The following is a 105,596-nucleotide window of genomic DNA, read 5'->3' on the forward strand; positions in this document are numbered from 1 at the left end:
GTGAGAGCACAGCACCTAGCACAACTAACCAAAAATGCAACCCAAGGGATGTATATAAGGTAATAAAGTGGCTAGGATGATCCTTATAGGCATACAGTATTAAAATGCAGTATAAAATTGTATTTAAAGGTGATAGGTGGTGTTCATGTTATACTTGCCTTCCTCAAAGTTCTCTTGCTGCTTAAACTGCTCTGAAGACGGAGGCTGCTCTGGGTACTGGTACTCCTCTGAAGGATCAACGTCTACTCATGATCGCAAAGCCAAAACAAGTCCAGCACATACACATACATGCAAACAAGAGCAAACACTAAGAAACAGTACAACAATACAAAAAAACAGCAAACAAAACTAAGCTAATACTATTCTACGCGTTACAATAATCGCGTGGACATAAAGAACACCTAAAACGGAGCTAGAACGCGAAAACTAGAGCTAAAACAAGATCTAGGGGCTAAACTGTAAGAAAAACAGAGTTTATAGGGGTTTCTGCGCAAAAACCAGGGACCTAAACATAATTAACGGATAGATCTAGGGGCTAACGCGTAAAAATAGCGGGGCTGGACTGCGGGCTCTAATTCTATAAAGCTCAGGGTTCAAAACATAAAAACCAGGGCTGATTCGTAAATACTTTTGAACTAAGTAGACGGCGGGTTGATTTCAAAGAAGTTCAGGGGCACTTTAGGAAGACTGCCGGCCGAAGGGGTACGCGTAGATCTGAGCCGTTGGATCTTGATCCCGCGGCTGAGATCAAACTGGTATGCCGTTCTAATCTCGTACGCTCGCTACAGATCGGACGACTCAGGTACGTTTGGGAGCAGGTCGGCGGCGGAACGCGCCGGCGTTCTGATCCTGCGGCGGCGTGCGGCTCGGGCTTGCCGGACTTCGCCGTTTCCGGCCATCCGGGCTTCGATACGGCTCGGTTTTGGGCCAAGGAGCACCGGCATGAGATGTCTAAACCACCTGTGCTGTTTGTGCGGGGCTACGGGATACTGGGCAGCTTGCGCAGCGTCGGGGGCGGTTCTGCGGTGGTGGAGCTCGCCGGCGTGCGCGCACTCGCGCGTGGCTGGGCTGGATCTAGATGCGAAGGGTCCTGTGTGCGTGCGCAAGGCTATAGCGTACCAGAACAAGGGTCGTGCGGTGCCGGGCTGTGCTGCAGAGGGCCCGCCATGGCGGAGCAGTAGCGTGTGTAGCCGGCGACCGGTGTTCCGGCCACCGGGGTGACCTACGGGCTCTAGGATCTAGCGCGACAGAGAGAAGAAGCCAAGCTGGTGCTCACCAGGGCTCGAACTCGAGCTGCGTGGCCATGCAGGGGTGTCGACGTCGAGGTCCAGTGGCGGCGCTCAGTGCTGTGCGCGGGGACCGGTCGATGCAGAGCTCCTCCTGCGTCTGGGCTTCACGGGTCGACGCGTGGCGGCGCTGTGGAGCAGAACAGGGGGTCAGGGCGGTCTGGAATTCACCGGCAGTGGGGAAAAGCGGCGGCAGACCGAACTCACCTGAGATGCGTCCGGGCGAAATTCCGGCTTAGGTTGGGTTCGTGGTCGGGGACAAGGAGCCCGAGAAGCTTTCTGGCGTCGAGGCAAAGCTCCTGTAGAGTTTTTCGGGGTTCCGGTGCAGCAGGGCGGCGGGTCCACGGCGGCGCAGAGAAGCTGCACCGGCGCAGAGGTGCAGGAGGGATGCGGCGCTCTAGGGCTCGGCGGTGGCTGTGGGATAGGGAGGGGAGACGCAGAAGAGGGTCACGGGCCACTTAAGGAGGGGTCCGGGGATCTTGGGCATGCGTGCATGGCGCAATCGCGGAGGATGGCGAGATTGACTCCGTGCGCGCAAGAAGCGGATCGTGGAACGGCTCGGCGTGATCCTGGGCTCGGTGAGGGAGCTTCTAGAGGGATGAGGGTGCTGGGCGGCTGGCCAGTGGGCCTCGGGCGTGCGCACGGGGCAGATCGGGGCCACGGGACAGCGAGGGAGCGCGGCGAGAGCGGAGCAGAGGGAGCCGACGCGGGGAAGAAGAAGGAAAGGAGGAGGGAGACGCTGACGAGTTGGACCGGCGGGTCGGGGCGGGCGACGCACTAGCGGCGAGCGCGAGTTGGGCCGCGGCGCAGGCGAGGTGGGGTGCGGGATGCTGGGCTGTGCGCGTGATGCGGGCTGAGCGGAGAAGAGGAAGAGTGGGGTGGGTCAGGCCGCAAGCGGGTTCTTGGGCCGGCTGGGTTGGTTTGTTCTGGTTTCCTTTCCTTTTTTATTTCTAATTCAAACCAAACTAAACCTATTTGAATTCAAATTTGAATTTGAATTCAAACCACACTCAATCAAATAAAATTATGCACCAGCCTGAATGCACAAACATGTTAAGCTAAGAAAAATTTTAATTACTTGTGAAAGAAAGAATTAAATTAAATGCAAGGCTAAGCATATAAAACCTTGGAAAAAAACAGAGGGGGCAAATTAACTTTATTAATAAAACTGGAATTTTACATTAGGGTGTTACAACTCCTACCTCCTTAAAGGAATCTCGTCCCGAGATTCAGATAGGCTAGCTAGCAAAGAGATCAGGATATGTCTTCCTCAGCTCATCTTCTCGCTCCCATGTAGCCTCAGCTTCACTGTGATGCTTCCACTGGACCCGGCACATCTTGATGCGCTTGTTCCGGGTAACTCTCTCCGATGTCTCCAGAATCTTCACCGGATGCTCAGTATAGGTCAGATCTTCCTGCACCTCTAACCCATCCAGTGGTCCCTACTCTTCAGGTACTCACAGACATTTCCTCTGCTGAGAGATATGGAAGACATCATGTACTCCGGAGAGATCAGTGGGCAACTCTAGGCGATAAGCAACTTCGCCTTTCCTCTCCAGCACCCTGAATGGACCAATGTACCTTGGTGCTAATTTCCCTTTTATATTAAACCTGCGGATTCCCCGCATTGGTAACACCTTCAAGTACACATAATCGTTCACCTTGAAGGTCAGGTCCCTCCGTTTGCCATCTGCATAGCTCTTCTGCCTAGTCTGTGCAATCCTCAGATTTTCCCGCACAGTCTGTACCATCTGGTCTGCATCTTCTATAATGTCAAGGCCGAAGAGCTGCTTCTTGCCAATCTGATCCCAATAAAGAGGAGTCCTGCACTTTCTGCCATACAATGCCTCAAAGGGGGACTTCTTCAGACTGGCCTGGTAGCTGTTGTTGTAGGAAAACTCAGCATACGACAGGGTGTTCCAAAACCAAACCAACCCACCCGGGAAACCACCTTAATCAAACGGAGATAACCTCACTAATCAAAAGGAGGATCTGGGCCGCTCATAACCATGAGCACGGCTAGTATACCAGTTTTACACTCTGCAAAGGTTGCACATCTTTACCCACAAGTCGTGAGCTACGCTAGTTGTTCATCACACTTCCATAGGTGAGATGACTAGCAAACTCACTACGAGGCCGTTACAAAGGACGACATTGGTAAGGTGTAATCGCTAAGGATTCAGGCTCCGCAATGATGGGGCCCACCTCGAGGGAGTACAAGATAACACAGACCAAGCCTCGCAGCGCAGGGACCATTGAAGCTCACCCTTCCTCTTGCCCCGTCGGTAAGTTACTCCCGAACCAAAATGACCTAATTAGTAAGCCAAGACGTCTCATTCCAGTCTTGTGGTAGCGCTGTTGTCCCAAGTTGTCGCTCTATGAACCGGTCCTTATAGAGAGTGGTCAACCCAGCACTAAGCACCATGCTAGCCCCCTAAACCATGTTTCTAGAAAAACCAATTTTTAACGAGACGTGAGCCACTCAAGCGGGCCACTCCTAGAATTAAGTTGCACATACCATTAATCAAATTAATTAAAAAGGACCAAGTGTGTTATAGCGCGGCACCTAGCACAACTAACCAAAATGCAACCCAAGGGATATATATATATATATATAAAGATATATGAAGTGGCTAGGAAATCCTTATAGGCATACAGTATTAAAATGTAGTATGAAAATATATTTAAAAGTGATAGGTGGTGTTCATGTTTTACTTGCCTTCCTCAAAGTTCTCCTGCTGCTCAAACTGCTGTGACGACGGTGGCTGCTCTGGGTACTGGTACTCCTCCGAAGGATCAACGTCTACTCATGATCGCAACGCCAAAACAAGTCCAGCACATACACATACAAGCAAACAAAGGCAAACAATAAGAAACAGTACAACAATACATAAGAACACAAACAAAGCAGAGCTAGAACTATTCTATGCGTTGAAACGATCGCGTGGACATAAAGAACACCTAAAACGGAGCTAGAACGCGAAATCTAGGCTTAAAACAAGATCTAGGGGCTCAACTGTAAGAAAAACAGAGTTTCCAGGGGTTTTCTACAGAAACCAGGGACTAAAACATAATTAAAGGATAGACACAGGGTTTAGACTTCAAAACCTCACATCCAGGGACGGCGGGCACGATTTTACGGAAGCTCAGGGTCTAAAACATAAAGAAAAGGGCAAAACTGTAAATACTTTTGAACTGGACGGACTGCATGTTGATTACTGGAAACTGCAGGGGTTCTTTTGCAAAAGGGGCTGGCGCTGACCGTTATCTGCCTGAGTTGACTTGGGCTGGATCTGTTTTGGGCCGTTCGATCTGGATCGCGCGGCCAGGAAAGGTTGGGCGCGGGAGCGGCGGCGGAAGCGCTGGCGCGCGGCGGCGCACGGCAGCGGGTCACCGGAGTTTGCCAATCCGGCGCTCTATGGCTCGGTTCGGCCTGTGGTTTGGTCGTGGGTGGAGTACGCGATGTGCGTAATTCACCTGGGGGGTTAGTGGGGTTCTGCAGGACTTGGAACGGTGCGCGCCATGGCGGTGGCGGGTCTGCACAGCGGGACATCGCCGGTGAGTGGTGTCGGGGCTCCTAGGGTGCGCCACAAGCGAAAACGTCTAGCGCAAAAGGACGGTGGGGGCTTGGGGGCGCTTACCGTGCACTGGGTCGGTCGGAGGGTTGTCGCAGGGAGGCCGGCGACGAGGTTGCGCGGCGGCGTTTGGGTAGTGATCGCGGAGGAGGGCGCTGCAGGTCTTCTCCCGGCGTCTGGATCCCATGGGCAGCTTCAGGGCAGTGCTGAAAGGATGCGCAGGGGTCAGCGGGGCCAGAGAGCCACCGGCAGCGAGGAATCACGGCAGCGCAGCGAGCTCACCTGAGATGAAGTCCAGGCGCGATTCCGGCGTTTGCGTGGGCTATGGTTGAGGTAAGGTGCTCGGGAAGCTTTCTGGAGTCGAGGCGAGGATGCTGCGCGGCTCCGGTGGGGCTGGGGTGCGGCGGAGCGGCGTTCCCGCGGCGGCGCAGAGCCTCTGCGCGGCGGAGCGGGGTGGAACTCGGGCTCTGGGCGGCGCTGGAGGGCAAAGGTGGCGGCGGCGTGGCGTGTGAGGGCGCAGGGGAGGTCGCAGGTGCTAGATAAGGAGGGCCGGGGATCTTGGGCAAGCGTGCCACGGATGGAAAGCCGGCGAGGATGGCGGGATTGACTCCGCGCGCGCGCGAGAAGAGGATCACGCAACGGCAGGGCGTGATCCAGGCTCTGGTGGCGCTTCTAGAAGGCCGGGTGAGGCTGACCGATGGGTTACAGGGCCGGGGTTGGTCCACAGGGTAGAGGGGCTGAGCTACGCGGACGAGAGCGCGAGCGGGCATCACGGCGAGGAAGACGGGTCTGACCCGCGGGGCCGGCGCGTCAGCGAGCGGGGCGTGGGCGAGTGGCGTGCGGAGCAGGCCGGGGGAGTGGCGCTGCTGGGCCGGGGCGTGGGTCGCGTGCGGGGTGAGGAAACGGCCTGAAGCGGGGTTGGGCCGGGGAAGAAAGGGAGGCGGGCCGACTGGGCTGGAGCGCGGGTTGGGTTGGGTTTCCTTCTCCTTTTTCTTTTCTCCTTTCTTTTCCAAACTACACCCAAAACTATTTGAATTCAAACTAAATTTTGAATTCAAACCCTATGCATTCAAATAAAATAAAACCATGCACCAGCATGAATGCACAAACATATTTATCCTAAAAAAATTTTAATTCCTTGTGAAACAAAATTAGATTAAATGCAAGACTAATCATAATAAACCTTAGAAAATTAAACAAAACCAATTAAATTTATTATTAAATACTGAAATTTAAATTAGAGTGTTACAGGCGCACACAAACAAACACACAATAAATAAAAAGAAATAAACATTTTATCGTTGAGCTCGAATCAGGAATAACTTAAGAAACGATGGTAGAAAGAATATTTTTGGGAGATTTCTTAATGGCATGGCCCGAATTATGTTAGAAATGGCGTGATAAAGTTTCGGGGCAAACAGAGAATTTGTGGCGCATGAAATGATAGGCCGAAGAGGGGTTTAGGGGCTAAATAAGGATCCCGGGGCCTATTTGTAATTATTTCTGGGAGTGACAGGACTTGAATAGAATTTTGGAAAAGGTTCGGGCTACTCTAGAAATTAGGCAGGGACCTACTCATAAATATTTTATATACTGGAGGGGCTTATTCATTAAAAGAAATAAGAGAGGGCTTCTTTGTAATTATTTTTGGGGTGGCAAGGACTTCATTGGAATTTTAGAAAAATATTCGGGCTACTCTAAAAATGGGCAAGGGTCTAACTGGAATTATTTTTATATGGTGCAGGGGTTATTTCTTAAATAGGAAAACATGGAGCGTTTATTTGGATTAGGACCTAGGAGGGGGAGGGTTCTTTAAAGAATAGAGAGGAAGGGAGGGGCCTTGGGGCAAAACTGCCCCTTCTTCTTCCTCCTGCCGACCGAAACAGGGGAGGGCGCATGGGGGGCGGTGGCGCTAGGGGCCGGCGGCCCTGGGGGCTTGGCGGCGCTCGGGAAGGAGGGGAAAACGGAGAGGGAGGTGCGGGGAATCGATTCCCGCCCTCACCTTGCCGAAGGCGGCCCGAGGCGGCCTGCCCATGGCGGCGGGCGGAGGTGGCCGACGGCTGCTCTATTGGCGGCGCTGCTGGGCGAGGGAGGGGCGCGCGGTGGTGAGGTGGCCTTGGTGGTGGTGGGCAGCAGTGGGGAGGGTATTTATAGGCCGGGCTGGGGCGAGGAGGAGGGGCCGCGGTGGCCGGCCGGTGAGCTTCGAAGGACGGCAATTAATGGAGGTGGGACTTGCTTCGGTGTCGTGGAGCGGCGCGGTGGTGCTCGGAGGCGACGGCGAGGTGACGGGCGGCGCAGAGAAGGACGGCAAGTGGGCAAGTGGACGGGGGGCGGCGCCCAGGGGTGGTGCGGCGGCCAACGGCGAGGTGCCATGCAGCAGCGTGCTGCACAAGAGCTCGGCTCCGTGCGAGCTCTGCTGCTGCTGCTGCTTGGGCGCGCACGCGCGTCGAGGCGGGCAAGGGGCCACGGCTGCATAGGGAGGGTAGGCAGAGGGGGCCGCTGGTGGGGGCGACGGCCGGCGCCGAGCTGCTCTGCTCGTGCCGCGCGTGGGAGGAAGGAGGAGAAGGAAGAAAGGGAAGGAGGGAGAAAAAGAAAAGAGAAAAGGAAAAGGGAAAAAGAAAAAGGGGAAAAAAGAGAGAGGTAAAAAGAAAAGGAGGGGCGCGTCGGTGGAATTCGCGGCGACGGTCGCGAGCGCGTGCTGCGGCGTTCGGCCGGTCGGCGACCGCACACGGAACGAGAGAAAAGAAATAGAGAGACAGGACGGAAACTGGTACTGCTGTCGGGATGGCGGGATTCGCGGCGGCGACCGCGGGGTTGGTCGAGCATGCGGCACGGCACGCGGGTCGAGGAAAAGAAGGAGAAAGGATGGCGATTAATTTTGGATGTCGGACGGCAAAATGTCGGGAAGTGTTTAGGGAGATTAGGAGCTCGAATGGTAAAAGATTTAGGAGCGATTTGAGCTCAACGACAAAAAAGTTTTGAAAATTATTTTTAATGATTGATTTCTTTGGATGAATTTTTCGGAATGTTACAACGCCGCCATACAATGTCGTCGACGCCGCTCCACATCAAATCGGAGGTACGAAGATGTGCCGGCAAGCCACTAAGATTCTAAGGATGGCCAGCACACTGAGGTACAAGTTGGTTCACTCAAGAACCAGCACACAAGGTTCAGCACCTTGCTCTCACACTCTCAAAATAAACAGTGCATTCAGGCCATTTTGAGTGATTTTGGTGATCGAATCATAACGCAATCAATAGGACTAATGAGTTTATCAAGAGAATCTTTCTAGATCCCAAGGATGAAGTAAAAAAGCTTATCAAAACAAAACACGAAGAAAGCACTCAAAGAAATGCTGAATTGGATGAGTTCGGCATAAAATAGCAGGACCGGTTAATACGGTACCCATTCATCGGTCAAATCGATGGGCATCGGTTAAACCGATGCTCAAACTTTGGTCAAATGAGATGGTATTCAGTAGAATCTTGTACAGAATTTTACAAGCTTTCCATAGAGTTCAAGATCATCGAAATCGGAGTTCTGAGTAAAAAGTTATGCTCAAAACATGAGAAAGCTGATTTCTGTATGGCACCAATTAAACCGATGCCCTATCACCGGCTATTCCGATGCTCAAAATTTGGTCAAATGACATGTGCTTCAGCAGAATCTTGTAGAGCATTTCACAATCTTTCCATAGAGTATAACATCATCAAAATCAGAGTTCAGAGTAAAAAGTTATGACCAAAATACGAAGCACCTTAAAGCTGATTTTTATAAGCACCGGTTAAACCAATGCTAATAAAAAAAGCGTCAGTGCAATGCACCGTGCTATTGTCCAGAGAGCATATTTTTGGCTCTAGAAAGTTTCTTTACCGCCGATTAAACCGATGCTATCACCGGATAAACCAGTGGTACCATATTTCAGGTGCAAATTTTGTCAGAAAGGGTCAACGGCTAGTTCAAGCAATTAGTGACTGGTTAAACTGATGACTAGGCACCAATTAAACTGATGCTTATGCAGAAATCCCCCAACGGCTACTTCGAGTTTGTGGGCTATATATATGGCATCCTCCAACCATTTTGGAGTTGCTGGAGACCTTAGACATCCCACACACATTGAAGAACATCTCCAAGCCATCCAAGTACAAATTGATCAAATCTTTAGGCATAGCACAAGCTTTATGCAAGATGAGATCTGAGTCACTTGAAAAGAATGGTACTTGGGATTTAGTAAAATTTCCTAAGGATAAAAGGTCTATCCATTGTAAATACATTTTCAAAAGAAAGGAGGGTATTTCTCCATGTGACCCATCAAGGTATAAAGCAAGGTTGGTTGCTAAAGGTTATAGCCAGACTCTAGGTATTGATCGATTTTAATGTTGTCTTTTTCCCCAGTTGTGAAGCATAGTTCTATTCGCACGTTACTCAGTATTGTTGCTATGCATGATTACAAACTTGAGCAATTAGATGTTAAAACTACTTTATTATATGGGGAGTGAGAAGAGGACATTTATATGGACCAACCTGAAGGTATTGTTGTTCCAGAAAAAGAAAACCTTGTTTGCAGATTAAAGAAATCTCTTTATGACTTGAAACAATCTTCTAGACAATGGTACAAGAGATTTGAATCATTTATTCTCTCACATGGTTTTAAGTGGTCTGATTATGATAGTTGTGTCTATTTGAAGATAGTTAACGGTTCAACTATTTATTGAGTTGTAGGATTTGGGTGCAGCTAAGAAAAATCTTGGTGTGGAAATAATCAGAGATAGAAAATCTGGTATGTTATACCTCAGTCAGCGAGGTTATATTGAAAAAGTTCTTCGTCGTTTTAATATGCATGATGCAAAACCAGTGAGCACTCCGTTAGCTGCACATTTCAGATTATCTTCAGCTTTATGTCCAGTGTTAGATGATGTTATTGAGCACATTTCGAGTGCAGTTGGTTCTCTATGTATGCCATGGTCTATTTTGGTCCTAGTTCATCTCATGCATTGAGTGTTGTCAATAGATACATGGCTAATCCTGGCAAATAGTATTGTAATGTCGTTTAGTGGATCTTTAGATATATGGATGGCAGCGGGTCGGGTTCGGGGCGGGTATTCGCGGGTTTTGGGTTTGCGGGTTTCGGGTTCGGTTTCTAGATTAGACCCGCGGATTTTCGGGTTTGTGAACCCGAAATATTTCGGGTTTGGGGCGGATTCCTAAATTAATCCATCGGGCTTTTTTAGATGCACCTTTTCTTTTTGATGCACCTTTTCTTCGCCCTGAAATGCATCTTAACATCTGTGGGAATTCGTGTTTTTTAGCTTCAAGCCAAAGCCGATGCCGTTGCGGAGCCCATCCTTGCCGAAGCTCCGACTCCTGATGCCGAAGGTGGTGGCGACCACGCCGGCGGAGGCGCTACGCCGCCTTCTGGCGATGATGGCGGCGAGGGAGCGGTCGGCGAGGGAGGAAATGCCGGCGGCGGTCGTGTGGCCACCGACCGAGCCCCGGCGGCCGAAGACCAAGCCACGGGGGGCTCTTCTCACCCTGCAGCTGGCGAGGTGTGAGGGCCGTGGTCGTGTGACAGTCCACTTTTGTGTTGTAATTATGATTTTTTTGGAAACTAACACCTTCGGTGCCTGCGCAGGACCCTGCGTTGACCCCTGTGCAGGTGACCGAAGGCGTGCTGCCTCGCCAGCTGAAGCAAGGGAATTTCTATGTTGCTGGTGTGTTCTGGGCGAAGTTCCATATTCGTTACCCTTTGGTTTCATTTGAAGAATTTTGGGCATATAGGGAGCGCGTTTACGATCTTCGGAACGCCGATACGAAGCGTTTTTTTGCCGAATTTTAGCGTGATCCAGAAAAACACGCAAAGATCCTTGCTGACCGTGCGCTTCGTCGCGAAATAAAATGGATTCACGATACCGATAGGCCTTATAGCGCTCCCGCCAGTCTTCGTGAACCGAAGCCAGAGCCGGTGGATGAAGAGCCCCTTGTCACCACATGAATTCATGTATCGTCGCAAAGGCATCTTCGATGAGAGTTCTAGTTAATTTGTGTTGCCCTCGATTTCAGGCGACAATTTCGAGGTGTTTCTTCGATGGACAGCCGAAGAAATAATGGATGTTGCGATTCGCAAAGTTATATCTGAGGTGGACCGCATGGTCTTCGAGGAAGAAAACTCTAGTGTAACAATGTAACTTATTGGTCTTCTCGCTTTTTCGCGAGGTGTCTTATTGTAATAATGTAATAGATGTAATTGAAGTTTCTTGTTTGTCCTTCGGCTGTGCATGGATGTACTGTTGCGAAGCGCCACCCCCCCTTTGCGCGGGCGAGGTCGCAAATGTGTTTTGGTTCGTTCATCATCACCGGCATCGTGCGTGTATCGGTTTTGCGAAGCGCCACCCCCCTTCGCTCGACTGGCGGGGAGGATGACATCCGTCGGTTCTTCGGCTCTTGTTTTAACTATGCACGCCTTGCCTGCGGCGTTGCTCGTAAGGACTTCCACAGTGTTCTTGAGCTCTTTTGTCGTAGAGGTCGCGCTGTGCCCTCAGCTTTCGCGCGGCAGGACTTTCCACCTTATGCTTTCACACGTAAGGACTTTGTTAGGGGACCTTCGACTCTTTAACCGGAGAGGTCGCGCCTAGCCTTCGACTTTCGCGCGACAGGACTTTCCGCCTTAGGCTTTCGCACGTAAGGACTTAGTTAGGGGACATTCGACTCTTTAGCCGGAGACGTCGCGCCTAGCCTTCGGCTTTCGCGCGACAGGACTTTCCGCCTTAGGCTTTCGCACGTAAGGACTTTGTTAGGGGACCTTCGAGTCTTTAGCCGGAGAGGTCGCGCCTAGCCTTCGGCTTTCGCGCGACAGGACTTTCCGCCTTAGGCTTTCGCACGTAAGGACTTTGTTAGGGGACCTTCGACTCTTTAGACGGAGAGGTCGCGCCTAAACTTCGGCTTTCGCGCGACAGGACTTTCCACCCTTAGCTTTCATGCGACGGGATTTTTGTTAACTTCTTTGGAAGTGAAGCTAAGAGGAGCGAAGCCCCTAATCGGGATTGCACTTCGTGCTTACTTCTTTCAAGCATTATGGCTTGTACTTCACGCCGATGACTCCCCTCTTCGCTTTGACGAAGAGGGATAGACGCTTCGGCACTTTGCAGCATGCCTGTTCCCTCGACTCTTTTGTGGGGGCCTTGTTTATATTTCACAAGGGGTTACATAGGGTTCCGCCTCGTTAAAAACCTCACACCTTCGGCACCCGAGTATACACTCGAAAGCTTCCCTCGTGAAAAAAAAGAGTACAGATGAGAAAAAAGGGAAAATGCAAAAAAGAAAAAAATTTGCCCTACAAGCCCCTTCGGTCATTTCCCTCCGGTGGCTTTTACACACTTCCTACACGTGGTACTTCTGTAGCATGTCCTTGTTCCATGAATAAGGGTCTTCAGTGCCTTCTAGCGTGCGGAGCCTGCAGGCCTCTGGCCTTGCCATGGATGCGACAATAAATGGGCCTTCCCACTTGCTGTGCATCTTGCCCTTTTGCTTGGCCTTCGGTATTCTTCGAAGCACCAAGTCCCCCTCTTTGATGTCTCTGGGCTTCACTTTCTTATTCTTCCACCTTCGCGTTTCTTCTTGATATTTTCCCAAGTTGATTGCTGCTTGAATCTTGCCAGCTTCGATTGTGTCGATTGAGGGCTTGATGTCTTCTTTGGCGTTTTCAGCCCCTTTGGCTGTTCTCCAGGATTTGAGTTTGATCTCCTCGGGTGTTACGGCTTCTTCGCCGTATAGTAGCTTGAACGGGGTGAACTTCGTGGTCCTGGACTCTGTTGTGTTATGAGACCATATGACCCTCGGCAGCTCATCCGCCCATTTCCCCTTCGGCAACTCAGTGATGTTTTTCTTGATGCCTGCGAAGATGATGCCATTGGCCCTTTCCACCGCGCGCGTTGGACTGTGGGTGGTAGACCGAAGTGAACATAAGTTGGTGCCATGTTGAGTGGTGAACTCCCAAAAAGTTGCGCAGTCAAATTGCTTGCCATTGTCCACTGTAACCTCCTTCGGGACCCCGAAGCGACAGACGATGTTTTGCCAAAAGAATTTTTGTAGGGCTCCTGCTGTGATATCCCTGAGTGCCTTGGCCTCGACCCATTTGGAGAAGTACTCTACCGCCACAGCAGTGTACTTGTAGTTTCCTGGAGCTATAGGCAGTGGTCCAACAATATCAATGCCCCATCGTGCGAGGGGCCATACCGGAGGAAGTAGCTGCACCTCGTCGGGTGGGAATTTGTTATATGGGGCATGCCTCTGGCAATTTGGACATGTTCGAACCACATCGTGAGCGTCCGCCACAGCCGAGGGCCAATAAAATCCTTCTCGGAAAGCTTTGTCGACCAGGGCCCTCGTTGTGATGTGCGAAGAACACATCCCTGCATGTATCTCTTCAAGCAGCTGTTTGCCTTCTTCACGTGAGATGCACTTTAGGAGTGGTGCACAGACTCCCCCTCGGTATAACTCTTCGCCTATGATTCTGTAATTCCTGGCTCAAAGTGCCATTCTCTTTTCTTCCTTCTCATCCTCCGGGACGAAGTGCCCGCGAAGGTAGGCCATTATAGCGGCTCTCCAGTCTTCGCTGGTTATGGCATTGACGAATTTGGCTGGTTCTTTGGCACAATTGATGGAGGCCTGCTTTAAAGTTTCGAAGAACACATCTGGCGGTAATGGATCGAACTGTGCTGCTGCCTTCGCCAGTTGATCGGCTTGCTTATTCTGGATACTAAACCCGAAGAAGTATTTCTCCATGCTTCGCACTACTGCCAGGTACTTCGCCAATTCTGGCTTGAGAACCCTGTTTGACTTGTTTATTTAGCCTGTGATCAACTCTGAATCAGACCTGATCGTTAATCTTCGCGCGCCCAGCGCTCTTGCTTTGCGAAGACCCAAGAGAAGGCCTTCGTATTCTGTGACATTGTTTGTGCACCCATTGAAATCAAGTCTTGCTGCGTACTTCAGTTGTGTGCCTGAGGGTGCCGTCAATACAGCCGAAGCTCCTGATCCGTCCCTCTGGTAAGCCCCATCGCACTCAAGGTGCCATATTGCTTCTATCTTCGGCTGTTCTTGCGAAGGTGCAGCTGGGGTCCAGTCTGCGATGAAATCTGCCAGGACCTGTGATTTGATTGCTGATCTGGAAACGAAGTCGATAGTGTGCTCAGCTAGCGGCGTAGCCCATTTGCCTATCCTGCCGGAGGCTTCTCTATTTTCAAACATGTCCCTAAGTGGGAAAGAGGTTGGAACCTTAATTTTGTGGCTCTGGAAATAGTAACGAAGTTTGCGTGCTACCATGACCACCGCATATGCCATCTTCTCCATTTCTGAGTACAACAACTTCGACCCGTTCAATGCTTCGGAGATGAAGTATATGGGCACCTGTGTTAATACCCCTCCGATTGTGCCCTCTTCGACGAGGGCAGCACTGACGGCTGCGCCTAATGTGGAGATATACCAACAATTCCGCCTTCTCCGACGGGCTGGACATGATTGCCAATTTCTCAATGTACTGCTTGAGGTCTTCGAAGGCCTTCGCCTGCTCTTCGCCCCATTCTAAGTTGCCAGAGCCTTTCAGTGCCTTGAAGAATGGGAGGCACTTCTCTGCTGACTTCGAGATGAATCTGTTTAGCGAAGCCAACCTACCTGTTAACTTCTGCACCCCCTTTCTTGTGGTAGGCGGCTTCATTCGCCTAATGACTTCGATCTTCTCCGGGTTTGCCTCGATTCCCCTTTCGGTGATCATGCAGCCCAATAGTTTGCCTCTTCACACACCAAAGACACATTTCTCCGGGTTCAGCTTGAGGCCATGGCGACGAAGATTCGCAAATGTTTCGCGAAGATCTTGGATATGATCCTCCTTATTTTTGCTTCTTACAACCATGTCATCGACGTATGCGGAGATGTTTCTCCCCAATTGATCCCCCAATACTTTTTTGATGATTCTGTTGAAAGTGCATCTGGCATTGCGAAGGCCCTCCAGCATTCTCACGTAGCAATATGTCCCGAAGAGGGTGGTGAAACTGGTCTTTTCTTCGTCTGCCTTGTTAATGAATATCTGGTGATAACCTGAGAAACAGTCCAACATACTGAGCATCTCCGCTGCATCGACTAGGGTGTCAATCCGTGGTAGTGGGTATTCTTCCTTCGAGCACGCCTTGTTCAAGATTGTGAAGTCAATGCACATTCGCCACTTCCCATTCTTCTTCGGTACCATGACAACATTTGCTAGCCACTCTGGGTACTGGACCTCGCGGATGATGCCCGCGTCCAGTAAGTTTTGTACCTCGGCCTGAGCCGCTTTCTGCCTTTCTTCGAACATTGACCTTTGGCCCTGCTTTACTGGTTTTGCCTTTGGGTTCACCCTGAGCTCATGCTCGATAACTTCTCGACTGACCCCTCGCAGATCCGAAGAGGACCAAGCAAACACATCTTGATTGTTGCGGAGAAACTGTATAAGCCTGGCCTCTTCGTCCTCTTCAAGCCCTTTTCCGATGATCACCATTCGGTCGGGCACATCTTCGCACAATGGCACCTTCTTCGTGTGCTCCGCTGGGGATACCCCCCCTGACTTCTCTGGCTCTTCACTGTTTGGTGCCTCATTGTCCTCATTTGGGGTTTCAATGACATGGACATTCTTGTTTGCGGTTGATGCGTTGTCTTCGCACCTTCTTGCTTCTTCCTGGTTGCCGAAGACTGTGACAATTCCTCCGGCTGTAGGCAACTTCATGCATAGGTACGACTGATGGATTACTGCTTTGAATTTGACCAAGGTGTTGCGGCCGAAGATGGCGTTGTAGGGGTAGTTAATGTCGACCACATTGAAGGTTATTTCTTCGGTTCTCTGCGTTGCACCTTCGCCGAACGTGACATTGAGCTCTATCTTTCCAAGAGCTTCGATTATCTTGCCTCCGAAGCCAATGGGCGGATACTGTGACTTCTTCAGCGCTGTTTCTGTGAACCCCATTTTGACGAAGCACTGCCACACGAGGATATCTGCAGAGCTCCCATTGTCCACCAAGATTCTCCCTACATCATTCCCTGCGAAGTGCACTGAATTCTTGCCAATATTTGCCCTTATGACGAGGGGGTCATTATGTGGGTAGTGCTGCAGCCGAAGGTCTGCCTGCGTGAAAGATATTGGGACATGCGACCAAGTTGTTCGGAAGCATCTGCCCTCGCTGACGTGGGAAACAGCTCTAAAGTATTCTTTGCGTTGCTTCTTCGTCTCATGTACTGGTTTGTTGGATCCTCCGGAGATGGCATTGATGATGTTGACCCTGCTGCCGGAGGGTCCCTCGCTTGCTCTTTCTGGTATCTGCCTCGGTTCGAGCTTCGGAGGTGGGGGTAAAGTTGTCGGGTCGTAAGACTGTGGCGTGGAGCTCCTCGACCATGTCTGACTATAGTGCGGAGGTGGTAGCATCGATACTGATTGTTGCGAGGTGGCGCATACGGTAGCGGATTGTAGTTGAAGACCGGGTATGATATCGGCCAATTTGGCATAGGAGCCCAAGTGGTTGCCGTCGCCGAAGACTGAGGTGACAACTGCGAGGTATGATTGACTGGCTGGGAATTCTGCCAGTCAAACTCTTCTTTTCTTTCAATGGCGAAGGGGCATTCATTTGTCCAATGGCCTTTGTCCTTCCCGTGGAAGAAACAGAATGAAATTTTCTCTCTTCAACCGCCGCTGTCTCTTCGGCCTTTGTTGTGTCGTTCTTCGCGATGGTGACAATCATCGCGGTTGGGTCTTTCTTCGTGGCGGTCTCTCTCGCCTTTGCCCCTGTGATGGTGTCTGTGCTCTCGGGGGGGGGGGGTTCTTCTTCGGACACGTTGTTCACTATTCTTTTCTGCTTTGGCTCGTCGGCATGCCATGGTTTTGAATGGGACCTCTCGCTGCTTCGCGACTTCTTCTGCTCGTTCTTCTCCTCGAGCCTTCTCCTCTTCGCGCGGTCGGATATGCAATATTCTTGTATTATCTCAAACAGCTTCGTGACTGTCTTCGGCTTGCGCCGGGATATGTACTCGGTGGGCGCCAAACTATTGGTGGAGATTGTCTCCGGAACGGACGGACACTACAACAGTAATGAATGAACACACAAAACAAGGAGGAAAGGTTCATTCTCTCTATTCCATCTGTCCCATCAATGGCATGACAAGGAGTATTTATAGGTGGCGTTACACCTCCTAGATACAATTACGCTTTTGCACCCTTACAACGGTCATATTCTCGAAATATTCCTAAATGTACATGTAATTTTGCTAGGGCAACGTGAGTGCGCTACAGCTCAGACGGACCCGTACTTCCAGACGGTCCACTTCGGCCATCTCGTCGAAGGTCATGAGACTCACTTGATGACTCCTCGCCCTGACGGTTGCCTCGCCAGGTCTTCGCGTATCTTCGTCTTACCACCCGAAGATACGCGAAGATGGATGTCCTCTACGTTCGCTCCTGGCGTTGGCTTCAACACATACGCCGTTTGGTCTTCGCGGACCTTCGGCGTCCGATCCGAAGGTGGTGTCCCCAACACTCCCTTCCTTGTGTCATGCGAATTTTACACATAACCCCCTCTAAATCTTAGTTTTCCACAGTTCAGACAAAGTCTTTCTCTTTTCCAAGTCTGCCCCTAGCCTTCAATCTTTTTGCGAGCACCGTGTCTTGCATATCTTTTCTGCTAGCCCTGTAAATCTGCAGTTTATCGCATTTAGATCTCTGCAACACCGTTTAGCCCATAGTTCGACCGTTTTAGTTTCGTTTTAGTTCGTTCTTATTGTGTTAATCTTGTTTTAGTGTGAGCGACAGTTTAGTAGTATCCTTGTAACATAATTAATATTTAAATTAGCCTTTCTAATTAAAAGCAAATTAGAATTGTACACCGGTTTTCATAATTAATTAATATTAATGTGATTAACTCCTTGGCAGTCGAGTCATCTTTCATCGCTAAAACTGTTCATTTTGTTGAGATAATCTCTGACCCTGATTTGGGTGGATGTGAATAAGATGAATGACTGAAACATAGACATGGTGTTTGTCCCATACACGAAACATGTAATCTTATTTCTTACTGTTAAAGTATTTTAGGCAATCTACAAGATGCTACCTTTGCTTATTCGTGTGCTCATTTGATTATTCATGTTTCGTTGATGATAAATATGACCATCAGATGGACACATTGATCATGCTTGTCAGGTTGGTGGAAAATCAACGTTATTTATGGTTTAGCGGAATTACATTATCATTTGAATTGGTTTGTTTGATAAATAAATATTTGGTGTTATTGTGCATTGGTTTTAACAACCAACTAGAAAGTGACGATATTTTCTTATAGATTTATTGTTTTTGCCTGTTGCAACACACGAGCACATATCTGGTAGATATAGAGATAATAGAGAAGAAAAGTCACAAAATTGTAAATTTGGATGAGGTCTCCATGAGACTGTGATCAAAGTGGGCTTTGACTTTTGGACCTTGTGACAAGCCACACCGCTGACGGCAGCAAGCAAGACCATCCGCATGGCCCAACCAAGCACAGCCCATCTGACTTGCACAATTGCTGATCTGTTTGTTCTGTGGTGAGAGACGATCCATATGGTCCAAATCAAAGAAGCCTAACCGGCAGAGCAAATCTCCCCCAAATCCCATACCATGGCGATCGGCGGCGGCTCCGGCAGCGGCGGCGGCGGGAGCTGGAGCATCCACGGCCGGGCCGACGTTACCTCCCGCTACGAGGTCCTCGGCCGCGCGGGTTCTGGCGCCTACGCCGACGTCTACCGCGGCCGCCGCCGCTCCGACGGCGCCACTGTTGCGCTCAAGGAGGTCCACGACGCCGTCAGCGCCCGCCGCGAGGCTGAGGCCCTCCTCGCCGTAGGCCCTTCTCCGCACGTCGTCGCGCTCCTCGACCACTTCCCCGGCGGCGACTGTGACGACGACGTCCTCGTCCTCGAGTGGCTGCCGCTCGACCTCGCCGCCGTCGTGCGCGACGCCAGGAGGCGCGCTGCCGGCGGAGGTGGCGGCATCGCCGCTGCTCAGCTAAAGCGTTGGATGCTTCAGGTGCTCGAGGGCGTCGCGGCGTGCCACCGCGCTGGCGTCGTGCACCGCGACCTCAAGCCCGCAAACCTGCTTAAGTTAGGTAAACATCTTCAAACCTTTATTAGACCGATTCGTCTTTTATTTGTTCTAGCTAGAGGCATAAGGTTTGTAGATTTGAGGTAACTGATGTTTTGTGTGAATCATCCGCTTTCACTCAACAGTAGTAGCACATTTCAATGGTATTTTGCATATTGATAATTAGTCGTGTATATTATTTTGATGTAATATGTACAGAAACACTGACTTTGCTGGATTGATGCGAATATCGTATTTCCTTCACCCTGATTAGGGCTTATTTGGGTCCACCGGCTAATATGTAATTCATCTGTTTCAAATTATAGGTCATTTTGTCTTTTATAGATACATAATTTTTGCTATGTACCAGGAAAAGTCAAAACGACCTATAATTGGGAACGTTTGTGTGTGTGTGTGTGTGGGGAGGGGGGGGGGGTGGCGTTGTAGGTAGTTAATTTTTCTTGGGGTGGTTCCAAAAGAGGCCAGCCAATGCCCAACTAAAGTCCTTCTAGCCATCTAGATAGTAATTATCCAATTATAGCTGGTTCAACCCAACGAATTCCAGCTAGTGAGCTAGCCACTGGTGGGTTAGTTGAGTTGGACCAGGTAATTTTTTTTTTTGAAAAGAGTTGGACCAGGTAATTGGATAGTTATTATTCAGCTAGTTAGAAGGGCTTTAGGTGCTCATTAGTTTGCCCCGTTTGGATCCACCATAGCTAAAATTTGTTACCTACCAATTACCAATTAGCTAGTGGATCCAAAGTCCAAACGGGCTCATAGCGTTAGAAGGCCTCTTTCTTATAAGAATGCTTGGGGGGCGGCTAGCCCCTCGCAGGTCGAGTTTTTTTTTTTAGGTCATCACTTGAGCAGAGAAATACATGCATTTCAGCAAGCCAACCACTTTGTTTGGTCTTCTTGGTTTATGTCCAAGTGTTTTATTTTATTTTCATTGTATGCTACTAGATGAATAATTTTATAATCTGGAGATTGGTTGGTTATAAAATGATAGTTATTTAGTGCTTTCACTCAAAGTGTTCGGTGTTCATTTCCAATAGCATCTGGTTATTGGCTTCTTTCAATTTGGATAGCTGCAATATAATGCATACAACGAATGGTTGATGCAGCTGAACTCTAGAGTTAAGTTATAGTCCTACAGAGGTGCATTTTGATTGCATATGATGCATTGGCCTTTGGAGATAGGGAAAATTAGTTCTGTAGCATTAAAAGGTTGCTACTTCCGGAAAATACCATTGAAAAAACACCGTTACGTAAAATACCATCAAAAGTGACAATCTGTTCCGGAAACACTGATCCGTTAATTTTTCAGTTAACATGATGTTTTCTTTTCTGACATGGATCAGGAATTGTCGTCTTTACGACTTTACCCTTATCTTCTTCATGGCAGCAACAGTCAAGCTTTCTCCATTGATCTCAGGTGCTTTTTTCTCCACTGTAGCAATCACAAGTAGCAGGTCACATTACCACCTTGTTTTTCCAAAGGAACAGATGCAGCTCATCTCCTTTTCTTATTCTCCATGAGCCGAGCTGCACATCCCCAGTAGCAGCATGCTGCCTCTCTGTCAATTTTTGGAGCACCGCATACTCCATTAGCTGGAGCGCTCCAATCAACAGCCACGAGAGTAGATCCACAGCAACTAGCTCCTCCTCCAATCGGCAAACATGAGAGAGACCATCTTCCTTTATCTCGATTCCTCTCCCATGCCATCCACATGCTGTGCTCCTCCCTGCCTCACGAGCAGTAGCAAAGCAAGCATGGCAAACAGCAGATGAGGGTCCGTGCAGCTGCACAGCGGGGTGCTACCACCCACCAGGCCACCCTCACGCCATGCAGCACTGCTAAACTAGAGCTGTGTCAGGTCTGGAAAGTGGGTATGGCATGGCATTGCCTGCTGCTGTATCGGGAGGGGGAAGAAAGGATGAGGAAAAAAGATGAGCGTAGAATGGACAATTCATTTTGCCCAATAGAGAGAAAGATACCCTTTTACCTGTAAAAAGTAATGGAATGGTATTTTTTGGAATGGATTATCACTTTCGATGGTATTTTACGTAACGGCGATCTTTCAGTGGTATTTTCCGAAAGCAGTGACCTTTCGGTGCTACAGAACTAATTTTTCCTCAAAATAAATCTTTTAAGCTATAACTGATGAGAAACCATTTTAGCTTCAATTTTTAGATGTCCAAGTGGGACTTGATTGTGGAACGATGAAAGACTATGCACTTGTAGAACTGGAACTTTTTATCTTAGACCAGTCTAAAATAGCCCTCTTAACTACATTTATCTTTTGAGCATTTCAGCATACTTATTCCAAGATGAAAGTTAAATGTTCTTATTATTTGAAGAGTTAAGTAATTGAGTGAACATCAGATTATAAACTTCATTAGCCAGCTTAAGTATCCAGCAATCTGATTGGAAGTTCATATATTGTTTGCACATGCCTTTAAATATCAGAATCATAGTTGGTTGTCAATCACATATATACTGTCTCTGTCTATAGTTTTGCGTGGAGGGCTATGTTACACGGATACCGGTACGGGTATCGGATACGCACTTTCCCAAAAAACACCAATACAGGGATACGACTAGGATAATTAATAATTATAGATAAATATCACATAGATATTCAGCATTTCAGCAACATAGTGGCACCAGTAGGCCACAATTAGAGAATAACTAGCTTAATAGAGTTCAAAGATGGCCAGATACATCATATTGGAAACTGGAAAGAAAGACATCAAGCCACTAATTGATGAAAAGATAGGAAAGTAAGGCAAGAGAGCAGCAAGAGTCCTAGTCTTCTTTCATCACAGGGTTCTCCATATCATCGCTCACGCTCTCGCCCCCATCTTCAAAAGACACTCTCCATTAGGGGTTCATCAAGCGACAGATCAGCAACTTCTAGAATGCCAATACCAGATAGAGATTCAAAGCCATCTCCTCCAACATCACACACCTTTGCCGGCCCTGACTTGTACTCTTCTGCCTTCCTTGACAACAGCCTTAAATTGTTGTGTATAAAGACTAAATCTTCAGCACGTTCAGGAGTTAACTTGTTCCTTTTCATGTTGTGGATGAAGCTATATGTGCTTCAATTCCTTTCACAACAGGAAGACAAGGCTGGCTAGTTGAGTAATTTAAGAGCTAATTTTTGTAACATGGGAATAGGCTGTCCATGATTTGCCCACCATTTTACTGGATCAAGTATCCATCGATCATAAATGGAGTCAAAGTCATTGAGTTCTTCAGAGCAAGTAGCAAATCTTGAATACTCATCTTTCACTTGATTGAGCTCTTGAGTAATAGGGAAGAATTTCCTGAAACACTTCATTCTCATTTGTGAAATCTCAAGATCCTTGTGTGGGGGGTTACGTCCAGCACACTCATTGATCCACTTCTCATGATAGTACCTACAGAAAAAAAATTATGATCAGCAATCAGCATAGCAATCACAATCAACATAGACAAACAAAAAACAAATGAGTGGTCTACTAATCTGACTTGGTAGAATGGACTATGGAGTGTTTACCTTGGATTAAGAGAATGTGCAAGACAATGAAGTGGAGTGTTGCTTTTTGTCCAGCGGTCAACCAATATGTCCAAAACAATTGAGAAGAAGGTGGACTGCTCATCATCTTGCTTCTTTTCTTTTGTATATATCACTTTCTTTACGTTCTCTATCATTGTGTCCCACATCTCATAGATAAGATGAAGACAAGGCTTGTCCGTGTCAGCCACACGTAGCATTTCATAAATGGGATCAGTGAAATCAACAATGTAAGCTACATTCTCCCACCACCGCTCACAAAGAATTTTCTCTCTCACATGCCGTGCCAGCCCTGAATTGTCTTCTCTGTTGGTCTCCCATGCGTCACTGATCACCATGCTCTGGAGAGCCCTCTTGATCATTAAGAATCGCTTTAACATAACAACTGAGGCAAATCATGTTTCTGCAACAGCAAGTAACTTCAGCTTGCTAAACTCATTGAACATAGAAAGCCTCATGCCATGGTTCATTATATAATTCTTGATCATACTAGCATCCCCAGCTACTAAAGTTATCCAATGCAACTCATCATACACTATGTCTTCTTCAGTTCTTGGCAGTTTTGCAGCGCAAATGTTTTTCAGTGCAAGATTGAGAGTGTGAACAACACAAGGAGTCCAGAAAATATTGTCATACTTTTGCTGAATAATAAGGCCCGCACCTTTGCAGTTCGCAGCATTATCTGTGATGATTTGGACCACATTTTTTGGCCCAATTTCTTCTACTACAGCCACTAGCTTCTCAGCAATATAATCTTTTGTCTTTTCTTCTCCTGAAGCATTGATGGCTCGCAAGAACATTGGTGAGGTCTCACAAACAGCAATGAAGTTAATGAGTGGCCGTCTCTGCACATCAGTCCACCCATCAGAACATATGGTGACTCCCTTTTCAGTCCAAACACTCTTTGTTTGGTCCATTAATGTCTCAACATGTGCCCTTTCTTGCTGAAGCAAAGTTGTTCTCAGCTTGTCATAAGAAGGCGGACAATAACCATCCAGACTGTGGCTTGCTGCAAACTTGTACGACTCTCTGTAGTAGGGATTCCTTGCAATATTGAAGGTAAGGCTGCACAACAACACAAGACAAACAACCAAAGTTAAGGACCCAATTCTTTAACTCATAATTCATAACTATCAATTTCAATACTTAATCACTAATCAGTACAAGGTTGCAAACCTCCAGAGTAGAACAATCTTGCAATCATTGCATCCAGTTGATTGCGACTTGCGAGTCTCCATGTCAAAAGCTTTATCAAGTGTTGAACCTCTTCTCGGTCGCTTCTTCATGATGAAACTAGCAGTGATCGTGGTTGTGGTCGTTCGTACTGGCAATGGCACATCTTTAGGCTTTGATTTATCAGTGTCATCTGGAGCAGGGGCGAAGCTACGTTGTCTCCGGGGGGTGCCCGAGCACCCATGCCGAAACGAAAACTCAGTGCTAATCATCAAATTTTCACTTCATAAATCAGAGAGCTAGTAGCAGAACCATGAACAGGGCACCCCCCTCGATTCAGCTCTAGCTTCGCCCCTTCTGGAGCCTTTGCAACTTCATTTTTCAGTTGGCCTAGGACTGACTTTGTAACTCTAGGACATATCTTGATTCCACCTCCAGTAATCCGGAGCAAGTGGGATTTTACTCTCGAGTAACTCAACCGTGCAATACTTGCATTTCCATACAGCATTACCTCCAGAACTCGCCTTCTCTAAAAGCACAACATGATTCCACAAGGGATTCTTTAGTTGCTGCTCATCTAGTTCTATTGTAGCATGTTCATCATTTTGTGCCATCTCTTACTATCAAAACAGCAAAAGAAAGGAGAAGAGGAGGCTTCAATTCAGAGCAGAGAGCACTAGAGCATGTGGCGCAAAACATGGCGAGGGCCGAGGGGTAGCTCTCCAGTGAGGGAAGAACTTACTTGTTTTGAAGGGAGAGCCTCGCCCGCGACCGATTTTTGCCGGGGAAGGAGCTCGCTGGCGGCCGGCGACCACCAGATCCAGAGGGCGATAAGAGGTCGGGTGTGAGGGAGGAATAGGAGCACGAGGAGTCGAGGATTACGGCGGTGGCTATTAGGTCACGGTCTCACGGAGGTGGGGGTCTAAAATCAGACCTGGGGGCTAATTGGGCCGCCTGATGGTTTGGGCCGTATCCCATCTGGCCCAAACGTGTCGGATACACATATCCAACACAAAATGTCTGCATTTTCAGGATACGTCTGGAAACGTATCCGAGGCGTATCCATATCCGAAACGTGTCGGATACGGATACGCCGCCTCCTAGAAGTATCCGCGTAACAGAGGTGGAGGGAAAAAAACATAACTAGAGAATTTGGGTTATGCAGCTTTTGTCTGGACTTCTGTTTTTCCTCTATTTTCGAATAATTTGATTTTTTTACCAAATATTTTTTTGCCAATTCTTGTCATCCCATGATTCTCAATGCGAATTATCTTTCTCTCTGCTTGCCCCATGGGCCAAAGTCAATTTCTGTTGATTAATTGTCAAAATTCATAGATTTTTTCCATTTCCACATTCTAGTATTCGTGTGTGGTGTGGATGTGGACGAACATGGCTATAGTGGTGAAATTTTTATTTTTTATGATGTTCCTGAGCTTCATGCTGGATCATGTAATAAATTTTGTTCCATACACAAATTGAAGTTACACTCTGTTTTGCTGGCTGCTTCTCCAGCCAACCAACAGTATTTTTCTCTCACACCAAACCAGCACCAGCCACCAGCTAGCCAGCAGTAATTTTCTCTCACAACAAACCAGCACCAGCCACCAGCTGCAATAATAGCCTTAATGTGTTGTTCGATGTGGCCGTAGTGGTGGAAATCATAGATTTTGGTGAAGATCTTCCCGAGCTTCATGCTGGTTCATGCACACATTTTGTTCCCCTACTTTGAAATTGAATGTAAGCATATAAAGTTTCATTTGTGGCCTAAAAGTATACCTTCTGTTTTATCAGAATTGGTGGTATCTGTGTTGATGTCATCTGTAAATTGGTTCGATTTTGACAATGTTTCTTTTGGTTGATGCACTCACCCAGGCCAGGATACTTCAGCAGACAGCTTCTACATACCAAGATATGCACCCACATGATCATAACTCAGGCATGGAACCTTGGGTTTCACAACAACCAGCAGTGCTACAAGGGACAGAAGAGGAATCTTTATTTTATGAATCAGTGGTTCCTGCTGCCCAAGGGCCAGAGACACTAACTGCAGCTGACTACCTGCATGAGCTGGACCAACTCCGAACCAATTCCAGCGATGCAGACAAAATGAGCCTGCAGGATGGAGATGCATCCTGTCTTGCCACATGCAGCACAGGAGACATTGAAGATGATCCATTCCGAGCATCCTACTCATATGATGGTGAAGTCGTAGGTGAAGAATCTGGTGCCTTCACTTCTTGTGTTGGTACGAGGTGGTTCAGGGCTCCTGAGCTTTTATACGGGTCAACAAATTACGGGCTCGAGATTGACCTCTGGTCATTAGGATGCATCTTGGCAGAGCTCCTGAACTTGGAGCCTATATTCCCAGGGATATCTGATATTGATCAGATTAGTAGAATCATCAGTGTCCTTGGCGATATCACGGAAGAAACCTTTCCAGGTTGTTCAAACTTGCCAGATTACAATAAGATTTTCTTTAACAAAGTTAAGAAACCGACAGGCCTTGAAGCATGTCTGCCTAACAAATCGCCTTCTGAGGTTAGCATCATAAAGAAACTAATTTGTTATGACCCAGGAAAGAGGACCAGTGCTGCAGACCTGCTGAATGATATGTACTTTACGGAAGAACCCTTGCCTGTACCTATAGGAGGATTACAAGTCCCAGCATCAAAGGATGAGGATGATGACAGCTCAATGGAAGAATGGGGGATTTACAAAGATGGTGGCTCGGATTCAGACTTCGATGAGTTTGGTTGCATGGATGTCACCAAAACTGACAAGGGTTTCAGTATACGCTTCTCTTGATATAGAAGGCGTGTAGAGTCTACATCATTGTACCATGTCCAAAACAAGACTATATTATGGTATGTAGCTACAATGGAGTAGAAATCTGTCAACAAAGCTGAATGAATACCTCAGTCAGAGATCGAAGATTGGACCATGTGTGGAATGTTGATTACTTTTTTTGGTTTCCATATACTTCGTGATTCTTTGTACAACGGAACCACTCTTTTCCCATGGGAACTTCTAAATTTCTGTGGCAGAAAGGTCAAGTTCCCTGCGAACAAGAACCTGACGAACAATAAAAAACGAACCAGCTCCGAGAAGGCCAAGTAGTCTAAGCAGACAAGACAATTGAATACCCAGCTCAAACAACTCCCCGACTTCATAAACCATATTTACCTTTGCTCCAACACTAGACTCTGCTGGTTGTGAACTACCCTACCAAGCCATAGGGCAACATGGAAGTGCATTTAATTTCTGAAGAAAGCTTCTACTTGTCCTTTCATCGTCGTCGGAAGGTTGAGAAAAAGTTTCTTGTATAGCACATTATACAGCATATATCAGCACAACAATTGTTCAAAAGTGATTCCTGTTAGGGCTTCATCTCTAGATTAAATCGAATCAGGTATTTTCTTTATGGTTCTGAAGTATATAAATAGCGAGTATATCACTAATTGTAGTTCATTCGTTCTCGAGGTCGCCAGTGCCAAGAAGACAAAATGCATACTTAGGGGAGCAGTAAATTTTTATATGGCTTCAAAATCCTTAATAACAACCAATGCGTGCCGTTACAGGGGGGAGTTTTCAAACGAGCTTGAACATTTGTCATAGGACTCACCTTGTACAATCTTCGAAACAATGACTGCCCCTCCTCTCTTGGGTGATCTGCGTTCCTCAGCAAGAAAGGCACGAACATCAAGCAAGTTGGATTTGAAGTTAGGAAACGAGCGACGTTGAGCTTACTGGCGGCCGATAACAATCCCCCCCCCCCCCCCCCATCTCCCCGCTGCTTCCCACCCCGGCATCCCCGGGCCGCCGGGCGCGGCAGTCAAGCTGCTGGAGAAGAAAAACGGCGGCGGCGGCGGCCTTCGAGAGCTACTAGAGCAGGTGGGCTGTTGAAGAAATAGCCGGTAGGCTGTGCGCCGTCACCGAACACGCCATTGGACGAAAAATAGAGCTAATAGCCCCAGCCAGCGCTCGAGAGGATAGAGAGGCCGGTGAGAAGATAGGGCTGCTAACGAGCCGAGGTCGAGTCGAACGAGCCATCCACCTGAAGCTCATGTTCGAGCATGAGTTCGAGCTCGACTTGACTGAAGCTGGTGGATTACGACTGGAGTAGTGTGCTCCCAGAAATCTCTGACATATCTTACACTTGGCGGAGTATTACGAAGAGCCGCAAGGCACCAAAGGAGACCGATAACGGGAAGAGGAGGCTTGCAGCTAACGAGGGTATCTGTACTGAAGGATCCAGGGACGGAGACCTGGGATGAGATCTGAGTTTGGTGTCAAAAAACAAATCGTGGCACGGACAAGAGAAGTGTAAACTGGGATATTATCATTCTACACTCCGAGCCAAACTCCCCACCAAAAGTCAACACATACTCGATGACGCGTAAAATTCAAGTTGTGTCCGCCCCCAGGTATTCGATCGTGCCTGGCCACCATTCAGAGACACGGTATATACAAAAGAAATGTATGTTCAATATACATTAATTAGAGACATAATAACACCAGATAACAAATGCCACACAAGGTTCAGAAACAACATAGAATTTGGAAGCAGTCACAAAAATAACATCTGCTATATGAACTTCTTTTCATTCTCCGTTGATTTACAATATATAATTTACATGATCTATAGCTGTGGTGAGGCTACTAACATTTGCCTCTCCCTCTCCTTACCACCCTTGGGTAAAACACTGATTTTGATTTTCCTACAAAGAATGATTTTGCCCCGCATTAAAAGATACGGCCTTTTTCTATTGTAAGGGGGGAATAATCCCCATCCCAACCCTAACGAATACCTATATTGATTTTACAAAACTAGCATGAAAGAGGAGAGAACTACAAAAAGGCACATTTGCGACACAAGGGATCAAAGAAAAATTACAACAAATCAAGAAATGATCTGACAAGACATCTAGCAATATAAAACTCGAGACTTCGCACAGCCCTATTCCTGTAAAAACTGGAAGGCAGGGTTCTCGAGTAGCTCCTCGGCTGGTTTGACATCCGAGAAGTCCTTCTCCTGTATTGAGTAGGTGATATCATCCACCGAGAATGGGATGCTGCATTGCCAAAAAAAAGAAAAGTAGATTGAAGATGAAAATGTGCTCTTGTCCAGAATTATTTGTAAAATGATATGGGACTTCAATTACCTTGAATTATCGTCCAACAAAAATGAACTGCTTTCAGCATTATTGGAATCGTCTGTCATTAACACCCGCATGTTCCTAAGAACCTGGAACATAATTGAAAACAAAATTAGTAATGAGGACGGAGCATCATATATCAATTACAGACAACTCGAGGAGTGCAGATTTTACATTTTACACACAAGCAGTGAAAATATTCTCAATAAGCAGAATTGCATAACAGTCAATATCTTCAGAAACAGAACTCACATCTGATGAGACACTTTGGGTATTATACTTGTCATCCCAGTACTGTGTACAAATTCTGTACAATTGTTGAACACTCAACACCTACAAACAAAGGTAATCGGACATGTATTAGAACAAAGATCGTTCTACACTCTGAAAGAAATGAATGAAAGTTGAAACATCAATGGGGAAACAACAAGAGAGTAAGTTAACAGTATTGAGGTTTTACCAGGCATAGGTCATTGACTATCTCATCATAAGATATTCTGAATTTTTGGAATATAACCTGAAACGAGCAGTAAAACTTATTAGTGTGTGCAAGTTTGACATCAGACAAGAGTACAAACTCAAGATAAAACAACAGAAACTGCTGTATTTGTCAACCATCCAAACTTATGAAGCTTATCCGATCAAAGATATTTGTATGTATAAGCTCTAAGATGCAACAAACAAATACTAAACACTTGAGATGTCAGATATCTAAGTGTTGTTGCACAAATCCCAATATGAATATAGTAGCACAGTTTGGCAGAAGAGAGCATACCAAAAAGCCAACGGCCTGTCTGATATGCTTTAGCTCGTCCCATGATGAAGCTGCATACTGTAGCCAACCAAACTCAGTAATAAATTCAAAAAGAAAAACAAAACTACTCATTTATAGTATATAAATCACCTCGGTTGTTGCCTTTGCACACCACAACTCCAACTCAGCTAGACCAGCCTTGACATATTCTCCGTTACTGAAGGAGCAACACTCACGACGAAGTAGACTGTGGAACAAATAGCGACCATTTACTACACAATTTGCACATGCTAAAAAGTCAAATCCTTGAAAGAAGAACTCACCTGTTGAATAGTTGTACATTTATGTATGAAAATATCTGGGTAAAGATTTTCTGAGCTAAAACTGGGGGTACCTGAGGATATACAAAGCAAAATTAAGCATAGAATAGAGGCTTTGAACACAGGTGAATAATATCAGATTCGGAGGGAGAACACTCAGCGACACCACCCCAGATCCGCCCATCCTATCGAGATGTGGTAGCTCGGACGTCCCCGCCCAAGGAGCGCCGGTCGCCGCAGCTTGCTGCCACGCTACCGCAGCATCTGTTTGCGCGCTGACACCCAGAGGGCGTCGGACGCCGCAACGGAGGACGGGGGCTGGCGCGTGGTACGCCGTCGGCGCAGGCGCGGGCGCCAGTTGGCCCAGATTCATCCCTGCCGGAACCATCCTGCGGCACGGGATGGCCGCTGCTTCAATTGCCTTGAAAAGGGCCACTTCAAGAGGGACTGCAGAGAGCCGACCAGGTGCCTGCGCTGTGAGATGCCGGGTCACCGCTCCTTCGAATGTCGTCAGCCGGGCAGGCGTCACCTCCAGCAGCAGGCGCCCCCCAAGCCCAAAGTCACACTGGCCGATCCGAAGGCTGCGCAGAATGCAGCGGCTGGTGCCCGACCCCGACAGGCCACCGGTCAGCGCACTGCCGCGCCAGAAGGAGACTCAGCTGGCCAGCCGCAACAGCAACCCCCCACCCCAGCCGGCGAAGGAGGCGCCGCGGGGGAGGTCGCCGCAAGCGCGCGGACCAAGAGGACTCGGGTTCAGACAGATCCAGACGCTCGCCGTCCCCCCCCCCCCCACCGGTGCATCGCCGGGACACTGCACAAGAAGCTTGTTTCATTGACAGAAAGCTAGAAACAGATCAATGGGAGGTGGAATACGAGTATCTTGCGGTCCTTCTCCAGATTACGGGCACGCGGCCGGAGGTGACACCAGAGAAGGCAAGAGAGGCGGGTAAGCACGCCGTGTCTATTTATCGCGCGCGGGTGGAAGCCGTCGCATCGCAGAAAGCGCCGGCACCCCCCTCGAGCAGGGGGTTGGGGGATGGCCGCTGACGGGGTTGCAAGCTAGGGAAGGGGAGGGTTGATCGGGGAGGGGTGGTAGGTGGGCGGAGGACGGCCGCCGGCGAGGTCGCCGGCGGCCAGGGTCGTGGAGGGCGGCGGCGGCCTTTAGGTTCCGGGTTGCCGGGGCTCCAATGGCCACCGGATCTAGAGGAGGGGGCCGGGGGTGGCGGCGGCCCGGCGGCCCGGCGGCGGAGGCGGTTCGGCCGGCGGAGGGCGCGGCGGCGCGGGAGCGCCGCCGGCCGGTCGGGGCCGGACCTCCTGTGGGCGGTGCCGGCGGCGTGGGCAAAGAGAAGACGACGCGGCGGTGGCTAGGCGGCGCGGTGGCGGGCTCGGTTAACGTGGCGGCGGTGGAGGGCGTCGGCGGAGGCCGCGGAGGCCGCCGGAGCCGGGGGCGGCGCTCAATTCTGCGATAGGACGTCTTTCAATCGCAGAAGGCGATGAATAGACGCCCCCGGTAAGCATGTTCCAAGGAGAATCGTATCATCAATGTACTATAGTATATAGAGAGCCTGCGGTTTATAAGGTGTGGCACCACACTACTCAGCTAATCTGTTCCTTTTGCTCTGTTGATAAACAGTGTTAGCATATCATCTACTATATTAAACAGGATTGGTGAAAGTGGGTCTCCTTGCCTAAATTCTTTCTTAGTTTGAAAATAATGACCTATCTCATTGTTGAGTTGACATTAACTGCTGCGCTTCCGCCTGAGATGAAAGACTTAATCCACACAATCCACTTGTGTGAAAAGTTTTTCAAACGAAGCGTTTGCACAAAAAAATTCCATCTCACTTTGTCGTACACCTTTTCGAAGTCTATTTTAAAGATTACCCCACTCTAGTTTTTTCGTGTAATTCATGTACTGTTTTATGTAAGATCGCAACCCCTTCTATAATGTTTCGACCTCGCTTATACGCTGTCTGTGTAGGGCTAATTAGGTGATCTGCGACTAAGTTGATACGGATTGTCGCCACTTTCGTGAAATTTTTGAAGCTCACATTAAGTAGACAAATTGGTCTATATTATTGTATTTTTGCTGGCATCTTATATATTTGGTAATAACATTATGACACCAAAATTAAGACTGAATAAGGGGAGGTCAACTTTGTGCAAATCATGAAATATTCGCATCAGGTCTTTGATGACATCCCAAAAATGCTGAAAAATTCAGCAGGGAAGCCGTCTGGGCTTGGTGCTTTGTTATGTTCCATAGCAAATATTGCATCCCGAATCTCCTTTTCAGTGAATGAAGCCGTGAGGAATTCATTTTCTGACTGACTGACTTGAGGAATGTCATCCATCCTATTATCTAGAGTAAAATGATTGTCCTCAGGATGTCTGAAAATTCTTTATAGAATTAAGTGATATGACCTTTGAGATTATACTGCCCCACGATTTTGCCACCCTCATGTTCTAGGGAGAAGATATGTTTCTTACGATGTTTACCATTAGCAACCATCTGAAAGTACCTGGTGTTGTTATCCCCCAAAAGAACTGTCATTCGCTTCGGCCCGTTGATAAAACATGAGTTCCTCGTCTCGCAAAAGTTTTATCAAGTCATCACGGGCCGATTCTAGATGTTCCCTCTCCCCATCCATGAGCGTTCTAATTTCAGCCTGGGTGTCAAGATTTGTTACTACCGTTTGGAGGTTGTAACGAACATGGCACCATTTATGTCATTTCGAGTGATTTTGGTGATCGAATGACAACGCAATCAATGGGACTAATGGTATTGTTAAGTGAACATTTTTAGATCCCAGGGATGAAGTAAAAAAGGCCATGCAAAGCAAAACACGAAGAAAGAACTCAAAGAAACGCTGAAATGGACGAGTTCTACTGAAATCAGTAGCACCGGAAGAACCGATGCTATAGGCATCGGTGTATCCGATGGTTGTCGGATGATCCGACGGCCTGGCTATTGGCACAAGTCTGTGCGCCTCTGGAGATCATGTGAAGATCAAGTGAAGCACCAGTTGAACCGACGGCTTCAAGATGGCATCGGTGCATTCAACGTACCATGTTCCAGAGATGATGTCAAGCGCGTAGGAGCCAAGTCTTCAGCACCGGTTGAACCAGAGAGGCGTCGGAGTATAGCATCGATGCATTGACGTCAGCAGAAGAGGGAGGCCCAACGGCTAGTCCAGTTGCTGTGTGTGACCGGTTGAACCGACACCCCAAGCATCGGTTCAACCGATGGTCCCTGGAACTGCTGCAACTGTGTCAGAGAAGCTAACGGCTATTTCGGGTCTGAGAGTGACCGGATGAACCGACGCTACCCCATGCAGAGGCATCGGTTCATCCGATGGTACGCAGATTTTTGCTGACCGTTGGAGTAACGGCTCCATGACTTGGAGGCCTATATATATGGCATCCCCCGGCCATTTGAAGCTTGCTGGAGTTCAAGGAAGTCACATACATACCCAAGAACCACTCCAAGCCATCCAAGAGCTTAGTGTTCATATCCTTAGCCCTTAGCACACTTTGAGAGTGTTGTGTAAAGGAGTTCTTAGTGAGTGAGTGAGATTGCAAGGCCTTGAGCCCTTGTGTTGTGGTTCTCTAGTGAACCAAAAGAAGAGCTTGGTGCGCCGGCTCCTTGGAGCTGTGAAGCTCGCCGAAAAAGTCATCGACCCTCCGACTTGGTGTGGAACGGCGACGACACTTTGTGCGGAGGACGTGGAGACCCCCATCCTTTGTGGAGAAGCTCCTTAGTGGAACCCGGGGCCATGGTGACCGTAATTGTGTTCACGAAAGAGACTTGGTGGCCGAGTAGCAATACTCTTAGTGAGTGCTACAACAACGTGGATGTAGGTGTGCCTTTGTGGCTAACCGAACCACGGGATAAACACCCGCGTCAAGAGTTTGCTATCTCCTATCCCACTCATTAAGCTTCCGCATTTCATACTAGCAATTTGTATGCCTTTACTTTCATAGAGTAGTTTCTTAATAGGAAATGCTATAGGTTGCTAAACTCTTTTGGGATAGGGGTTTCACACTAGAACAACCATAGTTGCACATCTAGATAGTTTGTTTTAGTTTAAATTTTGTGCAAACTAGTTGGAGCCATATGTCTAAGTTTTTTGAGTGCCTAATTCACCCCCTCCCCCTCTTAGGCTAGAGCACCCGATCGCTTTCAGAGGTGCACCTTTTGTGCTTTATGCACCCCATGGTGATGGCGAGCCCACCCCGCAAGTGTTTTCTTAGTGCCATCAATTCCCTATTCCAGCATTGCACTGAGTTTTGGCCACTGACCGGTTTGTTTCATATTTTTGTAACCCATTCCCTGAAATCCTCATAAGCTGGCCAACTGAGTTTCATTTTGAACTGTTTTGCATGCCCCGTATAGGATGGATCACCCATGTCCAAAAGTAGCGGTGTATAATCTGAGACGCCTCTATCCAGCGCATGCACTGTTATAATTGGATATTTGAATTCCCATTCAGTTGTCATCAAAACTCTATCGAGCTTCTCATAGGTTGGATCCGTTAGAGAATTTGCCCAGGTAAATTGTCTCCCTGTCAAATCTATCTCCCGAAGATCAAAACTATCCATGGCGACGTTGAACAGGAATGGCCAACGAGGATTAAAGTTATCTTTGTTCTTTTTCTTAATATGTCCACCAATTAAGGTTGGCAACATATTTTGTTGACAAGTACAAACGAGTTCCGACAAGAAGGCTAATTTAAACTCATCCTGTGTGCCGGACCATAAACTGCCATCAAAATCCATTTAAAATCATCGTTTTTGTTAAGGAGATGAAATTTAATAAAAAATTCCCCTTGCACTATTATGGACACATCAAGAACCGTTGAGTTAACTCCCAAAAGGATACCTTCCGATCTCCGGGCGGTAGTGCCAAGTGAAGTCCGCACCCCTGAGAGGCGGTTAATATTTGCTCTAAGCATGTCTTGTTTTCCGGTTTCCATGATGGCGACAAAGTCAAGATTGTGGTCCCTGATTGCATCTAATATGTATCAGTATTTAGCCAAGTCTGAAAGGCCTCCACTATTCCAGTAGAATCCTCTCATGGAGAAACACTTTTAATTAATTTCTAGGTCTTTTTTCGTGCCTTGTCTTTTTTAGAACATGATTTAGGCTTTCAGTCGAACACTTTAAGATCACAAATTCTCGTGCCTAGGTCCGAATCATCCAAATCCAAGTAAGCTATATCCTTGACCAAGTGAGAAAAAAAGTCCGCTATCATTTTCAGAGTCTTCCTCATCACTTAGTTCAAAAGGATTGACATCTAAAGCCCCATTTGGGAGGGCTCCTCCAACCGGTGGAGCTGGAGCCGGAGCTGGTGAAGCCATGTTTTCTGGCTCCATCGGCTCCATCGAAGCAGCTGGGAAAAGAGCTCCAGCTCTCTGGAGCGCTCCCCTAGAGCCCGTCGCCAGCGCACCCATTTGGCAGGGCTCCTGCCGGAGCCGGCGGTGGAGCTGCTCGCGGAGCCCTGCCAAAGGCGCCCTAATCTAGCTCGTCCAATTTTTGGCTGAATCGCAAACCTATCAACCTCGATTCGTTTGAGAGCAACTAAAAAACATTTATTGCATTGGCGCTTCTACCCATAGAAATCCCGATCGAATTAAAATTTACAATACAAGCAGATTTTGGAGAAGGATTACCTGCTGGGGATGGTGGCTCCGGATTCTTGTGCACTGTTGCCGCCGGGCTGTCCAAGTTTTAGTCGCAGCACGACGCTTGGCCTTGTTCATCACTAACTCGTCCGCTGCAGAGATCCCATTGGCAGTATACGAGTAGTTAGCGCGATCGCTCCGGCGTTTGCCATCAACGAAAACTGATCCAACCTCGGAGGCATGTGCCGAATCCGTACCTGCGGTTTTGTTAATTGGTGTCGTAAATCCAGCCGGTGGAGCTGCCTCTGACTGCCCAGACTCCAGATTAATAGCCGACATCCGCCCCTACCTTTTAGGAGTTGCCACCTCCGCTTTAGCAGACATCTGAGAGCCTGCCACAGATAAATCATGTGATGAATAACACAAACTATCACAACCATTATCTGACAAGAGAGGAGAGATGCACCACTCACTTTCATTACGTGTTGCAGGAGCAGAAATCGCAGCTAGTTGCTGCTGGTCTTCTGGCCGCATGCTCGCTGGCCGTGGCTGCTGTTCCTTGCTGCGATCTGCCTCTGCAGAGGGCGCGGACTGCTACGTGACAGGCAGCGAGCGAGGCTGACCAGCGACGGCCATGCTGCCTTCGCTGCGAGTGTCTTTGTTGTCCTGGTCGAATCCACAACCACCCCCAACAGGTTTAGTTGGCCATTCGGGCCGCCCGGCACGGCACGGCCCAGGCCCGACTCGGTCCGACACGATTAGGCCCGGCACGACAGGCCCAATTATCTAATCGTGCTGGGCCGGGCCAGCCCACGTGCCGAGGCACAGGCACGGGCACGGCCCGAAGGTCTGTTTGACGTGCCGGGCCGGCCCATGACCCGCCAAATCTGCCACCACTCCATCAATCCATAATTTCACCATCTATTCAAATTTCACAACTACAAAATTGAAACTTTCACACATTCAAACATTGACACAAACACATCAATAAAGAACATCATAGATTAACTTGAGTTGTTTTATTTGCTGCCTCATTAAAAGCCTTTGTAGGTAAACCCTCACACCTCGTGAGGATAAAAATTTACAAAGGAAAAGAGTACAGACAGCTCTAAATTGTTCAATTACAACAGTTCTAGTTCAGTTCAAATTTGGACCACATGTCCATACCACACACACTACACAGATTCAGCTTCATCAAGATACAAGTTTTCAAAAGAGTCTTCAAGTTCTTCATCCTCTATGGAATGCTGAACTCTTGCATCTCATTGCTCCCAATCCTTCACCAGAGCCAGCATCTCCACCGTCTCAGGGCCCAAACGCCGTCGCCGCTCCTCGATGATCCTGCCAGTTATACTAAAAGCAGACTCTGATGATATTGTAGAAACAATATTGCAAAAATAGGCACAGTCATAACATCTATAGCTAGGATAGAAAGAACATGATATGATAGCTTATGCTCATGCCACTAGTGTAAGATGTTGAAATCATCATCAAACATGTTAACTATATCACTGTCTAGGTAGGTAGACAGTTCAGAGATAGCCGCTAGAGAAGCACCAGAAGTTGCAGCTTGCAGCAAAGCACTAACAGATGATCTCCTATGCAAAGAGAAAGTAGAACTAAGACTAGCACCAAGATCAGAACTACTAGTGCTAGTACCAGAATCAGAAGCATCATCACTATAGATCTTACCCCAAGCAGTTTTTTCTTACCGGTAGGGTTTGGTTGGGCACCCCTTTGCAACCTTACACCACCAAACTTGTCATCATACTTAGAAAAAATAACCGACAATTCAGCATTTACCTCAGTGAAGTAGCATGAGTAGTCATTACCATTTAGCTGAGATAGAAGTATCAGAAGTTTGTTGAAACCTCTCATCTTAGACCTAGGATCCAATATAAATGCAAAGGAGTAGAGCATAAGTATGTTACATCAGTATTGTAAAAACGTATCTTTCATGGGAACCACAACTAATCTTAGTTCTCTATCATTTTCATAATGGTTTAGATGGCCAGCTATTTCAAGAATATGATGCAATATTAATGGAGTTGTGGGGTAATAAACACTAGACAGAACAACAGTGGAATCATAGAACTGTTAAAGGAATTCAAATATTTTTGCAGTAACATACCAGTGTTGTTCTGTCAAGAGTGGCTGACCATCAATTAAAGGATGCTTAGTAGTGATGAAAACAGAGAATGTGGCCTTATGGGGCAGGAGATGTTTTAACATAAGATAAGTAGAATTCTAGCTCACATCTATATCCAAGCCAAACTTGTGAGGTCTTACACCAACAGCAATGCAGTATGACTTATATGCAGCGATGCGCTGGTTAGACGAGTTTAAAAATAATATAGCAGTTAACAACAGTCTTAGCAGCAGCATTGTGAGACACAAGCCTTAACAATTAGATTGATGATATGACAAGCACATTTTTTATGCAGGAATAATCTATCAACATAACCAGACATAATTGGATTAAGTTGATTAATAGCCCTAGTATTAGCAGCAGCATTGTCCAATATAACAGAGAATATTTTATCAATTAATCTATAATCAGCAACAACAGAAGAAATATGCTCAGCAATATTCTCAGCATTGTGAGACACATCAATCAGCCTGAGACCCAAGATTCTTTTTTCTAATTGCCAATCAGCATTCACAAAATGAGCAACCACACTAAGATAATCCTCCTTAGCATTATCAGACCAGATATCAGAAGTAAGAGCAATAGAGGATACAGACTTCAAACACTCCACAAGCTGAGCACGACGTTCATTAAAGTACTTAGCAAAATCTCTAGTGGTTGTTTGCCTAGAGACCTTAGCAAATCTAGGATTATGAGTAGTAGTAATATACTCTTGAAAAGCATCGGATTCACCGAAGCACATAGGTAGGTCAAGACATGAAATTAACCTACACAACTGAGTACGAGCAACTTCAGGTTTATACTCCCAAGTGTGCACAGAGCCATCAGGATTAAACTTAAGCTGAGATTGAGCCAAGCCAGATCTACCTTTCAAAACACGACAAATAGGAATGTGCCTACCCAAGTAGCCAGTACCACCGATCGATTTACCATTAAAATCTTTCTTGCAATGCTTACATTTAGCACTAGTTTGAACTTCCTTACCACCAATTACCTCATATATCTCGTCGAAGTCATTCTAGACCTTAGAGGTGGATGCCCTCCTCTTCCTGGCAGAGTTGCTCACGCTCTCAGACCCGGCCGGCTCAGAAGCCTGCCCCAGAGAAAGTGCATGGACGTCTGCATCGAGGTCGATGGTAGCATTGCTGCCAAGCAACTCCTCTGCATCCCCAGCTAGGTCTTCCTCATCATCTCCGCGAAGACCCATCGCCCGCAACTCATAGTTGTAGGATATAGGGTCCTCGCCGTCGGCCATCGCCGGCCTCCGGCCCCTCAACGGCCTATGCAAGAAAAAGAAGTGAAGCCAATAAAGAAGAAGAAAGTACCAAGTCAGTAATGAATCCAAACAAAAAAAATAGGATGGCGAGCCGAAGGGGAAACCGGAGTTACCTTTGGCCGGAGCACCGGAGTTGCCATCGACGACCTCACCGGAGAGTAGGAGAGGGAGATGGGGATTGGAGAAGAGGAAGGCGAAGAAGGTCGACAAGCAACAAAACAAGCTGAGGGCGAGCAGATCTGACGGCGAGCAGAGGAGCACCGGAGGCCGGCATGCAGAAGAGCACCGGAGGCCGGCTAGCAGAGGAGGCAAACAGATCTAGCTCGCGTCACCGCAGCTCGGCCTTCCCCGCTTTCCCCTTCTTGAATCCCCGTCGCCGGTCACAGGAGAGGGAGGAGAAGGTGCTCATGCCGGGCCGGCATCGGATCCGGCGGCGCATGAGGCGAGGAGCTAGATCCGGTGAGCACAGGAGCCGAGGAGGCCGAGCCGTGGCGCGGGAGGCGAGGAGGACCACCGAGAAGCCAGATCCGGCGAGCAGAGGTGGAGGAGAAGGGAGGGGGCCACCAGATTTAGGCGAGGAGAGGCGGAGGAGGCGAGGGGAGCGGCGGAGGAGGCGAGGGGAGCGGCGGAGGAGGCTAGGGTTTGTGGAGCGGAGGCGCGGAGCAGCCAGTTCGGAGGAGGCGAGGAGAGGAGAGCCGCAGAGGAGGAGGCGGAATGGGGGCTAGGGTTTGGGAGCCGGCTGACGGCCGCCCCCCTCAAAGGCTGTGGCTCGGGCTGGCGGGCCAAGTGGGCCGTCGTGCTCACGGGGCCAGCGCACGTGCCTCGTCAGGCCGGGGGCTAATCGTGCTAGGCCGGGCCGGCCCACGTGCCGAGGGAGCGGCCCAGGCACGGCACGAGGCCCATGCCGGGCCGGCCTGGGTCTGTTTAATTTCGTGCCGTGCCAGGCCAAAAAAATTGTGCTTCGAGCTGACCCACGGGCTTTGTGCTAAATGGAAAACTATACCAACAGGCGATTTGGGCCCTACTGCAGACAAGGAAACTGGTGACAATGTACGCAAAATTTCAGATCTACTAGGTGATGAAAAGAGAGGATGAAACTTACTAAATGTGCTTCCAGGACCCAGCCGAAAACCCGACTTAGGTTTTGTCACCGCAATCAGAGGCAATGTTTCATTGCCATCCATCATCACTAGAGGTTTCATCGGGGGATGAAGGACCGGACAGGCGACCAGAAGGGGGGGGGTTGAATGGGAGCCTCAAACTTGATCCGAAAAATCCCGATACAAACACCACACCACTGCTCCTAAAATGAGCCAACACTACACAGCATGGACAAGCTGCTAGTGCTAGGAACACAAACGGAGTGTCGCAAAACTCTTGTAGAAGCAAAACCCGAGAGCACACGCAATCAGAAAGCAAAACGAGTTGAAACCAGGCAAAATGAGAACGGACCAAAACGAGAGGGTTAGTTGAACAAAAACTAAATTAAATGCTCAGGTAAAAACTAATCTAACCCTAGCATGCTAGTAGGCAAGATTAAAAGGCTAGCAACTAATTTTTAGAGATTTTTCTGATTTTAATTAAGCAGGAAATTAATTATGGCCTAGAGCAAGAAATTTAATTCCACAGCAAAACTTCAAAAGCTACAGAGAGAACAAGCTACGAGAATGTGATTAGATGCATGACTAAAGCCTAGAACAAATCTAACAAAATCAACCGAAAAAGAAAAGACCGGTGAAGCATACCATCAAACACCTTATGGGCGCATTTCTATTGTTGAAGAATAAACTGAATCAAAGCTGGGATTTCCCACACATGCACCCGAATCCAAGCACCTGCAAAGACAAACAAAGGCCAAGCATACATGTGCACACAGATCACAAGATCATTGATTTAATTTACTTGTGCTTGCTGCTGCCGCATGCTCGCGCGAGCACCGCGAGCTGCTGTACTTGTCTCTCAGCTCCTAGCACTCAGAGCAGATCACCCAGCGCCCAGCACTGCTGCGAGCAAGGCTGCTCAGCTAACTGCGTTGTCCCCCTGGCCTAAGAATCAGCGCTCATAGCTCTCCCCAAGAACCTGCGCAAGATCAGTAGCAAAAGGGCACGGAAAAACCAGCACACAAGGAGGCACAATAGAGCACAAAAATCACACGCAAACGAATCTAATTAAAATTCTGGAGGACACTAGGAGGGAAGGACCTCCATTTCCGCGGATCCAAGGTACAAGATCTTCAAATCGCCATGGTAAATTTCTAACCCTAGAGAGGAGAAAGGAGAACCAGAAGAACAAAACAAACAGAAGGCGGCGACGGGGACTTCTGAGAGAGGGAGTTGGCTGCCCTCTTCTCTCTTTTTAACCCCACTAACTCTCTAGACTAAAGACTAAAATACCCCTAGACTTAACTAAACACTAGAAAGCCCGTAGGGGCAAAACCGGAAAAGATACATGATCTCATCCGACGGCCGATGTTCTTTCTTCGAGTCGAAGTCTTCTCCGCGATGCCGCCATGTGGACGAAGATCCGGTCCGCGGTTTTGGAGGGTCCGCAAAACCCGCGTAGGTGGCCGGTTTTTAGAAAACCGCCAAAACTCCACGCGCGGGAAGATTCCCGCCTCCACGCCGTGACCCTAGACGCCGTTCCCGCCTCGGCCTACTGACGGCCCTAGACGCCGCCCGACGCCCGTCACCTCCTCACCCGCAGTGAGGCCCTAGATGTCGTCGACGCCCGTCGCCTCCGTCAGTCCCGAGACCGACGCCCGTGCCTCCACGACTTGGCGTCTTCAACCGCCGTCAGCTTCCTTGGTTTTGTGGCGCAAACCAAGAAACCTGCCTTCCATCACTGCTTGCGCCCTCGATCCAGGAGTGGACGCCACAGCTGCCGCCTGGCCTGAGCTCCTCCACGGCAACTCTCCGTCGACACTCGACGCCCGTGTACCTGCAATCCAAAGACCAAGCGCACGATCACACCGCACGGTTGATAATTCACTCATCACAGGAAGGATAGAGTACTCTCATTCCTCAATCTCCCCCTTGATGAGTGCATTGTCAACACACCACCTGTAACCAAAAAAGTGATAAAAAGAAACAAGAAAGCGAAGAACTCAAGCAAGTGACACAAAGCTCAGAAAGTCAAGACCAGTCACTTACTCAAGCACAGATCGATCCCCTAAGACAAGGGCAACGGCTCGACGCAATCGATCAAAAGCCAAAACATGACTCCTCAAAGACAGAGGTAACGCTCGACGCAGTCATGCTAGAAGTGGAAGGAAAGCAAGAAAAACCAGGAGCCAAAAACAAAGTAGAAACTCCCCAAGCAAAGCTTTTCCCTCTCACAAGTGCAACTCTCCCAAAATGATGCACTCTCAAAGCCCTGTGCACAACAAGTTTTTCAAAAATCAAACAAGTCTCCCCCTTGTTCGATAAGTTCTCCAAAAAATTCTCCCCCTTGTTGGCACATGCACACATCACAGCTAAATAGACCTAAAGCTCCCCCTGAAGCTGAGACTCCCCCTGAATAGATGCCATGCCATGAATGCAATGCAGGAGGTGTAAGTGAAAGCATTCAGGAATACAATGATATGGGCAACATCTAGTCACAAGCACGTGTGCATCCATAAACAAGACATGCATCTAGCTCAACAGGGTATATCAAATCAGTCTAGAGCTAGGCAAGTTCAGTTTAGGAGAAATAAAAGCATCACCCATGATCTAGCACTAATAAGTAGGGAATGGAAAGCAGTGCTAATCATACTCATACAGGTGATCCAAACTCAGCCAAAAACAAGTTGTTAACATTCATTTTTTCAATCAATTTTATATCAAGCAATTCTTAATGCCAGGGGTTGAAAGCTTGTCATGCTTCACTTAGCAACGAGGCCAAGCCTATGCCAAAAGACAATCCGAAGCTTAAAGCACTCGTTTCAGTCATGCACAGCCTTGCCCGGGTTCTCACAAGTGCAAAGTGAGCCGTCTCGAAAGCTCGATCAGTGCGACAAGCAATCCCACCTGGATCTTTTCAAACCATTTCAAGTGCAGTTCAAGCAATTTTATCAGATTTAGATCATTTCAAGTATGAATTGCTGAACGAAAGACTACACTAGCATGAATAACATAGCAAAGCACATCAACACGCCCTAACATGCTAGTAGCCAAAACAGGGTGATCATGTTTTCAGATTTTCAAATCAAAATAGCTTAACTCAGATGATGTCATATACACAGTGGAGCAAGCTATACATGGTCAAATTTATCAACTCACACTAGTAGGCACTAGAAGATCATAGCAATGCTAGTGCAAGTGAGACAATGCAAAATGCAAACATGTACAATGTATATGCACAATGCAACTACCAAAACTAGAAAATCAAGAGAAGCAAAAACAAGGACCTACAACGTTAACCAAACAAAAGTCAGCGATCAAAAGGGGTAACAAACCCCAAGCTCCCCTCGCAAGCATGCAAAGGTGTCCTGCTCTAGCGGTTTGGAGAGGATATCTGCGGTTTGCCTCTCTGAAGGGACATGGATCAGGTCTATGTGTCCTCTCTCATGGTTGTCTCGCAGGAAATAGAATCGGATATCTATGTGCTTGGTTCTGGAGTGTAGGACAGGGTTCTTTGCAATGCTAATGGCTGACATGTTGTCCACAAAGATGGGAACCCTACCGAAACTCAAGCCATAATCCTGCAAGGTTTGTTTCATCCAAAGTATCTGGGAGCAGCAGCTAGTAGCGGCAACATAATCATCTTCTGTAGAAGAAAGCGCTACACTAGCCTGCTTGCGAGAGGACCAAGACACCAAAGATGTACCGAAAAATTGACAAGTGCCAGATGTCGACTTGCGATCCAACCGACACCCACCGAAATCGGCATCAGAAAAGCCCACCAAAACTAGAGAAGAATCCGCAGAATACCAAAGACCAAATTTAGGGGTGAATTTCAGATACCTGAAGATGCGTTTCACCACCTGCCTGTGGGAGGTGCGCGGAGAAGCCTGGTAGCGCACACAAAGGCAGACGCCGAACTGAATGTCCGGTCGCGTCGCCGTCAGGTACAGGAGGGAGCCGATCATACTCCTGTACTCCTTCTGGTCCACCGCCTCCCCGTCCAAGTCCTCATCAAGTGTCGTCGATGTGCTGATCGGAGTCGGCTGAGGAGACAGGTCGCTCATGTCGAACTTCCGCAGCAAGTCTCTAGTGTACTTGGCTTGATGGACAAAAGTGCCCTGAGGAGTTTGCTTGATCTGCAGCCCGAGGAAGAACTGCAGCTCACCCATCATGCTCATCTCGAACTCCCTGGACATCTGCTCAGAAAACTTGGAGACAAGAGCGTGAGAAGAGCCACCAAAGATAATATCATCCACATATATCTGAACTAATAGAAAGTCAGTGCCAGACTGTATGAGGAACAAAGTTTTATCCACACATCCCAATTTAAAGCCCTGAGCCAGCAAAAAGGTTTTCAATCTATCATACCAGGCTCTAGGTGCCTGTTTCAAACCGTAAAGAGCTTTCTGAAGTTTGTAAACACAGTTTGGAAACTTGGGATTTTCGAAACCAGGGGGTTGTTTCACATAAACCTCTTCTTCGATGAAACCATTTAAGAAGGCAGATTTAACATCCATTTGGAAAACTTTAAAACCCTTGGAAGTAGCAAATGCAAGAAAGATTCGAATAGCTTCCAAACGAGCAACAGGGGCAAAAGTCTCCTCAAAATCAATACCCTCTTTTTGGCAAAACCCCTGGGCAACAAGACGAGCCTTGTTTCGAACAACCAACCCATCCTCACCCTTCTTGTTTTTGAAAACCCACTTCATTCCGATGGGATTACAAGCAGGTGGAGGCTCAACCAAAACCCAAACTTGGTTTCTTTCAAAATTTTCAAGTTCCTCATGCATGGCATTGACCCAATTAGAATCAGAAAGAGCGTGTCCAATATCTTTGGGCTCAAAAGAGGCAACAAATGCTGAATGAGCAAAGCCAGCGATACTTGTTACCTTGGACCTGGTGACTCGCTCGTTGAGATCACCTAGCATCTGTTGAGGTGGATGGCGGCGCTGAATGTGTCGCGGTGCTTCCCTTGTCGAAGTCGCCTCCTCCTCAACCAAATCTGGTGTCTCCTCAGGTACATCTGGTGAAGCCTGAGTCACCTGCTCAACCGGCCCCCGGGAAGTAGACGTAGTCGGGTCGGGGCCGTCGTCATCGTCTGAGCTCGTGGCGGAAGCAACTGGGTCCACAGCACGCGTGGTAGCCTCAGGGTCGCCCTCCGCAGCTTCTTCCTCCTCATCTTCAAAGATGGAGGTGCCGAGCTCATCATCTCCTGCAACTTCAAAGACAGAAGAATTGCACGGTGCAGTCTCATCGAAAGTGACCTCACAAGTCTCTCTGACGATGTTAGTATCAATAATCAGCACGCGGTACGCTCTAGAGTGAGAAGCATAACCGAGAAAAATGCCGTCAGACGAGCGAGACTCAAACTTATCAAGATTTCCATCTTTCAGCACAAATCACCGACAACCGAAACCTCTGAGGTGGTCAACACGGGGCTGGCGTCCAAACCGCAACTCATAAGAAGTCCTGTGCATGAAAGCACGCAAGAAAATGCGGTTGGACATGTAACAAGCGGTGTTTACCGCCTCATCCCAGTATTTGCGAGGAGTCCTATGCTCATCGAGCATCGTCCTCGCCATCTCAACCATCGTCTGATTCTTCCGCTCTACAACACCATTCTGCTGCGGAGTGTAGGAAGAATAATACTGGTGTTCAAGCCCTTGATCACTGCAAAAAGCGTCAAAACGAGCATTTTTGAATTCTGTGCCATTATCACTGCGAATCGCTCGCATGGCCTGGGGTAGCTCGTTTTTCAACCTCAAGATCAAGTCTCGAACAAACTCAAAAGCCTCATCCTTGGTTCTCATGAAAAAGACCCAAGAATAGCGAGAAAAGTCATCCACGATCACAAGAACATACCACTTCCCACCAACAGATATCACCCTAGAAGGACCAATTGTGTCCATGTGTAACAACTCTCCAGGGTGAGCGGTCATCACCTGATTAACAGGCGGATGAGAAGCGGCAATCATCTTCCCATGGTGACACGGATGGCAAACAAGGTCCTTTTCAAACTTCAATTTGGGCAATCCTCGGATCAGGCCAAGTGAGCTCAATCTCGACAATAAGTCAAAGCTCAAATGTCCAAGTCTCCTATGCCACTTCCACAGATCAGAAGAAGGACCAGCCAACAAGCAACGAGAAGGGCCAAGAGGAGTTCCAGCGAAGTCAACCAAGAAAACTCGATCGCGAGGTGTAATCCGACAAACCAAATCTCCTCTGGAATCAAAAACACGCGAACAACCCTCTTTGAAGCGAACCTCAAACCTCTCATCAAGAAGTTGCGAAACAGAAAGCAAATTGAACCCAAGGTTCGAAATCAACCTCTCTCAGGGTAAAGCGATTAGAAACTCGAACAGCGCCAAGTCCACGTACCTTTCCTCTTCCATTATCCCCGAACACAATGTACTCCTTTGAGCGCATCGGGGTGAGGCTGGAGAACCATTTGTCATTCCCGGTCATATGGCGCGAACAACCGGAGTCCATGATCCACCTGTTCTCCAAGCCTCCGACCTGCACATCAGTAGTGAGATAAAGGGTGAGCAAATGTCTCAACACTGGGGTTAGCAAAGTGAGAAGCAAACCAGTGTCGAGCCATTTGCTCTACAGAAGGGTTAGCAAAACCAGACAAAGCATATCCATCGTCCCGTCTACCGCGTGACTGACGAACACCACCGCGAGGAAAGCGTGGAGCATCGAAACCTCTTCCAAAGCCTCGGTCCCGTGGTCCATAGCCGTACTGAAAACGACCAGAAGCACGACCGGCAAAGCGACCACCCACTAGAGCACGGAAACCACCACCGTCTCCCTGACCTCCACCTACACGGCGTGCCCTAGCATCTTGCCTACCACCACGCCGAGAAGGACCATGCACCCGAGCAGAGTACATTTCCGCGTTCCGTCTCTCCTGCTCTCGCCTCACAGCCCGCTTCCTCCTAAAGCAAAACTCCTCCAGGTGACCTTCCCTGTCACAGAACTCGCAGTGGTACCTCACCTCATGCTTGGGAGGTGGAGGCCTAGCCTGCGGACGGGGAGGAGCAGCCCTCTTCTTCTGGGCAACCTAGGCTGTGGCAGCAGGGAGCGTGTCGAGGGAATTCCTCAGCTCATTGGGCTTTGGAACCCAAACCTGCTTCTGCGGAGGTGCTTTCGGTGGTTCTTTAAGCACACCATCCGCGGGGTCAACAAGCGAAGGCTGCATGCTCGTGCTAGCAGTGTTTCCAGCAGCCTTGCCAATCTTACCATACAACATGTCAAAGTCTGACTTCGTGTAAGTGTAACCGACCCTAATCTTTCTACGCTCTCTAGCTGCTTCCTTAAGCAGCCTTTTCTGGTTGTCGAGAGCGGCGTACAATTCCCTAACCTCTGTATCTAGCAGGTCGATCATGGAGTTTACCTCTGAATCACTCTCGGATCCAGGAGAAGAGTTGGCGTGTGTTGGTGTAGCATGTCCACCTGAAGACGCACGAACACCATCGGCTTCGCCCGCCATGGTGCAGAAGCCCTTGCGCCGACCGGCCGCCAAGCAAAGACCGATGAAACCGATGGCTTCCTTGTCCCGCTTCTTCTTCTTCTTTTTGTCGTCGTCGTCGGAGGTCGGTGAAGAAGAGCGGTCGGTGTCGGAGCTCTTGTCGAGGTCGCTGAGCTGCGCCAGGAAGGCCTTCTCCCGCTTCTTGGCCTTGTACTGGAAGCGCTTCTTGAGCGACTCCTTGTCGAAGCGTCCTCCCCGGTCACGACTGCGGTGCTTGTGGCGCCGGCGCTCCTTGTTGGAGCCTCCCTCGTCGCGGTCGCGGTGGCGGTAGTAGTCGAAGTGGTTGTTCTGGCCACCGCCGGACTTCTTGGGGCAATCGGCGATGAAGTGGTTCAAATCGCCGCAGTTGTAGCACCCGGGGTTCTTCTTCCTCTGCCTGTTGTGGTAGACGCGCTGGAACTTGCTGATGAGGAGGCACAAGTCGTCATCGCCCAGTGTCTCCAGCTGCTCATCTATAACAGAAGGCAAAGAGGCAAGAGAAAAGCCAAGAGCAGAGTTAGCGTTAGAGCTCGATCCACCTGGGCCAGTCACAAGAGCGATGCTCTTGGAAGGAGGGGCACCATTGAGCTTGTCTCGTGTCTGGTTATCCACCTCTGTGGCCTTGAGCTTGCTGAAAAGCTCATTCACGGTCAGAGTCTCATAGCCAACAGACTCAATGATCGTGTTCACCTTGAGATCCCACACAGAGCGGTCAAGTGCATAGAGCAACTTGAGGGCCTTCTCGTGCTCTGTATACTCAAGGGCATCAGCAGATCTGTTCGCATTGAATTTGTTCACAATCGATTGAAACCGACTGAACATCAAGTCAATGCTCTCACCCGGCTCATGTGTGAAGTTCTCATATTCACGCCGGTGAGTCTCGTACAGTCTTGCCTTGACCTGAGGTGTGCCCTCGTGGTAGTTCTCAAGGCATATCCAAATCTTGTGGGCTTCCTGAAAACCCTGGACGCGTGAGAACTCCGCACGAGAAACGCCAGCAAACAAGGCATTGACAGCCTTGGCGTTAGCCTCGTGCTCGGTCACTTGAAGAGGAGTGACCCGAGTGGCAAGCACCACATAAGCCTGGTTCTTGGTAATATCCCAGACCTCGGCTCCCATGCTCTGCAAGAACGCTCTCATGCGAACCTTCCAGTAGGCATAGTCCTCGCCGGCAAACACGGGGATCTTACCAAGACTCGCCATGGTCGCCAAGTGGTTTTCAAACCGGTTAAGGTACTGAAAACCTCAACCAAGCTCTGATACCAATTAAAGGACCGGACAGGCGACCAGAAGGGGGAGGGGTTGAATGGGAGCCTCAAACTCGATCCGAAAAATCCCGATACAAACACCACACCACTGCTCCTAAAATGAGCCAACACTACGCAGCATGGACAAGCTGGTAGTGCTAGGAACACAAACGGAGTGTCGCAAAACTCTTGTGGAAGCAAAACCCGAGAGCACACGCAATTAGAAAGCAAAACGAATTGAAACCAGGCAAAATGAGAACAGACCAAAACGAGAGGGTTAGTTGAACAAAAACTAAATTAAATGCTCAGGTAAAAACTAATCTAACCCTAGCATGCTAGTAGGCAAGATTAAAAGGCTAGCAACTAATTTTTAGAGGTTTTTCTGATTTTAATTAAGCAGGAAATTAATTATGGCCTAGAGCAAGAAATTTAATTCCACAGCAAAACTTCAAAAGCTACAGAGAGAACAAGCTACGAGAATGTGATTAGATGCATGACTAAAGCCTAGAACAAATCTAACAAAATCAATCGAAAAAGAAAAGACCGGTGAAGCATACCATCGAACACCTTGTGGGCGCAGTTCTATTGTTGAAGAACGAATTGAGTCAAAGCTGGGATTTCCCACACACGCACCCGAATCCAAGCACCTGCAAAGACAAACAAAGGCCAAGCATACATGTGCACACAGATCACAAGATCATTGATTTAATTTACTTGTGCTTGCTGCTGCCGCGTGCTCGCACGCGCACCGCGAGCTGCTGTACTTGTCTCTCAGCTCCTAGCACTCAGAGCAGATCACCCAGCGCCCAGCACTGCTGCGAGCAAGGCTGCTTAGCTAACTGCGCTGTCCCCCTGGCCTAAGAATCAGCGCTCATAGCTCTCCCCAAGAACCTGCGCAAGATCAGTAGCAAAAGGGCACGGAAAAACCAGCACACAAGGAGGCACAATAGAGCACAAAAATCACACGCAAATGAATCTAATTAAAATTCCGGAGGACACTAGGAGGGAAGGTCCTCCATTTCCGCGGATCCAAGGTACAAGATCTTCAAATCGCCATGGTAAATTTCTAACCCTAGAGAGGAGAAAGGAGAACCAGAAGAACAAAACAAACAGAAGGGGGCGACGGGGACTTCTGAGAGAGGGAGTTGGCTGCCCTCTTCTCTTTTTGTAACCCCACTAACTCTCTAGGCTAAAGACTAAAATATCCCTAGACCTAACTAAACACTAGAAAGCTCGTAGGGGCAAAACCGGAAAAGGTACATGATCTCATCCGACGGCCGAGGTTCTTTCTTCGAGTCAAAGTCTTCTCCGCGATGCCGCCGTGTGGACGAAGATCCGGTCCGCGGTTTTGGAGGGTCCGCAAAACCCGGGTAGGTGGCCGGTTTTGAGAAAACCGCCAAAACTCCACGCGCAGGAAGATTCCCGCCTCCACGCCGTGGCCCTAGACGCCGTTCCCACCTCGGCCTACTGACGGCCCTAGACGCCGCCCAACGCCCGTCACCTCCTCGCCCGCAGCGAGGCCCTAGACGCCGTCGACGCCCGTCGCCTCCGTCCGTCCCGAGACCGACGCCCGTGCCTCCACGACTTGGCGTCTTCAACCGCTGTCAGCTTCCTTGGTTTTGTGGTGCAAACCAAGAAACCTGCCTTCCGTCGCCGCTTGCGCCCTCGATCCAGGAGTGGACGCCACAGCTGCCGCCCGGCCTGAGCTCCTCCACGGCAACTCTCCGTCGACACTCGACGCCCGTGTACCTGCAATCCAAAGACCAAGCGCACGATCACACCGCACGGTTGACAATTCACTCTTCACAGGCAGGATAGAGTACTCTCATTCCTCAGAGGACAAGGACGATTCTTCCCGAGAGGCGTCACTGCAATTTGGTGTTGCATGGGGGTTGGTCCAGAGCCAACGTTCTCAACCTGAGGAGCAGATGTATCAGCTTGGCTATTGTCGCTCCTCATCTTCTTGGCTGCTGACCGCTTTGCAGTATCTTCAGCATTGCCATTGTCCGCCCCGAAATCATCATGATCCATGGGCTCTGTATCGTCCGCTGGAGCAATAGCTGGCTGGAATGATTCTTCCTCTAGCCTGAAAGTGATATGATATCCTTGCTTCCCAAAAACCAAATCTGTGGTGAAAGGTAATTGATTCTTATTAAGGATTCAAGTCTTCACTCGTACTATCCCCATCTTCCTGTAGTGAGCAAAGACACATGAAGTGAGGATGTGCTGTACTATCTCGTCCTCTTGGTCACAGAGGGGGCACGGATCCGGATGAGGCAGACCTCTTTTTTTCCAGCCGGTCGGCCGTCCAACAACAATTGCAAATAGCCAACCAAACAAAGGTTTTGCACTTTCCCAGAGCCCAAGACTTCCAGAGGTGTTTCCACGGTTGGACAGTGATAGAATCAAGGAAGAAGTCCCGGTAGGCGGACTTAGTGGAGAATGATCCTGAAGATTCAAGTTTCCAATGGTGTTGATCATCTGTTGGGCCAAGAGCCAAACCTGAGAGTGCATCCCATAGCTCTAGGTACTCAGTGAGATCAAGCCAGCTCAGAGCCCCTTTTATATGAGTAACCCAAGTCAGATTATGGAGTGCTGCCAGCCACTGTTACAGTCTTACGAAATCTGTCTGGGACACATTTAAGGACATTTGGAGCAAGCTTTTCTAAGCTATGGCCATGTAACCAGCGATCTGACCAAAATAGGAGAACTAACCAGAAGAACATATATTGATAGAATCAAATCATAAAAACTACAAGACAACTCAAACTTGTTTTTTGTCTGCGCCATAAAGAATACTGTTACTTCCGCATGATACAACCTCAAGCCCATACTACATACTGTTGACCCACGAAGTACAGCATGCCACATATTTAATATACACGACTCAATTGCTGGGAAACTTTCCACCTTGTATATATTTGGCTCATATAGCACACAGTACTGCTGGGCAGCTGTATATAAAGGATCACAGGAACTTTATTATGTGTAGTTCTGGATTATCCCGGACAGGGATGAGTATGTCCCCACGCAAGCGCAGCAAAACCCGACAATGATGATGAACGAACAAGCTGCTATCTGTCAATCAAACAGGTCCAGAGTAAGTAGGGGGCATGATTCGCTGAACCATGCTGATATTTTAAACAATTATAACTGGTTCTGCTTCGGTGCAATCTTATTCATATGATCCTTGTCTTCTCAGACACTTGGTATACCACTGAAGTAACCTTTCTGTGTTACTTAGCATGAAACATTTGAAAATTGGAAGCACTTTTGCGTACCTGATGCCACCCCACTTTTGTCCTAAGGATTGCCAAATAACACGCGCAAGGCAAAATATAGGTCTACGATGAAAAAAAAAATACAATTTAGACTCAGCATTTTGGTAACAAAGGACATCTCAGGTGAACACGGAAATCTTAATTACCACAAGCATGGCGAATAAGGAACCCACCAAGGCCATCACAAGTCCTGTCAAAGGTCAAACACAAAGGTTGAGGATGGTGTTAAGGCTGACCTTGCTACTATTAAATACTAAGCAATGCACTTACCAAAGAAAGGCACAGATAAAGCAATCAGGAGGGTTGACACCACCAAGGCTGATCTAAGCATGATAATGTTCGAGTACTTCTGTTGATTTGATGGCAGCAGCTCTTCCAAACTCATAGCCAGTGGGATTATGGTTAATGCATATGTGATTATCCGTTAAGGAAATGCAGGCGAACCATAATGAAATTTATGAAAAGATTATATGCATTACGGTATCCTTACAAAAAGGAATCAGTTTGTACATTAAAGCATAAAAAGATGGAACAAAATACGTTTTGATTAAAACACACTCGATCAGCTCCATTTTGAGATTAATTAAAAACAACTTTGAAGGAAAAAGACCAAGGATATTTTGTTATTGGATTTGCCACCTGCAATAAACATGGAGATGTGAATAAGTAACAATTAAAAAAGGACTGGTAGAGCAGTAAACAACAATTCAAATCGGTTCAAAAATTGTGTACAAGTTTTGAAAATTCTTTATCTTGGTATATAACTGGAGATTATGTACATAACAGTAACTTGTGGTTTACTTGGAAATTAACAGATAAACCATTAGCATATTTATGACAAAACAAGCAATACGGCTCAGACCCTTTCTCTCTCCAAAAAAAAGGAATTCGAAGCGGTTTAGCCAGGAACAGTTACCGTTGTCCAAACAGCAACCTTTGAAACCACTGAGTTGTCTGGTAAGTTAAGCGTGAACTGAGACTCTGTGGCTTCTCCAAACATTTTGTATCCCATCACAGCAGCACCAGCATATAAAACGGTAGACAGCCCAATGCTGAAAAGAAACGTAAAACGGAAAACAAACTTAGTGCTGCATTTCTAAGTATTTACATTATGAAATTTGGATTAACATGGGTCCATCCCAGTTAAGATAATTATTACCAAGTAAAAAGAATTGAAGGGAACTGATTGCGATTCTTCAGAGACGAATAGATGTTTGGAAACACCCCATGCCCAGAGTAGCAGTAACCATACAATCCAAGTGCAATAGGAATTCCTGGGAGGTTCAGCAGAGTCCCTTTGTTCTCGAAGCCAACATCATCAACAATCCCCACCCAGGACAGGCAGATGACCACAAGGATTGATGCAATAACACCTCCAGCTACAGACACAACAATGTTTCGCAAATCAATATAATGGACAGTACATGCATAAGGTACAGGATCCTTTGCAATAACAAGGCCAAACATATACAATGAGAAGCAGGCAAAAGGAGACCTGAAATATAGCTCAGGCAGCTCAGGTCATGGAGCCAGGTGGTTGGCATTACTATGATGGTAGTCAAGATTGCAAAAAATACATGAGAGTTCAGTGTCAAGCTCCCAATGGTCAGATGAGCAGTGGGGAACAATTTTGACAAATTGTCGCTCTCCAATATCAAATACTCGATGCAACAGGCCTGTACAAAGATTAGGACCAATACCAATTGATACTGTTATTCTTCAGAAAGCAAGAAATAAAATGGTTTCATATAGGATATGCAACTTATGGTTGAATTATGTTAATTTACGGCACAACTTTGATGAACTAATTTTGAGTGAAATGGTTGGTTAGTAATAAAACACTTACATACAATTCCACATACAGGATTATCTGCAACAGTGAAGCCACAAACAAGGAAAAAAAATAATAAGTCAGCACAAAATCATCCCTCCATTGCACATCATATTAAACTGTGCAGAAAATCATAGCACCATATAATGTATTATCATACTCTAAAGAAGATTTTACCGAGATAACTATGCGACCGGTGCTGCCAAAGGCGGCATGGCCAATATCTGGGTATGTCTCAAGGCCCTCCTTGCTGTCCAAGCAATGGCGCAGGAGCATACCAGTGTACCATGCAAGCAAAGCGAATAAACTGAGTATCCCAAGTCCAATCCAACCCCCTTGTTTAATCGCATAAGGTGTTGATAGGATTCCCACGCCACATAGAACATTTATTCCTGCATAATGATTACACACTCAATGTAGAAACAAGAAAAATTTTCATCAAGGATTCTAAAGCAGTAAAGCTTATCTAAGGTGCAAAACTTATAGTTACATCCAAATAAATTTCTGCTGTATATAGCATTATCAATCCAACTTCAATAAACTACAGGCTTTTGGTTACATGCTATGTACTAGTGTAACAAGTTTCTTTTTGCTTTTTGTTTAAATGGTTTTTTAGAGTGTGATGTTGACTAGCCGCTCAAAGTGTTGTTAAGGGGAATGGAACTTCTTGTGATCATGTCAGTTAGTATAAAATTTTGAGCTCCTACCGTGTTAGTTAGCTTTGCTCCGTGGTTTGTGCTGTTAATCTGTAAGCTAGCAACCCCAGTGGATATGCAGTGGCGGAGCCAGGGGGGTGCAGGGGGTGCTCAAGCCCCCCCTACCACCTTGGCTTCCATGGAAGCCCCCCCAAGCCCCCCCTACAAATTTTGTGGAGGAAGAAGAAGGAAGGAGAAAATTTTGAGGAGGAAGAAGAAGGAATGAGAGGAGGGAGGAGGAAGAAGGAAAGGAAAGCCCCTCCTAGTTCTGGAGGTATGTGTTTTGATTCAATAAAGCAGGTCCAAAGCCTCTGGTCTAAAGGAAAACTTCAACAAATTACATGAGTAAAGCTTCGTGTAGTAACCCTTAGGCTAAAAGGACAAAAACAACGATGATATTCTGAATCTTAGACTATTAATCCATATATGCACAAACCATAGCTTAGGCTATCAGTTTATTTTACCACTATTGTACAAAATAAAACCTTTTAAATTTTTTATCATCTTTGATTATGGCTCTTGAATGGTTTCTGCACTAAAAGTCTTTAATGTTGTCGTTGTTGTACGGTTTGCCTTCAAGGATAAGTACACCACACATCTATTTTATGTGTGACCACTGCCAGATGACCGTGCTGACACATCAACCATGTGATGTCCTTATCCATGTGGGGACGAAGAAGAAAAATCAAACTGCTGGGCCTGTGATGCGGCGAATCAACAAAGAGAGAATAGAGCTACCTAACAGAACACAATTGGTCATTGAATGCACTTGGTGTTTTGTGCCATAACCTCAGTAATCACTTAGCTAAATAAGCAATATAGAGATTATGCAAGTGGTTGTGTGCAACTCAAGATGCAGAAGGAGAGAGACATCTATTATCCAAAGAGGAGATCATGCAAAATTGCAAATGACATGGCACTGACATGTAAAGCACTAAAGCATAGTAACTAGCCAGTCGAAAACATGGAACTATAACAGTGTGATGTTAGTCTAGATCCTTCAAGTTGGAATTGTAATCCGGGTATATGTAAACTACATATTGTAAGTCATGAAAACACAATACTACAGAGAATATGAATGTCTGGATGCAGAATCGGTACATTGAACTTGGACATTCAGTCTGGGATTGCGTCTATGTTCAGTCGAGCTGGTATTCAGCAATGGCATATCACGAGAATATTCTTAAATAATCAATGATTGGGGGGGGGGGGGGTCCTGTTATTTATCATGCCAAGTTCACTAACCATCAAAATTACCTCAGGACATCAACGCGTGCAAGCATTCTATAGTTATATCTCTCGATGGATTTACTTGTATCAATCATTTGAGCCAAGCGTAACTTTCCCATTCCTTATGACGTTATTGAGCATCTCAAAAATATTAGACAAGTAGGTACTTACCATTCATCACTCCATGGGTGTAAGAGCAGTTTCGATAAGGAGACACTTCATGACCAGCTACCAGTGGCTTCTGATCTTCGGGGATTTGTTGCAATGATGGCTTCCTTGAGGGCAGAAGGTACTGGGAACTCTTTCGGGTATCTTCGTGTTGCTGCTGCTCATCACTTGTAGCGGGGCTCAGAAGTGGCTTGACAAAGTTAGAGACTATTTCAGGGGTTTTGCTCCGAAAGGAATCGGTGACAGCTAGGAAAGAATTGGACAATCTGCTCAGAGTTGGAGTGCCTAAAAAACTGAGATTCGGTGATTGCACACTACTAAGAATGTCAATTGATTGCCTGTCAAAAAGGAGAGCGAGAAAAAAGAAATGTTATTGAAGTGATTTAAACAGAGCTGATAAAATCATTTAATCTATAGGACATTGATGTGTTCTTTTATAATAGCCCTGCATGAAAGAAAGCAAGCAGAACAATCAAATATTATACCTAGAAAAAACTGATACCACAAGTTGTTACATTAAGTTGAACAGATCACGTTCTAGAAAAAAAAACATTAAGCTCAACAGATTCATCAACGCTCTGTCATTTTTAAAGCAAATGTCCAAGCAACTCCATGTTAATTAGTTGAACTGGAAACACTTTGAGAACTGTATTTCAGAAAGAGACATAAGGACAAGACCAGAGGACATTAAGATGGCGACAGCTGCCATCGGTCCACAGACACAAGTAGGTTATTTACGACAGTCACAGATCTTGTTGTTTACAGTAATTGTTTATCCTTCAGATCTTGACAGCAAAGATATTACTTCTCCTTTCAAAACAGTGGCACACCTTTTCTTTGGAGATACTAGTTAGACTCAAGCATGCAAAATTAAATAGAAGGAATTTTCATGCATGACTAATGAGGAAGGACAGTTCGATAAATGAAACGGTGATGTTGTGAGATAGGAAAGATGAATCAAACTTGGGCACCTCGAATTAACTGTATGGTTGGCACACATGAGCTGTACCTGAGTACCTCCAGATCGACAGAGATGTACATCTAGGATATGAAGAGGCAATGCAAAGCAAGTGGATCGCCGAGCAAGGATGATTGGTGTGTGCCTGCTTGACAGACAATGCCGGCCCGCACACATCGATGGATTGAAGCACATCGCAATCGCATCGACACTGCGGATCGCCATCCAGTCGCCACAGCCAGGCGGGGAGGTCGCAGTCATAGTCTCTTGCTCTTGCACGCATGTGAATAATCAATAGTACTACTCTCTATCATGGGACACATGTGTCATGTGTGTTCCATCGACTAGTGCCGCCATCGCCATGTATGGATCTCCAGCTATCTGGTAACTAGATGGCACGATTGGTGACCGGCCGGGGCAACAGAACTCCAGGTGAGGGAGGAAGGAGGATGAAAGGAAGGATGCAGCTACTCGATCTGAACTGAACCTACGGGTGCAGAAGAAGATGCAGCAGCACAACGCTGCACCGTAATACAGTATTCGATCCAGGTCCTGGCCGGTAGCCGCCATGCGGAAGTTGCGATTAAGCTCGGATAAGATGATAAGCAGTACGGTACTAGCATAGTAGATCAGTAGATGGCAACTGCAGATAATCTAAAAGACATAGGACGAAGATGAGAGAGGAATCGGCGTGACCTGTAACTCTGCGGCCATTGCTGGGTGTAGGGGGAGGAGGGGGAGCAGGGGCCGCGGCGTGGGGTGGCGCATGACGAGGACGAGGAAGAGGAGTCGGAGTCCGAGCCAGCGCCCTGCTCCTCCTCATCATGGACGTGTCTTTTCTCGATGGTGGCCGCGGCCGCGGCGGCGGCGGCGGCGGCGGCGGCGGCGGCGGCGTGGGTGTCCTCATCGTCGGAGCTCTCGATGATGAGGCTGCGTTCCGACACAGGGCTCCTCATCTCCCGCCCGCTCTTTCTCTCCTCGCCTCGGCTACTGAGAAAGTGAGAATTCTCTTCCTATTTGCCCAACTCCTTTCTTCCTAGTTGCCCTTTATACACTGACAACAAAGAAAAAAACGATTCACTGTCAGTGAATCGTTTTACTACCTCGTTTTACTACCTCCCACTCAAAATATAAGCATTTTTAGGTTTGATCAAAATTAAATTTGTTCAACTTTAACTATAAATAATAAATAATTTATAAAGATCTATAAAATAAAAATAATATTACTAGATTCGTTCTGAAAGCAATTATCATAATATATAAGTGTTTATATTTAAAATAATTCATTCTTAAGAATATTGATGGTCAAAGTTTAAAAAATTAACTTTGACCAAATCTAGATATGCTTATATTTTGGGACAGAAGAATTAGTTTTCTAGATATAGATAGATATTTAGTATTTCTTATGTATCAAGATATAGCGAATATGTAAATGCTTAGTAAATATTGTCTACCTATAAAAGTTAAAATGGTCTATATTTTAGGATGGAGGGAATACTCAAACGTTAACTCCAATCTTTTCTAGCAATTGCAGAAAGAACCCCATTAGAAATAAAACAATACAAAAATGCAACAAGGTCTTATTCTCACCACAACCATACTCCTTAATAGTCTCCATCACCATTGACATGGTTGCCATTCAAAGAATGAAAATTAGAAAGCTAAATGATAGTTAAATAAACCTCAATCATGCAATAGCTAATGAATGCCACAATAGTCCATCATCTCATAATGGAATCAAATTTCATCCATAAAATTAAGCCTTTTTTACCTCCTTAAAATTTGAGTTCAGTCTGCGTTTTCTCCCTAGACGATAAAACCGTCTGACTGAACTTCTCGGACTCACGACACTAGACACGTGACCTTCTTTCGATGGTTTTTCTCTTTTTATTTTATGCTTATTTGGAAAAATCTTTGAAAAATTATAGTAAATGATAAAAAATTATAAAATTGAAAGCCTAATTTTGTTGGACTCCAATGAGTATATCTATGCAGCAAACATATGATATGATATGATATGATATGGTACAATTTTTTTATACTTTTAGATATATATTTTTCTATAATTAATTCATAACTACAGTTTCGTGTGAGGGCGGATCCATAGTACGAGGGAGAGGACTCATCTTCCGCTTCTTCTTCTTCTTTTCTTCTTTCTTTCTCATTTTCTACCTCCTCTTCATTCATGGTTAGAGATTTAGAGGGGTGGCTGGGCTAAGGGGGCTGCATGGGACGGGGTGCCCCCGAAATGTTGGATCCACGATCCGTCCCTACCAAAACTGAAAATCTAGAATACTATGTACTACATCCATCCTCAAATATATATCGCATTAGTTCAAAATGAACTAATTTCCTTGTTCTAAACGATATATATTGGAGAACGGATGAAGTAGTATGTGATACTGTTAAGACTACCTCTTCTACTTTAATCATTCATTCATGGAGGAAATAATGATAGGGATGACCAAAGTAACTCTGTCAATCAAATCAATTATCGTAGTACTAATATCAATGAGATGTCTCCCTCGCAGCATCTTATTTTATTGAGCGTAATCCTCAACTCTCATAGGCCCTCTTGTCGCGCCATATACCATTGCCCATTTTTCTTATCATGAGTGAGGCTCTTCATTGCATTGTTGTCCTATCTTACCAAAATATCTCTTCCTCGACATTTTTATTCTAGGCCCATACCACTGTCTAATGTATTATATATTGTCTATCAGTGGGTTCATAGGCCACCCTACTACCAACCGTTGCTGCAATGTGGGGGCATGTCTATCTCCTAGCCAACTCTGCAACCAGGGATAGGAGGAACCATGGGCCCCGAACCGTGGTCGCAAACTCTAACCCTACAATTCACCGCAGAAACCTCACAGAAAAATATTGAGGAGAGGGGTGGCCGTAGCATGAATCAAGAAACAAATAAGTTCCAAATATTGTTCGTCAACAGTCTAGGAATAACTCGAGCGAGAAAATGCAGAGAAAATGCAGTTCCGAATTGAAAAGCGAAAAACCCTGTGACTTCAAACAAGCTAAATCAATCTCTGTACGTTGGAGGCCCCTCGTGTAATGGCAGGTAGCTTGGTAATGGATGTCAGGCTCAGAATTATCTTTCCCCTCTTTTGTCTTTCTTCACTATTGTCTTGTCTCCAGTCCAACCATGGCAGCGACTTCCCATAGTTTTTTGTTACATATGACCTCACTATCACAAAAATGGTTTGTAGTAGAGCCAGTTCAAACGGCATTTGTTTGAACGATATGTTACCCGCTATTTCTTTTCGCAGCTATAAATAGCTGTTAGCAGAAGTAGGTAACGTGCACGCTCCTGTAAAATTATTTCCAAAGATGGACCATGACATCACTTGCACCTAGAAAATATATTTTCAGAGACATATGATACTATGACTTGCCTCTAGAAATGACTATTTTCAAGGCCGGGTGAAGCCATGACACGACCTTAAAAATTGTTTCCCATGGACGGATGATGGCATGGCCCGCCCCTGAAAACTTTCAGCCCGCCAAAAAATTCAATAATTTATTTTTGAATGTTTGGAAACTTTTCTTGCTAGTTTTTTAAATTTAATTTCCGCAAATTTTAACCTAACAAATTGAATACACTTTTATAAATTGAAATATAATTGAATACACTATATAATTGAAACATAATTCAATACACATTCATAATTCACTATGTGTTAAAATTGAATTCACATTCATAATCACTATAAAATTAATTTTAATTATCAATTTCCACATATTTAGAGAAAAAATGGGAAAAAAACTAAAATGAAAAAGAAAACTACCTGGAGAGGGGGAGAGGGAGGGGCACCGCCAGGAGGAAGGGCGCCTAAGGGGGGACCGTGTGGGGAGAAGGCGCTGTCGTGGGGAGCGCACCGCCGCGGGGGAGGCCGTGTTGATGGTCGTTAACTACCAAAAACATGTTGTCCATTGACCATAAATAAGGAGAAACTTGTATTTCTTACACACATAATGTGATAATGAATAAAAACACCATATTTCACATATCCTTAGAGAAAACTATGCATATGGTGATTTGGCTGAATTTAAGAGGAAAAACACACCCCAAAGGTAAGGAAGCACACCATCGAGCTTCGAGCAATCATGCATCGCCACGCAAGCATCATATGGATTGAAGGCCCCACAACAATCAGCCTTATTTTAGGGCCATGCACCGACCAATGGCACAAGGGCCCACTTGTCATCCAACTGGCCCAAGGGGAGGTCGGTTGGTGGCAGCTTTAGGTCAGCTAAACTGTTGGTTCGGCCGAACCGATTGCCACCACTAGCCTCTGCTTGCCCATGTCATTTTAGGGAGCGTTCCCAAGTCAGTTGTGTATGTTTGGCATGAGTTTACCGATCAAGAACCAACCTTTCAAGCCTGTAAATATAGGGGGTTTCTCCAAATTGAACGCACCAAGATGTAGCCATCCTCTCACTTGTAAACTCTCTAGGCTAGTGGAGTGTAGGTGGAGAGTAGTTCTTCAAGGTCTTCTAGTCTTCATAAAGAGTGCCGAAGATTCATTTAAGTTCTAGAATGTAGTAAAACACCTTAAAAATAGAACTTTTATACTTAAATTATAGGGAACTATAAATCTAAAAAAATGGCAAGCATATTTCAGTATTAAGAGTGTGAAAATTTAAAAGTATGGCTTGAGTTATATGAGAATGAGATGAGAATGAGATACTAATGTGGGGAGTTGACGACTTCACGGAGAATATACAGTCTACTCTATGTAGAATGTTTTGAATGTTTCATGATAACATAAAAACCTTACAATATGGCTTGATACTAACGTGGGGAGTCGATGAATTTATGGAGAATATATAGTCTACTCTATGTAGAACGTTTTGAATATTTTATGACAACATACTAGACAATTATGCTCGTGTATTGCTACAGATAAAATTCGTATAAGTATCGGATATGTATTATGGTGCAAGTGTGTTCGTTTGTAGGGATCTACGTGACCGAGTCGTGAATGGAGTGGGTTGGTCCAACTCGCAAACGAAATGTACCAAGGTCCGACTCCCAACAAGCGCCGCTCCCTCTCCTCTCTTGATAGCGCCCCTCCCCGGCTCATCTGCTCACCCTCTCACGGCTTGGGTGTGGCGGACTGGCGGCGTGGAGACCCTACCTCGCCCTCCTCCCCCACGGAGTGGGCGCGGCGGACCGGCGGCGTGGGCTCCTCTCCCACCAAGGCAGGCGCGGTGGACCGGCGGCACGGGCGCGATGGCGCAGCATCCTGGCGACGCGAGCACGATGTTGCAGCGTCCTAGCCTCACCCCTCCTCCCGCATGGCGCGGGCGCAACGGACCAGCGGCGCGGAGGCCTGGCCTCGGCCCACGTCCCCCACGTGGTTCTCCACTGTCTACACCACCTCCAGCTCTAGATCCGGCCACGCGGCTCACGGATCTGGTGGATCTGGCCACTAGGATCGCGGATCCAGCCTCGGGGCTTGTGAATCCATCGATCTCGATGACGGAGCACGCGCCCCGGCGGCGGCGGCCCATGGATGGGCTTGGCGGGTCTGTCCACGAGCTTTCTGTTTTTTTATTTTTTCTATTCAAATACCCGAGGCAGGCAGGCAACCGCATCGGAAAATATAGGTCATTTACCGTGACCTTGGGTCTGAGGCGGTTGCGAAAAATGTCTCGGTTAATAGTTTTTGCCCGCCTCAGTTAATAATTATTGTAGTCGTGAATAATACGAGAGGGAACAAACCAAAAAATTGGGTGGAAACCTTACTTGATTAGAAATAGGTATAAATTACACAACTAAACATAATGACATCCCAATTTACAGAATTTTTGAAACTCCTTTTTGTATTACTATTGATTTTCCCATTTTTATGCTGAAAATTTGTTTAACTAGTAGAATATAGAAAACATCTAAAAAATAAAATTTCTACACAAAGATTATAGTGAACTATAAATTAAAAAAAATAAGCTAATTATATTTCATAGTATATATAATGGTGAATATTGTAGAAAATATGAGCATCATGAATAAAGATGGCAACGGATACAAAATATTCGTGGGTGGAAGCGGATTCGGGTCCGAGTTTGTGCCTGCGAGCATGGGTGCGGGTACAACTCTAAACCCAACATATATCTTCTAACGGGTTTGAAAATTTGATACCCGAACTTGTAAACTCGCAAATTTGCTTGGTTCAACTGATCTTTTTATGTAATAATAGTGTTGAATAATGCCTCTTCTATGATTGTAGGCTTTTATTTGTGTTAATTTGCGCTGATTTGATTTAGGATGATGGATGTATAATGTTGAACGATTTTTGCTTGCTGTTAAAATTGGATTATATGCTTTGGTTTCCTAAAGCTTGCGAGTACAGTACACGGGCATGAGGGTATCCATGAATAGCGTGTATGTGTATCGTTTTGGTTTGCGGGTGAAAGATAATCAGAGGGCTTGAAGCGTGCACTTTACCTCGTGCCGCCTACATGTTATATATAGCCTGGAAGAGCCCCTGGCGTGGCTTACAAGAATTATGGAAGGTTCTTGACTTTCCTAATTACAGAAGATTAATTACATATTCTATCTATAGTCAAGAACCTTCTGGATGCATATGTTACAGATTCATCTAATACTCCCCCTCAATCACAACTTTCCTAAGTTGAGATGGTACTTGAAATTCTCCAACTTTCGTACACTCAAGGCTTTGGTGAAACCATCTGCCACTTGATCTTCAGAAGGAACAAAATCAATCTGAAGTAATTTGCTGTTTACCCGTTCTCTGACAAAATGAAAATCAACTTCAATGTGTTTAGTTCTAGCATGGAACACAGGATTTGATGCAAGATATTTGGCCCCCATGTTATCACACTTCAACTGTGCAACAGGCGGACTAGATACCTTTAATTCTTTCAACAAAGTCTGAATCCAAATAATCTCAGCAGTTGCATTAGCCAATGCCTTATACTCAGCTTCAGTACTTGACCTTGATACTGTAGCTTGTTTCTTTGCATGCCATGATACAAGATTATTTCCCAGAAATACTGCAAAGCCACCTGTTGATCTTCTGTCATCAGGACAGCCTGCCCAATCAGCATCTGAATATGCACTTACCAAGAAAGAAAATGACTTGTTTATCTTTAGACCAAGCTTTGCACATGACTTGAGGTATCTCAATATTCTTTTAACAGCCGCCCAATGTACTGTTGTTGGTGCATGAAGAAATTGACAAACCTTATTTACTGAGAAAGCAATGTCAGGTCTTGTCAATGTAAGATACTGCAAGGCTCCTACAATACTTCTGTATCTTGATGCATCTATAGGACCGAGCGGATCTCCTTCATAAATTGAGAGTTTCTCACTAGTCGATAGAGGTGTACTTACCGGCTTGCAATCCGCCATATTTGCTCTTTTCAACAGATCATTTACATATTTTTCTTGTGTCAAAATAATTCCATGCTTAGTCTTGGCAACTTCGATACCGAGGAAATAGTGCAAGTCACCTAAATCTTTTAATGGAAAATCACTATGGAGATCCTGAAGTAATGCGGCCACTGCCTCTTGCTTAGAACTAACCACAATTATGTCATCAACATAAATTAACATGAACATAATGACATCACCCTTACTGTAATAGAATAAAGAAGTATCAGCTTTGGATCCTTTAAAACCAAGGGCATAAAGTTTCTTACTTAACCTTGAGAACCATGCTCTAGGCGCCTGCTTCAATCCATATAGTGCCTTATCTAACTTGCAGACATAGTTTTTTTTGGAATTGTCCTCGTACCCAGGAGGCTGCTTCATATATACATCTTCTTCAAGAAGCCCATGCAAGAAAGCATTGTGAACATCCAACTGTCTAATAGTCCACCCCCTGGACACAGCAATAGAGAGAACAACTCGAATAGTGGCAGCTTTAACAACAGGGCTGAAAGTGTCTTCATAATCAATACCATATCGTTGCTTAAAACCTTTTGCAACCAACCGAGCATTGTATCTATCTAAGCTGCCATCTTGTTTACATTTGATTTTATATACCCACTTGCAGTCAATAATATTACGCCCTTTCTGAGGAGGAACCAAATGTCATGTTTTATTTTTCATTAACGCATCATATTCAGCATCCATTGCCTGTTTCCAATTATTATTCTCTAATGCTTCTGATAAGTTTTGTGGCTCACCGGTAGACGTTAAGAAAGAATATTTAACCGTACCATCGGTGTAGCGCTTCTCCTTGCGAATACCACTTTGTAAACGGGTCTTTGGCCTTTGATACAGTTCGCCCCCAGCCGAAGGTGCCGTAGAGGATACCGGCACGAGATCTAGAGTGGATACAGCCGCCGGAGGCTCCGGATCCAGTGCGCTGATCGTGTCAGGTGCGCCGGACGCAGAACCACCCGCATGCGTCGGAGAGGCGGTCGTTGGTTCAGGCGATGTGTCACACGACGATACACCGGGCTCGGAATCCTGGGCAGATACACCTACAGAAGTCGTTGGAGGCGCAGGTGAATCACCTTGGGGGTCAGTTCCACCAGAAGGAGCTCCGGGCACCCCTATATGCGATGACCACAATTCCTGCACGACTTCATGCGCTGGGATATCATTGTCAGCAGGATTAATTGAAGAATCAACCACATGATCACTTATGCTACGAACCCCACTAGTCGGATTTAACAAATAGGTAGGTAAAAGATTAATTTCATTTTGAAACCTACGACCAGCATTAGGACCAAGAAATTTAAAGGGAAATAGAGATTCATCAAAAGTTACATCTCGAAAAATATAAACCCTTCCAGAATCAGGATCAAGGCACTTAAACCCTTTATGAAACAGACCGTATCCTAAGAAAGTGCATTGCTTGGAGCGGAATTGGAGTTTATGGGTATTGTAGGGTCATAGATTGGGCCAACAAGCGCATCCGAAGACACGAAGAGAGGAATAATCTGGTTGTTGGTTAAACAGCCGAAAAAGGGGTGTGTCATATGAAAGTAACCGACTAGGCGTTCTATTTATCAAATGTGTGGCGGAAAGGAAAGCATCAGGCCAAAATTTTAGCGGCATGTTGGCATGAGCAAGAAGAGCTAGACCAACCTCGACGATATGGCGATGCTTGCGTTCGGCTGCCCCATTCTGCTGATGTGTATGCGGGCAGGAAATATGGTGTGTGATGCCAACTTGGGCGAAAAAGGGATGCAGTTTTTGATATTCACCCCCCCCAGTCGGTCTGCATAGTTATAATCTTACGATTAAATAAGCGCTCAACAAGAGATTGAAATTCTCGAAATTTGGTAAAAACCTCAGATTTGAATTTAAGGAGATAAATCCAGGTGAACTTACTATAAGCATCAATAAAACTCACATAGTATTTGTGTCCACCAACTGATTTGGGCGCAGGACCCCACACATCAGAATAAATAATTTCTAAAGGATGCTGGGAAACAGTACTGGAATGAGGAAAAGGTAACTGACGGCTCTTGGCCTTTTGACATGCATCACACACCGAATGTTTATTTGAATTTGCTAAAACAGGAAGATTAAATTGGCTGATAACTTTCTCCACAATTGGAGCAGCCGGATGACCTAAACGAGAATGCCATCTATCAAAAGAAATTTTTGCAGCTCCATAGGCTTGCTTTATTGTGCGCCTAGCAGGGAGAGGATAGAGCCCACGATCACAGCGTCCCCTAAGCAGAGTTTTCTTCGTTGCCTGATCCTTAATTAAGAAAAAATCAGGGTGAAATTCTATAAAGGTAGAATTATCAGATGTGAGACGATGAACTGAAACAAAATTTTTGTTGGCCTTGGGGACATATAGAACATTATTGAGATGAAGATCACGACTAGGGGTTGTAACAGTAGAATGACTAATGTGACTGATTTCCATACCTGCCCCACTCGCCGTGTGGATCTTATCGTGGCCCTTGTACCTATCATGGATCGACAGTTTCTCCAAGTTGCTGGTGATGTTATCTGTAGCACCTGAATCCATGTACCAGTTGGTGTCTACTCCGTAGGATGTAGATGTTGCACCTGCATATTTTTCTTCTGGTACGAAATCTTCATCAAATCTGTACCAACATATATCAGCAGGGTGTCCTTTTATCTTGCAAACCTGACACCTAGGTCTGTTGTCAGACCCATGCTGCTGATTATTTTGTGCACCTTGATTCTGCTGGCGCTGCCCATTGCTTCGGCCACGCCTGCGAGATGGAGCACCCCCACGCGAGCGCCCTCTGCCTCGCGTGCCTCGTGATGCACCGTGCCCCCGGTTGGCGGAATTAACCGAGGAGCGGCTATCAGGCTGGAGAAGATCCATGCGCTGCTCAAACGAGAGCAGCTGGGAGAACATCTCTCCCACACTGATCGGCTCAGTCCTGACGACTAGGGCTGAGACGATGGGATTGTAGTCGAAGTCGAGGACGGCAAGAATGTAGGAGACCAGCTCGTCGTCGTCAATGGCCTTGCCAGCAGACGCGATCTCATTGGCAAGAGACCGCATCTTGGCGACGTATTCCGCCATGGAAAGATTGCCCTTCTTCGTTGTGGCGAGCGCGATCCTAGTGTTGACGGTGCGCGCTCGTGACATCGAGGTGAACATGGCCTCAACAGCACTCCATACTTCAGCAGCAGTCTTGCAAGCAGTTAACTGAGACAAAATATTTGGAGTGATAGAAGAGAGCAGGAATCCCAGGGACCTGTTGATCCGTAGCAACCCACTCAACGTAGAGTGGGTTCTGCACCTCCTCTTCTTTGCCATCTGCTGTCGTCTTCATGGTAGACGCAGGGGGGGTCTTTGTGGCGCCTGTGAGAACATTATCTTCCACAGTGCATGATTGTTCTTGTTCAGCTTCTCGGAAACAGCTTGGCCGACCAAGGGATTGATGGCGGCGGCGTAGGAGGTTGACATGGTGGAAGGTGGATCTAATCTATTATTGTTTGATGGCTCTGGTTACCATGAAAGATAATCAGAGGGCTTGAAGCGTGCACTTTACCTCGTGCCGCCTACATGTTATATATAGCCTGGAAGAGCCCCTGGCGTGGCTTACAAGAATTATGGAAGGTTCTTGACTTTCCTAATTACATAAGATTAATTACATATTCTATCTATAGTCAAGAACCTTCTGGATGCATATGTTACAGATTCATCTAATAGCAGGTACAGGTCTACGAAATCTATATCCACGCAAATTCTACCCGTTGTCGTCCCTAATAAAAAGAATTTATAGGGGCAGATGTGGATGTGACCAGCCCTTGAAGAAATACTTTTAAATACGGGCTACAGCACCCGCGACCCCTAGAAATGGCCACCATATTTTATTTTGAGGTGGGTGCCTGATTGTCTTATTTGGCTGCGTAAGATCCGATCAGAATAAAGATTCCTAGCATGTCTAAATGAGAGAGTGAAGGGCATGGCCTAGCCAGATCAAACGGCTGCGTTGGCTTCTTGCACAAATCATGCAGGGTCTTCATGGTTCACACTACAATCTTCAGGTCTCGTTCTGATAATAACAGGGATTTCTGTTGATCGCCGTGTCAACCCCAAACTCATCCGACCCTATCTAACTGAATTTCAAATCATGGAAAAGTTGAACATAAGTGCATTAATATGGTGACCCAGATGTTGGAAATATATTTAATGTGATCTTCACAGTTAAGAAAATAAGCACGTTTTACCACCTAAATGTGATTAAAAAAAACTAATGGGCTGTAATCGGTGGGCTCAGATTAGTTCCAAACTAAGAGCAAGGTCATGCACCCACAGCACTATAAATGTAAGGGATGACTGACTCTTTTCATCATCCAAAACCTTAAACGTGATTAGCCACCCTAAATCCGATTGCTAATCGTGCTGAAGGGGAGCAGAAGCTCTTGCCCTGCCAGGGGTGAAGCTAGAGATAAATAGAGGAGGTGTGACACCCCATAGTATATGCATGATAGTGAAACAAATATAATAAAAAATTTAGAAGTGACAAAGAATTATGAAATTTTTGTGGGTGCGGCCGTTATACCTAGCTCCCGCCCTAGGCCCTGCTGTTCATCTACATCTACGGCACATTCTTCATCAATTAGACCTTCAAGCTCTAAATCTGGTGGAGATTCAAGTCTACTTCACACTACTGGAAAAACGCACATTCGTCCGCGGCCGTTAGTACCGGTCACGGCTTTGGCCAGTACTAACGTGAAAATTTAGTACCGGACCAAAGGAACAGTGGCCCTGGGAGCCTATTAGTACCGGCTGGTGGCTCCAGCCGGTACTAATGTCCGCCACCGACAGGCTCTGACATCCGCCACCGACAGGCTAGTGACAGTTTAGTACCGGCTGGAGCCACCAGCCGGCTCCAGCCGGTACTAAGCTGCCACAAGAAAATTTAGTACCGGCTGGTGGCTCCAGCCGGTACTAAATGTGGCGCGTTAGTACCGGCTGGAGCCACCAGCCGGTACTAATGCGCTCACTATAAATTGGCACCCTTCTTCCTCCCCGAGCCCGAGCCAGTGCCATTTCACCATAGAAGCTCGAGCTCGGGGTTGTTCTCCCCCTTAGAGAGTTGCCGCCATTTGTTCTAGTTTTAGTGAGTGTTCTAGTCATCCAAGTGCGCCAAAGGTTTGCAACTTCATCCTCTCTTTATTGATAGTCTTTATTCTTCGTTTTATGCTCCATAGTTAGAGAAATTTGTGCTTTTAGAAATAGTGAGGATGAGCATGATTTCTTTGATTTATACAATGATTTGAGATATATAGAACCGATGACTTGAATGTGGGAGTAGGTTTATTGGCTAGGTTGAATATGAAAAATTTATAGACATATTTTTCAATCATTTTCTATATATTAGAAATGACCGTAGCATATTTTTTTATTTTTAGATTCAGATGAGCATGTGGATAGTAGAAATTTTTAGAATGAGTGTAGACAAAACATGTGATTGTAGTAGATATGACCATAATGTGGATAGTTATTTTTTTATAATGAACTAATGAAAGAATTATAATATATATATTTTTATTATGAATTGATTATTTTGACACTCTAGTGATGTATTTATTCAGGCTCACATTGAAACTATCTAGAAGCTAAAAAAATCTTTATTTCGAAACAAGTATACGTCGTTAATCTCCATCCAATAGTGATGACACTACCTTTCGGGGAAACACTATGCGCTATATGGATGTCGCGAATCGGTTGGTCGCATCACCAGCACTTCCGATTGATATGAAGACAGCATTTGACGCAGTCAGCGTGGCCGTTGTTGCACTGAGAGCATATCAACGAGCACGCTGCCTGTGCCTAGTGCTGTGTTCCTATTAACCGGAAATATTGGTGCTGCGACTGGCCGATTGGTGACATCCTTGTACCGCACCGTGTCCCCCGAAAGGCATTGTCATCACCGCAGAGTCGAGGTTACCGACATATACATTTTCCGAAATAAAGTTTTTTTTCTTCTAGATGGTTTCTGGATATTGAAAAGAGTGTTCTCCTGGAACTGAAGGGTGTCAAAATAATTAGGAGTCATCATCCTCTCTTGTTTGATGGTATTTATTATTTGTTTCATGCTCTGTAGTTTGAAATATTTGTGATTTTTAGAAATATATAGAATGAGCACGATTTCTTTGATTTATGCATGGATTTGAGATGTATATAATCCATTACTTGAATTTGGAGAAGGTGTATTGGATAGTTTCAATGTGGATAATTTATAGGGATTTTTTTTAAATTTTTTCAAGTGGCATGGTTAATTAGTTTGGTATTTGTTATGTATTTAGTTGCATTATTTTGGCACTCTAATGATGTATTTATTCGGGCTCATATGGAAACCATCGAGAAGTTTAAAAAATATATGTTTCGGATCATGAATATGCCGTTAACATTGATCCTGCAGTGAAAACACTGCTATTCGGGGCTAGTATCGATATCCACGATACGGTGCGGTATATATGATTTCTGGATATTGAAAAGAGTGTTCTCCTGAACTGAAGGGTGTCAAAATAATTAGGAGTCATCATCCTCTCTGTTTGATGGTATTTATTATTTGTTTCATGCTCTGTAGTTTGAAATATTTGTGATTTTTAGAAATATATAGAATGAGCACGATTTCTTTGATTTATGCATGGATTTGAGATGTATATAATCCATTACTTGAATTTGGAGAAGGTGTATTGGATAGTTTCAATGTGGATAATTATAGGGATTTTTTTAAAATTTTTTCAAGTGGTATGGTTAATTAGTTTGGTATTTGTTATGTATTTAGTGCATTATTTTGGCACTCTAATGATGTATTTATTCGGGCTCATATGGAAACCATCGAGAAGTTTAAAAAATATATGTTCGGATCATGAATGTCGTTAACATTGATCCTGCAGTGAAAACACTGCTATTCGGGCTAGTATCGATATCCATGATACGGTGCGGTATATATGAGGACGCGATGAAGGAGTACGGTCTTGGTCTCAATTATGAAATCCACACCTTTTGAGCAGTTAAGAATGAAATTATCCGGACCAAGGCCGTACTCCTTCATCTGGTCCTATTGTACCGCACTGGTCGTGGATGTCAATAGTAGCCCCGAATGTCAGTGTTATCACTGCAGGGTCAAGGTTGACGACATAGACATGTTTCGAAACAAATATTTTTTCTTCTCGATGGTTTTAGAGAAAGTGAGCCTGAAACAAAGCCGTAAACATTGATTGCGCATCCCTTATGGCTGTGGAACGACGTGTTCGCGTTGAACTGAAGAGTGTTAAAATAATTATAGTTTATAATTTATGTTTTCATTTTAATTCTAATAATTTGTTCATATCTTTTTCAATTTTTTTCAAGTGGCATGGTTAATTAGTTTGGTATTTGTTATGCATTTAGTTGCATTATTTTGTCACTCTAATGATGTATTTATTGGGGCTCATATTGAAACCATCGAGAAGTTTAAAAAATATATGTTTCGGATCATGAATATGTCGTTAACCTTGATCTTTCGGTGAAAACTCTGCTATTTAGGGCTAGCATCGATATCTAGGATGCGATGAAGGAGTACGGTCTTGGTCCCAATAATGAAATCCTTCATCGGTGCGGTATATATGAGGATGCGATGAAGGAGTACGGTCTTGGTCCCAATAATGAAATCCTTCATCGGGTCTTATTGTACCGCACTGTGTCGTGGATGTCAATACTAGCCCCGAATGTCAGTGTCATCAACGCAGGGTCAAGGTTAACGACATAGACATGTTTCGAAACAAATATTTTTTCTTCTCGATGGTTTTAGAGAAAGTGAGCCTGAAACAAAGCCGCGAACATTGATTGCACATCCCTCATGGTGTGGAACGACGTGTTCGCATTGAACTGAAGAGTGTCAAAATAATTATGGTTTACAATTTATGTTTTCATTTTAATTCTAATAATTTGTTCAGATTTTTATATTTATTTGATTAGTTTACTGAAATTAGTTTTGTTTCTTAATGAGACATATAATTGACATGTTATTAATATTACTTATTAGAAATACCTTTGCAACATGATGCCTTTGAGTGCCGAGCTGCGGCTCAGGCGGCGGTACGCAATCAATTGGAGCGCACCGGTCATTCGCTTGAGTTCCACCCTGTAGAGCGTGTTGGTCTTGTTAGCGGTCGTATTCGTCGTTTGATTAAGAAAGCTTTTTATATATTCTCCCTTGGCAAAGAAAGCCGTAAATTTTGTCAGTGAATTTAATGTCGAGTTGCATGGTACTGATGATGATCATGAGTTGATGGCTCTATATAATGCAAGACGTGAAGAGTCGGGGCTGGCGGAATATGACCGTTCCGTGTCAAGACTTCGCGAGGCAGTTCACGAGGCATTGGTCCAAAGATCTCATGATGAGTAGTTTGTATTAGGTAGCTAGCATGTAGTGTAATGTATATATTAATTTGGACTTCTATTTATTATGTTCTATAATTTAAGCATGTAGTGTAATGTATCTATTAATTTGGACTTCTATTAATTTTGTATTTCAATGTTAAATTCACAAAAATGGCTTTTGTATTTCATTATGTTATGTGCCAATTTAAATGATATGAATAAAAGTAAAATAATGTTGTTAATTAATTCAAAATTGTAGATCGATGGACCGACAATGGATGTACGGCGACCGGTGCACCATGGCATGGATTAATGGTCTAAATTCTTTTCTCGATGCGGCGGAGGCCCATAAGTCATCGAAAGGTTTTATGTGTTGTCCGTGCCGCGTTTGCCAAAATAAAAAGGAATACTCTAAGAGGAGCACTCTACACGCCAACATTTATAAAAAGGGTTTCATGGATAACTATACTCTTTGGACCAAGCACGGTGAACCTGGAGTTGTGATGCAAGATGGTGAAGGAGATGATGATCATAATATTGCAGATTGGGCTCATCTATATGAAGCGGGAGCCTTTGAAGATGAACCCATGGACGATGCTGAAGAAATGGAAGAGGATGGAGAAAATGCAGCAGAAGATCAACCACCTGATGAATTTGGTCAGGTTCTCGTGGATTCACAAAGAGACTGTGAAACTTTAAAGGAGTCAAAGAAGTTTGAGAAGATGTTGGAGGATCACAAAAAATTATTGTATCCAGATTGCAAGCAGGGGCTTAAAAAGTTGGGTACCACACTTGAAATGGTGCAGTGAAAGGCAGCTAATGGTGTCACCGATAAGAGATTTGAGGAGCTACTTGGAATCGTAAAGAACATGTTTCTAGAGGGAAATGAACTACCCTCTACAACATACGAAGCAAAGAAGGTTGTTTTCCCTCTTGGATTGGAGGTACAGAAAATTCACGCATGTCCTAACGATTGTATTCTCTATCGAGGCGAAGAATATGAGAAACTGGATGCTTGTCCTGTCTGTGATGCAAAACGGTACAAGATCAGGCAAAATGATCCTGGTGAGGTCGACGGGGAGCCCGTCAAGAAAAAAGTTCCCGCTAAGGTGATGTGGTATTTCCCAGTAATACCACGTTTGAAGCGCTTTTTCAGAAATAAATCCAATGCTAGATTGATGCGGTGGCACGAAGAAGAGCGTAAGCAAGATCAGATGCTGAGACACCCTGCGGATGGGTCCCAGTGGAGAAACGTGGATAGAGATTTCCTAGATTTTGATAATGACCTAAGGAACATAAGGTTCGGTTTAAGTACGGACGGAATGAATCCATTTGGCGAGTGGGGCAGCAGTCACAGTACATGGTCTGTGACCCTCTGTATGTTCAATCTTCCTTCTTGGCTATGCATGAAGCGGAAGTACATGATGATGCCGGTGCTTATCCAAAGCCCAAAACAATCGAGCAATGATATTGACGTGTACCTAAGACCGTTGGTTGATGAACTTTTGCTGCTGTGGAAGGAGAAAGGTGTACGTGTTTGGGACGAGTACAAACAGGAGAATTTTGACCTGCGAGCATTGCTTTTTGTTACCATCAACGATTGGCTTGTACTTAGCAATCTGTCCGGATAGTCGAATAAGGGATACCAGGCATGCACTCATTGTCTAGAAGAAACCGACAGCTTGTATCTAAAAAATTGTAGGAAGGTCGTGTACATGGGTCATCGTCGATTCCTTCCCCTCAACCACCCCTTAAGAAGAAAAGAAAAATATTTCAAAGGGGAACCAGAAACTCGTGCTAAGCCTATATTCCGAAACGGGAAGCGTGTTTTCTCGATGGTGAAGGATGTCCATATCGTGTTTGGAAAGGACCGTTGAAGCAAACAAGTTCCGAATGATGAAAACGGCCATGCCCCAATGTGGAAGAAGAAGTCCATACTATGGGAGCTCCCATATTGGGATGTCCTGGAGGTCCGCAATGCAATCGATGTGATGCACTTGACGAAGAATCTTTGCGTGAACCTGCTAGGATTCCTTGGTACATATGGGCAGTCAAAAGATACACTAGAAGCAAGACGTGATTTGAAAGAAACAAAACAACGAGAAGACCTACGTCCTGAGAAGAGAGAAAATGGACAGCACTACTTACGTCCTACTAGCTACACTCTCAGCAAAGAAAAGAAGGAAAGCATGTTTGATTGCTTGAACAGTATGAAGGTACCGTCCGGTTACTCCTCAAATATGCAGGGAAGAATTAATATGAAAGAGAAAAAGTTCACAAACCTAAAGTCTCATGATTGCCACGTTTTGATGACCCAATTGCTTCGAGTCGCGTTGAGGGGTATTCTACCAGAAAATGTAAGATTAGCTAGTGGTGAAGCTATGTGCCTTTCTTAATGAAATTTCGTAGAAGGCAATCGATCCAAATAAGCTCACAAGGCTACAGAATGATGTGGTCCAATGTCTTGTCAGTTTTGAGATGGTCTTTCCACCTTCGTTCTTTAATATTATGACCCACCTCCTGGTTCATATTGTGAAAGAGATAAACATTTTAGGCCCTGTATTCCTACACAATATGTTCCCTTTCGAGAGATACATGGCAGTCTTAAAGAAGTACATTCGGAATCGTTCTCGGCCAGAAGGATGTATCGCCAAGGGCTATGGAACAGAGGAGGTCATTGAGTTTTGTGTTGATTTCATTGATGAACTTAGTCCGATTGGGGTCCCCATGTCATGCTATGATGGGCGATTGGAAGGAAAGGGCATACTAGGTAAGAAATCTAATATGCACATCCCTGAAAGTGAAATCCGCAAAGCAAATTTCACTGTTCTATAGAATTCATCCCTCGTGGCCCCATATATGGACGAGCATATCAATATTGTCCGATATGAAAACATAGGGAAGTCTGAGGCATGGATTACACGTCATCACATAGATAGCTTTGCGGTTTTGCTGAGAAGAAAACTCATAGGTGATAGCACGATTGATGTACAATTACAATGGCTTGCTAGGGGACCATCGGCCACAATCATGCAATACCAAGGATACGAGATCAATGGATATACATTTTACACAAGAGCCCAAGATGAAAAGAACACGAACCGAAATAGTGGTGTGCTTATTGATACAATAGGCCATGATGGAAATAAGGACAGCTACTTTGGTGTCATAGAGGAAATATGGGAGCTTGACTATGGCCCCTTGAAGATTCCTTTGTTTCGATGCCAATGGGTGAACCGAGCAGGTGGCGGTGTAACGATAGACCGGTATGGAATGACAATAGTGGACTTCAAAAAGATTGGATATAAAGATGAACCATTCGTCCTCGCCAAGGATGTGACGCAGATTTTCTATGTGAAGGACATGGCAAGCAAACCTAAGAAAAATCAAGGCAAGTCCGACGACAAGCCAAAACGCCACATAGTTCTTCCAGGAAAAAGAAAAATCGTTGGAGTTGAAGACATTTCGGACAAGTCAGAAGATTTTGATCAGTTTTACGACCGTCCTACATTCTCTGTCGATGTTGACCCTAGCATCCTGTTGTCCAAAGAGGACGCTCCTTACTTACGCCTCGATCATGATCAAGGGACATTCGTAAAAAGAAAGGTTGTCAACGTTCCATTAAACAATGATGTGTAATCATTATGTTATACTTTCATGTTCATGTAACCAAGTGATTGATGTAATATATGGTGTACGAAATAACTTATATTTTAATTTTTAAGCATTTATATAATAGTTTGCACAGAAAACACAATTGAAACAGATATAAAAAATTTAGACTCAATATGATAAGTTAATTAAGTGCATACTCAATGTGATAAACATAATTAAAACAGAAAATATATTTAATTAACTGTTTAATTAACATGTATGAAATAATTGAGATTTAAATTTTTTATGCATTTATATTATAGTTTGCACAGAAAACACAATTGAAACAGATATAAAAAAATTTGGACTCAATATGATAAACAACATGAAAAACACTCAAAAAGAAAACAAAAGAGCTATCTAATTAGCTGTTTAGTACCGGGCTGAATCTTAGCCCGGTACTAAAAAGCTACATGAAAATTTTCCCACCAGATGGGGCAGGTTAGTACCGGGCGATGCCCTTGACCGGTACTAAATTTTTAATCATTTATTGAATTTATTGCATATAAAACATATTTAAACGAATTGAATTTGAAATTTAGTGTCAATACTTTGAATTTAGTGCAAAGACTAATACTATTAGGATTAACATATGTTTAATAATAATAATATAATTTTGCATGGTGAAAATAGTACATATATCTATTTTTTAATCGTTTATTAAATTTTATTGCACATAAAACATATTATGAAGAATTACAAAACAATTACAAAAGTGGAAAAGTCATAATCATTTTGGGAGTTTAGTACCGGGCCATGGTTGTAGCCAGTACTAAACTGCCGCCCAAAATTTTCCCGCATGTTGGGGACGTTTAGTACCGGCTGGTGCCACGACCCGGTACTAAACGGGGCAGTTCAGTACCGGCTGGTGCCACCAGCCGGTACTAAACGTCGCAGTAGACTGTTTAGTACCGGGTGCAGCCATGGCCCGGTACTAAACTGCCTCTTCTATATAACCGGGGGGACTTGGCGTTCGTCGCCACCCCCCCCCCCCCAACGCGAGAGACCGAACCGCCGCCGCCCGTCGCCGTCGCCGCCACCGCCGTCCGGCCCCCCGCGTGGCGCCTGAGGTCCTCCGCACCGCACTGCACTGCTCGCGTCGGCCCCGCGCCGCCCCCTCCGGAGCCCTCGCGCGCGCGCCGCCGCTGCCCGTCGTCGCATCGTCCCCTCCGCGCTGCGCCGCCACCCGTGCCTCCGCCGCACCGCCGCCCGTGCCTCCTCCGGCGCCGAGCCGCCTCCTCCGCCCGCGCTTCCCTCCGTCCTGCCTCGTCCCCGTCGCCGCACCGGCGCCGCCTCCTCGCGCCTCCCCGACGTGAGGCCTCAGGCTGACGTCAGCACGACTATTTGCTGTCGTCAGCCATTTTTTTAATTAGTTTAAAGCAGTATTCTATTTTGTAAAAAAATGAAGAAAATTTGTAGAAATTTTAGAAAATTTGTAAAAATTATAGATATTTTTTCAAATTATAATAAATTTGTTGAAATTTGTTGAAAATTTGTAAGAAATTGGTAGATATATACGTAGAAATAATGAAAATAGTAGGAAAATGTTAGGAATCGATACGCACTAGTGAAAATTGTAGAAAATTGTAGAAAATTATAGATATTTGTTCAAAATGTAGTAAATTTGTTGAAATTTGTAGAAAATGTATGGAAAATTATTGAAAATGTAGAGGAATTATGAAAAATTATGGAAAATGTAGAGAAATTATGGAAAATTTTGGAAAATGTATGTAAAATTATGAAAAATGTAGAGAAATTATGAGAAATTAAGAAAAATGTATGGAAAATTATTGCTTAGGTATATTGTATAGAAGTATGTCTTTATATCTTGTAGTAATTATGAATATTGTACAAAAATATTATATATTGTAGAAAACTTCATGTCTTTACAAGCTTCACATTTATTGTTTTATTTGGTATTTTTGAATTGTGTATGTTATGAAATGTATATGATGTAAATTTTGTCTTGTACAGCTTTATCTATTGAACTTCTAATTTTCTTTGTAAATTTTAGTTTGCTATACTATAAACAGGTGTAATTAGTAGAAAATCTTAGAAAATTCAGGGCATATTTTATAAAATTCTAGGGCACATTGTATATAAGATGTATATGATGTAAATTTTAGAAATTTTGTCCATGTATGCGTTGTGCAGCTTTATCGAAGGTGCACTTGTAATTTTTTTATACATTATTAATTAGTACAAAATTGCATATCAAACATATGTTGATTCACATAGGAAACGAAATGGAACCCTTTCGCCGTGATGACGAGAAGGCCTTTCTTGCGGACATAATTGGTACGGGCACGCACCACAACGAAGAGGATGCTGCCGAGGACGATGGCAGCCAATACCTTAACGATATTGGCGATGGCGATGATAACCAGACAAAACAAACAATTGTGCAAGATGATAGCGCAGAAGTATATACAATTCGTGCTTATATATATAAACATACGCATTAATTCTGTATGTAAGTACAATGCGTACTAAATACATATTTTTTAGGCATCCGGATCGACTAGTAAACTAAAACGGAAACGAGGGTCGAAGAAAATCATGGAGGGGCACACTATTATCACTTCATTGAATCCTGACGGTGAACCAAAGTCTCCGAAGGGTGTGAAGACGATGGTGGTGAATCAATGTGGATGTTATGTCAGGGACCACATTCCCATTAGCTTCAAGCTATGGAAGAAAAGTAAAGCCACAGATATCGATGCTGACGTCGTTCCCGAGACCGAGAAAGAAATGTTATGGGCAGATGTCAAACAGCACTTCACCTTTCTGGAGGACACAGAACAGCTGTTTAAGGATTGGGTCATGAAGAAGATGGCTATTGCTTTTCAGACGTTCAAGAAAATTTGAACAAAGATTATGTTAAAAAGGGACTCAAGCCGGACTTCGAGAAAAACTTCAAGAATCAACGTCCTTATTGAGAGGCATTCGTGCAGTACAAGTCGTCCGAGGATAGCGAGAAGAAGACAGCCCAAGCCAAGGAGAATGCGAGCAAAAAGAAGCACTTCCATCATCTTGGGCGAGGAGGATATGCGTCGGCGATTTCAAAATGGCAGAAGATGGAAGATGATCTCGTTGCCAGAGGAATCGTACCGGCGACTTTCAACTGGCCGTTGCGAGCAAAACATTACTTCTACGCTCACGGAGACTCATTGAATATGGAAGATGGGTCGTTCGTCACTAGCGATGCATAAGGGAAGCGGCCGACAGGCTCGATGTGGCACTAAAGGCCGTGTCCGAAGGCAGCTTCAAGTCAGACAGAGAGAAAGACGAGCTGACGTACGCTCTTGGCACACCGGAACACACAGGACGTGTGCAAGGCATGGGCATAGTTCCATGAAAGCATGGCTTCAGTGGCAACATAGAGACGTATCGAAGCCGACAGAGAAGAAAGGCTGAAGTAGCAGAGAAGGTGCGTGCCCTAGAAGAACGGGTTGCTTCGATCGAAGGTGCACTTACAGCTAGCCAACAGTAGCCACCAGAAGCCAGATCAACGGCTCAGCTGGAGACTAGCCCCGTCGGCTCGCAGTGTCGTAGCAGCATCGCTTCAACGGAACACCCAGTCGCAGATCGAGAGGAAACGGTTGCGGAACATTACCCCGTGGACGACATCACCGTGAGGACCCCATTGTGAGCTTCTATTTCCACTAAGGAAAAAACTGAAAGTAGTCGCTCACGGGGTTGCTGAAGTCCCTGTTCAAGGCGGGACAATCCATGGCATGACGATTCCAGAAGGATATGCTAGAGTCATGGTTGACCGTGTCGAGAAAGGATGGGAAGACCTCGACCTCGAGATCCCTGGAGGCGATGGAGAAGAGGAACTAGGACAGGCCCTCCACACTTAGATCTGTTGGAAAAAACAGTACATAAAAATTGCAGGAAGGGATCCTAGCCCGTCTCCGAGGTCACCGCCAGCTGCTCAAGGGTCTCCGAGGCCCAGTGTGGATCCACCGTCACTGCCCGCAGCCCAGGACCCCAGCGTTAGTCCATCGCCAGTCACCGGCCACTTCCGGGGAGCCTAGTGTTAGTCCGCCTCCGCCATCTCCTCGCCCCGCAAAGAAGAAGAAATCTGCTTGGGTGCCGCCACCGCCACCTCCAAGATATAAGAAGACCCAAGAATGAAAGAAGAAAGAGAAGCCCGCGCCAGAGAAGTCAGGTTATGAAATGACTCCAGAGGAATTGGATGCTTGGGTGCAAGAAGACGTGCGCAAGCAGTTGAAGCCAAAGAAGTCTCCGCCGAAGGAACCAGTGGATCCGGCAGCGAAGAAATTCTATCTATCCATGATGTGCCAACCAAAGCCTGCACTAATGTTGGACTATGACCGCTCGATTACAAAATCATGGGAGAAGAAGAGTAATCGGAGGTACAACCAAGTCCCCCAACTCGGCGAACAACCCAAACAAAGCGTACCCCCTCTAGTAGTGCTTTCAAAAGAGGATGAAGCTACTGCTGAGTTTGTCAAAGGAAACGAACCTCACAAAAGCTCAGCTCCTAGGTCAGGAAAAAATCCCGGTTCACCAAGGGGCAGGAAGAAAGCCATTTGTACTTGGGGAACCTTTGATGTGGCCAGAGTTGATTGACACCCTACCAACAAGAATGCGTGAGTTACATCAGTGGTACTTGAAAGCATGTGCAGATGGGTATATAATGCTAGCTGCTCGAATTAAACATACCCATTTCTATCGGGGAATGGATGACATTTGGATTGATTTTGACCATTTTTGGTTTCTATTCCATCAAGACGCCCTAGACAAGTCCCTCGTCAGTGTATGGTCTATGTAAGTATTTTCTGTCAATTGTATACTCTAGCTCTACTAAGTCCGTTTAGATTTCTCATTCCCTCCTTTTATTTGTAATCGTGCAGGATGAAAATGTAAGAATGCCGGAAGAGCGGGATTTACAACGTTGGCTTCATAGATCCGAATGTTATACATGAGGAGTGTGTACGCCAATATCCTAATCGGACCGAGAATAATTTAGTCATGTCCTTGGAAGGGCAGCACGATCGCACATTCATTCTGTTGCCGTACAACTTCAAGTGAGCCCTTTCACTTTTTGAGTAACTTCAACTAGCCAATAAGTGTATATATCTAACATTTCTTGTATCCATATGTATGTATCAACAGTTTCCACTAGATCCTACTTGTGATCGAAATCGATCGGTCCCGAGTTACTGTGTGGGACTCCTTGAATAAGCCACTAGAATTATATCAAAATCTCGTAGACATCATGCAAAGGGCATGGTCTCGGTTCCTCAAAATACAATTAGGAGTCGCGTCAACACCGACTGAGCTTGAATTCAACCATAACAAGCCGGTACGAATATTGCACATCTACTTTCATTTATTCAAACAGCATGAATATTTCATAACATGTATATATGTATATATGTATATAGTGTTTGAGACAGAAACAAGGAACCAACCTCTGCGGATACTACGTATGTGAGCACATGCACTTTTTTTTGCAGAGATACCAAGAGGGTGACACAAGAAAACTTCGAAGCACGTATAACATTAGTAACAATTTCTTGTATCTAATTCCATGCAGGTACTAAATTAAACCATTGGTGTTTATTTGTGGTTAACAGATTTGGAGACTGAAAGAGAACCTCATCGAACCGAAAAGAATTAGGGCAATTCAAGAAGCACTCTGTGGATTCCTGTTGGATGAGGTGATAAATCCAAATGGTGAATTTCATTCCGATCCAATGATAAGTGTGGCTCGAGCTGATAAACTCAACAAACGCCGCAAGAAGGAATGCCGGTGCCGATGACGATGCAGATGATTAGAATTATTGAAGAATTTGTCAGAAAAAACTTATGAGAATTCATACTTGTAAATATTATTTGTCTTTTATCCATGTATGTATATAATTTCTAACATTTCTTTTATCCATGTATGTATATAATTTTTTTATTTGCTTTGCTCCATATACAAATACGAATTCTAGATATGAGTACGAGTACGAATACACAAACCGCTGCGAGTACGACTACTAATACTAATTAATTGAAATTGAAAGGAAAAGAGAACAAATATAAAGCATCAAAAAGAAAAAAAATCGTTTAGTACCTGTTGGTATTACCAACCGGTACTAAACTGCTCGGCCTAGCTGCTGGTGTGGCCAGCAGTTTAGTACCGGTTGGTGTTACCAACCGGTACTAAACATGCCGTTTAGTACCGGGCCAGCTGACTGGTACTAAGTGCGCGTGCACTTAGTACTGGAGGAGCGGTACCGGTCGGGAAACCGGTACAAACTGGGGGTTCCCGACCGGTACTAATGAGAGATTTTCTAGCAGTGTCACCTACGTCAACACATCTACGAGAACAGAGGCATCTATGACATTGCAAGGCTCTGGTTAGTTTTAAGTTTTGTGATTTCCTTTTATTAGTGATTATGATTAGGCTAAACTAAGATCCTATTTTATGGTTAATTTGTTGGGGACAAAAGCATTTCTACTCCTATTTTGCAGCGAAATGGTAATTTTGCCCTCATTTTTTATAACTTTGTGATTTTACCCCTGCGATTTCAAAAGAAAAGTAGACTTTACTCCCTGGTTTGTTAAGTCCCTCTAATGGTGTTAATTTTTGGACAAATGGACAACTTTGCCCATGTGTTTTTACCCCTGTTTAATATGAGAATTGTGCTTTTACCCTGGTATTAGATCGCAAGTTGACATTTTGTATACATAAATTAATAGAAAATTTTGACGGTATTCGGACAAACAATCCATATAAATAGAATTAAATATCATACAACTAATTAATTTGACAAATACATAATAGACATTGCACATATTTAATACTTTTATTGGATATCTTTTATCCTAACGAAGCAAACAATCCATATAAATAGAATTAAATATCATACAACATTTTTCTTTGTATTTTACAGTATACCAGGACTGATCTATAATTTTATGATAGGTACATGAGTTTTCTGAAAAGATGTAGAGAGGCTGGTGGACGGCGGGTCATATTTCGGTAGATTTTATAAAATTTTTCTGTGAGAAGCTCATGGATGACGAGTCGTATTTTGACGAATTCCAAGGCGTTTTATGAAACAGTTCCTGAGAGAGGTCTTTGGATGGCGGGTTGATTTTATTTAAATTCGAGGGTATTTTTGCAAAATAGCCGGATCTCTAGTACACATTTGTGGCATTCACGCGTGATCTCATTGTTGTTGTTGTTTTGGCTGACATGGACGATGTCCCTGGCCGCAACCAGATTTCAGTCTTTACGACTTTAGAAACAAAGGGAGGAGGATGATAAATAAATTATCACATGTATATTTTGTACCGTATTTATGAGCTAGAGTATTTTATGATTCATTTGTAATGCACGGATATATCTGCTAATCTGGATAAATTGATATAATTCCAGTTCTGCCTATAATTTCAATTCTACTTAGAGATGCAAATTAGTGACTTTTTCATGCATCTTCAACTTTTTTTAGTTTAAGATATTTATGCTAATATTTTCAAGAGGATTGCGAATTTGCACGTGGCCACAGCCGCACATGGGGGACGCAGATTCCGTGCCTTCGTTGAATAAAGGCACGTTGCAACTTTGGTTCTATATCTAACCATCTATTTCAAATCTAACATATCTCATTCTTCTCAAAGCAAAGTTGTATCACTTAGTATTTTTCAGCCATTGTGATCTAGCAAGTCCACTAACACAATTTATATTATCATTTGGACAGTGTGCATTAAACACTGAGCATGCAAAACAACAGTCTATGCAGATTAAATTAGAGATTAACATGCACTTTGCATTTTGAACCATTTGAAGTGACATTCATAGCACAACACCAATACATGTCACTTTCAGTCACTTAAATTGATAGTCTGACACACTAAATGCTATCGCTTGGCCATTTTGCTTGTACAATTAGGCCACAAAATACAATAGTTAACCCATAAAATACTATAGTCAGCTCTGTCCAAAATACCATCTAACCAATTTGCACATACTAAAACAGATCATCAATATGGAGAATATCGTCATCACAAATTGGAGCCATCACGAGTTGTGTAAAGCTGCCAATAACATTGTACTTTTCAACCCCCACAATTGGTCCTATGTTGCTACCATCATTCTCCACTTCCTTTGGATGTTGTGCACCATCATTTTTCTTTCGTTTCTGTTAATAAAAGAACAGCCAATAAGCTTGGGAATAAATGACAGCATCATGTAGAAATTTCTAGAGTGCAAGGTGAGAACATACCTTTGTGATGCCATCAAATGTCGGGTCTCTGGCAAGTGAAGAAAGTGATTGTGTTCAAGCACAACATTAGTGACTTCATAATTTTCTACACCTCGAACCACAATAGATATTCGAGCTTTGCAATCAGTTCTTGTCTCAGCTCTAAAACACTTTCTCACATTATTTGTTTGCCCTTTTCTTCGATGGTCCTCATTGGAACAAACAAATCTGCATGAAATCACCTTGCCATCATAGCTGCTTGCATTTGTGTATCTTTTCCTCACATCAAAGCCTGTTCGACCCCCATATTCCACCCAAAACTTCCAAGCCTCATCTGGATTTCTGAATCTTAAGCCAACTTGTGGTGTTCCTTTCTCAAGTTCTGCCATTGCTTTCCACAACTCTCACAATTGCAGAAATGTGATTCAAAATCAACTAAATCACATAATTATCCTACCACAAGATGGAACCAATTAGTTCAAAGAATCACAAATTGGTATGGTTTGGCTTACACATATACTTCATGGGAAGAAAGAAATCTTACTGATTCAGCTGATGGCGTCTCATCGACGACCCCACGCACCTTCCTCTCTTCTTGCTGCAGGCTTCCCTCTCCCCTCTTCTCCTTCCTCCAGGCGCGCGGGAGGCTGACCTTCGCGCGCTCAACAGGCGATGTCGTGTAGGAGGTGACACAGGGACCTCTGCGACGCAGATGCGGGCGACCGGTCGCACGGGACCTGTGCGCTCCGCGGTGCAGATGCAGGATATAGCCTGGGAGGCGGCGCATGCGCGGGATCTAGTGCACGCTCTCCAGCCGCCTGGCTTCCAGGCTTTTGTGGTAGAAAGCGATGGTTGGATAAAACTTTTTAACCGAAAACTTTTCTAGGCTTTGGATTTGCAGTTTACGGTAGATTTCGTAGGCAAAATCAAGACGTGCCTTTACCAAGTCAAGACACTGAATCTGTCTTTTATGGTTCATTTGTAATGCGCGGATATATCTACTAATCTGGATAAATCGATATAATTTCAGTTCTGCCTATAATTTTAATTCTATTTGGTGCAAATTAGTGACTTTTAGAAGCATCTTCAACTTTTTTTTAGTTTAAAATATTTATGCTAATATGGTTGCGGATTTGCACGTGGCCACGGCCGCACATGGGGCGGGGGCCAGGGGCAGAGACCGCACGAACCCTGTATAGCCTCCGAAACCGAGGCTGGACTTGGCCCGACGTGGTTTGGTCAAGTCGCAACGCGCAATCCCTCCTCCCTCGCCCTCATCTCGTCATCTCCCTAACCCTCCAAACCCTAGAGACGCGCCGCCGCCGCCGCCGCCGCGGCACCACCGACACCCGGAGCGAGATGAGGCCGCGCGGCAGGGGCGACGACGTCGACGATGACGACGACGAGGACGAGTACGAGGACATCACGCCGCCGCGGAGTACGCCGGAGCCCGAGGCCGACCCCGCCCCCGCGCCCGCGCCCTCGCCTTCGCCTTCGCCCGCCCCCGCCCCCGCGCCGCCGCAGCCTGCGCGGGCCCCGCTTAGCAGCCTCGTTGTCAAGCCGCCTTCGCCGCAAGAGAACGGCGGTGGGTCGTCCCCACCCTCTCCCGCCGCCCGCGCGGCCCGCTCGCCCTCGCCCGGGGGCGGCGGTAGCTACCGCGCCCGCGGGGCCTCGCCCCCGCGGCACCGGCGGGAGTTCTCGCCGCCGCGACCCCGAGGCTGGGAGCGGCGCCGGTCTCCGCCGCCGCCGCCGGAGAGGCGGCGTCCTGGGAGCCCCCCTCCCCAGCGCCGCCGCTTCAGCCCCCCGCCCCGGTTCCAGCCTCCGCGGCACCCGCGCTTCCACAACGAGCAACCAGGTCTGTTGGAAACCCTCGAATGTTCCTGTTTTCTTGTAATGTTCTTTATATAAAATCATGCGAAGTGCGAACCTATCTAGTCGATCTATATGTTCTTTGGATCGCGCGTGGATGGTATGGATTTCCTTTGTACTGTGTTGCTGGATTCGCACGCCAGTGTTTCCTTTATTTTGTTGCTCAGACGATTTTGATTAATACATGCACTCTGCGTGATGTTGCTGATTACCTGGAGGAGGGGGGGGGGGGGGGTATTTGTGGAGGAATTATTAGGCTATGCAAGTATTTATTGCTACCTACTTATGCCATGGCCTTTTCAGTAGCAGCACCTTTCATTTGTATAAGGCTTTTGCATTATGTTAAGTTTTGATTGAATGAAAGTTGTGCAATGGTGGTGTCAAATGTACGTTTTTTGCCCAGAGATGATTTTTGTACTGGTGCCTGTACTGTTGTTTTGATTGCTTACAATAAAAACGACTTGTTCTTTTTGTTCATGTGTTGATCATATTGGAAATTTTGATTGCAAAGTTTACAATACACAAAACTTCTCTTCATGTGTTGAACATATTCAAAATCTAGTGACATCAGAAATTCTTTCTAATTATAGTAAAGTACTAATATGAACTCATATTTGATAAATCTAAATGCTTTTGTGTCCATTAGTAGTTGAAAGTTGGAAAGATTAGCTGCATGCATAATAGGACCATTAGCAAAAAAGAACATAGATGATAGTAGCTTCACTGAGCAATTTATACATTTGAGGTTGTTATTGCAAGTGAGCATGCATCAAGTGCCATCTGAGTAAATTTTTAATAAACTTCTTGCCTGTATGATACTTCTACGATTGTGATGCTTGCTAGAGTTAATAGGAAATTACCATGGTAGCTGCGTAAGTTTTTCATATTAAGGATTGCAAAGCTTGTTTCTACTACTGTTGCATGTTGTTATCCTTATTTTACCTGTGATTCCTAAATATTGATGTGTTGTGCAATGTGCATGGCTCAAGCACTGAACCCTTGTTTTACTTCTTTTCTATTCTGTTATGGTGGATCTAGGGATAGCACAAAGAACTAGTTCGTCGCCCTCCCTTGGAGGCTCTGACTACTTTTAGGGTTCTTCTTGCTTGCCTCAACTGATACAAGGGTGTCTCTTTTATAGAGACGACTGACTTGACCCCTAAGCAATATCCTAACCGAATCAATCTAACTTATCTCTTTCATAACAAACCCAACTAATCCTTATTCCCCGGCACTGTTCACGCGGTACTGTTCACGCAGTACAGTACCGCGTGGGCCCTAGACCGGCTCCACTTGCCATAACACTTCACCACACCTCGAAGGCAGCTCGTCCTCGAGCTGGGGCATGAGATACGGCACAGACGGCTGAGTGCTGCTGGCGAGGTGGTTGGCAGTGAAGGTGCCAATGTAGGCCTTGGACTGAAAGATGGATGTCCAGCAGATGGAGCGTCGATTTGCAGAAAACAGTGCTGCTGTGGCCAACCATGAAGATGTTGTAGTGGCCATCAAAGGCTGCTGGTGCATCAGTCTCGACCTTCCCAGGTGGTTGTGCAGCAGCAGCTGCCGTCGGTTGAACTGATGATGCTGGTGATGCAGTGACTGCTCCAATCCCAGTCCCAGCTGCAGGAGCAGGGGAACGAGCGGATGAGGTGGCGAAGAGCCACGGCAACAGACCACGATGGGCGATAAAGAGCCCACCCGCGGGCGGCAGCAAGTTGACGGACGGCCGGAGGCGCTCGCAGACGCGCAGGCGGCCGCGGGGTGGAGGCTCGCACGGACGGCGTGCGGGCGGTCGCGGGTGGAAGATCGCAGACAGCGCGCGGGCGGCCGAGAATGGAGGTGTGCGGGCGGGGCGTACGAACGCCGTGCGACGGGCGCGGACAACCCTGGTCGGGGACGCGACGGGCGGGGACGGATCCGCCGTGACGGATGCCGGACACCGCGACGGACGGGACAACCGGATCCATAACGGGCGGAGATGCCGCGGCGAAGATCCGCGCCGACGAGGGCGACCTCGATAGGCGGTAACGGGCCGGGGGCGATGGATCCTTGATTGGCAGGGGCTGCAGCTCCCCTCCCACGAGTAGATCGATGACGGTGGGTGGCGCAACTGGAGTCGCCGATGGCTGCGGTGTAGGCGACGCCAGGGTCTCGTCATCGGCGGTGGGGCCGACGAGAACCTGCTGATCCGCTCCATCCATCGCCACGGACATTGCTGCAGGAGTTGGCGGCGAAACCCTGGATTCCTTTATCTCCACAGCCACCTCCTTTAGCAGTTGTAGCATGCGATCGAACCCTTCGGAGATGGAATCAAGGGTGGTGTCGATGCGATCAAGCGCGGCGAGGGCCATGTCACAGTGAAACAAGGCGTCGTTGGCCATGGTGGCTGCGGATGGTGGAAGAGCAGATGCAATCTGGGGTGGGATTGGGTGGGATTTTTTTTGCGGCGGCGGCGGAAGCAAATGTCGCAGGATTAAAAGTCTCTGAATACCAAGTTGATGTGGATTGATTATCGATACTAGAACAGCAGGATAGATCGGCTAACTCGCCCTCCCTCTGGAGGCTCTGAGCTGCTTCTTTGATCTATTTTCTGCTTGCCTGCCTAACCCTAGGACTCATAGCAGCCTTTTATAGACAAGGCGTCTAACAAATTTGACCCTTAAGTAATCTAATCTCTAGACTCATCGAAAACCCTAACCTATGGCGGGTACCGCGGGTACTGTTCACGCGCAGTACTTGTGGGCCTAGGCCTGTGGCCGGCCCACTTGCCATAACAATTCTGTTTAATTTTATCAATTTTGAAAAGTATTCTTTTAACAGTTTACTAAACAAATTCTTATCTTCAAGTTCTTGTATGCAAGATCTAGTGTTTGACGAACTGTGATGGAGTACAGTTAAGACCTTACTAATAGTGTGTTATCATTATGATCGTTTGGCTGGTTATTCAAAATTTGTATTACGATTACTACTGGTTCAGTTCATCCTTATTTTTCAGAGTTCCTTCATTCACCAAGTGAGATGCCTTGTGGCACCATTGATTTCATCATGTTTCACATTATTCCTTGAGTTTGAGCAGTATCTTGTTAGCTATAACTGCCAAATAGTTATTCATGTAAGCCAAAAATATATCACTATTAAAGAACCACAATCTAGGAAAATGTTGCGCACAGCATCAGTGTCTGAAACCACCTCATATGCTTGAGAAATTGTAAATATCTTCTAATATTTTGCTGGCTTGGATGTCCAGTGTAATGACCAAGCACTGCAAGCTCCAGTAAATATCAAATGAAGTATGGAGTTTGCTGTTCTACTGGAACAATTTCCAGCTTGACTATACCAGATGCCTTTCCTTTTTCAAGATGGGACATTATTGTTGATGCTTAGTCCTGCCTGATGGTTTGTTTTAGTTGCCAGCATAGTAATGTGGAACTATTCTGCCTTGCTGACACAAATATTGTGAAAGCAGTCACATTTGCATGTGCAGTATGGTGGACTCTGAAAAAGTTTGAAGTGTTGAGATAACAAGGAATGAAGGGATCAGCTGGACTTGAGGTTGTAGTAACACAACCAATCAGCTGGACTTGAGGTTGTAGTAACACAACAGCTTGGGCATGCTAGTGTTAGGTACTGCCTAAGAACTATGATGTTTGGAATTAGCTTTGAACATGGATACCTAGAAACTTTGAGAACATAATCAGCTGGTCCTTCTGTCATCAGTATTTGAATCGTTAAGCTGTTCACATCATGGCAGAGAAATTCAGGAAGCCACAGTTCAAGTGCTTGTTTAGGGGTTTATCAAAGAACTAAAAGCCTGAGTTTGATGGCATTAATTTGGAACTTGGACATAGATTATTATAATATGAATCCAAAACTGACGAACACGCCCTTTGAGTTTTGGTATTTTGTGTCCTCCACACAATGAGCCAAGTCATTGGGTACATTTTAGACATAGGCTTGCCACTTTGCTTGCCAATCTTTTGAACAAGTTAGAGCCTTAAGAGACTGGAATAATGATGTTGGGATAAGAAAGTAACTGGCTGCTGCAGAGACCTTTTTTGCAAGTGAATTGTCGGGTATGCTCCCATCTTCATGACTGAAACCTCAAGGGATGTTCATATAGCATCAATACTGGAGCTGTCTCAGTTATAAGCTGAAGTTCCTTTATGGTTGAGAAACAGAAACAACAAAGTGACTGGTCAGGAATATGATTCGGTACCATCCATAGCGACATAGGATGCCTGGTGGTTGACCTCTTCCTGTTGAAATTGGAACTCTTCTATAGGTCAATGGGCAGCTTTATGACGCTTGACAGTTGCAGAACCTTTTGCAATCTTGTGTAATGAGAAGCATTTGGTCATTGGACCTACATGCTTGATTCTAATATTTGAGATAGCATCAACAAACTGCTGCAGTGGTCTATGTGTCACATAGTTATTGCCCTGACAGATGTTTGAGAGCTACTCGCATGGAATAATGGTATCTTATTGGCTAATAAAGGAACTAAGATTTTCTTAGCAACATACAACTCAACTCCACTCACTCTTTGGACATGTAGCTACTAACTACATTCTGAACCACCAGAAGGCTGCTAGATTCATTTACAGTTGACCTGCAGTTGCAATGGTATTTCCTTCTCAGAAATGTGGGCCTTTGTTGTGACTGTTTTTGACATTTGGCTTTTCTGAAGTAGTTCTCATGAAGTGGTTGCCTATTTCAGTTCCATGTGGCTAGTGTAAGCATTCCTTACTGAATGTTAATTACTTTGTCCTTAAGTGCTTATTGGAATTTTTTATACTTCCTTTTCAGGATATGGAATGCATGGAGGCCCTTCGCCACCACGCCCACGCAGACCAGAAGCCAGCAAATTTGATGATGCTGTTGGCCCACGTTACACCCATGGTTATCAAGGGGGTGGTAGAGGAAGTGCGAGGTTCCGAGAGGGTTCTCCGCCATACGGAAGAGGCAGATCTTACGGGAGAGGCTTTGGTGCTCCTCCTGGAAAAGATTTCATTAATATTGATGGAGAATATGTTCACAGGAATGATCCAAATTTGTCACCAAGAGAAGGTGATTGGATATGCCAGAATCCAAAGTAAGTTGGCCTTGTCACCATGATAGTATGCATTCTTAGTTACTTCATCTTAATTTTCTAATTTTTCTTCTTGCTTTTCGTGTCAGTTGTGGAAATCTCAATTTTGCTCGGCGCACACACTGTAACAACTGCAATAAGTTCCGCTATTCAGCACGTGAAGCATATGAACCTAGGCGCAGCCCTCCAAGGGGTTACCCAAGTCCTCCACGAGGGCCTCCTAGGATGGTTGGTCCACCCGGTGATCGAGCCCCCCCAAGAGAGATGTCCAGGTACAGATCACCACCTCAAGGCTGGGGTGCAGGTGATCCTAGGGGATATGCAGCTCGATCCCCTCCAGAACGCCCAGTACGGTTCACAGATCCATCACCTAAGGAAAGAATGGGCTTCCGTGGTGAGCGTGACCTGAGGGACCGTGCAAAGTTTGAGTGGTCTGCCACTGATGACTACGGTCGGAGGGAGCGCCCGCATGATGGTTATCTTGACAGAAGTCGGCGTCGCTCGGGGTCTCGGGCTAACTGGGGGAATGATCTGCATGACAGAAGCCGCACCCCTCCACGGAACAGGCTGATGAAGGGTTCCTTCACTGGCAGGGGTCGACCAGAAGACTATGCTGGTGATCCATATGCAAGCCAAGGGAGACCCAACCAGGCTGGCCGGGGGCGTGGGCATGGTTACAGACCAGGAGGTGGTCCATACCCCAGTGAGAGTAGAGGTGACCGGCGCCCTGCTCCGTGTGGTAGGAATGAAGACAACTACTAGATCATGACAAAGCAGTTAGGCGATGCATTTGGGCTTAGTTGGTCGGAGAGGAAAACCTAGTCAAGCTGGTTGAGAATGTCTGCAGCCTGTAATATTAAAGATTTCGTGCTTTGTCTTGAACTGTGGTAACTTGGTTGCTTGATGCTGTGAGGTTACAATTGACTTCTGTTACTAGACGCATGATGTTTCAGTGCTCAACAATTGAAGGCGAGTTCAGAAATGAACAAGCGCACGATTCTGTTGGATGATCATGGGAGCTACTTCCTACTTGGGCTGTTTATTGATGGCAATTGATTATTTGATTCTCCTTAGCTGGGTTGGCACCTCTCTTGGAAGCAAGGTTGATGAACACGATTGCATCTTGGTAGTCTGCTGTTGCTAGCTTGGTCAGTTTACTCATGAGGGCTGGATTGTTAACCGAATGATCAGAGATGCAGAAGCATATGAGGTTAATGCTACTTGTGCCTGTGCATCTGACAAATCTTGCCAGATGCATATAAACGGAAGATTCCTTCTGGTAGTAGCTAAGCATTCCCCCTCTTTTGACAATGAAGCACGCTTCAGCTGCGTTCTGATAATTAGCATTGCTGCTCCACATGGTGCATGTTCTTGGCCATGAGTGAACTAACTTTTCCGATACGAAGTGGTCCATCTAATTCAAATTTACGTCGTTAAGGATGTCCACATGTCTTGAGATTTTGATCAATAATTTATGTAAGAAATACGATGCTTCCGATGATAATACATTGAAAGTAATTTTTAGGGTGACTAGTGACACTTCTTCCAGATTATTAGTTGTTTTGGCTTTTCTAGATACATTGATAATCCGTCCCAGATTATTAGTCTTATATTGGATTTTACTATACATCTAAACATCGTATATATCTAGATATATAGTAAAAATTATGCATCTAGAAAAGCTAAAATGACTACTTTTGATCTATAGGGAGTAGAATGACATAAACACTGTACCTTTTAGCATAGAGTTTGATCACTCACCTAGGTTCCTAAACTATTAATTTGTAGAGTTAAGTCTCTAAACATGTCACACAAATCTATGTATAAGTAATTAGTATGTGCTTGGTTACGAAAAAATTAAGGACTTTTCGAGCATTTTACTTTTATTAAAAGGGGAAAAAGAAATGCTGGCAGATCCGTTTTAAAAAAGGGTAAATGTTAGCAGATTGTTGCAACTTGCAAGAAACTACCGTGTTGCAAATACCCATGTCGTCAGGTGTCTATTTGCAAAGAGAACTGTACGTGTCTCTTCTCCTTATCGATGAGGATTGGCCTGCTCCCCGCTCTCGCTGGCCGTCAGTCTCTCCTCCCTCTCCCGCTCCCGCTTCCTCGTACGCCGCCGCTGCTCTCTATGGCTGCTACGGCGAGCCTCGCGGCCGCTGCTCCGTCCCCTCCAGTCCTCAATGCATCGCCTCCTGCGCTTATCTCGCTCCGGCCCGTCTCCCGCCGTTGCAAGTCCCTGGCCGTCAAGACCAAGGTAAGTAACCTCCTTGCCCTTCCCGCCTCCGGCAAGATGTTCATTGTTCACTTCTTCTGCTCTTTGCATTCTGGGTTAGGGATGCTACTGTTTCTAGAAATTGTGATGCAAGAGAGAACTGGAACGAGAAATTCTTCTTCCATTTCTTTTGGCCGAATGTGCTCCTGAGTTGTTTGCTCATTCCTTCATAGTTGGCATAAGACTGCAAAGGTTACGGAGAGAGTTGGGGGCAGCTTTCTGTTTTGGTTCAGTTTTGTTTCCAAATATGTTGTGCTCGAGTACGAGACGCTGAACAGTGGCGAAGCCAGGAATGGAAGGCAGGGGGCTGGTTACCCTTCTTCTTGCTTGCTCCCTTCCTTCGTCAATGGTCTCCAAAATTTTAGGGGGGGGGGGGGGGCTGTGGGGGGGCTCCATGGAGTTTTGGGCAGTAGGGGGGCTGGAGCCCCCTCAGCCCCCCTGTAGATCCGCCCCTGACGCTGAATTATGTGCTTCTTCACCAGAATTCGGTTGGATTTGGGCTCACAAACCTATAAATGGTTATCAAACTAATCTGCAAGTATAATAGCACGACTATATGCTGTGAAGTATAATAGCACGACTAATTGCTACATTTATGTATTGGAAGCTTACACAGAATAGGGATATGATGCTAAGATGCTACAAAACTGAAATAGTAAATCCACAACCCTCTCTAGTAAAACAAAAGGTCTCTCGTGAGGTGTGCACAATATAATTTGTCCATCCTATAATTAATGGGATTTTATATGCTAGAAAGATTATATATAATTTTAATGAGATTTATTAATAAAGTAGATTAACAGTAATGGTTTAAATTGCGGTTTGAAGGTTACTGGTGTCTGAAACATCATTTTTTTTCTGACTAGAGAGGTACTGACATCATGTCTTGTAAAGTTGCCCTGAGGATCCTGAAAGCCCATGATGATCAAACTTTCAAGCAAGCAGTAATTTGAATTATATGTGATAGAGATAATCCCTTCTAGATTAATAAGTTTCTTAAGTTTAATGCGAAACAGTGCTTAAACGGATGAGATAAACATAGGCCATCTATGTTTGCGATATTTCTGCTCCGTTACATGAGACAAGAAATCTGGATTAGTTATCTCTTAAAGTTTAATTTCCTACTCCTAGAGTATGACAAGTAGAGAACTGTTTCTGTGGCGCGATGTAAAACTCAAGGGGCTGGGGTGCACATGCACTCCAATGCGTGGTGTATGTTGTAAACAAACTAGTTATTCTTCTTCTTAATGCAATGGCATGTTCAAGAAAAAAAGTAGAGACCTGTTTGGAGTAGGAAGTTCTTTTGTAGATAGTACTTTATCCTTTTTTTACCTGTTTTTCCCCTCAAGTTTCAAAGTTTTCATCTAAACAGGCCACTGAAAATGACCAGTCCGCTAAAAAACCTCAGAAGGTAAACAGCATTCTTTGCCAGGACTGCGAAGGAAATGGTAAGAAGTTCTTATCTTACTAAGGAAAGTTTTTTTTTTCTAATTGCGATCAAATGTTGTCGAGTTATGTAGGGATACAGTATGCAAACCTAAAAGTCATGTTCCTCCTTACTTGAATAATTGCAAGCTCCTTACTTTGAAAAATTCAATATAAATGAAGTAAAACTGGATAAAACTAGCTACAAACTCTGCTGATGCTTTCCTCATTCGGTTTGGACTCTTTGAGTACTAGGTTTCTTGATACAACATTCATGTTTTACCTTTACCTTCCCAGGGCAGTAAGATTCTGTCTAGTGGTGTTAATCAAATGGTGATTATTTATTTGTTACTGGTGTAACACTTGTACACCTGACTAGTACAATTTTTTCTTCACCATCTTGAATATGTGAATATCCTTTAGCACAAATATGCTAAAACTCAATAACATACTAATAATAGTTGCTGCATTACACCTGAGCAGTCTGTAATTGTATACTGGTTTCTTCCTAATTTATATATGTGATACTTCTTAATCTGTGAAAATTCAACTGTGAAAATAAAAAGTTCCTCTGGCATAATATTACCAAAGTGAGTAAAATTCATCTTGCATAATACCTTAGCTGTTTGAAAGAAACTTCATTTTGCAAGCTTGAAAAAAAATAATTCAGAATCCCAAGTTATCATTAGAGTATATTTGGTAGTTTAAATATATGTATCATAGACTACCATATGTCTAGGGAGGTGCTTTGCTCTCCATGTCTCCTATACTCATATATACCGGCCGAGGCCTCAATGCAATACAATCATCCATTGTACACTAATTCTATTCTCCTACATCGTATCATTCGCCTAGGTTTAGATCCTGAACCTAGCCGCCGCCGTTCGCACAGTGCGCCCCTAGGGAGAGATCGATCTCCGCCGCGGGTAGAGCAATCCCTTAAGGCGCGGGACCCTATTGATCCTGCTGCCATCCTTGTCATCATCGCGTAGCAGATCGGGATATCATCCTCGTCATCGTCAGGCTGCCGCTGCCTGATCCCAGGCTCGTCGCTGGACTGTCACCGTCCTGAAATTCGTTGCATGGAGGCAGATGAATCTCGCTCCATCCCATGCCGCCGTGGTGGCGGCCTGGCCCGGCCACTTCCCGACCCTAAGCTGCCATGAAGGCAGCTAGATCTGGCGTGTCGCTGCTGTCGGGAGGATCTGCCCATCTCCACCATGTCACCCCAACCTCGTGCGCGCCCATTTGCTGACTTGGTCAGTGTTAGATAAGTCTCACATATGTGCATCCGTGTATCTATCTATATTACTAGATAGGGCTAGGTATAGCCTCCTCGAGGTGATCTCGACCATCGATGGGATCACATGGTGGTTTTACTGGTGTGGCCGCCTAGGAAGAACCGGCGTTAAAGAGGTGACTTGGCTAAGTCACCCACCCCTATATATGTAACCCAATGCCAATTGGGCAAGTGGTTAAGAGAAATAGATTTTCATTTGGACTAACAGTCAGGAGTCACTCGGCCCTCTGTGACACACATGGATGATCCCACCACTGCTGTTGTACCTTTTTTTTGTTTTCCCGATCACTGATCGGGTTTGAGTGGCTCACTGCCTGTCGACCTCGTCACCGACACTGAGGGTTGTGGCTGCCTCGCTTTGTTCACCACTCGTGGTCTTCCTCGTCGCTGCATCTTCCTCGCCACCGGTCTTCGTCAAGCTAATCAAGCATTGCGCTGTCTTCTTCGAGCACCGCTGCTGCTACCCACGGATTGTCCGGCCCTGTCGTAGACTTTCCATCTACCCTCTCCGACTCCCTACGTCTAGCACTCATCACCAGCGTTGCCGTCTCTTCCCCAACTATTTCATCTAATTTGGCAAGCAGGCTGCATCAACATCTTCTACCCTGTCGTTCTTCTGTGCCTGCGACCACCATGGAGGCCTTCTCTACTGTTTCCACAGACAATGGCATGTCTGGTTGTGCCCTCTGCCTTGCATTTCAGGTATTGGCAACATCGGTGCGTACCTTCATCATCGATGCATCCTTAGGTCTGGCAAACCTGGCGCACGTGTCGCCATGGCGGCCTTGACCTCATCCTCGGCATCGATCTTCCTCCTCGACAACTGTGTCGATGCGTCACCATCTTCATTTACGGCACTTTCTCTTATGCGCCACCACTTTTGGCACCCACCATGTTGCCCCCGTGGCTTCATGTGCGACTCCTTGTCATCGACAACCTCGATGGCTACGTCAACCACAGCTACCCTACGCATGGCATCCTCAACCATGTCTATTTACCCTCATCTACCTCGACATCGACACAAAGGGCTATCATCAACATGAGTTACCTGCCAGTTTTCTCGCTAGTCGTAGCATCCACACCGCACCAACGTTATAACTGCGGGAGATGTAGTCCGTCAGCTTTTGCCTTCGACTTTTTCTCCAGTCTCATTGTTTGCGGTGCTCCCGCTGTGACTGCTGGGGATGTTAGAGTATATTTGGTAGTTTAGATGTACGTATTGTAGATTACCATGTCTCGGGAGGTGCTTTGCTCTCCATGTCTCCTGCACTCATATGTACCGGCCGAGGCCTGAATGCAATACAATCATCAATTATACACCAATTCTCTTCTCCTACAGTTCTTGGTACATCCAAGTCTTCAGAAGTGGTTTAGACAAAAGGCCTTGTTCTTGACTCGTAACTTTGTAAACACTGAATTTTAGGACCACTGTTTGTTCATTTATAAATCATCATATTTTTTGGGCGGATTAAGACTTCCTTTTAATGTGGACACTATGCATCCACTTCTAATAGCTCTTTCGAGCTCTGTATTATTTTATACGTGTAACTGTTTTTTTGCAAATTGACAGGAGCAATCGTGTGCACCCAGTGTGAGGGAAATGGGGTGAATTCTGTTGACCATTTTAATGGGCGATTTAAAGCTGGAGCTTTGTGCTGGCTTTGCAGGTATAACAAAAAATAGTGTCTCACAATGAATAGTCCACTACAAACGTCTTAACAAATCCGCCAATTATTTGTGATTCAACAGCTTGTTTGACCTAGCTTGTTGTACAAAACTTTTATCTTGCAGAGGAAAGCGTGAAATCCTATGTGGGAGCTGCAATGGTGCTGGTTTCTTGGGTGGATTTCTGAGCACCTTTGATGAAACTGCAGAATAGGGTCGTTGTTTATGTTCTTCTTTCTCTTTAAATTGTATTTGAAAAATATAAGTAATGTTTTGTTTGCGTTATTTTGAAACCTGTGGGGGCAATTTGTTCCTCATAAGTTTCATAATTTGTATTTGCTATTGAATACCCCTTTAACACTTTTCATGGAAAAGAATGTGTACATTAACATGTAGGCTTGGATCCACCATGTCAACTCCGTAAAGTATGTTCTAGTTGTGCTATTCATCTGGATATGAAGATCTCCGACATCAAAAGATATGTCTGATTGATTCTTTATACTTTAGTGAGTTTTATCACATTTTATGAACATGGCACGATATAAATTTGCTTGATGATGTGAAGGTACGTGGGTGGTCTTTCAGTTTTGCCTGAAGATGCTTCAGATCCTCTGTCCAGAATGCCCTGCACTCTCCGTGAAAGGCTTATAATTCTTCATTTGAACTGATGCTCGCGCACATTACTCAGGCCTTCAATCGCCGTCAAAACAAAGAATTCTGGACTGCTGTATTCCAAAAGGGTGTCTGAACTTGTGAACTCACCATGTAAATGTGCAGATAGAAATGGCTCAAAGCTATCCAAAAGAACAAAGAATTCTGGACTGCTGTATTCCAAAAGGGTGTCTGAACTTCTTGTGAACTCACCATGTAAATGTGCAGATAGAAATGGCTCAAAGCTATCCAAAAGGTTTCTGACGCACAAGCCATGCAAGATAGACGCATTACTGAATCCGAGCATACATTAAAGGTTTTTTTTTGGATTGATACCATTTCAATTTTTGAGATTTGGAGAAGTACCATTAGTATTCGTCCATTTTGAATCCTACCATTACAACTCTGGGACTCTCACACAAACGCCATGGAGTATGTTTCGGATTGACTCGGGCCTACCTGAAGGCGTACCTGGGGGTTGTGTATTTTTGTATAGACTCTTATGCCCTTGGCTCATCTGGATAAGCCCCCCCTCCCCCCTCAGCTCTCTCTTCCTCGTCGCCTCCATTGTTAGATACAAAACTTCTAGTATTATGAGTTGATCGAGTCTAGGCATACAAATCGGGTCTAGGGGTACAAATTCTAGGTACACATACAAGGAGTTCGTTCCTGATCTAGTACAAGAATGAAAGAGAGGTGAGGAGAAGGGGCGCAGACCATCAGCTGGAGGTGGCGCAGAGGATGCGGAGGCCTTGTGCGCCATGGCGTCGATGGCGCCGAGGAAGCCCTGATCGGAGAGGAGCGGATCTGGCGGCGGAGAAGGTCGGCGAGGGTATCGGACCTTCAGGTCTCCACTGGCACTGCCCAGTGATGGTGGTGGCGTTGGTCGTCGTGGTGGCGGAGCTTCCCGTCAGCCTAGCGCTCCCGCGGTCGGATCGGGACTATGGGAAGGGATTGTGGCGGCGGCGAACTTAAGGTATCGTGCCCCGGCCCCCCTTTCTCTTCTTTATGGCACTGGCGACGGGGCCCACCAGCCATAACGGGCTGGGCGCCCCCTATCAAGGCGCATCAAGGTGTCGGGCCCGATCTTTGGATTGGACTCGGAGATCAACTCCAACATCCATCACTCTTCGCCTTCCTCCGTCCTTCGATAGCACGCACACTAGGGTTAAGTGTCTCTGCCGTGGTGCCCCTCCTCCGCCGCCGCCTCAACCTTGGGCATGGCTGCGGCTTCAATCTCTTCACAACTAGGGATGGCTCTCCCTCTTGTCGACTGCCCCGAATGCGCGGCGACTCGTCTTCACAGAGGGAGGGAGCAAGGAGCAAGAGAGAGGTCTCGACTCATCGTGGACCTTTTTTTCAGATGAGCCGAGGGCATAAGAGTCCATATGAAAATACACAGCCGCCTAGTACGCTCGCAGCTGGCCCCATTCGATGTGAAGCATACTCCATGACGTTCGTGTGAGATTCTTGATGGAGGTAGACCAGGGTACCTCCCAGCCGAGTAGTTACCTCCTGACTGGGTACCTACTCCGCCGAACTACTCTGCACGACTACCCGGCGGACAAGCGCTCGGCTAGATGTCGGAAGGTTCCTCCGAGGATCAGGATCAAGGCGCGGATAAGGATTCTGAATATCTAGGGATCTCAACCGACCTGATTCCATGTAACAATCCGAGTAGATATTCTCCCTTACTTGTAACCCCCGGCACCTGGACTATAAAGGGGCCATGAGGGGATCCATAGAAAATGCTTCAAATCATCATCGTCTAGATCATACAATACACAAAACACAGGACATAGAGTATTAAGCTTCCGAGCGGCCCGAACCTGTCTAAACCATGAGTCATCACGTAACCATCAGACTCTTGGCTCCGGAATCCCCTCTTCACCTACATATCTACCGCCGGGCATACCCCTGGTGGACTTGCCGGATAAGCAATCTGACAGTTGGCGCGCTAGGTAGGGGAGATTTCTCAGGAGTCCTTGCAGCGAGTTTGATGGCATCAAGATCCGGCGTCTTCTTCTCCGCCAGCGTCAGCATCCAGATGCAGGCCGCCGCTGGATTTTCCTTCACCTTCGGTAGTTTCCCAGAAACTACGGTTCCAGGAACCCACCCACCAGCCCCTCGAGCACCGAGAGTGGCAACTCCACAAGCGTCAGATCCGATCTGACAACACAAAGTTCCGTCGCTCGTCGAGTTTCCAAACTCGACATCAACGATCCTCCGATCGTTCGCCCTAGGGCGACACGTCGCCCTGTCATCTCCAATGACGATCTCATCTCCGGGATAGATCGTGTTACTAGATCCATCGCTGAGTGTATTCAACTCGGCAAAAACGCGCTGGGTCATCCAGGCGACTCAGCATTGGCGCTATACAACCTCCGCAACAACTCGGCGGTGTACTCGGATCAGGTCTGGGTGCAGATGGGAAATCTACGCATCACCGAGTTGGATCAGTGCGACTCAGACCAGATCCAATTTGACTCGATCTCACCGGCCGAGACTGGATACCAAGTCGTCGTCTTCACCTTCCCGCCCAACCGCAACAGCCCCGACGGTCGGCGTCAGATCTCCGTTGTCTTGCTCGACTCCGAGTCCTTTGGCGGCGAGGACGATCAACATCGCGTAGATCGCCTCCGCCGCAACACTCTCCGCGCCGAACGCCGAGCCAATGACGAGGCCATCCTCCGGGGCGAAGAAGACCTCGAAGCTCAAGAACGTTACAACCCCCGGGTTGCACGAGCACGTGGATCTCCACCAAGGCCCAGGAACCTCGAAAACGAGGTCGTCCTGGAGTACGACGGCCATGAAGTCTTCTCCACGCCATGTGCAAACATGGCCGCCGTGTCAGACCCAGGACAGCTGGACTGCCCACGGGCACAAAATATTCTAGAGTATGGGGCAATACATGGTCACTCCCTACCTCTTTTGTATCTACCCAAATAGGAGTAGAACTAGTCGACGGTCTTGGGAACTAGCCGAACCTCTCGGACTAGAATCCTAACAGAACTCGACTAGGATTTCCATGTAACCCTATTCCCCCAGATCATATAAGGGCGAATAGGGGACCCTCCAAAACATCGAACAACACCTAAGAGAATACAAACCACCACACAGGACGTAGGGTATTACGCTCCGGCGGCCTGAACCTGTCTAAATCCTTGTGTTCCTTGTACCATTGCGTTCTGATCTCGGCAAGTCCCTACTCATAACAACTCTCCTCGGGATACCCCTCGGAGACCCGACGGTAAAACACTGACAGCTGGCAGCCACCATGGGGCCTCTCGCCAACGATCGTAAGAAGAATTCGATGGCTTCTCTCGACGACAATCATGTGCTCGAAAAGGGCACTTCCCTTCGCGTCGGTCTTGGATCTTCATCGCTGACGGATTAGGCGGCTTCGAAAGATCCTCAATCGATCAAGATGCTCCAGGAGTTTCAGAAGGTGCAAAACGACGTGAATTTGACGAATTCATCAATCAACTCGAAGAAATCGGATTTTCGGACCTCAACAATGAAGCCCGAATTCAATCCGAATTCGACGCAATCAAAGCCAAAATACTCTCCGAATTGGAAAAGGATTTGGAAAAACTGCTGGAAGATTCCAAGCAAGAAACTTCCACAAAAAGAAAGACCACACTTTTCAATTACATCTGCGCCACTGAACCAAGTCTTCGGAAGAAAAAAATCAAACACTAGCTTCAAGAAAACTACTCGAACAAAGAAGCAGTCAAAAAATAATTTTTCAAACATCGATGATATCAATGATAAGATCGAGCACTGTCTCTAGAAAGCTGAAGACACGTTCAACATCAGCACTTCTCTCGAAGAATTCTCCAACCAGTGGACTCTCAATTCTGCAGAGCTGGAACAAGAGCAAGCTTTCATCAAATATCTCAAAGAATTGGATGAACCAATCTCTAAAGTCGAACTAGCTGAATGGTCACACGACATTGACTTGTTTATGGAAGGATTAACCAATCCTGACAAGCTCGAAACTCTCTGGGAACAATCCAAAGCAAAGAAGCTGTGGGTCGATTCACAAAACAAGTCACTGATTCAACATTTATCACAAGACTCTGTTTCAATCGAAGACTACATGAGTCGCTGGTGTAACATTGTTCAAACTCTGAATTCCCCTACCCCGCAAGAAGATCACAGCATGCCGCAGATATGTTCTTTAGAAAAACGTGACAACTTGGACAAATACAACAAATTCATAAATGAACTATCAATTCGAATTGAAGGTGGATGGCCCCCGGCGGATCACATCCCACATGACGAAGACCTTCTGCGACATACTTTCAGACTCACTCCCCAAATCAAGAAAGACAAGGAAGTCTACCCGGTTTCGGTTCAAGAACGACTCACACCACAACCCGTTTCGGACAAGAAGACCGAATCCGACAAGAAGTCAATCTTTACAAAAGGAGAATTGCAGTCTTGAAATCAGGGAAAGAAGCAGCAATTATCGGAAAATGAAGAACTACCGTTCCAGCAGGGTCTTCCGCTCAAGAAAGACAACATCAACTCGAAAATTCGCGGCCTCAATCGCGAAATTTTCATGGCTTTCCTCTCAGATGCTACAAACCGAAGAAGTGATTCTACAACACTAGAAGAATTGGAATACGATGAATTCCTCTCTGAACCGGAAATAACTGAAGCAGCAGCAGCTAGCCATGAAAATCCTCCACCGGGAATCACAGTCACCGCCCACCTAGACAACAACCCCAAGATGATTCTCAAGACAGAGCACCATCAACAATTTGGCGACTCATTCGACTACTCTAACAGTAACTTACACAATGTTATCAACATTGGCCGCAATGCAAAAACAGTCATCATCAACAAAAGAGAAGATTATGAGGAAGTCGAAGCCTACAGTCTGACATCTAATTACCAGATACACGGTATTTACGGGTACAATCCATGAAAGCGACGTCGCAACAAGGCAGCACCTCCTTCTCAACCAAAGCAATCGATGATTAATTCTACTCACCAGAAAATCCATTCAAAATGCTTCCTGCATCCCAAAGGAAAGCACTCGAGTTTCCAATGCAACACTCTTCGCAAAGCACTCGGAGCACCTCCAACTTCTGCCAACAAAGTCAACCAAAATGAAAACCAACACGAGCAAAATCCTTTCCAATAGGGAATTAAGCATGCCAGTTACTCAAATGAGTCATCTATTGGGATTACCCCTGGTCTTACACCCAATAAAGACTAGGATGGCTTCGCTCGAGCTCTAACTCAACCCCAAAATTACTCGCACTGGCAATCAAGTCATCTATTGGGCCTACCCCAAGTCTTACACCCAATAAAGACTAGGATGAGTTCGCCCGAGCTCTGACTCAGTTCACTACTCGGGTTGACTGAAGGCAAATGCTAAAATGAGTCATCTATTGGGCTTACCTCCGGTCTTACACCCAATAATGACTAGGATGGGTTCGCCCGAGCTCTGACTCGAGCCATCTATTGGGCTTACCCCCGGTCTTACACCCAATAAAGGCTAGGATGGGTTCGCCCGAGCTCTGACTTAGTTCACCACTCGTGTTGGCAGAAGACAAATACTCAAGTCTACCACCGGTCTTACACCCAATAAAGGCTAGGATGGGTTCGCCTGAGCTCTGACTCAGCTCACCACTCGTGTTGGTAGAAGACAAACATTCAAGTCGATCCCCGGTCTTACAACCAATAAAGGCCAAGATGAATCCACCCGAGTAAGATTTCAATATAAAGAATTCGAGTGCTTCAAAATTGGATGAAAGAGAAGATTCCGTTGCTGGAGACATGAGCTCCTCCTCCCAAGGGGTTACTTCTTCAGGAGTCGTCACTCCATCAGTTACTCCGAATACCAACCTTTTCTTGTTAAGTTAAGGTCAAAGGCACGGCGAATCGGGTAGCTGGGGCTAGGAGACATGAGCTTCACGGCCCAAGAGACAAGTTCTCTACCACCTTCAGGAGTAAAACCAAGAGACATGAGCTCCCCCTCCCTATGGGTGGTTACTCCATCGGCTACCTCGAATACCAACTTTTATTTGTTTACTCAAAGTCAAAGGCACGGTGGATCGAGTAGTCGGGGCTAAGGGACACGAGCCTTACGGCCCTAGAGACAAGTTCTCTAGACTCTCTCGTCCATGAGACAACGGCTAGTTCGACTACTTCGGTACTCGACCTTTTGAGGGACATGCTCCCCATATCCCAAGAGGATCCTCTCTTCCATGAGACGACTACTTCGACTACTTCGGTACACGATCTCCGGATGGGACCTGCTCCCTATCTCCTAAAAAGAATCTCTTCGTCAATGAGATGACAACTGATCGACTACTTCGGTACTCGATCCTCGGATGGGACATGCTCCCTATCTCCTAAAAAGGATCTCTTCGTCCATGAGACTACAACTGGTCGACTACTTCAATACTCGATCCTCGGATGGGACCAGCTTCCTATCTCCCATAAAGAATTTTTTCGTCCATGAGACGGCAATTCATCGACTGCTACGCACTCGACCGATGAAGAACAAAATCTCCTCCCACCAAGACGGAACTATCATCCACAAAAGCAGAGAATAATCGACTACTACAGTACTCGAAC

At 45.9% G+C, this 105,596-nt stretch overlaps 6 protein-coding genes, 2 long non-coding RNA genes and 1 other non-coding gene across 12 annotated transcripts; 3 read left to right on the forward strand and 6 right to left on the reverse strand.

Annotated features, from left to right (window-relative positions):
- The first annotated feature begins 18,375 nt into the window (after positions 1 to 18,375).
- On the forward strand, positions 18,376 to 26,654 carry LOC120703508 (cyclin-dependent kinase F-1-like). Of its 2 annotated transcripts, XM_039987614.1 has the most exons (4): positions 18,376 to 19,012; positions 23,329 to 23,426; positions 25,596 to 26,163; positions 26,299 to 26,654. In XM_039987614.1, exons 1-4 carry the CDS (start codon positions 18,529 to 18,531, stop codon positions 26,526 to 26,528), a joined length of 1,380 nt encoding a protein of 459 aa, XP_039843548.1. In that variant the 5' UTR covers positions 18,376 to 18,528; the 3' UTR covers positions 26,529 to 26,654. The 2 variants fall into 2 exon arrangements, with proteins under 2 accessions (XP_039843548.1, XP_039843547.1); XM_039987613.1 differs by having other exon boundaries at positions 18,391 to 19,012; positions 25,596 to 26,654.
- On the reverse strand, positions 21,652 to 23,329 carry LOC120703509. Its single transcript, XM_039987615.1, has 2 exons — positions 22,533 to 23,329; positions 21,652 to 22,413 (listed from the first exon to the last, which is right to left on the reverse strand). Exons 1-2 carry the CDS (start codon positions 22,928 to 22,930, stop codon positions 22,128 to 22,130), a joined length of 684 nt encoding a protein of 227 aa, XP_039843549.1. The 5' UTR covers positions 22,931 to 23,329; the 3' UTR covers positions 21,652 to 22,127.
- Positions 26,655 to 26,691: 37 nt separating the features above from the next.
- LOC120703510 lies at positions 26,692 to 27,464 on the reverse strand. The gene is made up of 2 exons (XR_005687037.1): positions 27,346 to 27,464; positions 26,692 to 27,040 (listed from the first exon to the last, which is right to left on the reverse strand). It is a non-coding gene; the product is annotated as an uncharacterized LOC120703510 (long non-coding RNA).
- Positions 27,465 to 28,562: 1,098 nt separating this feature from the next.
- LOC120705141 (myosin-14-like) lies at positions 28,563 to 30,645 on the reverse strand. 2 transcript variants are annotated; one of them, XM_039989643.1, is made up of 8 exons: positions 30,123 to 30,645; positions 29,957 to 30,027; positions 29,784 to 29,880; positions 29,655 to 29,711; positions 29,340 to 29,396; positions 29,132 to 29,212; positions 28,886 to 28,968; positions 28,599 to 28,795 (listed from the first exon to the last, which is right to left on the reverse strand). In XM_039989643.1, exons 1-8 carry the CDS (start codon positions 30,339 to 30,341, stop codon positions 28,681 to 28,683), a joined length of 780 nt encoding a protein of 259 aa, XP_039845577.1. In that variant the 5' UTR covers positions 30,342 to 30,645; the 3' UTR covers positions 28,599 to 28,680. The 2 variants fall into 2 exon arrangements, with proteins under 2 accessions (XP_039845578.1, XP_039845577.1); XM_039989644.1 differs by lacking the exon at positions 29,340 to 29,396 and having other exon boundaries at positions 28,563 to 28,795.
- Positions 30,646 to 51,564: 20,919 nt separating this feature from the next.
- On the reverse strand, positions 51,565 to 58,038 carry LOC120703511 (amino acid transporter AVT1C-like). Of its 2 annotated transcripts, XM_039987617.1 has the most exons (13): positions 57,906 to 58,034; positions 57,722 to 57,872; positions 56,071 to 56,405; positions 54,152 to 54,366; positions 53,990 to 54,013; positions 53,639 to 53,819; positions 53,303 to 53,522; positions 53,060 to 53,195; positions 52,763 to 52,782; positions 52,414 to 52,556; positions 52,290 to 52,333; positions 52,144 to 52,206; positions 51,565 to 51,940 (listed from the first exon to the last, which is right to left on the reverse strand). In XM_039987617.1, the coding sequence occupies exons 1-13, from the start codon at positions 57,979 to 57,981 to the stop codon at positions 51,845 to 51,847; spliced, it is 1,704 nt and encodes a 567-aa protein (XP_039843551.1). In that variant the 5' UTR covers positions 57,982 to 58,034; the 3' UTR covers positions 51,565 to 51,844. The 2 variants fall into 2 exon arrangements, with proteins under 2 accessions (XP_039843551.1, XP_039843550.1); XM_039987616.1 differs by having other exon boundaries at positions 57,722 to 58,038.
- An 8,358-nt stretch (positions 58,039 to 66,396) lies between these two features.
- LOC120705142 lies at positions 66,397 to 67,099 on the reverse strand. Its single transcript, XR_005687802.1, has 2 exons — positions 66,903 to 67,099; positions 66,397 to 66,729 (listed from the first exon to the last, which is right to left on the reverse strand). It is a non-coding gene; the product is annotated as an uncharacterized LOC120705142 (long non-coding RNA).
- Positions 67,100 to 67,337: 238 nt separating this feature from the next.
- LOC120705318 lies at positions 67,338 to 67,476 on the reverse strand. The gene has a single exon (XR_005687905.1). It is a non-coding gene; the product is annotated as a small nucleolar RNA Z247 (small nucleolar RNA).
- An 18,474-nt stretch (positions 67,477 to 85,950) lies between these two features.
- LOC120703512 (proline-rich protein 2-like) lies at positions 85,951 to 93,216 on the forward strand. The gene is made up of 3 exons (XM_039987618.1): positions 85,951 to 86,580; positions 91,401 to 91,686; positions 91,773 to 93,216. The coding sequence occupies exons 1-3, from the start codon at positions 86,085 to 86,087 to the stop codon at positions 92,443 to 92,445; spliced, it is 1,455 nt and encodes a 484-aa protein (XP_039843552.1). The 5' UTR covers positions 85,951 to 86,084; the 3' UTR covers positions 92,446 to 93,216.
- A 467-nt stretch (positions 93,217 to 93,683) lies between these two features.
- LOC120703513 (protein BUNDLE SHEATH DEFECTIVE 2, chloroplastic-like) lies at positions 93,684 to 98,812 on the forward strand. Its single transcript, XM_039987619.1, has 4 exons — positions 93,684 to 93,940; positions 95,331 to 95,406; positions 98,254 to 98,350; positions 98,475 to 98,812. The coding sequence occupies exons 1-4, from the start codon at positions 93,725 to 93,727 to the stop codon at positions 98,560 to 98,562; spliced, it is 477 nt and encodes a 158-aa protein (XP_039843553.1). The 5' UTR covers positions 93,684 to 93,724; the 3' UTR covers positions 98,563 to 98,812.
- Positions 98,813 to 105,596: the final 6,784 nt, after the last annotated feature.

This window comes from Panicum virgatum, chromosome 4K (assembly GCF_016808335.1).
Source record: "Panicum virgatum strain AP13 chromosome 4K, P.virgatum_v5, whole genome shotgun sequence".
NCBI lineage: Eukaryota > Viridiplantae > Streptophyta > Magnoliopsida > Poales > Poaceae > Panicum > Panicum virgatum.

Excerpts from the sequence above, each read along its gene's own strand:
- LOC120703509 (XM_039987615.1), bottom strand. The coding sequence starts at position 22,930 with ATGTTAAAGCGATTCTTAATGATCAAGAGGGCTCTCCAGAGCATGGTG. Across the intron at positions 22,414-22,532 it reads GCACATTCTCTTAATCCAAG|GTACTATCATGAGAAGTGGA; the intron begins GTAAACACTCCA and ends TTTTTTCTGTAG.
- LOC120703513 (XM_039987619.1), top strand. The coding sequence starts at position 93,725 with ATGAGGATTGGCCTGCTCCCCGCTCTCGCTGGCCGTCAGTCTCTCCTC. Across the intron at positions 93,941-95,330 it reads CCCTGGCCGTCAAGACCAAG|GCCACTGAAAATGACCAGTC; the intron begins GTAAGTAACCTC and ends TCATCTAAACAG. Across the intron at positions 98,351-98,474 it reads GCTTTGTGCTGGCTTTGCAG|AGGAAAGCGTGAAATCCTAT; the intron begins GTATAACAAAAA and ends TTTATCTTGCAG.
- LOC120703511 (XM_039987616.1), bottom strand. The coding sequence starts at position 57,981 with ATGAGGAGCCCTGTGTCGGAACGCAGCCTCATCATCGAGAGCTCCGAC. Across the intron at positions 53,196-53,302 it reads CCTTCAATTCTTTTTACTTG|CATTGGGCTGTCTACCGTTT; the intron begins GTAATAATTATC and ends GTTTCTTTTCAG. Across the intron at positions 52,557-52,762 it reads GTGGCAAATCCAATAACAAA|ATATGCATTAACCATAATCC; the intron begins ATATCCTTGGTC and ends ACGGATAATCAC.
- LOC120703512 (XM_039987618.1), top strand. The coding sequence starts at position 86,085 with ATGAGGCCGCGCGGCAGGGGCGACGACGTCGACGATGACGACGACGAG. Across the intron at positions 86,581-91,400 it reads CTTCCACAACGAGCAACCAG|GATATGGAATGCATGGAGGC; the intron begins GTCTGTTGGAAA and ends CTTCCTTTTCAG. Across the intron at positions 91,687-91,772 it reads TGGATATGCCAGAATCCAAA|TTGTGGAAATCTCAATTTTG; the intron begins GTAAGTTGGCCT and ends TTTTCGTGTCAG.
- LOC120703508 (XM_039987613.1), top strand. The coding sequence starts at position 18,529 with ATGGCGATCGGCGGCGGCTCCGGCAGCGGCGGCGGCGGGAGCTGGAGC. Across the intron at positions 19,013-23,328 it reads CGCAAACCTGCTTAAGTTAG|CATTGATGGCTCGCAAGAAC; the intron begins GTAAACATCTTC and ends CTTCTCCTGAAG. Across the intron at positions 23,427-25,595 it reads TCCACCCATCAGAACATATG|GCCAGGATACTTCAGCAGAC; the intron begins GTGACTCCCTTT and ends GCACTCACCCAG.
- LOC120705141 (XM_039989643.1), bottom strand. The coding sequence starts at position 30,341 with ATGGTTCCGGCAGGGATGAATCTGGGCCAACTGGCGCCCGCGCCTGCG. Across the intron at positions 28,969-29,131 it reads CCCAAAGTGTCTCATCAGAT|GTTCTTAGGAACATGCGGGT; the intron begins GTGAGTTCTGTT and ends ATTATGTTCCAG. Across the intron at positions 28,796-28,885 it reads TTGTTGGACGATAATTCAAG|CATCCCATTCTCGGTGGATG; the intron begins GTAATTGAAGTC and ends TTGGCAATGCAG.